The sequence below is a fragment of the Falco cherrug genome, chromosome 15, assembly GCF_023634085.1.
Source record: "Falco cherrug isolate bFalChe1 chromosome 15, bFalChe1.pri, whole genome shotgun sequence".
Lineage (NCBI taxonomy): Eukaryota > Metazoa > Chordata > Aves > Falconiformes > Falconidae > Falco > Falco cherrug.
This window is the reverse complement of record NC_073711.1, coordinates 12,272,490-12,415,530: the sequence shown is the minus strand read 5'-3', so window position 1 is coordinate 12,415,530 and position 143,041 is coordinate 12,272,490. Positions and strand designations below refer to the sequence as shown.

At 47.7% G+C, this 143,041-nt stretch overlaps 1 protein-coding gene across 2 annotated transcripts; it reads left to right on the top strand.

The window, feature by feature from the left end:
• The first annotated feature begins 30,165 nt into the window (after positions 1–30,165).
• On the top strand, positions 30,166–105,196 carry LOC102058895 (gamma-aminobutyric acid type A receptor subunit theta). 2 transcript variants are annotated; one of them, XM_005439980.3, is made up of 9 exons: positions 30,166–30,627; positions 34,680–34,768; positions 57,365–57,432; positions 80,979–81,199; positions 94,322–94,404; positions 98,759–98,896; positions 100,484–100,636; positions 103,348–103,592; positions 104,095–105,196. In XM_005439980.3, the coding sequence occupies exons 1-9, from the start codon at positions 30,548–30,550 to the stop codon at positions 104,470–104,472; spliced, it is 1,455 nt and encodes a 484-aa protein (XP_005440037.1). In that variant the 5' UTR covers positions 30,166–30,547; the 3' UTR covers positions 104,473–105,196. The 2 variants fall into 2 exon arrangements, with proteins under 2 accessions (XP_005440037.1, XP_005440036.1); XM_005439979.4 differs by having other exon boundaries at positions 103,348–103,604.
• The last annotated feature ends 37,845 nt before the right edge of the window (positions 105,197–143,041 follow it).

Here is a 143,041-nt window from a genome sequence, read left to right as displayed (position 1 = left end):
AATTCTCACGAATTTAAAAAGGATAAAAATAACCTGTCTTCCAGTAGTGGTGGTGTGAATTTAAATTCATTACCATGTGTGAAGCAGTCTGATACAATAGGGATGAGTACTACTGTGCAGCAAAGAAGCAGATCCTACAATAGGCAAAAGAAAAAAACCTGAGAGCCACACTGATGCAAGCACTGGGTATCCTGTGCCCTGAGTGAGGCAGAAGCACTTCAGAGAAGATCCATGGGGTCAGGTAATTGGGCTGTATTGATGCATATGCACAGCATGGGGTGGGGTAAGGTAAAAGAGGCACATTCAGTTTTAGTCTCCTGACTCCTGAACATCAGGCTTCACTGCCTGAACATTCCAGTAACATCAGCATACATAGTACAGAGAAGCTTGGCAAAGAGCAGGTTAAAAATGAAGCTAGAAAAAAAACCCCAAGAGTAACAGTTGGGCCAAAAAGTTAGTCTTTTATCAAAGTAGTGAATATCAGGTTTGCAAAAAGGCTTGGCAACTTGCAAGGAAGCATGACTTCTTGAAAAGGCTGTTATAAGTAAAAGATATATAGAGTGCAGAGGTCAGGGGAAAGGGAAGGTGGGCAGTAAAAAGGTTTGCATCTCTTGGTGTGAAGGTACACATGTGAAAGCAGGGCTATCAGAGTGACTCCAGGCATCCTAAAAGCCATGCAAAGCACACTCGGCGAGCACTGCTAACCCCTCCTATGATTGCAACACCCATGAGGTCTCACCACAGACTCTGGGGCGTAATTTTCAGCTGTCTGATGCCTTTGCTTGGTTTGCACCTCTATTGTGGCTTAACCTTGACTAGCGACTAAGCCCCACACAGCCACTCACTCACTCCCCCCACAGTGGGATGGGAGAGAGGATCAGAAGAGTAAAAGCGAGAAAATTCATGTGGTGAGATAAAGACAGTTTAATAGGTAAAGCAAAAGCCGTGCATGCAAGCAAAGAAAACAAGGAATTAATTCACTACTTCCCATGGGCAGGCAGGTGTTCAGCCATCCCCAGGAAAGCAGGGCTCCATCATGCATAACAGTTACTTGGGAAGACAAATGCCACCATAATGCTGAATGTCACCCCCCTCCTTTTTCTTCTCCCAGTTTATATATACGCAACATGACATCATAATTTATGGAATATCCCTTTGGCTAGTTCAGGTCAACTGTCCTGGCTGTGTCCCCTCCCAGTTTCCTGTGCCCCTCTAGCCCTCTCGCCAGCAGGACCCAAGAAACTGAAAAGTCCTTGACTTTGTATAAACCTTACCCCGCAACAGATATAACCATCAGTGTGCCATCAACACTGTTCTTACACCAAATCCAAAATGCAGCACTGCACCAGCTACTAAGAAGAAAATTAACTCTATGCCAGCTGAAACCAGGACAGCCTCACAGATCAGCAGCTAGCTGCCTTTTTCCTCCAGACTACAGCAAACACATCTGGAATAGTTACGGATGGCAAACTCCTGTTGGCAAAGAAAGGATTAATCATGTGGATTTTACTTGATTGCCTTCCCTGTGATGTTTTTAATCAGAAGTTTAAGACAGCCATACTTGTGGCCACCTATGCAGACATTTGGTTGGCCTCTGCTCTGGACATGGCAATTCTGTGCCTGGGAGACCCAGAACCACTGCAACAGGCTAGGCTGGCTCACTTGTAGCTCTTGGTTTCTTCAGTGAATTTAGGCTTTTCCATATGAGCCTCCTGCAGGCAGAGTCAGACTGTTTTCCCATCCCAATGATTTGTCAGGTGGTTTGGTCTGATGAAAGCCAAAGCTCTTTGACTTCATGTGCCAGCTTCAAAGGATCTTGCCCATGACTCCACTTTCTTTTCCATCATTTTGTATTCTGTATAAAGTTCATCCCATGGAAACCGATAGCAGCCTCGTTCTCATTCACATTTATAACATGGCAGCACAACTTATAGCTGTCTCCCGCAAAAGCTCTTTGCCTTAGTCTCACCTGCTATCCATTAACATGAGGGAACTCAGGATGCTGGTTAACGCATTTAGAAATGGGATTATCTGAGGCCTCTTGCCTTCTTAGCATGGGGGAGGTACAACTAACCTCACATGGAGTTTTCACACCAAAGCTTAGATGAATTTTTTGGGCTAGTTTTCATTTTGTCTTGACTCTACGGAACACGGCACAGAAGCAGGTGGTCAGCTGTCATGTTGCGTTTGGGCACACAGACAAGGCCAGCAGGTGATGGTGCTCTAGATCCCTCTGAAGGAGACAGAGGGGAATTAAGAGAAAGAGACACAGTGCAAAGGTGTGATGGAGCTGAGGGGCCACTGCCAAGAACCAAACAGACCTCAACGCACATCAGCTGCACCAGGTTTCAGCACTGGTTCTTATAGCAGGGCAGAGTTACAAGGATGTGATCATGACAGCTTCTTCATTTTAAAATATTTTCTGCTGGATTTTCTACTTTTTTTTTTTTTAAAAAAAAAACAACCCAACTTTAACTCTAAAAATGTAAAATGAAACTTTGAAAAACTGCATTTTTCTTCAAGGTCTTACAGTTCCATTTTAAGCTCTCTACCAGCCAGAACAGCAGTAAGAAAGATGCATTTTTCAGATTAAACAGTCTCTTTCAGTTCTTTTCTCCTTTTTATCTTTTTATCTTCACCTGAGCAACAAAGTCAGAATATTTGAGCAAGTAGCTACTGCCTCATCCCTTTCTTTACTCCCATTTTACCAACCAGAAAAGTGATGAGGGCTTTCCATCAGTTTGAGGAAAGTGGGAAGGCCTGATAAGTCTTCCTATTAGAAAATTGAAAATTAAACCAGAACAAAAAATCTTTGTCAGGTGAAAATAGAAGAGAAAATTCAAAGAAAGAGAAAGCTGTTTCTCACCAAGAAACCACCCATTTGAACCAGCTTCAGCTCTTGTGCTAAGTCATTTCTCTTTAAAAAAAAAAAAAAAAAAAAAAAAGAGGATTTAGAACTTGCTGCTAAAGGTATTTTTTTTACCCTGGGTTGAAAATATCATCCAGTTTGAAAAACAAAGCCTTGTGATGAGACAGTAAAGAGAAACAATAAAGCTGCCTTTACCCCTTCACAAACAAACCTCAGAGCCTCCAGAACCAAGCAGTATTGTGCCTTGCAGTGCAGCCATCAGTGAACAGACCCAGGTCTGGTCCTGGCCATGAGGACAGGGCCAAGGAACACCACCACAATCCACAAGAGGTGTTTTACAGTGGGATTACACACCTGTGAAAATTGCTCAGATATTAGGAGATTTTAGCCTGCGTGAAAACTGCTGCACATTTTCCTAAAATACTGAGGGAAGGAAAGCCACCTCTGAGGTGACACTGGGCTGTGCAGATCAGGACTTCTGTCCAAAAGGGGCTGTTGTGCTTTGGCAATGACTAGCACCAGAATATCTTGTTTCAGGAGACCTAGAAAGAGGCATCCATAAAAAGGAGGTTACTGAGGGATTCCCTCAGCTATTGAGGCACCAAGATGCTTGGCAAGAGGCTTGCTGTGGAAACTGCAGAGATACAGATGCTGTGCAAGCTCCCTCTGGGGCTTTTAAGAAGTGTCTGACTCAAATGGAAATCAATATGAGGCTGGAGTCAACTACTCTGGGGAGAAAAAACTCCATCCAGAGCCAAGCCCAGGCCAGCCCCTTTGTGCCGCCCTGGGGCCAAGAGTCCCAGGGCCCTGCCTAGCTTGTGGCAAGGGAGCTGCACACCAAGGGGAGCCCAGGGGGTTGCACCACATTTCCAAGAGCTTCTCTTCACCCCAGGACTGAGTTTCCCCTGGCTGCTTAGCATCGTTCTGTACTTCCTCTTTATTTCCTCTGCCCACAGCCCTTGCTGGTCACAGTCCCATTCCTGTTCCTGGGGCAGGGCTGTGCCTCTGTCCCAGGACAGCCTGTGGCCAGCAAGCTACAGTGCTGCCTGCGAGGGTGCGCAGACTTCCTGGGCACCACTGCACAGGCTAACCAACTTCTGGGAAGCTTGTTTTGCCAAAACCAGCTGCTTCCCTCCCAGTTCCCAGACAAGGCTGGAAGGGAGAATTACGTGTAGTGAGGAAAGCTCCCTGAATTGCAGCTGTATCAGGAGCCACAGCAGTAACGGATATGCTTGAAGGGCCGGCCAGACCACAGTGCTGCTGGGGAACGCCACTGCTGTGAGTCTGATTCCTAACATGGGACTGAAATGCATTTGCTCCAGCAGAGATCCCGCTGCTTTCTGAACCTACGTACCAGCAGAAGGCCCGCTGGAAATAGCGCAGACCCCCTCGGCAGGCACAGAGATCAGGGCAAGAGGTATTGCTGGCAGCAACAGCATCTGCCTGCAGGCATGCCCAAGGAAGGCACCTGGAGGGAGCCTGGATGAATCCAGCGTAGGAGCTCACCAAACAGACCTTGCCCATCTCCACGGCTCTGGTGAGTCCCCACCAGCCTTGCGGACAAACCCGGCTCCGCACTCGCGCCGGGCCGAGCCCGGGGGGCGCCGCTCCTCGCTGGCCCGTCCGGGGCTCGGCGCCGGTTCCGCGGGTTCTGCTGCCCTCTGCCCGCCGCGGGAGGGAAGCGCCGCTCGGCAGGGCCGGGAGGGGGGCGCTGCCGGGGGTCCACACAGGCAGGTGGAAACATCCCGCGTTAAACAAGAACGGACTCGCAAAGCGGCGACCGGCAGGGAGAGCTCCGACCTCCCCAGCCGTCCTGCAAGGGCTGAGCTTACAGAGCCACAGCTCGGCCCGGCCACAGCGCGCTCCTCCCGCTTCCAGCCCGGGGCTCCCGTTAGACAGAGCCGTCTGCGCCGCGGCTGGTCGTAGCTGATGGCCAGATGAGCACTGCAGAGCAGAAGCAGCAGTGATTTCGGTGTACAAAGGTACAGCTTGTTTTATTTATGCATATTTACTCCTGCAGAGACATGATCAAACAGCAGGCAGGAGCTCCCTGGGAATTCCTGTGCAGCACTGGTACCTGGTTCCTAAGGAAGGAGACTGATTCAAGAGCCACTCTCTGGACTCCAGTAAAACCCAAGCTCTCTAGTTAGATGGGCACGGTCCTGTCTTCTCAGAGAGGCTCCCCCCATCTCTTTTTACACAGCATTTCTAGCAGCCCCTAACACATGCTTCCCAGAGTGTCTTTGCTAGGATCACTTGCTCACATACTAAGAAAAGCTGTAAAGCAATAACAGCGTCACCTGCAGACATGTGCCACAGCCATTCAGGTCAACCAGTGCATTTCTGGGAAGTGGACATGTCCACAGGAGACCTCTGCTTTCCCAGATAAGCTTCCATTTTAAATTAAAGCTTATTCAAGCATTTACATCCCAGTGATGCATGAAAGTGTCTCTCTACAGGTAAAGTGACTGTAAGATGGCATTTTTGCATATCTGATATCAGGACTTTTTTTTTTTTTTTTTTTTTTTTACAGGCTGAGCTATCAGTAGTTCCTTCTTCAAGTTACTGCTTTTCAGCAGCGTTCGGGTTTGAGCTACAAGCCAGTAAACCTACCCAGCAAGGTAAGAAGCAAAGTACTAAAACCCTACCGAGAAAATGCAGATCCGCAGAAATGCCTTGAATGCACAACTGTCCCAGTTGGACATCTGAGAAATCATTGGCTTTGTTTTTGAATGATAGGGAAATTCAGTCTTCCCACACTTGTGTTAACACCCCACAGACGTCTGGCAGCACCTCTAACCCCGGCTCTGCTGGAAGAAAGAGCTTCAGTACAAACAAGCTTCTTCGCTCCGGGTCTCAACCATACCCAGACAGCAACTTATCACTAAATATTTGCCAGCTTATGCAACTGCAGACATACCACGGGGTCACTGCAACAGACTCATTCCTCTCCTTCAAATGTTCCCTGACAAGCAGGCAACAGGACCCACTGGAAGACAGGTCAGTTCACTGACCTTAGGGTAGTCCCCACACCCCCCAACCCACAGCAGTCCTGTGTTTGCACCCTTCATAAGCCATAGAGGCACAAGCCCTCTCTGAAAGCCTGCACCTGTCATGCACAGCTACAGAGGCCCGATAAAACCATGGGTTTTGCTTTTCTTTCCTATTAGAACTCATTGGCTATTCATCACTTGTGGGCAAGCAGGTTGAAAAACCTTGGTTTGATCTCCAAGAAGAAGATCAGCTTGTAAGAAGTGTTCAGAGAAAGTGTGACATAACAGGGTATCTGTTTCTTCAACAGATCTGCTTCCCTGCATTTGTTTGAAGTCTGACCTGATTATTCTTGCAATTGTATTTTTAATGCTCATCAGGCATCCTTAGAGAAATGGATAGTCACTTTTTTTAGATCATGCATATGCAATCACATAAACAAAATATAGCTCACCTGCCCTGTTCTTCCCCTTTACAGCAAAAAGCACATCCATAAGAATTGCTCCAGTGAAAGCAATAGCTATTCAGATGGGACAGAGCACCAGTTTCTTATCTGCCTTGGGCACATGCACCAGAAGTGCCATCTGTCTTCATTGTAGGGACAAATGCTACCTTCATACTGGAATAAACCGAAGAAAGTTGTTTCCCTGTCACCCATGCTGTTGCCCTACTCATATTAGGGGTTCATGCATACAGTGTGTTCCTCTAGTGTTGTTCTCACGTATTTGTACAAGTTTACCTTAAATTGGCAAGTACAGCTCTATGGGTACTTGTATTCCCATTTTCTCTTGTCTGTTAACCATTACCTGGACAAGACAAAGGCAGAAAGGATCACTCTTGGTACTTTGCAGTAGTGACCTGGCCATGAATGAGCTACCAAAAGAAGGGCACTAATTCAGCAGATGGTGCGGCATCAGTTCAGCACCTTCTGGCTGGTGAGATGCCACTCACATGTGCTGGGTCACCCCACCCCCCTCAGCACTGGGGAAAAGAAGAGGAGAGACTGGAAGATCTGCTGAGAGGGCAATCAGAAAAATTCAGCCAGCCCAGTCACAGCGTGAACCTGGGACATCAGCCCCAACCCGTGAGCACACCCCAAGCCCCTCTGGCCTGAGGTCTGGCATGTGTTACAGTTCTAGGGCACACAACAAGACCCACAGGCAGCCCCTACATCAAGAAATGGTCTCTCATCCAGGTGCCTGATCAGCTCAGCCCCCAGTGAGCTGTGGTCAAGGCTTCATCTCTCAGCCTTGCTGTTGAGAAGCTGCTCTGTCACACATCAACATCCCCTCTCAGTTCCTGCTCAGCACTCCCAGCATTTCCATCACTATCGAACCTCCCAGCCAGGCAGGGTTGGGATCAGGATCAGCAAACCTGGGGTGCAGGGGACTGCCACACACCAATCTCAGCAGCAAGAGCCATGGAAACCCCCAACCAGGCCTGAGTTAGAGGCAGAAAGTTTGAGAAGCTGCACAGTGCTGTCATAAGCAGAAACCACGGACACAGGCAGTCCCTGCGCCTCATAAATCATCAGGAGGGGGCAGAGAACTAGCTGCCATTTCATCAGCTAATTACAACTGTTAATCATATTTTCATTAACCTGAAATGAAACTGCCAGCATTCCCCCATTCCCACCCCATGCCCCAAGTCCCATTTCTCAGATAGTGATTCTTTGTCAGCCAGGACACCTGCTGTCCTTTGCAATGTGCATCTGGCCAGTTGCCTATGTACAGTAGTTTCCAGACCCTGCTATCTTGCCTCTTTTCCACATCTGCATACACACTCCTTCCTAGGCCTCAGTAGGCGCATACGCTGCCTTTGCTGTACAGGTGATATATTTAACCCCCTTGTACTTTCCCAACCCTGCTCCAGATTACCTTCCAACCCTGCTTACGATTGTGGAAGCCTTCAAGGCCTATACTATTGACTGTCAGACTTGCTAACATATTGATCATGGAATCATTTAGGTTGGAAAAGACCTTTAAGATCATCAGGTCCAACTGTTAACCCAGCACTGCCAAGTACATCACCAAACCATGTCCCTCAGAGCCACAGCTACATGTTTTTTAAATGCCTCTAGGGATGGTGATCGGGCAGCCTGTTCCAATGCTTGACCACCCTTTCAGTGAAAACAATTTTCTTAATATCCAACCTAAACCTCCCTTGGTGCAACTTGAGGCTGTTTCCTCTTACCCTATCTGGGATAAGATATCTTTATTTTATCATTACCTGGGGGAACAGACCGACCCCCCTGCCTACAGCCCCTGCCAGGGAGCTGCAGAGAGCGGTCAGGGCCCCCCTGAGCCGCCTCCTCTCCAGACCAGCCCCCCCAGTCCCCTCAGCCGTCCCCCGTCAGCCTCGTGCCCCAGCCCCTGCCCCAGCCCCTGCCCGGCTCTGGACACGCTCCAGCCCCTCCACGTCCCCCTGGCAGTGAGGGGCCCAAAGCTGAACACAGGATTCGAGGGGCGGCCTCACCAGGGCCCAGCACAGGGGGACGGGCACTGCCCTGGCCCTGCTGGCCACACTGCTCCTGACACCAGCCAGGCTGCTGCTGGCCCCCGTGGCCACCTGGGCACAGGGCTGGCTCCTGCCCAGCCGGCCCAGCCAGCCCCCCCAGCCCCTTTCCCGCCGGGCACCTTCCCAGCCCCCTGCCCCAGCCTGCGGCGCTGCCTGGGGCTGCTGTGCCCCACGGGCAGGGCCCGGCACGGAGCCGGGTTGAACCTCACACAGCCGGCCTGGGCCCCTCGCCCGGCCTGCCCAGACCCCCGGCAGGGCCTCCTGCCCCCCCGCAGGGCAGCACTGCCCCAGCCTGGTGTCCTCCGCAGACCGGCTGGGGGTGCGCTCGGTGCCCTCATCCAGGTCATTGATAAAGATATCAAACAGGGCCGGCCCCAGCGCTGAGCCCTGGGGACACCCCGTGTGCCCCCGCCAGCGGGATGTCACCCCATCCCCCACCACGCTCTGCCCGGCCGCCCAGCCAGCTCTTAGCCCAGCGCAGAGCACACCCGCCCCGGCCACGGGCAGCCGGTGTCTCCAGGAGACGCTGCGGGAGACGGTGCCAAAGGCTTCGCTAAGGTCCAGAGAGACACCAGCCACAGCCTTTCCCTCAGCCACTAGGCGGGTCACCTTGTCACAGGAGATCAGGTTCATCATGCAGGACCTGCCTTCCATAACCCCACGCTGGCTGGGCCTGATCCCCTGGCTGTCCTGCACATGCTGTGTAGTTCTGCACAGGATGATCTGCTCCAGAACCTTCCCTGACACCAAGGTCAGGCTGACAGGCCTGTAGATCCCCAGGTCCTCCATGTTACTATGATACCACGTTTAAGTTTTCCCTACTTTTTTAAAATGGACTGGTGCTATAAGCCTGCTCTTGAAAAGCAGTTTTAGCTTTCCAGATATACCTGTGAACAGCGCTGTTTCTGCCATGGGACAGACAGGAGGAATAGCGAGGCCATCACCCTCCCCAGGGCAGGACATAGCTGCAATGTTCTGTGCTCTGCTGGGGCTGGAAAGCAGAGTTAATAGCTCAGCAGTGATCTTGGCAACAGTCAGGCCTTCCTCCCCAGGAACAGAGGAGTGGGCTGCAAAGCCCCTGCCCACCCTGCTCATGCCCCTTGTGCAGCCGCTCTGTGCACTCCGGCTCAGCTTCTGCTCCCGTCATCTCACACTCCTGGCTCTCCGTGAGGAGAAGGGGTGTTGATTAACATTAATTGAAGACTTTGGGTGCTACACCTTCCCCCAGGGTACAGACAAATAATGAGCAACATGACATTTGAGGTACCCTTTGCTTATGCTGTTACAGCAGTGTGCCTCAGCCCAGCCTGAGGGGACAAGTCACCTTTGGGGTGAGAAGGGGATTTGGTGTCCCCATGCCTTAACTGCTCTCCCTTCTTTGGTCCAGCACACAGCCCCAGGCCTGGAAAACACGCTTTTCCAGGCTGAGGCATCACATTCTTCATGTCTTTCTGCTCTTGGGAAAGCAGTCCCTGAGCAGGCCCTTCACACTCCATAGAGGAGCAGTGCTGTCCCCAACCTGGCCACACACAGGGCACCACACCAATGGAGCAGCACCTACCAGATGGTGGAGGAGAGGGAGGACATGACAGCAACCACAGAGCTCACCTGCTTAGCTTGCTTTGCTTCAGTTTTGGTCTATCGAGCTTAATCCCAGTCTGAACTAGGTGGCTTGAGAGAAAATGGTGACCACCCTGATCAAAGCCAGGCCCTACAAAGGGCAGGAGAGCACTTCGTCACACTCCAGAGCCACCCCAGACTTCTTAGATGGGAATGTTGCACCTCTTCCTCCATTTGCTTGGTTTCTTCACTTGCTCCTAACATTCAAGAATGAACCCAACTCTTCGCTTGCTCCACCACCTGTGGGGCTGAAGGTTGGTCAGAAAGCCAGCCAGGGAAGGGAGGAGAGCTTGGTTACAATCCAGGACCAGAAGCTCCAAGCTCTACAGTTGCTTTTGCCTCCCTCTCCTCTCACCCATCCTCCAGGAGCATCAGATGTGCTAAGCAGCCTGTAAAGGTGTTAATGGGGAACGCATCACCTCTGTCATATTTGCAATGTAACATGGCACCCAGCACAGAAATGAGATTTAAAGAGTGTATTTACTCTCCCAGTGTGAGAACTGCTGGGTTAAATATAACAGAGGCTTGCTGGCTCCAGGAAGCATAGCTGATCTCTTCATTTGATGGCAGAGTGCTTACTTTGCCAAACAGCCCTCAATCCCCATGGAGCAGGCAATTTCTCCTGTGTTAAATGTGTATATTCATTACCAGGTATGATAGAGGTGCATAAATTGCTTTCATTATATAAATTTCCATGCAAAGCATCACAACACAATGTCTCACCAGCCAAGCCTGACTTTTTTTGTTGTTGTTGTTTTCAATAAAGTTTTTAATTGGGTCCAAGTAGCACCGGTTCCTGCAGAACTTAATGAAGGACCTGTGCTGCAAAAAGGCACGAAAAAACCTTTGACACCTCCCTGGCAGCCTCAAGCTGAGACACAGCAAACGACACAGGATTGCTAATGGTCAGGACCTGCTTCTGTGGCCTTGAGAGTTAGCATCTGCCTTCCAGTTAGAGCTTTAACCACAGATTTCTCCCCTTTGTGCTTACCTGACCCATTAGGCCTCAAAGTCTTAGAGTGAGGATAAGCTGCATTTGTAATATACCATCACACTGACAGCACAGACTACTTGGCATTCACCCTAGGTCTTCCACAGGATCATTTGTAATTCCTTGGACTTGAGTCCAACACAGGACATCCTTATTAGCCACCAGTGAGGAGAGCTTAAATGCCAAATAAACATTCCCTGAGTTGTAGACCTGCTTTCCCATCTAAGCAACTCCCACACCTTGCACCCATGTTCGGAGACTGCAGGTGCTCACCGTCATTAAAAATGAAGCTTTGAATGCAAAGGCCTCTAAATTCAGCAGTAAGCAGGGTTAGTTTAGTCATGGGAGAGGAGGGGTGAGGAAGGTGAGAAACAAGATTTGCTTCTACCAAAAGTGACCTTAAGAGTCTGAAATTACCCAAGAAAAAAGTCACAAACCAAACATTTCTAATGGCAATCCTAATTAAATATTACATTCCCTCCAACTACATTCTTGGTCTATCTGGTTGCATAGGAGCTTCTGTTTACAAGAGGTCTACAAACCAAAACACATCTCTTGTAACAAACTGGCCTTGACAATCACATACTCTTCCTTCATCCAGCTAAAGTTACTGGACTCATCAAATGTGGAGTGTTAACCAGCTGAAACTTCAGGGCACTCTAGATAGAACAATTTATCAAATTACCCTTTCAAGCCTCAAACTCAGAGAGCTCAAATCATCTTGAATCCTTATGAAAAGTTAAGGCACTATTAAGCCATTTCTTATACTAGACTAGCTAACTGCCAACAACATAGGAACACACCACTCACCTTAAAGAAGTCAGCATTAATATTTACTAACTGAATGCAAACTGCAGAACAGCTCTTATCTGTGCCAGGTTTAAGAACAGCCCAATAAAGGCATGTCAGCAAGGCTTCTTTTTTAAAAAAGGGTGCCAAGGGATCTTGTTGTAAGTAAGATCTTTGAGAAAAGTGTGGAGATTTGTTGCATTAAGTGCACGGTATAAAATTAGGTTAGGCAAGACTGCTCTCCCTAGAGAGCTGGCTTTACCAGTCACCTGGGGGGGGAGTATCTGTTAGAGAAAAAGCAAACAATCTTCAGTGTTACCCAATGCATTTAAGATCATGGCCTTTTACCAAGCCAGTTTTCCTCCTCAGCTGGGAGCACCAGCTGGGCAAATGGCACCCTCAGCCCCCTCTGGGCAATAACCTAGCTAGGTGAGGGCATACCACAACAAAAAGCATAAGGCTACCACTCTCCTAATGCCCCTGCCACAGCCTACATCTTCATAGTAGCTACAGCTTTAGCATTACCTTCCTTTGCAGTATATTAAGGTAATCCAGGTCATTGTTCACAGAAACTCTGAAGAGTAGCTGCTAATACATCCCAACCCATTTTCAAGGAAAGACCACATGCAGGGCTTGCCAGCTTTCTTATATCCGTGATAGTTTTATATCACTTCATTTTATTACCTAGCACTGTGACACATAGCAGTGCAGGCTGTAGCTGGAACACCCTGCCCAAATTTGCAGCATCATCTAAGAGACTGTAGACTTACCACCAGGACAACTAAAAAGCAACAAGGTTTTATTAGCCTTGTTTCTTCAGGCTGAAAGAAGTGCTTTGAAGACACAGGCAAAGTGGGAAGTTTTGACTCACCTGAAGCATTTTGCTACAAATAGCTACTCTACCCTCATCACAAGCTTCTGTTAGACTGCTATAGCATTTTAAAAGAAAGGTTATACATGCAGCTTCCTTCTGTTTACCTCGCTAAATTTCTGGTCAGCAGCTACAGCACATACACACACATTACAGCATGCACAGCACCCTGGCAACCACTCTGCCTTTAGGGCTTGTCAAGTATTTGGTCCAGCTCAATAGGCAAAACCTGACACGTCTGCTATGGGGCAGTAATTGCTCAGGTCCCCTCAACACTTCACAGAAAAATCACAAGACTCCGAAACTCACTGTAGAAAGAAGACTAAAATAAAAGGCAGACCTGAGAAACAGTGCCTAATTAGAGCAGGGACTTAAAAAAAACAGGCTCAGCCAAGCCTTAGGCCCCAGCCTCTGAGGGCACTTTGTTGCACTGCTAATGTTTGGTCCCTCACCAAGGTCCACAGCATTCTGCCCCTCGACTGCATTGCAAGGATGAACCCAGTCCAGCCTGTGAGACCTCCTACAAAAACACAGCACCTACCAATCAGTAAATATGCTGATTGTGTCTGCCGGTGATTAGTTGCAGATGATTTTACTGCAGTCTGTGGGGTGGATACAGGGGCTTATAGTATCACAGGTGGGCATGGTTTGCTGCTGGAGGCTGGCACCTCCCTGTGGCTGGAGAGGAGATGGATGCTGGCAGCCAGTGCAGTGCTGGCTGCTGCTAGTAGGCTCAGATTTTGCTCCTGCTCAGGCTGGGAGTGCCCTGAGTGAGCACAGCACTTCGCTAAGATAATCAGTGCTTAGAATAATTCCTCAGCAAACACCCCACCTGGAGAGCAAAGCCTTCCTCTCTAATGCCCTGGTTTTGCAACAAGATGTTTTTGCAGGAGGGCTTTGAAGTCATCTAGTCCGCTACAGAACACCAGTGAGAAATGATGTTTGGGCTAATGCTCAACTACATCTCTTAGGGCAAAGGCCAGGGAGAAATACTGCAGGAGAGCAGAGAGGGAGGGAAAGGAATTCCCTGAGCAGAAATTATTTTGAGCAGAGAAAGCTGCAGAGCAGTGTGGAGTGAGGCAGAAGAAATGCAGGAAAGGGAGGTGGCTGTACTGAGGGAGACAAAAGAACAGAGGAAAGTGGAAACTCAGAAGGCTCTCTGGGGAGGTAGGATGCTGCTCACTGGGGCTCTGTTGAGGATCCCTGTCAGGAGCTGTCTGGGCTCAGCAGTGCTTTCCCCTGCAAAGGGATTCCCTCTGCCACCCGCTATTGGTCCTCACACAGTGACTAGCTGCTGGAGTGGATTTCTGTTCCCTGCGTATGTGATAGATGTGTAGGAAAACAGCAGCCCCATCACCCTCCCCTCCCAAGAAGCGGAATTCCTTCCTCTGCCGTTGCTGGTTGCTCTGTACCAGGGCTGAGCACTCACACAAACCCATACAACCTGTCTTCACAGGGAAATCCGCTGGGGTTTGTACTCAAACTGTCTGCAAGATACATAGGGAAAGGTTGCTGTGCCAGCAGAGCACTGGGGAAGGGATGCAAAACCACAGTCCCTGTGAAAGGCAACACCTCTCTGCTGCTGGCATCAAGACATCCCTCAACCCCACAGCCATGCTGTGGTCCTGAAGCAGATACCTAGCCACCAACTAGTCTTGCAATTGCAAAGCTGTTGTGCTTTTGCACATGCAGAAGGTGTAAGCAAGGCAGCCCAGTAGACATGGGACCTTGATCACATGCTTTCCACTGACCAGATCCACTTCTGAAAAAGGGACACAATTGCCTACCCACCCATTCAGCATCACGCCCAACCATGTCCAAGTGCAGAAATTACAGCTTGAAAGCCTACCTTAAGTTCAAGTTGTATGTTAGTGACAAAACTCTGATCTCTGACAAAGACCCTCTGGTGACCTTAGGACACTCCTCTTTTCTTGTCCCTCTTCCCAAAGCTAAGATCTTATTACTTTGATGGATGCTTAGCAGCAGGAATGGCTCCTGCTCTGCCCAATCCCATGGAAGGCTCTGCCCAGCTGGAAAGTATTGCAAGAGAAATTGCAGTGTAGGGGCCTCAACTGGTACTTTCTTTCCAGGAGTACATCTGCTATCTGCCTTCCTCTGGATATGAGCTATGGAAGGGTCCTCAGAAAGCTACTCCCACTGAGCACTGGGGAAGCAGCAAGAACAGGGCCACTCCATATGTGGGAAGCAAACCAGGAGCAAAGGTGAACACAGCAAGGGCAGTGCCCTTACCACCCAGGGCGCAGTCTCCCACACAAGGCAAACAGATCAGATCTAGGAAGTCCAGCCAGGGTCAAAGCTGCAAAATACATGAGAATGCTCTAAGAGACAGAGACAGCATTACCCAGAGCATGGGGTGAGACTATGGGCCTGAGCTTAAATAGAGTCATGGCCCAGTGGGTGAGTGGGTATCAGTGGACATGCCAGGTGGGGCTGGTTGGGGCAGTTGAGTCCTGGTGGTGCACTCAAGGTCTTGACACACCTGCAACATAAGGCAAAACTCTCCAGGGATAGGTATCCTGATGGTTGGGCATTTTTAGGTGTCTCAGGTGACTTTTCTTCTCATCATATCTAGATTTATGCTGTTGTTTCTGGTTTTGGAAGGAGCAGCACACAACGCACTGGTGTAAAGTAAAAGTCTCACAGAACTTTTGCAGAGCTGGATGCTGCTCGGAGGGAGACCTCAGTGAACCCTTACAAGCCACCTGAAGTGCAACCTGGAGCAATCTGTAGTCTTGGCCAGGGATAAACCAGGACCAGATTGAAACATCCCCTTGACATACTCGGACAAAAAGCAGCAGAATATTTAGCCTGGTGTTAACTAAAACGATGTGAAATTGTGTGGTGTGTCACACTGTCCCAAATTATTTGTATAAGGGCAACATGCGCCTGCCTGCTATGGGTGCATGGATGAACCCCTCTGGGTTGGGAGGTCCCCTTCCCACCGCTCCAGGGTGGGAACAGGGGCTGGTGCAGTTGCCATTTGTGCAGGGAGTCCTGGTGCCTTCTTCAGCATCTCAGAGATCCTGGGTGGAAGCAGTGAAGGTTTTGGCCATGCAGACAGATCTGCTTTTTTTTAACCTCTCTACCTCTTCACTTCTCTTTGTTCTTTAGGGAACACTCTGCATGATTTCTAATAGTGAACAAGAATTACCTAATACTTGAAAAGCCCAGGATCTCGAACTGTTGTAAAAAAGAAAGTAAACCAGAGTGACTCTCTCCACCCTGTAATGAGGAGGGTAAAGCAGTCCACAATGGTGATGAAATTCATGGGGTGTCACGGCACAAACAGAGCCTGGGTCTCCTGCTTGCACCCCCAGGTCCCTGTCCACCACCTGGCTTTGCCTCCCCAGGGAGAGGTGGTTGGAAGAAAATGGGGGGGATATCAAGAAGAAAAGTGGTTAAACCCTCTCTCCCCTCCCCCTGACTGCTGGAGTACAGATTATGCTGTTTATCTCCCACCACAATAACATCGTTATTCAACTTGGCAGCACAAGGTGGAGTGAGTGAGAGAGAGTGCGTGCGGTTGGTATTTTTTAAATCTATCAAACATTTCCCCGTTCTGCCGATTGCAAACTCCTGCCCGGCCATCCCTGCCGCAGCATCCTGCGTTGCCATGTCAACAGAGGCTGTCATCCCCTGTGTCGTGAGGGAACGATTTGCTTTCCTGGGGGCCGCGGGCTGGTGACAGAGGGATGTGCATGTGCCCAGCTGATGCTGACCCCAAACCAGGGCATTTTTTGATAGTTTTTCCCCAGAGCTTCCAATGCCAGGAGATGATTTACCCCTCATCAGCCCCTTTAAGATGTCATCATCACTGCCTGAATGAATCAGGACATCTTGGCGTGAAAAACAGCCTTCTCCTGACCCCTGTGCTTCCACTGTGAATTAGATACAATAGAGCAAACAGCTCTTCCACTTCCCGCAATGCCTCGCCACCCTCCTGCCCTCGCTGCTGCTGCTGGAGGTGAGCATGCAGCTCGTGGGGAGGGAGCTTGTGGATCAGACTGGGCTGTGGGGCCTGTGCCTGCTTATTTCTGCACTCTTCTCTCCACATCCATAGGAATGGGGAGTGGAGACTCCACAGAGCCTAGCTGCCCAGCCCTGTGCCAGCCTGGTTTCCTTTAGAGTGTGTTTAAAGCACTATGTCCTGCTGGGCTGGTCAGGAAACAAAGAAGAGAAAGTTTGATGAGCTTTGCTTCTTTCTGCCAGGGTGAAAACGCTTGCTGAAGAGTTGTGGATGTAAATGTGAGTGCCGCCACCAGGAGATAGCCTCCCCTAGGGTATTGGTTGACGCCAAGGACAGGGAAACAGTGGATCTGCTGCTTGGTCCCAAGGTTACACCAGGCTGTCCTTCCTTCTGTTTCTGGGGGCACGGCAGAGGGAATATCAGCATGGGGGAAAGGGCTACAGGGCTTGTGCTGGAAGAGAAAACAATGGAGTGCCAACCAGTTCTTACCTGAGACTGGGAAAACAAAAATCCCCTTGGATCAGGAGTGTCCCTTGCTCCGCCTGCAAAGCAGGTGTGGATGGCTTGCAGTGTGAGGGGAGGTTGGACTAGATCATCTCCAGAGCCCCCTTGCAACCAGTGTGTTTCTATGATTAAATCTCTGAGCACCACCAATTTGTTGGTTGTTTTCTCTGCAAAACTGGGCAGTCATTGCTGGAAGAAGTGTTATGTTGGTGGTCTGGAAAACAACTTCACAGCCAGAAGCCGGGACAATGGGCTGGGAAGCTGCTGGGAGGTTGCTGTCTGAGGCAGCCTCAGTGCAAGTTCCCTGAGGACACAGACACGCAGCTCTGTCTTTGCTGCTGGGCTTGCCTCTGGAGGCTGTACCTTATGGTTATGTCTACAAAGTGCTTTGTCCTCTTCAGCTTGGAAGAAAAGTGGCCCCTGCTCTGGGTAACAGCGACTGGAGAAAGGGGATAGCAGAATACAGGTCACCTCACTTCAGTGTGGGTAGTATTGTGCCGTGTCCTCTTTTGAAGAGGACCCAAGAAGATGTATGTGAAGGTCTGGATTTAGCTTGAGCTGTGGGTTCTGTAGGCTTTGCAGTATACTTCTACTGGGGTCCCCAGGGAAGGCAGCAGTGGGATTTGCTTTTATTAAATTAAAGAAACAAAACAAAATGCATCACTGATATCTGCAAGCCCAATATGGCTAGCTGCTCTCTTTGGAAAATCATGTCCAGCCAAATATGTGACCACACCATGTCTGTTTTTTAGCCTAGGTTCAGGTGACCTCCTATAGCCTTTTGGTTTTCAAATGAGAGCCAGAAACTGCAAAGAAAGCAGAGGAAAATTAAATTTCCAGGAACTGGGAAGTCAAATGGAAGCCTGTTGGAGCATATAGCAGTGGTCACAAACCCACCACTGACCCAATGTACTAGTCTCAGGACAGCACAGCCCTGCTCATCTGGGCTGCTGCTCCTTCCTGCAAGCCCTTGCCTGCACATCCCACAAGAAGGCTGAGCACTGTGGCCATTCCTATTTCCCATTCATAAAGGAAACTACCTTCCCCTCTCAGAGGAGGTTCGTACTGAGCAGCATTGCAGGAATGCTTTATACTTTCCCTTCCAGTTGCTTTGTTCTGTTGCCTCCCTGCAGTTTCCTTGGAAAAGTTAATTTTCCCTATGGACGTTTTTAGATGGAAACATTTCCCCTCAATGGATTTGGTGAGCACAGAAAGCATCAGTTTGGAACCTGACTGGAAGTAACTTGAAGCACCTTGGTGAAGAAATAACGGGCATGCACTGAGAAAGCTTGCACCCCTATATCCATGCCTTGGTTCACAGTACATGTGAGATATAGACTAAATTTATGTCAATAGCTTTCCAAAAGCTCTTGTGCTAGCTTCAACTCACTTTCTACTACCTTCTGCAGCAGCTGGCACCAGCATAAAGAAAATGTAACATGCTACTAAAGTGTTATGTCTTTGCACTCACTTTAGGCTGGTGCTAGCTGCAGCAGGAGGTGTTGGCTGGTGGAAAATCAGATGTTTCAGCTATTGCTTCAATTATAGATAGCTCTTCCTGAGAAAAGACTTTTCTGCCTGAGAAAAGGCAGTGGAGTGAGAGGGACAGCAGCCCAGCACAAGGATGACTGAGAGGATTCATAGCTCCCCTCCACCCTGCGCAGGGAACATGCTGTAACCCTCCTCTCTGTCAAGTTTTCTGGGCATCACTCTATGAAAAAGTTCTTTTCCTTACAAAGCTCAGGCTATAGCAAGGACAGACATAGCTGGCAACACAGCTGACACAGGCAAACTTGGTGTGACGGGTGCATGTCCTGGTCTTGCAGCTGCTTCACCCTGTGAACACCAGCCCCAAGGAACACGGCCTCCCCTAATGCTCTCAGGTGCTGTGCTGAACCTTAACTCTTAAAAAGAAAGCAACAGATTAATTTTCTCAGAAAACATAGTACAAAATGGAAATTTTCTGCAGAGAGGGATTGTTTTTTTCCCCTCAGTATTCATGCTACACTGTAATAGACTTTGCTCTGATAAGTGGTGCAGTCCTTACCAGTTTAAATTTAGTATTGCCTCATATTAGAAATGACAAGAAAGGTACAGCTAAAAAAAAATGTTATCCCAACATCTCAGAAGAAGCTTTACTTAGAAAAAATATTTTTGCTCATCTCTCCAAATTGGGATAAATTAACTGCTGGATTTGGGATTTCCTGCAAGGTCAAAGTCCTGTTACAGGACTGGTTTTGGCTGGACCGGGTGGGAAAAGAGCAGATGGAAAGAACTGAGCTAAAAGGTTTATCTTAATTATTAAGGCTCTACAGTTGAGCATGGGGGAAACCACAGTCTCTTGCAACCCTACTACTCCCTCACTATGTGAGTGTGAACAAGATACCTTGTTTTATGTGTCCCAGAGGCAACATGGATGAATGCCTCCTCCTGAGGACACTGTGAGATAGTGTGGTTACTCTAAAAAAAAGCAAAAGGGAAAGCCAGAGGGTGGCCAAAGAGATGGCTGACATCCTGCTTGCAATGTGTTTTGTGCAGGGGCAGTCTTGTGAGGTGTCGGGGGACTGATGTGGAGGGCTGAGCTCTCAGCCTCCTGCCTGAATCAGTGCTGAAAACGGGCTGAAATGCAAGCAGAGGGAGGTGAGAAAACATCATGTGTGAGACAAAACAGCAGTCCAAAAATTTTCTTTGAGATGTCTGGGGCAGAGGTCTGCAGCCAGGACTCATGGTGCCATGTTCTAGGTAAGGGAGATTTACAGACATCCTCTGGGGAGGGATCAGCAGTGGTGAACAAGTGACTGGTCACAGGCCTGGAATTTCCCAGTGGGAAAGGATTCGGTGGCCTTCCCCAGGGATCTCCCCTGAGGGCTGGCTGTACCCATTGCCTGCCATCCCTCCCTGAGCCATTGCTTAGTATAGCTGACCCCTTAGTCTGAGCGTGGTCCCTTTGGGACAGTTGAACTGGGAGTGGGATCCTTTCAGGGATTTGTCTGAAAGGTGGTGTTATTCCCAGTGTAAACTTGTGTGGATGCTCATTGCTCAGAAAAATTCCCTTAGCCGAAATCAGTGCAATCAGCATCTGAACTTGTCTGAGGTCTCCAAGGATGGTGAGGGCAGCAGGACATTGTGAATCCCTTACAGGTGAAGAAATGCTACCAGTGCTCAGAGGAAAACTGCCTTTTCCTGCAGTTCTTTGGGTCAAAACTAGGACACACCTGAAGAGAGACAGCAGCTGTCCCTGGGAGGTGACAGCCATGAGCCCTTGCAGCTCAATGAGTCTGCAGATGTCTTACCTGGGCTCCCCTTTCCTCTCTTCCCTTCTGACTTCTCTCTTTTCTCCTATCTTCAGTTAGACTTTCATCTCCCTCTTTGTTCTTCTCATGTTTTTGTGCCTGTGCCTTTGCTCCAAGACATGTCCCCCTCTGCTGCAGCATGCTCCCTTTCCATCTGCACAGTGGCTGGAGATGCTCCTCTCCAACACAGCTCTGGAGAAGACTTGCCCTGTGTTCCACCATTCCCAGCCTGTTGCCAGGCAACACAGCATCACATGGATTTCACTCCCAAGCTCCAAAATGAACTGTATATACAGGGGATTTTCCTCCCGTTCCTCCAATGAGGAACCTCGTGGACATGGGGACTGACAGGTCTGAGAAGGTGAGGGCTCTCCAGCAGCTGCTGTTGCCTGCTGGCTTTGCTGGGGTGCTGCTCTGCCTGGATCAGGAAAGCTGGGAGAGAGTTGGGTGGTGAAGGCAGAGAGGAGGCACCTGTAACTCCTGCTTGAACCGGCCATAGTTTCCTTGTTCCCCTCCAGCTTGCCCATACTTGACATCTACACTGCAGTCACAAGGGACAGGCAGCAAGAGTTCAGCCAACGTGCGGGACCAGTACTGTTTTCTGTTACGCTGGTTCGGATCAAGGCCATTTCTTACCGGTGTCAGAGGGAACACAGAGCCTATCTCGGTTGTTTTCTGTTCCAAGGCAGAGGCATACATAACACACCGCTCCTCCCTTTACCCTCCTGTCTACCAATTTTACACCTGGGAAGTCCCACACTGAGTTTTGTTTGAAGGCAACGGTTCCCTCCGGGCACAGCCCACAGGCAGCTGGAAGCCAGACACTTGGGAGCAGTAGGAAACACTGGCATGATCTTCGTCTTCCACAGGGATTTGTTCAACTGATGCCTCACCTTCAGCCTGCACAGGACTGGCAGTCTGCTGGCTTTAATTTGGTACTCTGCATACTTACACAGGAATTTTGTTTTCACATCTACAGAGTGAATGCTAAAATGACTTCAGAAGTTGAGGCATGACCCAAGCTTACTTGTTGTCAGCAGGCTGATGGACTGTCAGACCTATTTCAGGAGCAAGAAACATGTCTTACTATCTTCCATCCTATAATGCACAAATTCCATTTCATGACAGCCATATAATACCCCTGAAAGTAAATTTTGGCACAATTATCACTCTTTCCAGGTCGTAAAAGTCACTCAGCTCTCAGCCACCTGTTTTAGAGCTGTCAGCCAAAGCCCCTTACAACCACTGCAGTGGTTAAACACCATGGAAAAGTACACATAAATACTACCTCACATAAAATGTTGAGTCAATAAGGAGCACACATCGTGTTCCAAGTGAGAATGTATTACAAATACCCTGTCCCAGGCAGGACGAGTCCTAGAGGAAGCATGTCTTTCCCAAAGCAGCATATGACTTCAGAAAGCACATTTCAGATGTGTCCTGCATTTCCACACCAAAAACTGAACTCAGTATACCGTCTCCATCGCAGAAACAAGCCTGTGAGTTGGCTTAGGTGTCCAGTCAAAACTAAGAGAGACTAAATTTGGACAGTCAGAGACCTCCCAAGTGAGAATGGGGCACTTGCACTACTAGTGGGAACCTCTTGATCCAGCACATAATTAAGGGGGTCCTGGTCTGCTCCAGGGAAGCAGCTAAGCAGAGCAGCTTCCCAGCATGGTGTAACACTAGAAAGCTGCAGGCTGACAGGGCTGCAGTGCAGGACTTTCTGCTGTCACAGTGTCCATGGCCCTGCCTACAGGGCTGTACTGTGCTAAATGCTCTACAGACACTGGGACACACGAACATAAGTGCCTTGCCTCAAGGGGGTCAGCTGTGGTGTAAATCTTTGGAGGGAACAGTCACTGGGATTGGTGCCACTTGACACTGAGGGAGTTTTCCCACCCAGTTTTGCACTCCCCATATAAATAACCACCCCTGCCTAGTCTCTGTAGCTCAGAACAAAATCAGAGCTTTACCCAGGACACAGACATGGCACCTGCCTCTCCTCCCTTACTGAAGTATTTTGTATATCCGATCACCAGAAGTCTCAACTTTCCATTCTGAACCAGAAGTACGTAATAAAAGCCTCTCAGAAATCATCAGTGAGCCGAAATATCCTAGTGACTGAAAGATCCAAAGAACTGACATTTGCCTTTTCAACTGCAGGAATCCATCATGTGTGGGGTGAGATGCTTGTTCAGTGTGGCATTGCACTGGCTGCGCTTTCCCGGATTCTTGGTTGCTCGCAGAGCTGCCTCTGGACAGACAACCTCCTGGCTCTTGATTTAAACCATCAATTCAGGGAAAACTTCTCTTTCATACTCTTTTTTTTCCTGTTAATCTCTAATGTCACCTTACAAAGGTCCAGGATTTTTAAATCACCTCAAAGAGAATACTCTAATACTTAAATAGGAGGCAGGAGTTTTAAAGGACTGACATTGTACATTGTAGGCAGGTAATTAAGCTAGTATCTGCCTCAATTTCCCACCTGAAAAATAAAACCAGAAATTTATGATGAACAAAGGAGTAGGGTTGTTCCTTCTGCGTTCAGTCTTGGAAACTCTGAATGCAGTTCTATGTTCTCTCTTTCAGCTCTGCTCAGAGTAGAAAGCCTAGATGGGTACCCTGATGTGTGTGACACCAGTGTCCTTCACTGGTGTCACAGCCCAGGGACTTCATGCATTTGCCCCTCACTGCAGTTCACGTATCTTTAGGATGCTGCCTTCAGCATGTGTTCCCCCCGTGACATCATCACTTGACATTGCCCTCCACCCATGACATCACTGGCCATCTTTTCCTGCCATTGTCCAGAGTGTGATTCTGCCTTGGTGACCTTTGCAAGCCCCTATGCATAGCCTCTCCTGTGGAAGGGTGCTCTGTTTGCAAGCAAGCCCTGAGCTGGTGACCCAACCAGCCCCTGCTGAGCAGGAGCATCATGGGAGAGACCCCCATCTGTCTCCAACCACCAGGACATTGCCTGTGGAAGACACAACCATAAGCTTTGCCATGCGATAAAGTACAGATGAGGACTCTCTCTCTCTCCTACATGCCTGGGATGCAGGAGACAAGGGCTTGGCCTCCCTGAGGCTGATGGGGAAATCAAATGCAGGTGCCCCATGATGTGCAGGAACACTCTTTTCTATCACATTTGCTGTGGCCCCTCAGCGCAGGTGGTGGATGCTGCAAGGTTTTGGGAGAAGACAGCTCCAGGTGGCACCTGCTCTGGGAACACATTGTCCCCTTGGCCAGCAGGGACCAGCAACTGAGTTTCTCAGCTCCTGCTGCCTCCTGGGTGGTGGTATTGAGCCCTGGCCCTTCTCAGGACAGGAGATCTGCAGGGGCAGAGGAGAAAGAGGAGCTGACACCATCCACACCTCCATGTGGTGGTCAGGAGCGGAATTTTTTACCTAGATCCTTGCCATCTGTTTTCCAGCTGCTGCTTCCAGCACTTTTTGTTGGATCTCCATGACTCAGACCAGGGGCTTTGACTCAGAAGGGGACTTCCCTGCTGGTGTAAATGGGAAAGAGCATCCCTAGGAGTGAGAGGTGCTACATCCTTTGAAATGGAGATGCTTCATGGAGACACGGGCCCAACAGACACGCTCTGTGTCAGAGCAGATCTCCATCATTAACAATAATGAGCAGGGAGGCATTTTTTGGCACTTATTAACTTTCTGCAGGGGTTGAAGGGCCTTTTCCTTGCCTTGGGCCCTTCACACTGCCAGTCATAATATGATTAGAAATGCTGGTCCCAAAGGGCATCGCTGCTGCTCTTAACCACCATCATGGAAATGCAAAGAAAAAATAAACTCATGGCCTTTTATATGTTAAGCTCAAACCTGAGCAGGCCTTTGCCACAGATCAGGAGTTTGTGTTTACAGCCCCAAGGTGAGATGTGCAAGCGGGATAAGTCGATGACAGGCACCTGCAGTAAGCAGGACCAGGCTGGCTGACACCTTAGAGGACCTGGCCTCAACCTCCGCAGCAGTCAGTAGCCAAGAGACGAAGCCATCCATGCATTCATGAGATGACTAAGGCTCTACATCCCTCCACATGCACACAGGAATGAATTCACATCTCCCAGGGTACCACAGCTCTGCTGCAGCTGCATGTCAGCTCTAAGGCTGCCCTGTAGACCCGACTCACCTGCCTTCCCCATCACCAGCCTTCAGGTATGGCTGGAGCAGATTGTCCCTGTACCATGGGCACATCATGGTGTCACCGTCACCCTGCAGGTTGTCTGTGCATGGCAGGAGAAGGCTGTGGTATGGGGAGACCAGCATGCATAAGGCTGTTCTTTCACTGTAGACATGGGAGCTGAACCTTCGCAACAACCATAGCTATCACAGCAATTCTGCACTCTCATAATCAAAAGTCCTTCATTGGGCCACACCATTTTTCAAGTGAAGGAAAGCCCAGACTGTGTCTGCAGCCACATAACGTAGAAGACAGGCTGGAATGGGAGCTGGTGCGTGAATCCATTTCCATGGGCAATCCTTTCTCCCTTCCCTCCAGACTTTCCATCCTGTAGTTAAACTGTTTTGAGCACAGCAGAGACACATGACTGCACGCAAATCTCTACTCACCAGTTCACCCATTCACAGTTCCTAAGAATGGTCAACATTTCCACTTACTCTGGAGTCTGCACTGTCTTGCAAAGTGAGGAAGGATCTTTAATGAACCTTGTATATACACTATGCCTTTGGGATATTTCTCAGGAATATATAACATCTAGCATATGGTGTGTCCAAGCAGAGGGGCTCCGGTGCTAAAACATTAGGAGTGATTTGTGAGTTAGAGAACACAGAGTTGCTGAAATGACAGTCCCAGCTGTCCAAGCAGTTGCTGGTAGCCGTCAGCCCCATCAGTACATGGGGGTGGAGACTTCTGGTCTTCTCTTGTCAAAGCCTGAGGGTGATTAGGTAGTCCTGTAATTGCTGATGGAACATTTGTCCTGCAGGATAGCTTGAGGGAAAACCCTTCTTTCTGGAATTTCGAAGGCTGTCTGGCTTGGTGAGTTCAGTCCTGGACTGCAGCAGGAGACAGAGGCTGTGTGCTACATCAGGTGGGTAAGTTTCCCTTGTCTCTGCCCTTCTCTGTTCCTGCCTCATGAAGTACACTTCACTTACTTTCAGAGTGTTTTCCACCTTCCATGCAGGAATGCTGGCTCTAAGGCTGAGTATTTTCTCCCTTCCTGCAGGGCTTTTATTAAACTTCTGGTTTAGTGCCTGGTTTGTTTTGCTTTCTCTTCTCCTGTCCTTTTTCTGCTTTAGAAGAACAACAAGATCTTCTGCTGGGAGTTGTTGGCTTAACAGAAAAGCCAGCCATCCTACCAGCAGGGAGAGAGGACCAGGAAGATTTTCCACCTTGATGGCAAGCCCATGGGAAAAGCAGCACTTCTGTGATAACCGCGATGGCAAGGGAAAGAGCTCGTTGTTCCCTCCTGCTGTGAGAGGGACACATGACACCTCCTCAGGGCAGGAGGTGACACAGCTAAGTGGTACTGGTGGACGTGTATTTTGGATGCTCCCTAGCACTAGTTCTAATTATAGTAGTTCCTTATGGTGGATACTTTCTACTGAATTATCTACCCTAGAATCCATTTGCTGAGTGCATCTGCATGCTTGGAGAGGAGGACTAAAGCATGTCTTGGTCTTGGCAAAGCTCAGCCTCCCTCTTTCCCTGTTTTTGCTAAGAGGTAGAGACAATCTGATTCACTGCCTCACTACTTTACTTGTGCAACCCCCTCAGGACAGCACTGATCCTTCTGTCCTATACCATGAACCCAAAGATATAGGTAGCACACACATGAACACCCAGGAAGTGCTCAAATGTTAGACATGGGGCGGGGGAGGGGGGAGAAAAAGGGGGGAAAAGGAAAAAAAAAACCCGAAATTGTGGTGTCTCTGGTGGCTGTAGACCATAAGCCATGATCTGTAGAGGCTTTTGGCACAACACTGTCACACTGACTGCAACTTGGAGTCAGCAGTGGCCGCCAGGATAAGAAGGGAAGTCCGTGTGTGGAGCTTGCAGCGGAGCAACAAGTAAGAGAGGAGTGCAGAAGAATGATTTAGTAGTGGAGGACAGCAAATGGTCACAAACACAATCCTCCATGGCCTCTTCAGGGTGATCACAGCCACAGCATGTCATCTCCAGCAGCCTCTCACAGCTTTTTTCAGACTTGGAATATGAGCTCCAGAAAAACCCATTGCTGGGCTCTCACTGGAGAGCAGACAACCCCCCAGCAGGGGAGGGAGACCCAGTGTTTGGGATGCTGCAAGTGGCTGAAGAATGCCCATCTTCTGGAGGGCAAGAAACAAATACCTCAGTATCATCACATATCAGTGTACATCAGTCTTAATGAGACTCAGCAGAGACGGGTGACTAATTCCAAAGCAGTCCTTTATTCATGAACATGGCTTCAGGTAGATTATTCAAGAACACACAACAGTTTCTTTGCTTAGCAGTGAATACATTCAATCGGCTTTCCAAAGTTTCCCGTTGTGGCTGAGTGGTCAGATAATTCATGTGACATGGTTTCTGCTCCCGACTGGGTGAACTTGCAAGCACAAATGTCACCACTTGTGAGCATAATTTTTCCTCTTCATGTATGCCTCTGACATTTGCTTTCCACTTACCTTTTTGTCAGTAACATGCAATCATAGCTGGTGGGAGAGAGCAGTGCTAAGGGGTCAGAAAAGGGGGGGACTGGAAGGGCCCAGGGGGGGCTAAATGGGGCCTCTGGTGCCCAGAGCCTTGGCAGAGGCAAATGCTTCTTGTCTCCCCAAGAGCTCCGCCCTGGTACCCAGCAACTTAATTCAGAGTAAGTGCTTCAGAAACACACCGCTGCCAGGAGACCTGTGTGTTGGCAGCAGCAAATGAGGTAAATACCGCACCTGAGCAGTGGCAGGCACCCGAGAGGCACTGGGGCAGCTCATCCCAGACTCGGGGCTCCTGGTGGTACACACACACATTGGGAGATCTTGGAGGACCCTAGCATATCCATGCCATGGCTGGCTGTGCCCTGCACTGCAGAGCCACCAGGCGTGCCATGTGAGGCACAAGTGACCACGAGGAGACAAACTGCTCTGTGGGAATGGTGGGACCAGGTGCTTTTCACATTGGGGCTGAGCCTGACCAAGCGCAGCCCAGGTCTGTTGGGCTGGTTCCTCTTCTTCAACAGGTACATGGGGAAACCCTATTGCTTTGACCTGTCTGCCCCCAGCCCTTTAGCAAAGGTGAACTCCTCAGCCACAGGAATCGGGGAGCTGCAAGCTTCGGGGGGAGTTGACAAAGCATGTATTGCTCATGATACCAGGGCATGTCAAAGCTAGGGCATGTCCTGAGGGCGCACACCCTTGGCACAGCGGGCAGCCCACCGCCGAGAGCCTAGACAGACAGGCAGTGGTTGCTTCGGGCTACAATGCAGCTAAATAGCACCAGCCATAGCTGGATGTCATGGCTGAGTCCCTGCATCTAACTGCAGCCTGGGAGGCCACAGCAAGCGGTCTGCAGTGAAAGCTCATGACTAGCGTGATACATCCCAACTCCTGACTCTGCACATGCAGGCATATTTGCTGGCATATGACAAGTGCCACTTACCTGCTTTGGCCTCAGAGAAAACACAGCAAGAGATCACTGCTTTCAACTTAACTCATAGAGGTCTGGAGGAACAGGTGTGGTCCAGGGTCTAACCCAAGCTGAGATTGTTTTCTACCAGCCTCAGCAGCAGGTGAGAAGAGTTTTTTCCCTCCTGTTCTAGCACGGCCTCATTGCCTATGCAAAACCTTCTTGGAGTCCTCTTCTTCCCCACAAGCCTTGCATGCTGACTGCCCCCAGGACCTCCCTGCTGTGACAGAAGCCACAGGGAAGAAGGTCTAAGCTGTGACATCAGGATAGTGCATCACACAACCCAGCTTTTCCTTGTTTTAATGTCTCTGCATCACAACAGCTCAGTCTGGCCTGCAATGGGGAAGCTCTTCAAAATGGTCACTCTCTACCCTCCTTTCTGGGAGAAGGAGTTGCAGAGCATGTGGTCTGTAGCATGCCTCTGATAAGGAAGCCATGAAGAGCCATGCCAAGCACAAGGGAAGGGAGCGTTACAAACCCCAGAGCCAAGGATTTGCCCAGCGAGGGCAGATGTCCCTGCAGGGAAGGGCAGGACAGGGGTGCTGCCCGGCAGCCACTGTGCCTGTGGTGGTGCCTCTCCAGAGGCATTTTGGACATCACCCTGCTGAGCTGCAGTGACACATCTGCTCTGCACTCTTGGCCCAGAGGGCTTTGGAAACCATCCACACACAGGTGTCAGCCAGTGACAGGGGAGGGGAGACTTACCTCTTCAGAGGGTCTACTCTGAGCTGCCAGGCAGGTTCAGAGGAGACAGCATCTGGGATGATCTTGGCATGAGAGCTTGGACATTTCCTCCTTGAGCCATGTCTTCTGCTCTGTGTTCAAAGTACTGCTGGATCTCTTTTATTTCCTAGGAAAAAAATCCTCCATGGAAATACATTACTGCGTGCCTGATGTAGAGATGTAGACCTCCTTAATTATATTACTTTTTCAAGATAAAGATCAGAAACTGATGCACAGGAGATTGTGACTGTGAAGATTTCTATGGCTGCAAAGCCACAGCACCAGGAGCTGATCCTCAGCAGTATTTCTAAAAGTTCAGGCTCCCTTTTCCCACAAACTATGGTACCCATAAGACAGCACCCTCCAGGGAAAGCTGAACATCTCTGCTGAGCTGGGCTTCCCTGGCCTGGGGAAGCCTTCAGCCCCACTAGAGGCTTCAGATCTTCCCCAGTGCCCCAGGAGGAGGCCACTAGGTCACTCTGCCCCATGGCATAGAGGGAGTCTCAGTACATCACCTTCTTTTTTATCTCTGTGGCTGAAGGAAGAAGCTCAGCTTTTGCTGATCACACTGTTTTAGGCAACCCCAGCACCCATCAGTGCTTGTAGCTGAGCCACTCTAGTCCAGGCGCATCCCCCCGCTTGCCAAAATGCTATCACCTTTCCTATCCTCTCCCCTGCTCCCAAATCCCTGGGAAAAAAATAAAAAAAAAGAAAAAAAATTCCCCTCTGCAAGCCAGCAGGGGTTAATGTTGTCAGCCATGACGTCAGGATCCCAATTTGTCCGGAGAGTCCCCCTCCCCATCCACAAACTCCCTCTCTCCTCCCCTCCTCTTGTGACTTTGCAATGAGCAGCAAAACTCCACAGGAGCTGCGGCAACAGCACTAGGGAGACATCAAGTCCTCCCTCGGAGAGCAGCTCTTTCCGCAGACAGGGATTTATTTATTTTCTACACATGCATATATGTATTTATTTATTTACTGGGTTGTATTTGTTTTTCCTTTTTTTTTTTAACCCTTTCAGAAAAGCCCCAAACCTTCCAATTGATGAGCCTGAGATTTCCCTAAAAAATAACTGCACAGTGGGATTGGGTTGCTTCCCCTTCCCCCTCGGAAAATAAAGAAGGAAGGGGGAGCAAGTAGGTAAAATCCAGAATAAAATCATATTGCTAGATAACTCACACCTCCCCCCTCACACACACACACACACACACACACACACATACACTCTCTCTCTCTCTCTCTCTCTCCTCCTCCTCCTCTTCTCTGAAGGTGGGTAGCAGGAGCCATGCAACATCTGCAGAACCGGATGGCAAAAGAGCAGGAGGAAAAATAATCCAAGTGGAGTGCTCAGGGGACACTGAGTTCTTTTTTTCTTTTTCTTTTTTTTTTTTTTTTTCTTTTTTCTTCTCCTTCTTCTGCATACCTGTGAGATTCGATTTCACATTTTGCTGAGCCCATTTTGGGGCATTTTATTTTTCTTTCTCTTGGGATTTTCTCCATTGCCAGAGGATGTCTCTTGTTGAGAGGATGCTGAAAGGAAGAAGAAACGAATTCTTTGACTGGCACTGAAGGAGGGGGGGGGGGATATTTTTCCCCCACATTTTTAATTTTTTTTCATTATTCTTTTTCTCTAGGAAATCATTAACTGGGGGGGGTTGGTTTCTTTTTTCCCTCCCCCCCTTTTTTTGGAGGGGGATTTCACAAGATCAGTCCTTTCCCCTCCCCTCCAAAGATTTTTTTTTCATCCTTCGTCTTTGTGGAAATGTGGACATTTCAGGCAGACAGATTGAGTGGAATTGTCTCTGCTTTAGCAGCTCTTTGTCTCGCCTGCTGTGCGCAAAGGTAAGGATTGCGATCCCAGGCTGCAGGGACAGGGGGGCTGACACAGGATTTGTTTGTTTTGTTTGGGGTTTTCTCCATCGATCTGTATGTGGGGAAGGGGAGGGGGTTCTTTCCCCAAATTGCTTCCCCTGCTGCCTGCTGCTGTTATTTCCCAGTCCGTGTCATTTTAGGGGGAGGAGGGATGCTCATACATGAGACGTGGAGCAGGCTCTCTGCAGACGGAGCCCACCTACCAGCCCGCTTGCAGCGTGTGCCCCCCCCACCCCCCCACCCGTACGCGACCGGGGGGAAAATGGCAAAATGAAGTGTTTTGCTGAGGAACATGGTGTCCGTAGGAGCCGAGGGAGTGCATGGCACCAAGCTGTGGGCATACGCACCCCGGCGCAGGGCTGCCTTGGCCATGCCGGGGTCTGCACACACACAGGCAGCCACACTCACATCCAAGCGTGCTGTGCCTGTACCAAAGCTCTGGCTCTGCGGTGTACGGGAGGCAATGCCTACGTCTGTGCCTCCACACAGATTTATGGCATGCAACAGAATCATCTGTGGGCGCAGTCCCTTCAGATACATCCCTGCATGTGCACATTCATGCATGCCCGTTTGGGTGCACACACATGTGTATCACAACACACCTACAGAGCACAGCACGCTTTACCTGCTCTGCGCATAGCCGTGTAAATGTTTGCACTAAACCCCTGCATATTCGAGCTGCAGCTATTCCTGGTATATGCCTTGAGCACCGAGTGCTCCAAGCAACCAGAGGTGCAGGCACTCATCCAGCCTGGACAAGGTGTACAGAGCACACCTGTTTGCTCCGACACAGACATTTATTCCCTGCCTTTCACACACGGGAGTAGCGCTGCCTACTCCTCCTCACCCTCCCTCCTCACACATGCGGGCAGGTGGGTTTCTACCTCTGTGCCAATGGCGTGCATGAAGTCTGGTGGGGGGGGGGGGGGGGGAAGCTGTGGCATCTCCTTGCTCAGCCATGCACACCGAGCGGTGTGTTCCTGAAGCACACATGCAGATCCCTGCACAGGCTTCAGATCTGTATATACAGAGATTTATGTTCCCACAGTTATAAACATGCACATGCGCAGATTCATGCCCACCTTACCCACACCATTCATGCATGGTTCCACTGTGTATGGGCGCATACACAGGCATGTATAGAGGCAGTGTCCAAGCAAAGGCATAAAGAGCAATGCACATATCAAAAGGCTTTGCTCAGATGTGTCCTTGAATGTGTGCTTATATCTGCTTATGTCCAGGACTAGCATTCATGTATAGTCTGCGTGTATATCTGTGCACACCTTGGAGACCAGCCACTCTCCCATGTGCACATGCCTTCAGCTACTCCCACACATCACAGCTAGCAGCATGGTGTGCATATATGTGGATGTTTGGCTGCAAGTGTATGTGTGTATGCAAAGCACATGCACATCCACACATTATCAGGGACACAGTACTCAAAAATTCAGTTCACAGCCTGGATGTACGTGCTCCCTAAGCGGATGCAGACCCATATTTGCCAGGAATAGCACTTACATGCAGCTGCTCGCCCACAGCTGGGCAAATGTACAACTTGCATGTTTGGTGGGAGGGACTTGGCTTTTTGGATCAAAAGGAGCCCTGAGAGGCAAGAGACCTTGCCCTTAATTATGATGCCAGTTTATGCCCTCACTGGGCCAACTTGTAGCTGATGAGGAGGAAAGAGCCCATATATCCCTCTTCCTGCTCTTCCCCTTTCTGTATGGCCCCTGGCACATTGGTCACTGTCTGCCTCAATTTCCTTGCTATATTAAGGAGTAACACTGCTTCCTGAGTTTATGTCCTGTGTGAAGCTAAAGAGAGGTGTCTAAATCCCTTGAGAAATACGTACTGGCTATATTATAAATATGGAAATCTATGTACCTAGGAATGACTGTCTAGAAATGAACAAATGCTGGTGCACATTACTAATCCATGATGAGCACGTATACACAAACATGTTGCAAAACCTCACACACCTGCGTAGAAATCCACAGGTGCAAGCAGACCTTGCAAGCCGAGACACAGTGTTGTGAAAATGTCCACCTGTGTGCACCTCTCTGGCCTTTTTACAGTTATTAAAGCAATGCAATGAAGAGCTGTACCCCTCTAAGGTGCATGCTCTGGAGTACAGCTCAGATACTTCCCTCCCCAGCACAAGTGCTGAACAGTTTGCCCGTGCACCAAAGCTGGGCCTGGGAAGTGTGCTGTCTCACATTTGCACATGCCTGCGTGGTGGAGAAATCCCTGCACACACACAGATTGTGCACCCAGAGCTTTAATGCATGACCAGACTCCCCAGTGGTCCCAAATGCCTCCACCCACATTTGTACTGAGAGTCTGAACACCTGGGAACCCAGTCTCAGGCACCCACAAATGCCTGTTTCTGTGCTCCTGCATAAATTCTGTGTCCACAGTTCAGTGTCCCATCATAACCCAATGGATCTGCACCCACAGTCACCTCCACACAGACTTGGATGGGGTCACACACGTGCACACATGTTTGTGCATGTTGTACAGATGTACCCTTGAGCTCCAGTGTGTTCATGTGTCTGCATGTTGCGTGTCTGTGCACAGACAGGGAGTCCATATATTCTCCATACAGTCAGGAGGGCATGTATGTCTGTGCGTGTGTGTGTGTGTGTGTGTGTGTGTGCAGACACACAGATGTGTCCGTGCAAACCCCGGTGTCCAGTGAGGCACGGGGCTGGCTGGCAGAGGTAGTGCTATGGTGCAGCTTTGCAGCTTTACTTGGATGGATGTGTGAGGCGGTGTTGACAAGGAGACATGCTGTTGTGGTGGGTGACTGCAAAGAGCAGCAGTTGTCACCGGCAGGGTCTCTATTCTCATGCAAAGCAGGGGATGAGGGTGGCACAGAGCCTGGGTATTCAGGTAGAAAACCTATATACCCTGCAGCACTGAATAGGTTCAATATTTTTAGCATCCTCTGCTTTCTGGTTTTCCACCTTCAGTTTTGCTTTGGCTCTTGGGCTGTTTTTAGAGGGAGCTCCCTCCTTGCTGAAATGGCTAGAGGAGCTGGAGCAGCTTTAGGGAGGACGCCTGCCCACCTCCACCCCCCCTCCGTGTGCAAGTCAGGGGTTTGGGAGGGGAAGGATCACTGCTCTGGCATACAGAGGGAAAGATGGACTCTCCTTCCGTGTCTCTGTCTCTTGATTTGCGTTGCTAAGAAGTCATGGTGATGCTGAGTGACAAAATGAATCTACACGCCAAAGATCAGCTGTATGTTGAGGCCATAGGACAAAAGGAGGGTTGCTTTTTCAATAATATGAAGGAATACCTGGGTGCATTGAGAAGCAGAGGTTGCACTGGTGTGTGTGACAGTGCAGGGTGCCTGCGAGGGGGGACTTGTCTAGTAGGGACCTCAGTGCGTTGACAAGTCTGTGCTGTGTGTTGTGAGACCAGGAGCAAGTGCCCAGCGTGGCAGGGGAAGGGGAGCGAGCCCTGCGAGAGAGAAGCTGCAGCTGCCCCCTGCATGCCTTGGTGGAACAGAAAGGACAATTTCTTGCCTGCATGTGTGTGTGTGCACCCACCTACGGGCAGGGCACAGTGATGTGCCCTGAGTGTCTGGGTTGGTGGCCAGGGGGAAAGTGTGAGTGGTGAGCGGTGCCTGCACTGAGGGGTGCAAGAGCCCAGTGGGACTGCTGGGATGCAGGCACACACCAGGTGGGAGCATGGGGGGATGGAGTCTGGGGTACCTACAAGTCATGGTGAGCCACAGAAGAGGAGCCTGCTAGGACTCCTGTGCCACACCCCAGGATGGTTTAGGAGCCCTGGCAGCCCTGCGGCGCTCATGTGCAGGTTGGGGGCTGAGAGCTGTGCCTGGGACAAAATATGAGTGAGAAAAGGAAACAGGGAGGCTCTGCCCATGGCTGGGGTGTCTGTAGCACACATGTGGTGCCATGGGGCACGAGGGATGCTGTGGTGGTACTGCCTGGCCAGGACCCCTTCCCACAGGCTGGTGGAACACAGGATGACGAGGACTTTCTTCTTTTGTCTTTCAGCCCATCCACTGGGAATATTTCTGTGGTGAAAGAGATTGTGGACAAACTGCTGAAGGGCTATGACGTCCGACTCAGGCCTGACTTTGGAGGTATGGTGACAACCAGTTGTGGGGAGCAGAGCATGTGGGCCATCACATGTCTGTGCTGCCAGTTTGGGCACTCACAGCACACACTGACCTCATGAAACACTCCCATCTGATGTCTCCTACCCTCCCCTGTTTGCTAGTCCTCATCTCTTTATTGCCTTCTCCCTCACATTTCTTTCTTGCCTTCTGGTTTCCATCCTCCTCTCACTGGCTCTTCTCCTCTTGCTGTCACACATTTTTGCAGACAGTTGGGTTGTCCATGGTATGATGTTTCTGGGGATATGTTTCTGGGGCAGAGACACTCTGCTTTTCATGTACTCCAGAATTTTGTCCATCACAGACAACAGGTCATCCCTTCTCCACTTCTGTTCCCCATGCCAGATATTTTAGCTCTTTTCCCTGCAGAGGGTTGGGGTCATCATTGGCAGGGCTGTTGGGTGGTCTGCCAGGCTGCCCTCTCAGCAACAATATAGGATAAAATATTCCCTGGGGAGCCGGTGTCCTGGCTGGTATTCAGGAGGAGATGTGAGGAGGTGCAAGAATCTGCAATTCCTCTCTTGTGTCCTGTGAACAAAAAGGAGAATGGGAAGGGCCTTCTCTTTGTTGTCCTCGTGGAGATGAAATACGAAATAATCCTTGGGTACCGTCATACTCCAGGGCACAGTTGAGGTCCATTTGTTGGGGAGAAGCAGGTAGTGGAGAACTACAGCTGACTGCACAGAAAGGGGGTTTTGGAGGGCTTCTGGCTTCAGCCTGCCGAGCTTGGCTGTTTTCAGTCTTCTCTGAGCAATGCGATTTCCTCCTCATAAGGAGATGTGTGGGATTGCGGGATCTTCAGCCTGCAGGAGAACAGGAACCACATTGAGATGTCCTCCAGATGACTGCTGGGAAGCAGATTCATGCTTGTGCTCTGGATGGGGAGAGATGCCAGGGCCAATTCCGTGGTGATACAAGGGAGGAGTTTTCTCACAAAGGGCGTGATCCAGAGCTCCTTGAAATTGGGGGTAGAGGAATAATCCCACTAATTTCATCAAATTTTGAAGTCACCCCAGTGTATTCCAGTTTCCCATGACCCCATGAATGAACCTGTTCCTGAAACATTTGATTTTCATGCACCCCATCCAAACCTGCCCCCAACCACTCGCTGCCCCTTCCCCTTCAGCAGAGACTGCATTCCCTCCTCACACACACTGCCCACACTGCCCTCGCCACCATGCTCTGCCCTGGAACGGAGCAGAGAGCTCAGGTGGCTGCACCAAGTGCTGTGAGGCCTTGGCCTCAGGAAGGACTGTGGGGTGGGGGAGATACTCACCCCTCCATAGTGCGCAGAAGCATCTGGGTGATCACTTCAGTGCAGTGGGTGAGCCCCTTTGGAGGAGCTTGCAGCAGCCCACAAGGAAACAGGGGTTGCCCCCTCCCCCTTCTTTCCTTTGGACATGGGATAGGGCTGGATTTGATTTAATGACTCTGTCTGGGAAACATGAAATGTCCCTATTATCTGACCAGCCCAAATCACAGGAATTGGTGCAGTCACATTTTATGAGGGGGAGAACTGCAGAGATGACATAAAAACTGCAAGAAAACCATCTTGTAAGCCACTGAGATGATTATGATACAGTAAACCAGTAGGTGATCTGGCTCCACGGAGGCACAGAACAGAGGGGTGCAGAGGGGAGCCACGGGGCTGGAGGTCCAGCAGCCCACGTCCACTTCACAGCCTGTGTGCGCTGATGCCAGGTCCCCAGGGCATCCAGCCACCCCCGCAGGACACGGGCCACCCCTTCCTTCAGCCTGGGCAAGGCAGCACGGGGCTCTGTGCGGGCGGTACTGCTGACCCTGCCAGCCTGTGCAGTGCACGGGCTGGGCTCAGCGGGCACTGCGTCCTTCCTGACTGCAAAATGGATGGTTTTGGGCAACCGTTGCATTTTGTTTGATGTTACTCTGAATTCCCAAAGTAGAAAACTGCTTTTTCCCCTCACTCAAGCAGAGAATTAGAAAGATGACAGTAACCCTCATTCCTGCACTCATCTCACTGTTGCCTTGCACCCCTTTTTGTCCTTCCCTTTGCTCATAAATGTGAAGTCCTGGCTGGCAGCACCAGTGACCGTGCTCTCAGCATGTCTGCCCCCCTCCCCTGAGGATAAGCTTATCTGGAAAAAATTGCCCCTGCATCATTTACAGTAGAGGAGAGGGTGAGCTAAGAGGTGAGTCTGAAAGCTGGAGATCATTAGCATTACAACCCCGGGGAAAAGGGGTGGAAGTTTCCTCGCTCCACTGCTGTCCCCAGAGCTCACCAGTTCTCTGAGATTTTGGTCCAAATGCATTGTTAGGAGAAATCCAGTAGGATCATTCCAGGACGTGTCTAACCCTTTGTGGCTTCAAGCTCATCCACAGCTGGGTTGTGGAGAAGGTGAAGTTCCCCCCAGTAAATTGTGGGCAGCTGGAAAAGGCACGCTTTGGGCGAAGCCCTGGAACCTGTGTGTATGCAGACCTGCTGTCTCTCAGGGGTGTGTGGGGCTGGACCGAACCCCAGTTCCACCCACTGGAGGACTGGGCTGTTCTCGAGAACACTGCCCTACAGCCTGCCTTGTGCTCCTCCTGGACTGTCCTGCCTCCCCTTGACTGCCTTCCAATCTAGGCAAGATGGGTATAAGCCATCTCTGCTGGGGGAGGCGATCACTCTTCACCCACTTGTGCTCTAGCCCCAGGAGGACCAGTCATGGTGAGCTGTGAATGGGCAAGACAGCATCTCAGAATGGTGGCAGGTCCTCCTTGGAGCTGCATGACCTGGAGGAATGGCATGGGGCTGTCTCAGGGCTGTCCCAGCAGTGACCAAGGCAGCTAGCTGCCTGCAGGAGTGGACTGGAGCAAAGCAGCTACCACTCAGTTGCCTGTGAACCAGGCTCAGCTGCCTCAGAGTGCACCTCTACAAGCCAGAGTCCTTGGCCCTCTGCAGCTCACAGATGAGGGCACTGGGGGCAGGGGAGGTCAGAGCAGCTGGTGCTGGGCACCCCAGAGGTGTGGGCAGAGAAGGGTCCTTCCCAGACTGATTCCTATATGATAAATGCTGCCCACAAAGCAATAAACCAGGCTGCTCGCCATGCCCTCCCTTCCTCCCCTCTCTGCTCTTTCCCCGCTTGCTTTCCCCATGTGTTCCTCCTACAGGAGTGTTTCCTTCTTGCCATCCTCCTCCCACATCAGTGCCTGGTGGCAATCACCTCTGCACTGTCCTCACCTCTGCACCCTGGGGTGCCTCCTCTGTGCACCCATGGCTGCTGCCCACAGAGCAGGAGGGGGCTGGGCTGGGGACTTTGGCTGTTCCCATGTACCATTTATGATCCTTGCCATGGTGAAGCAGATCTTGCACCTCACAACCTTTCTAAGAGAGACAGTGCTTCCACGGCACAGCAGCTCTGGGCTGCCCTCCTCATTCCAGCGCCTACACTGTCCCTGGGATGTGGTGCTTCAACAGCTCCAAATGCAACTCACAGCTCCCCAGTCCTCTTTTTTTTTTTGAGAGAGAGAGAAAGAGAACTCCGACTAATGCCAAAAGGAGGACAGGCCTGCTGGGGATTGCAGTTCACTTTTTAATTTTGAGATGCCTCGTTAGCTCTGGGCTGAGCTGAGTGGCTGAGAAGCATCAGCCACTCGCTCTCCTCCCCTCTTCCCCACCCTCTTGGAAACCCATTAGGCCGATGAGCAGGTCGGCTCTCAGGGGTGGTTCTGTGGCAATGAGTATGACGTGCTCATCTGGGGAGCTGGACTGAATGGGGGGGGGGACACGGGAGAAAGGGGGAAAGTTGCAGCCATGTGGTGGTGATGGAAAAACCTGGGAGCAACTCCTCCAGAAAGCTGTTCTGGCTCAGTGGGGGCAGCCCAGGGGGGTCAAGCACCAGGAGAGGTGGAGGGGCTAGCATTGAAGGGTCTGCAGGTCCATTGGTCCTTGGGGCACAGGTGATAAACCCTTCCAGCCTGGGGGGCCCTGGACAGTCCCCTCAGCCAGTCCCCCAAGCCCTGGTGTAGCACACCACGTTGGAAAGATGTGGGACAGCGGCAGAGTGGGACTGTAGGGACCACAACACCCAGTTTTCATGGGCTGAGCAAGGAGATGATCTGGGACCAAAAGGGCAGAGGGTCATCGTAAAGCAGGTCTAAGCCATTTGGCCAGTGGTGAAGATCTGGAACAGCTTTGGAGGAAGGATTTGCAGGGTAGGAAGAAGATCTAGCCAGGGCTCTTGGATACTGAAGAGGGAGATGTCTGTCCTGGTACTGCAAGATCAGCAACTATGCCGAGCGAGGTCTTTTGGCAGGGTGTGCTGGGGAGCCTGCTCCTCTCTGGGGGAGCACGCAGTGTATCTCACAGGGAGATCAAATCATGGGCGGGTGTCATCCAGTTGGCCCTGGCCAGGGGGAAGGACATTATGGGGAGCAATGTTTGGTGGGTATATTGCAAGCGCAATAATCACACCACAGTAAGACAAGCAGGATGCTCACGATTTAGGACTGTATGAGCAGGGGATGCTGCAGATCAGGTCTGGGAAGCATTGCAGGGCCATGGGTGGGGGAGAGAAGGAGCTTTCAAAGCAGCACCCTGGTTCTTGTAGGTACTCTTAGACACTCACTTTCAGAAACATTAGTTCCATAGGAGGAAAAAAAAAAAGAAAGAAGGAGGGGGGGGGAAAGAAAGCAAACAAAGACCTTGTTGCCCCAGGGTAAGAATTCAGTGAGGGAATGGCAGGAGGATCCCACTTGAAGCTCAGTGACTCAGCTGCTCTCTGTTGGTGCAACATTTCCAGCCCAAAACTTAACAACAGTTTCCAGCAGCTGGCTCCGCTTCTCATGAGTGGATGGAAAGGGGACCCTTTATGGTTTTCCAGCATCATTTACAGATCTCGTTAGCCAAAAGCAAGGTGAGGGCATTCTTTGCTCCTTGCATCCAGCCCACCTAGAGTGCTGGGTTCCTAGTGTTTCTCCTGGGTGTTGTGCACAGTGTCTGAGAATGACTGGTAAAAAAAAAAAGAATGACTGGGAAGCCCTCAGGATTACACAGTAAATCCCGTGTTTTCATGCCTGTGGAGCCAGCAGCTTTCCCTGCCCCATTTTTAATTCAAACTTCCCTAAGGAGAATTAGTGCTTCGGGGGTCTTGAACTGAAACGAGCCTGTGTCCTGCTCCTCATTTGCTCTGTGGCATGGATCTGGCTCCCCAGCCCTTGTCACCCTTGCCCAGTCTCACCCCTCCTCCTTTGACACCCAACCCCCTCCTTAGCTGTAATATCTTGGCCTCCCTCCTCTCTCTCCCCTGCCCCTCCTGCCCTTAGCCCCTCTCTGCTCCACCACACCTGAACCCTCTTGGGGACCTGCCTGCCCCCACCTCCTGCTTGTTCCCCAGCATTTCTCCTTCAAAGTCCTCTCCAAATTCCATGAACCTGGGGATGAAACCCTCAGCCCTTCCCTGCATAACAGCACCACTTGAAACCCAGAACTGTAAAAATAAATGATTGCTGATGCATAAAGTGTTGCAGTGAAGCATCGTCAGTAGTTCAGGGCTCTGAAACTGGCGGAGCTGGCAGGCTGAGCGGCTGCGCTGGCTGGCACGAATGCAGCAGGAGGTGGAGGGGGGCCCAAGCCCTGGCCCACCAGCCCTGTGTGGCTGGAAACAGCTAGTCTTAGTGGTCCTGTACTGGAAGGAATGGGAATTTGGTTTCTTACGTAGTCAAGGCTGGTGGTATTGCACATTGTTATGGCTTCCTGAAAATGTCCCTGTTTTCCATTGCATGTAAGGTTCAGCCACAGTGGTTGTGTTTTTTTCCGTGCAGCTGGCTTGCTAAGACTTTTTGAAGGGGAGGGGGGAAATTCTAGACAAAATGATGTAGAAATTTCTGACAGCAAGCCGAGGCAACTACATGCTGCGTTTTTTTCCTCTCATAAAATGTTGGGGGATGAAACTGGCAGCACCTCCAGCAGGGCTGGCTCTGGTGCATGTGTAGCAGGCAGGTGCCCAGGACCGCCAATGACCTGGATGGCACAAGCACCGTGGCCCCTCTGCCTCCAGTGCTGGTGCAGCATCCCAGGGTGATGGTGCTGCTGCCGGAGGGCCAGGGTGTGGGGCTGGGAAGGGGCAGCCTGGCAGCAGGGCAGGTATTGGTCCTGAGCTGCTTGTCCCGGGGCAGTAGGAGCTGCAAACTTGCCTTTCTAAGGCTTAGTCCTCAGATCTCCAGCTCTCTTCCCCTCCACTTCTACGGCAAAAATGTTTAAATCTCAGAGCAGCCAGATTCAATTTTCCCTATGCTTCTGAGATGCCTTGAGCCAACTCTTTTGCATGCTTCGGGGCAGGGAATTGAGACTTAGCAGGAAGGGACTCCTGCTGCCACAGCCATCTCCTTCGCTGTCTGCAGGAGAAATTGCCCAAAGCTGGACACAGGGTTAACCTGAAATGCTGCACTTCACAGAGCCTTACTATGGTGGAAAATATCACCCTTCCTTCCCAATACCCTGGCAGGGCAGAGGAGCAGCTCTGGATTTGAAAGCAGAGGGGGGAATATTGAGGAAGCAGAGGGAGGAGCAGTCTGGAGAAGTCTGCAAACCCCGTGTCACCTGGGGCTAAAGAAAAGGTGAATGTGCCACCAGGGCTGCTGGTAGTCCCACCTTCCTTCCTGAGAAAAGGGTGTTAAGAAAAGGATGCTCTTGGTCAGTAAAGCTGGCTGCTGTGCAGCCCTTGCTTCCTCCCCCATTTATGTGACTTCTGGCTCCAGACCGTGGGTCACATCCTCTCTAGGGCTAATCCAGAAGGAAGATGACAACCTCCTGCTGTTGTGTCTTACTTTATTAACTGAAGTGGCAGGAAATGAAAGGATCCAGTCCTTCTTGGGACATATGTGGATGTTAACACATTGCCACATGATAGAATTTCTATTTTTTTCACTTTGCTCTTTTTATAGGAAATACATGCTGTGAAAAGGACTTTGAGGCTGTAGTCAGACACTCAGGACTTCAGAAAAGCCAAAACTGGGATTTCTCCCTGGATCTATATTTGGTCCCCTTGTAAGGGTGCGTCAGGAGGCAAGGTCCAACAGTCGCTTCTTCCTGAACACCTCTGCAGAGCACACAAGAGATGCTGTTTACGCATGGACCTGATCTTTCTTGTTCCCTTCATTCAAGAGGGGGATGGGCTGGGAACATGACAGTGGGGACCAGCTGAGGTGGTCACAGCAGGTGATGAGGACAGGTTGAGCCAGACTGGAGAGAGACGCATGTCTGATGCAAATCCTGGGATTGAGTAGGCAAAGACCATATTGGATTCATGCTTTCTTGACTTCTCTCTATTCAGACCCGCTCACAACACAGAATTTGTTGTTTTTATAATTGTCAGGCACACCAGTACAGCATGAGCGTGTTCACACCTTCCCTCCAAGGAGTCAAAGGTATCCCCTGCTGTGGGGAGCCCAGCCAAAACACCCGATTTTCCAGAATACTTAGCAGCATTGTAGCCAGCACACTGCATGTACGAAGCACAGCTCCTATTGATTTCAGCCACAGCTGTGAGTGCTCAGCCCCAGTGCCCCAAGAGAGAGACATACAGAGTTCATGTAGACTTGTGAGGCTTAGGTGGCTTGCATAGGAAGGAGCGCTGTGACACATCCAGTCCCATCAGTGCTATCCTCCCGTATATAATCCTGCGTCATCCCCAGAGCAAATCCATCCTCTATCAAAGAAAGAAGAGGAATGAACAAGGATCCTGTGGACTGTTTAATTAAGAACTGGCTCCATAAGTTCCATTCAGCAGTGGGCAACCTTCCACCTAACTTTCATCCATTTTATTTTCTCATGCTTTTTTTTTTTTCTTTTACTGCAATAGTGTTTTAGGATATTAGACCAGTCCCTTCCTCCAGTGTGATAGAGCTTGTGAACTTCTTGCTGAATGTTGAACATCTTTGTGTATGCATCTGTGGCCCCACAAGATCCTTGTTGTCCTCCTTCAGAGACAAAAAGCTCTGACACAGGGCAGTAGAGAGAATTTTGGGTAGCATGACAAAGACAGCAATGAAGATGAGTTCCCCTGAGTCTCAGCCCAGAGATAACTGGACGTGGGTTTCTGAGCAATCTGTGTGCCTGCCCTGGAGCTGTGCTTGGTAGTACCAAGCAGTTTCCTGGATTTGGTATCTAGTGGAGGACATGAAGTCTTGCTGTAATCCTTAGGCCAGTATACTTTCACAGGAACTGGAGAAGATGTTGATTCTCATGTTTGTGCCAAAGCCCATGTCAGATAATTTTGCGTGGTTTCCCTCATTCTTTCTTTTCACCCTTGGCTGGTGCAGTCTTTCCCTGGTAGTGCACCATGGCTAGCAAGGGGCTCTGAGATATCTCTCTAAAGAAAGGTATCATAATAATTTTAATAAAGCATTTATTCCATGAATTTTGCCTCTTCTCTTAGTCATAGTTTTTTTATAACTGAATACAATGCACTGAATGATTAGTAGAATAATTCCAATACTTCTTAATTAATTCACTGATTAAAAGCAGATTGTTGTTTATAGCCAGTCTGGAGGTTGTTTGCCCTCTCATCCTGGACCCATCTTCCTCCTTGACCAACGTCTACATAACATTCACCATTTCTGAGATTATTCCTGCTGGTAAACTTGCCTTTGAGGGACTGCCACTGAAAACAAAATTTAAAGAGTGTAAAACCCATTAGTACAAGTTCTTTTGATTACTCAAAACATATTCCCACAGCCCTAGAGCTGTTCATCAGAGCAGCTTTACATATCTGCATTGTTCATTTCCTAAGACTCCCAATATCCCAGTTAGGCAGAAAAATATTTTTAACTCACATAGCATGAACTATAAAAGCCAAGGAATATGCCATAGTTTTACTGCTACATGAAAGAGACTGTGTGTGCATGTCACTTTTCTCACCTATGTCTTGTTCAAAGCAAAACAAGTTGGAGGCTACTAAAGTGTCAGGCTGAACTGATGTAAGATGGCTTTTCAGTGGTAGTGACAGCATTTGGTGCAGGAGTCTGTAAGATCCATTATTGTGGAGAGCTCTTGGTAGGATTTGTTAGGTGTCTATATCCTATAACATATGAAATACCATGCACTTGTTAAAACATGACTAGAAATGTGGACAAGACAAATGATATGCTTAATGATGGGATAAAGCTCATTAAAGGAATTCACAACATGTATGCAAGAAAGAGAGATGTTGGGTGGTGGAGCCCCTATAACATGAACGGATCAGTCAAATAAACAGGTATTCTGGAGATCCAATGATTGATCCTGTTCCCATTAAATGGAAAGAAACTGAGCTCTTCTCAGTCAGCCCTCCCTCCCAGGCTGTGGGAGTGCTGCAGTTTGCTTTGAGCAGGGTATGAATTTCAGGCTGGTTTTGGGAACACTGATCACGCAGTTCCTATAGGCTATTCTTCTTGTTTTGGCACTTACCCTTAGTTCTGTGTCAGAGCTAAAACCTCTTTTTCTTCTCTGATCTTTCCCCTTCCTCTTTCTCCTGCTCTTTGCAGTCCCGCAGGCACAGCGCTGGTAAGTCATTGTGCACTTACTGCGCTTGTGGCAGGGGTGAGCCTCAGCCAGACCTACCACTGCCTGAATTTCCCTCCCAGACCTCAGGACCTCTTAGTTCAAGTCTGGGATGGCTCCGAGTACAGTTAGAGTTGCAGAAGAGCTTTTGTAAAAATTACATCTTTTTGTTCCATATTTATTCTCCCTCAGTGGTTTCCATGTCAAACTTGCTCAGTTTACCAGTCAAAACAAGATATTTCTACCTGCCAGCTCTGCCAGCTCAGCCTGGGCTCTGGAAATCAAACTGTGCTCTCTCTGCTCTGGACATCATCACCAGCCAAAAAGGATTCTCGAATAAGGGCTGAGCTGGATGTGATTTTGATTATGCATGAATATAATTTGTTCTCAGGTAGTATTACAAGCTCTGTGTGACAGATAGCAGCAAGGCTCCTGTGCTGTACAAACATTGACTAACAAATCTTGCCCACCACCTGTGGGGTGATGGGCCACTGCTAGGTCCATTTTACATCTAGGGGACACCAAGAGGGGGCAGGTTGTTGGAGATGACACAGAAAACCTGTGGCAGTGCAAGGAACAGCACTGTGAAATCCTGCTTCCTGGTACTGCTCTTTGCTCATGAGAACAAACCTGGTCACCCTCAGTGCTCTGGTCCACTGCTTGGTCACCAAACCATGACTTTTCCTTCAGCTGTGGTAGCCTGTAAAATCCCCAAACGCAACAGGCAGGTGGGCCCACTTCTTGCTACAGAGAAATGGAAGGGGTATAGCCATAGGGCAGGCTCTTATATGCAATGAGCATTAATTTTTTTCACAAATAGTTCCCCTTCTGGTGGGCAGAGCAGGAGAGCATTCCTTACCATACTTTTCAGAAAAAATGAAATTTTGAAAAGCTGGTCATTGGCTGAATTTTTCAAAAAATTATATGTGGCAGGCAATATATTCACTGCATTGAATCATGTCATATAGTAGAAAAAATGAGAAGGGGTGACGTGGCTATTGCACTAGTTCCAGCCTTCACTCTTCTTCTTCTGTAATGAATCTTCCCATGGACTGTCAGCAGGAAGGGACACCAGAGCCTTGCCTGTCCCAGTGCGAGACTCTGCTCTCTGAGCCTGCAGGGTCATTGCAGCCACTAAAAGCTGTAGTAGGCTTTTACTATGCCCCTACCAAGAGAAAGTAGTGTGCCTTGGTTCCTATGAGAGTTTATCATCCTGTGCTTGCGTTTGGGACTGAGGCTCATCAGTGAGATGTAAGAACATCAGACTGCCCTGTCCTTTTCCACAGGTCATAAAGTCAGCTGTGCTGCAGAACCAGGATGGGTTTTCTGATCAAGAGATTTTTCTAAACACATCTCCCCCGCTACCAGCCACTTCCTGGTGTTCTTGCTCCTCTTTTACAAGTTGACCACAGCAAGACAACCCACCTGCAGGCTTCTTTCTTTAAGGAGCTTTGCATTAGTGAGACCACAGCAGATGATTCCTCTAGGTTGGGGGAAACTTATGCCATGGGAAAGGCCAGGTTCAGGGGCTGCTCCGGGCACTTTAACAGGGAATGTATAAAGAATGGGGCTGCCTACTGCAGGTGGCAAAGCTCTGGGTGTAACATCAGAGGCTGCCAAACCAGGAGAGGAGGTCACCCAGGTTATGGGTGGGAGCTTACTGGTGGGACATTGTCACCTGAAGAAGGAAAACTCCTCCAGCTGTGGAGAAGGTCTGCAGGAAAGTCCAGTCTACTGGCCTCCAGGGAAGGGTCTCAGCTTGGTAGGAAATTTCTGGAAGTGAGTGAGAGGGTAGGCTATGAGCTGAATTTTTCTTCTTATTCTCCTTTCACAGCAAAAATAGAACATTCATCACAAGTTCCCCTACATGTTTTTCTTCCCTATTGCACACTAGCTCCTTGCTAGTATTTGAAGCTAGAGAAAAAAATTTGATGAGTACTCAAGTTAATAATGTGTGATTATTATGTTGATGAATTGCTGGAGATGAATATATATGTAAAAGCTCTGCAAGATTTGATCATCCATGCATCCTGAGTGAAAGCAATTATTTTGGTGAACAAATGGCAGTTAATTCTAGCTTTTAATAAGAGGTGCTGGGGTAAAAGGTAACATTTGTCCTGCTGAATTTCCAAGACACTATTGGAAATCAATCATTACTGAAATGGTGGAAACACCAGTACAGAGGTCAGTCTTTCAAAAATGACCAACTTACAAACTCACATTCTTCTTCCTACAAGACTCTTGCAATCCTCAGTTATCACTGAATTTTGTAAGCTTTTCTGTTTTGAGAAAAAGCAGAACAACCTGAACAAGGCATATCCAAGAGACTCAGAAACTGGGAGATAAAAACATATAATCCCATGTATAACATTTGGAAAGACAAGAGGCTTGTTTGTATGTGTGCTTTGTTTCTCATGATTTCTAACTCAGAGTCATGATTTTAATGTGAATGTCATGGTATTTTCAGGCCTGACTCACTCTTTTTTTTCAATACTTGCTCTGAAAATTGTCCTGACTGTCACTGAGCATAAACTTTGGGCACCGTGCAGCCCCAAAGCTCTGCCTCTGAGCTGAGCCAAAGGCCCTTCTTAGAGTAAGGAAAGGATGAGCGTGCAGGATGGAGAGGTGGTGGTAGGAGGCATCTGAAGTCAACATTAACAAAAGCCCTAGGAGCAGGCTCTGTCAGAAAGGATAAGGTGGGCTCCGGGAAAGGCCTACATCTCTGTAAAGGGCTTGGCAAAAGTAACAAGAAATGAGTGACTTTACCTTGGAGACCCCAGCCATTGACTTTGCACTGTGTTGGGGGGTGAAGGACCATGTCTGGCACCACCAAAAAGTAATCTCGTGGAGGTATGGCAATGGGGCCACAGCAGGGCTATCCCCTGCTGCTCCTGGATGTCCCAGCCCTGATTTCAATATATGTGCCAGTTTGGCATGTCCTGACCTAGCCATCTTCTTTCTCTTCTTCAACTCGGGGGTTAGATGTGGTATCCTGTAAAGGCAAGAGTTCTTAAACAGTCATGAGGCGGTGTGACTGACTCATTAAAAATTGAAAACGGGGAAAAAAAGTGAAATACCTTCTTGTTGTCACTTTGATAAAAATGACAAGTCCAGATATTTTGTTGTTGTTACAAATACTTCCAAGACAGAGTAATGGATTTGATATGAACAGAGAAGCTTGTGTTAACCCATTTAAATTAATTTGGTTCAGCTCATTTTCAGCTAAGGGGATTAGATGGCTCAGGATTTGGCAATGTGTGAGAGTGTTTTCCCAGACAGGTCACATACTCAAGTACAGGCCAGGTCGGCAGTTGTTTGGGGGGTGATGTATCCAGTACACATAAGAGAGAGGCTCCTCCATATAGCAGATGCTTATGGGTATGTGCCAGAAGAGCTCAGCACTGAAAAGGTGGGTCAGGACCTTTGTGCCCTGAGAGGGCTGGTAGGAAGTGAGACAGACTAATGGACAACATAGGAGAAATTTCCATAGCTGTCAGCTGGTATGGAGAAAAAATGGCAAAATGGCCTCACCTGTGTGCCACCCTGGCAGCCTCACCTGAGTGGGGCGGAGGGTCCTGTGGAGGGAGGGAGCTGAGTGGTTGGATCCTGTATCTGTCCCCAGGAAGTGCTGGGATGGGATGAGATGTCCCACATATAGCACCACCCTTGGTGTTAGGAGCTATTTGGCTGTGGGTAGGAGGATGTTCCTGTGGTTTCCCTAGGTAATCTGCTCCACTTCTATGTCCTGGGCTGCTGTAAGAGATGTCGTGGTGCTGTGGGGGTTCCAGCTCTAGGGATTCAGCCCTAACCTTGCTTAAAAGTCTGTGTGGATTTGTGGACCTTGTAGCACCAATGTTTGTGCAGGAATCCAGCGTTTTGGGTTGTAAAGAGTATTTTCCAGGCTGTGAAGGAGCCCTGGGAGGGGGTCTGCTCTGACACTAACTTTGCGAGCTGGAGATAAGGCAGGAGGGGGCAGCTGCCTGCCCTGAGGCTTGTGATGAGTGTGCTGTGGTGGAAAGCTGTAGGCACATGATTAAATACCTTGCTCCCTTTTGCTCATTTACCTATGGGCTTCAACATACTTAGTGTCTGTTTGCAATCCTTTCTGAAGTTCTGCCCTCTTAACAGGTGGGGGGCTAGGGAATGGGGAGCAGCAGGGTGCCAAAGGCTTCTGAGCCTGCCTGAGCTGGGGCGGCGTGCGGGTCTGGGAGCGTAGACAAGTGTCCAGGCTGGCTGTGAGGAGATGGAGCAAATGCAAGCCCTGAGGGCCTGAGTAAAAGCAGACTGCTCCCGAGTCCTCCCTCAGCTTCCCAGGCAGAGGGGGCAGAACTGTGCCCCACGGCTGCATTGGCAGGGCCTACAGGGGAGATGCACTTGCCTGCCAGGATCCTGACAGGTGTAGGAGGGAAGTCTTCTCAGGTGGAGAAATGTGGAGGTGGCTGATCAGTGTGGGTCTGATGCTTCATATTGCTATGGAGGAAAAACTGCTTGGCTTGTGTTGATCTGCTGTTAGTCTACAATACACCCTTGCTTTGGGAAGCCCTGTTGCCCTCCTGCAACTCCTGGTGCGGAGTAAGAGCTGAAGGGATATGGGATGATCAGTGCCTCTGCTTTTCCCAGGGTTAGCTCAGCGTAACCACAGGGAAATGCGATGTTTCATAGTGAAACCATATCTGCAGAGATATAAAAGCAAAATGCAAAGTGTGTGCCCTTCAGACTGCAAAGCCACTGAGCTGGTGTGTGTGTGTGTGTGTGCCCTGGAGGACATGGGGAGGAATGTCCCTGGAAGGGGAGGGCAGGTAGCCAGTCCTTGCTCTGGTAGCACAGTGCACCAGGTCAGGGCATTGCCTTTATCTCCTGACAGTCAGGTCTGGATCTGCCTTCTGCAACCACCCTGCTCCGACACAGAAAGTGAGAGCTGTGGCTGCCATGCAAAGTAAACTGGCTGTGGTCTGACCTGGGTGTGGCCTGCTTCAAGGGATGGGTGGTAGTTGGGAATTAGAGCTCTCGGTAAAGTTACTCTTAAAGAAGTGATTGCTTGGGACCCGCTGGTGGTGCCAGGTTGTTAATGATCAGGTCTGGTACGGTGATGCACTGAACATGTCTGTAAATGACACCAAATAAGGAATTTGACAAAACTGGGAATTTTTCCGCTCACTTTGCTGTAACTTTAGTGGGTGTGCATAACACAGGCCAGAGATACACACACGGAAGGCTTTGGAAGACTACCTTCCTCACTGAGGATGAAACAGCTTTCAAAATCTGTCTCCTGAACACTGACCTAGGTCTCTCCCAAGAGCAGATGGTGTTCCGGGTAGCCAGTGATTTTTCTTAGTGCTGAAAGCCCTGTGTGTGTGTGTACAGGTGCTTTTCTGAACTGAGTCCATCAGTAGTACAGATGCTGTAAGGGTTGATGTTTACTCTCTTGTTCCATTTTTAAGCCTGTACATTTGAGATGTTGTTTTTATTCAGCTTGGGTAGCTGTCTACCAACATCTTTTAAAATCAACCTTGATTTAGCTTCCTTTGTAATTCTTCAGTACCTCTGGGACAACCTTTACACTGTTTTTACAGCCAGTTGATTGTTCTCTCTCACTTCCAAATTTCCATGGGATATTTGCAATATCCCACTCTAATACCTACTAATCCATTAAAAATGCCCATGAGATAGATTAGGTAATCCACTGTGCCTCACAGATTGTGCTCCTTAGCTCTCTGCTTTCCCTAGAATAGTCACAGAACAAGTGCTGCATCTGCATCGGGAAAGGATTGTTCTTCCAAAAGGATCCCTCAGCACTGGCTCACACAGGCACAGCTTGCTTGAGAAACTGCTCTGTATCTATTCAGATCTACAGGGACAGCTTCATTTGACAACATGCTGGAAATGCGGCTGCCATTATCAAGGTTAACCTATGTGTTTGCAAAGAGCATCACAGTGGTCAGTTCTGCCTGCTCTGCAAGTGCTATGTCTCTTTGCTCCTTGCTGAAGATTTGGCCTCATTGCTTGCTTGGAGGAAAGCCTGCCTCTTACTGAAGCCCTTGATTTGCTCACTGTTTGGATTTTCTGAGTGTCTGCTCAAGAGCCATGCTATGGATGTACCCTCCCTTAGATGTTCCATCAAATGTGTGTGCTGTCCTTGTTATCACCATCTTGGTGAGAGCGTGCTTTAACATTTCATTTCTCTTGGGAAATCCCTGGTATTCCCCCTTCTTAAATGAATAGTGCAAACTCAGTCATCTGACTGGATGAAGCGAAAAGCCGGGCTGCCAGGAGAGTGGAATGGTACAGGCTGGAAAATCTCGTTAGCCTTCTTGCAGAGTGATGCTCTGTCTGGTCTGATGTGGATGGATGGAGAACCTAGCAAGGTTAGGCACAATCTTGGTCTCATGCGGGCTCAGTGGCTTCAAAAGTAACAAGCGCTCCCTAAATAATCACGGCAACATGCAGGAAAACCTGTCAGGCAGAAGAAACCATCTTCTGCCAGACCTACTTGGAGACAAGTTACGATCTTTGTGAGAATTAGTGGTGGTGGATACCCCTCCTGCCCCAGCAGAACAATGAATCCATGGGGATGTAGCAGACATTGACAGCCCCAGATATTCTGGAGACCAAGGCCCTGTCTTTCAGCTCCAAAATGCAACGCTTGCTTCCTGTGGAGGAGATTCCTCAGCAGCAGCAAGTTCCTCATAGTCCCACAGAGAAGAAGATAATGTAATATTTGCTGACTTGCCATGAGACCATCTCTTTTTCTGATAATGTTTAACAATGGCTGAAAACATAATGGCATGGTATGCTTCGCTTTTTTAAATCCAACATATGTGATGGAGTGACCTGCTAAGATTTGGGAGAGAGCTTTGATATCAGCCTCTGAATGTGTTTGATGTTCCTGGCTGTTCTGCTGAGGCTGGCAAGCTTAGTGTGCAGCATTGGCTGTGGGTGGGGGAGAGGTCATGGAAATAAGAGTTAAAAAAAACAAGTAGAGAAAGGGTTGGAGTGTTTAATGGATGTTTAAACCTAGATTTCATTGGAAAAATTTAAATAGGTTCTTAAGAGACCCTGCTGAACTCAGTGCTTCTAGATGTCACTGCAAATCAGAGCTGCTGGATGAAAGTGATTCCCAAAACATTTCTGCTTTCATGATATGTGGCCAACTCTTCTCACTTCTCAAGTAACATGAACACTTACCAAGTTTGTGCTTGATGCTGAACGTAAGCTTGAAAAAAATAGGAAAGGAACCGGAAAATTAGTGTTGGGAAACTTCTTTATGATTTAGCTTCTGTAGCTTGCTGGGATGGCATCTTTTAGATGTTTTCCTATTAACTGCTGTAGCAGAGCCTCAGTCTTGAGATCTGTGAGCACAGCTGTTATGCAGATAGCAATCTGTGAATTCCTCTTACAGTCCTTCTATATGGTGAAAACCCAGGAACATTTCCACCCTTCCTGTCCCCGGGTGTAGGTATCCTCCTCCATGGTGAATTTGAGTGTCCTGACAATAGACTGGCCTCTGAGTTATCTTTTGGGTGTGTTTAAAAAAATATGGCCCAGGAATTATTAGTCCATCAGATGAAAGTTGTTTTGGGAGGGACAGAGTGGGATTTCTGAGGAGAACATATGGCTGCATCCAGGCTCCTCAGCTAGTGACAAGCCTTGTGCTGAATGTGCAGCCTTCTGCACCTCTTACCTGGGAGCTCTTGCCTCCTAACTAACCGTGTCTGTCAGCCCTTGTATAACCAACCCCTCACTGCACGTAGCAGTGACGTGGGTCATGGTTCTAAGCTGTAAACATACAGCTAGGGTGCCCTGAGGTTCAGTGCTGTGAACAAAGCAGAGGCGGTGGCTTGAGCAAACCATTTTCTGCAGAAAGAGAAAGGAGCTATGGAACAGTTCTCCCTTCTGCAGGAGATCAGGGAAAAAGACTGAAGGAAAAAGTCCTGGGAGTGAAATTACAGTCCACGTCATGCCTTTGGCAAGCCTGAGAATATCCTAACTGCTGATCCTGGGGGGTCACTGGAAATGCAAATGACACATTGCAGTCCTGTAGCTACATGTATCAGCAAACCTCACCCTCTTCATGCCTGACTATAGTCTTGCATTTGCAGAAACAGTTCTGCCAACCCGTGCAGGGCAACCTTGTCTGGGACTTGCTGTTCCTGGGCTCTACTGCCACTGTTGTCCTCCAGCTTCTGGACAGCTGGGGATGAGGAGCAGAGTTCTGTATGGGATGGAGTATTTTGCCTGTGGGTATTTACCGTTGCAGGGTAAGGCACAGACTTGCTCTGTATGTAGGTTCAGTGGCTGAAGCCTCTAATTTTCTCTGGTTGGCTTTGTTTACTCAGAAGACCACCTTAAAGCAGCTTTCCTGCTGCTGCAGGGATCTCAGACTGGTGATGCCACAGGCAGAGTGCGGACGGGGAACGCTGGGGCTCATGCACAAAGCTGTCTTGAATAATCTTGCCTCTTGTCCAAAAGACACAGTGCTGTATTCCCTCTTCCTGCATGCGTGATGTGCTCTAATGGCAAGAGCTAGGCTGTCCCTTTAACATCTCTAACCTCCTACAGAAGTGAGCAGCTCCCAGGATGGGTGCAGTAGGCTCGGAGAGGCTTTTGTGGTTTGATGAGAATGCTGTGCATATGAAGTTTGTTGGTTTTTTTTTTTTTCTCTGTACTGGTGACATCTTTGCTTCAGTGGCTGGTTTCTGGATACCGTGCTTTAAAATAGAGATGTAAAGAAGTTGGCAAGAAGCCAGAGGAGAGCAGCACTAATTGTCAGAGCTTTAGAAAACATGACCTCTGAGGAGAGGGTGAAGAAATCGGGTGCATTTAATCTAGGCAAGACAGTATTTGTGGGAGAGGAAGATGGATATCGTGGTTTCTCAACGGATAAAAGCTGTTGTCAAGGAAGGATGATTGATTTGTTATTTCACTATCACTGGGGGGAAATGATGAGACAAAACTACATTTACACTGCAGAGAAGCTTTAGTTTGGATATTTAGGAAAAGCCATTGGTGCAGTGGAATGTAGGAAGAGATTGTCCAGGGGAGCTGTGGAATTTCTGACACTGGTGGTTTAAAGAAGATCTGGTCTGCTTCCATGAAAGATATGGGAAGTGCAACCTCCCAAGATCCCTGTTAATGCCTTTATTCCTGCAGTTAAGGCTAGAGGATTGGTTTTTGGCTGATGCCTGTCCCTTAGCAACCACAAGCCTTGGCTCTGCCAGCATTGCCAAGTTCGCATGGTCAGAAATGCATGAACCAGACTCCTCAAAGCAGTGGCTGTAGTTCATAAAAATGGTGTGGCTTCAGTGGAAGATAAAGTAAGCTCTATTTATCTGCTCACTGATTTTGAGTCCTTTGCCTGTGTCTGTACCACTGTTGGAGATCTGGTGGCAGACAAAACCCAAGCTTGCTCTAGTCTGACTTTCTTGGGTAGAAGTGAAGAGAGGGCAGCTTGGACCTTAGTACAGGGCAGTTGTCCAAGTAAGCATCCACTGTCTGGAGACCTGTTACAGTGAACTTTGTGCTACTGTCCTTGCTGCTCTCTGCAGCTGAGGTACCAGGCTGACATCTGGAAGAGATGTCCTGATCCAGGCTGCCATCACCTCTGGCTGTAGTGTAGGCAGACGCAGGCTTGAAAACACGACCTGTCCTCTGCAGTCATGCCATGGGAATTACTTCTCTAGCAACACGACTCTAAGTTCTGGGGCTTTTAAACATTATAAAATAAAATGTGAAAGTAATAACTGGTTGCTGGGAAAATATTGCGGATTAGCACAACTTGTTCTCTACCTTGACTGTTTTTACATTTGACAAGGATCACTTGCAGAAAAAGGACAGGTTTTATTATAACTCTTTTGTCTGCTTCCCTTTCAACTTCCCAAGTACATTTTTCATGGCATCAGACCACTTTCAGGACAAAGTGTTGGTGATTTCTCCAGTGGTGGTGAGAAATGGGGACATGTGAGGGTGTCGTTCACTGGTGAAAGTGGCAGAATTTCTCACACTCCCTCACTGGTGATCTGGCCTACAAATCTCTCCTAAGCATAAGCTTTTTCTTTAAGGGGAGAAGGTCTAGTTTTTTGCACTTGTTGGCAAGGCACAAATAAAAGCACGGAGGTTTAATATCAGGTTTTCTTCTTTTGCCTTGTCTCAGGTCGACAAATGCAGAATTCTGCCTTTTTGGACAAATTTACAGATGACGTTATCCCATATTTTAAATACCCTACTTTTGTATTCCTCTTGCCTGAAGCTATTAACATTGGCAGAATTTATGTCCTTTGTTTATTTTGTGTACTACTTACAGCCTGAGTGTTGGACACCAGCCGGTCTAGATTTTTGCTGGGCTGCAGTAAGAGGTAGGGCATGTGTTTTCTGTTGGCTGTGTACATGCTCTTGCATCCTTGTCCTGAGGAGACTGCAAGCCAGTCTTCACAACAGGGATGGAGAAAGTGAAATGGCTTCCCTGTGATCAAGCTAGGAGCAGGTCCGGTAAAGGTAGGACTTTACACACCTTTGTAGCTGAAGTGTTTGTGCTTCTGCCTGTGGGCTGGTGGGTACACAGCCCAGGGGTTGCAAGCAGGGAGTGGAGCCTCCCACTTGCTATGATAGATGGGGTGTAGAGGCCTTGGCAGTGCCCAGAGTGGCCAAGAGGAACATTGCTGACTGTGCACGGGACCGGAGTGCAGCTGAGCCCAGGCTGACGGGGAGCAGTGTGGCTGATCTCCACTCCAGCGCGTGTCTTAGAGCTGGGAGTAGGGAGCTTTGGATCTTATCCATGGCTCTGACACTGAGTCACTGCATGACCTCAGGCACTCAGATACCATGGTGATGAACACAGCACAAATGTCTAGACAGATAGATTAGATTGGATAGACTCTGTATTTGACAAATATTTGTATATCACCACTGTCAGTGCTCTCTTGCTATAACTGCCCAGCCTGCTGGTTTCAGTGGGTTTCCTACACAGCAGGGAGGGGAAGAACCACTTTTTGCACTGAGGAAGGAGGGGACATGTAACCACAGTGACACCAGTACCAGTGGTGACAGAGTGGAAGCAAAGCGGGCAGTAGGGTGACTCTTGGAAGGTACAGCACTGCAGAAAGGCTCAGGAGTTGGGAGCTGGCTTCTCCCCAGCTCTGCTGCAGCCCTGTGCATGGCCCCGTCTTTCCTCCTGTAACCAATTAGTCTTTTAAGATTCTCAAGGCAGCGGTGCCTTCCTCCTTCTGCTATGGCTTCCATCACAAGGCCCTGATTTCAGAAAGAAAAGAGCAAACTACCAAAGTGAGACTTCCCTAAAAGCTTCCCTGTGCCACTGCTTGCCTCTGGTGCATGGGAGGATGCAGGAGACCCCGGAGTGACTCTTGGTTATTTTCCCACCTGGTTCCCTTGTGAAAGATAAATGTAGCAGTACAGCAAAGATGTGGCCAGGAGTGTGCCTGTGTAGGCATTTCCAGAGGCTCTGCAAGGTCTCCTGAGCACCCCTGCCTCCGGCACCCCCGACAGCGAGCCAGGAGGGCTGGAGAAGAGCACTGCCTCTTTAAGGAGATTTGCATAGCGGGGTCTAATTACAGTTGTTGATTCTGATGTTTTCCGTGTTGTTCATATTCCATTAAAGGATAATGCTGCTTAATTTGCAGCAGAGGGTCTCGGTTAACAGTACACCCAATCACAAGGCAGCCCTAATGACACTACTTCCCTACTTCTGGTAACACATAATTAAAAAATCACTTCATTTCCAGTTGTGTAGTTCTCCCCTCTCCCCCAATCTCCTAATTACTTTCTAAGCCATTTCATGATTATCTGTAAATATTTCAGCACTTAGATCTACTAATGAGTCCATGAAAGAGTTAATACCTTGAGTGGCATAACTGTTTGCCATTCCCTTTCTAGTGCTGCATTGCAAGGAAAAAATTTCCACCTTACACATGCGAGAAAAGGGGCTTCACTTGCGGTGGGATTGGGTTTGTGCTCTGGCTTTGGGGCTGTGAGGGTGACAATGAGGGGCAGCTCTCAGAAACCCCATCTCAAGCTACAGGAAGTTTTCTGCTGGTTTTGGTAGTGGATGTGTTTCTCCCTGCAAATTTTTTTACGCAGCTTAAATTCCACTGAAAGGGCTGTCCTGTTGCCTGGCTGTGAGAGCTGCTAGTCAGAGGGGCTTGGGCAGAGCTGGGTGTGAGTCTGGATCTAGTTGGAATGCCCACACAGCTGGAAGAATTAGCTGGTGTCTGCCCCAGTTCTACAAATTTGTGGGAAGTGGTAATGCAGCTCTTGCTGCACTTGTGTAAGAGGGGGCAACAGGTCTGGCTGCGCCTGCCCTTGCGTTGTGTTTCTTCACAAGCTCATCTTGCATGCTGCAGCCAGTGGCACTTACTGTGACGTGAGGGTAGCTTGGTCACTGGATAAGGGAATTTCTGAATTTCCCAGCAAACCTGTGCACAGATGTCTACCGCAGCTCCGTGGCTGCAGGTGAAAGGAGCCCTGATACCCAATGGTAAAATGAGGACTCGGTTCTCTAATCCAAGCAGTGCTCTGCTCTGAAAAGCTGCTCTACATTTCTCACTTCATAGGTCTGTTTCCTGTACTTGTCTGGTATCTTGGGTATTAAAATTTACTTGGAGTTTTCAGACTGAGCACTCGGAGCTGACAGTGATGGAGAAGTGAGCTGGAGTATCTTTCCTGCCCATGTGTTGCATGGGCTTGATTGCTATGTTCTTTGTATGGTCAATCAGTAACACTTTACACAAACCTGCTGGGAGCATACTGGTAGTTTCTGAAGGCATTATTTGGAATAACTGGAGATAATTGTATAACCAGGGGGTAATTAACTTCCAGGAATTAAAGAATCAACTTTAGGCTGCACTACTCCTAGGGGTGAGTCTGTAAGGCTGGGAGTTACAGGAATCTACTCCTCTTTAATCATTTGAGCACACATGACTTGGAAACCCTTGGTACTTGAGGAATGTGAGGCTGCTTCAAATCATATCTCTGCATTTCTAGACAATTCTCTGATAACAGATAGAGGAAGGAGGGCTTGAATATGGTCCTAATCCAGTCCATTTGTGTTTCAGGTAATCCTGTCACAGTGGGAATGAGCATCCATATCTCCAGCATTGACCAGATCTCTGAAGTCAACATGGTAAGTCTGAAAAGAAAAAAACAAAACAAAACAAAACCCAAACCAACCAACCAACCAACCAAACAAAAAAACCCCACACCAAACAAAAAAACAAACAAACAAAAGACCATGAACTCTAATAAACTGTTCTTCCATTTTCTGGTTGAGGTGTACTTCCAAAACAATGGCTTCTTGGAGCCACCTGAGATCTCAGGGTGCGCTTCTGAAAAGCAGGATAGTCACACCCCTACTTCCTTCACCTTCTGCTACAGAATGAGTGGCATTCCTCAGGGGTCGGTATTGGGACCGGCACTGTTCAACATCTTTGGACGTTATAGTGGCCTCCAGTACCTAAAGGGGCAGATAAGAAAGCTGGAGAGGGACTTTTTATGAGGGCATGTAGTGATAGGACAAGTAACAGTTTTAAACTAAAAGAGAGTAGATTTTGGTTAGATATTAAGAATAAATTATTTTCTGAGGATAGTGAGACACTGGAACAAGTTGCCTAGAGAATCTGTGGATGCCCCATCCCTGGCAGTGTTCAAGGCCAGGTCGGATGGTCTTTGAGCGACCTGGTCTAGTGGAAGGTTTCCCTGTCCATGGCAGGGGAGTGGGAACTAAATGATCTTTAAGGTCCCTTCCAAGCCAAACCATTCTATGATTCTATGGTCTTTGCAGCTGGGAAGTTTTTGGAGGAAGAGTGACATTTGTCAGGTAATGAAGAAGGATTTTTTTTTTCTTCTGCTTTGGACACAGAATTTTGAGGGGTGATGGGAAATCTGACTTAAGACAGAACTCTTCCTCACTAAAGCATAAGGAATTCAAGGATGATTTCTCCATGTGTGATGAAAAAGAAAATCAAACACTTAACTGAGCCATAAGAGATGAGGTTTGTTTTTCCAAATTTCTTTCTCAGCATACTGGTTCCAGGCTGAGCCTTGCTCCTTCCACCTGCTGAGTGGCCTGTGTCACTTTGCCTGTCAGTTGTCCCCACAGCCTCAGCCCAGCTCCAGGCTGAAACAATCCTGAATCACCCAAACAACACTTGCAGGACAGGACTGGCATGTGGGACTGTTGTGGTACACACCTACCCCTTCTGGTGGTACTTGTGATAGGGTTGGACATGCTGAAAGACTGTAGTTCACTTCCTAGTCTTTGGTAAGTTCTAGTAGGGTTAGTATCTATACTGGCACGCTGAAGTGTCCCTGGTGTTACCTGTGAATGTGTGGATGGAGATCTCTGCTGGCACCTCTTCAGCTAGTAGCATCTTACCCACAATAGATTCTCATCCCTTATAGTTCTGCGCTGGTTGCACAGCCACCTCTCTGAGCCATCAATGCTCGTGCCTTAAAAGAGTCGATGTGAATTGTAATTTTTGGTGGACGTAAAGGCAGCGGTGGTTTTACAGTCAGGCACAGGCTGTAAAGTTCACAAGTTGAAAAAGTGAGTGGATTTTCATGTTTGCTGTTGTTAATTTGGCATTTCTTTGGAGATCTGTACTGGAAAGGGAGGCATCTAATGGAGATCTGGTTTTAGGTGGCATTAATAGACCGGAGCTTTTCATACCACTGAGGAGAAAAAAGTTATCTGCTCAGATAGCAATGGTTTGGGGTGAAATTCATTAATTGTTTTGGTCATGGCTTGGGTACACACCCAGGTCTGTGCTGTCTGTCTCAGAAGCCCTTAACGCCCAGCAAAATTGAAATCATGGATTGCACTGATCATTGCCTAACCTTGCCTTCCTCCCTCCTGCCCAGAGGCTTCTCCTCCAAACTCCTCTCCTGTCCAAGAGGCTGAGTGGAGTGGAAGGCTAGTGGGGACCTCCTGGCAGCAGCCATCCTGTTCCTCAGTTCCTGACCCATGCAGGAGAACCCCAGGCTAGTTTAGAGCTCTTGCTGTTCAAGTCAATTAAAACCTTTGTCTCCCAATGCTCCTGTCCTATTTATCTGTTTCTGGACTCTCCTGCCCTGTTTCTTTGGCCCACCAGCTATTCTGCTGCTGCATGGTGGGGAGGAGGGGAGGCGAGACAATCTGACTCGTCGTTTTGGTTTCCAAACTGCTTGAAAAACCTGAATGCATGTGCTGATATGACCCAGGGTGAAATGTCTATAATGAACCTTCAGGTTCTTATCTGGAACAGGTTATTTTGAAGACTCGCTGCTATCATCCCACCATTACTGTAATTATCTGCATGGCATCTTACACCCCAGACTAGTAACAGTGATGCTGGACAGTGTGTACAGTAGGAAATTCAGGTACAGACCTATGTCCCCATTGCATTGGGTAGCTGTGCTTGAGGTTAGGCTCAACTTAGAAGAGCCAGATGGCTTAACCTAGTTCCATCCATCTTGCCTGTCAGGGCAGAGCTCAACTTGGAGTCATGTCCTCCCCCAGTCTCAACTTGGACCTGAATTTTCTTACATAGTGAACCAGCTGTCACCTTCCTTGCTAGAGCCAGCATGAACAACCTGGGGTCTGGACCTGTAGCTTAAGTCCCCAGCTTGCACAAATGTAACTGGGAAGGAATGAGGGTTTTGGTTCCCAGCTTACTTGTAACACCTGTCCTGACCTTGCTTTGAAGACCTGAGAAGATAGCTGAGAACTGCAGAAGCTGTTTCAGGATGAACCTCCTGCTGGAGATGTGTGCAGGCACTATAAAGGCTGATTGAGTGTTTTGTCATACACCTGTTGTGATCTACCATGGCCAGGCATGCTTTGTCCTAGGAGAGTAGCCATTCTCCTAACACCACTTTTCAACCCTTGCCATATGAATGTGGTGTCCTCTCCTCTCCAGTGAACATCTGCTTCCCTCTGGGTGGCTGGGGCAAATGTGCGTGCTCAGGGCTGGGGATAAACAATGATATCATCTTTGTAGGGTGCATGGGAGTGCAGGTTTCCTGGCATGGACCTTCATTCACATGCTGCTCTGGATCTTGCAGAATTTGGGCAGCACTGTTGATGGACTTTGAGAGTTTTGATGATTGTGGAATGGCTGTAATCAGGTTGGGCACCAGGCACTGTCTGTCCTGTTGATACTATGAAGGCATGTCACTTCTGGGTATTTGGTTATCCCTTATGGCTTTCTTTTTGACTTGACAAATACAATCTCCTACCCATCCTTCCTACATGTGTCGGGATGGGGTGTGGGGAGAGTGGAGGACAAAGTGGCCGTATGTGAGAACCTACTCAAGATCAGGGTCTATAAGCACTGTGGTGAGGCAGCTTCCAAAAGGGGTTAAAAAAATCAGAATAATCTTAAAACCCAAACATTTAGGGAGCAGAAGAGTTCTCATGTGATATAAGTTTCCAGGCTGAAGGGATTTTATGTGCATCATTCTTCCATGTGACAGATGCCCCAGGGAAAGGTCTATGTCTTACCCCTGCTCTGGGCAATGGATATTGGCAAGAAAAACAAGGCATTTTTTTGGCATCATGTGTGATTGGGAAAGGGACTGTGTAATGGATAAATTAAAGGCACACAAGTGAAGCTGAGTTGTCATGGCAACCAAATAGTTTCTATTGTTCTACAAGGAGTGTTATTACTTACTGCCCCTTGTAGGATAATTAATTAATCCTCAGACATCCTTTTGGGAACAATGGCCCTGGTTCTGGGGCTGGGCAGGTTGAGGAAAGCCCCCAGCTTTCCCATGCTTTTCCCTGGGACTATTGGCATCTGCTGGGTCTGTGATGGTGGGGAACAAGTGCTGTTAGTGACTAGCTGTTGCATGAATCAAAAAGTTGTTTTCCACAGAGTCCAGCTGGATGCAGTGCTGCGGCGGAATACAGCACCACTCATGATCTAAGGAGCAATTCTTGCCTTCACTCCCATGAGAACTGTATTCCCAAAATGATGATGTGGTGACATTTCAATCCTGGAGGATACAGGACTCTGTAAAGGCAACACAGTCATGTTTTTAAGCTGGAAGTTCCCAGACACTCTGATACACAGAATGTTTTTTAGCTGCCTGTACATGCTATGTGTTTCCTGGTGCCTTGCTACACAAAGTCAATGCATCTTCATCTACTTGAGGGCCATGCCCAGATACTGTGCCATGGTACAGCTCAGAAGATGGAGTCATGCCAGGATGCAGGACATTCTTAGGTACAGTGCTGGCTTTGTAATGGTCTCTCAGTGATGAGGGACCAAAAGTACAGTCCTTATTTTAAAAAAAAAAAATGACACCTTCTTGCTCATCACAGCTGCTGCCTGTGTGTGGTCAGCCTTATTTGCAAGCTCACTTGCCAGAGTAATGCTTTATTACTGTGTACTGCTCTTAGCCCTGCTAAGCAACACCAAGCTGCAGCCTCTCCTCCTGTCAGTGATTAGAAGGATTATTTGCTGGGCCAAGATCAGTGACATCAATTGAAATCCCTGGGAAAGGATGCCAGGGCCAGGCCACACAGGTATTGGGGAGGGCACATTTGAGTGGCAGACCCTCTAAGAAGTGTTGATCCATGAAGATGAAAGGCCTAGCTGGAGTCTTTTCATACCCTGTGCGTATTTGCAAGTTGGGGATTTAAAAGCAGGCTGAAAGGAGGAAACGTCTTCATAATGATGTTCAGTAGCTCAGATGATCTGCAAAGAATGGAGGGATGGTATGTCCTAGTTCTCATTAAAGGAAATGGGTTGTATAAGTTATCTGGTAAATGCCATTTTGCTACAGGTAGTTGAATTGCAGTAAGCATGGAATAACATGCAGGTATTTATAGATGCTTGTTGGTGTATAGTGCTACTTGGACAGTGCTATGTTCAGACCCCTTAGTATGGTACCTACATTCCTAAGGAGCCTGGCAGTACTCCTGACCCGAGAGAATGAAGAACACCTTCTGGTACGTGGCCTGAATGCTGCCCAAAGCCCCTTTCGCTTTAATGGTCTGGTTCAACCAGCCTGCTTTGGTGGATCCAGTTCTGATGGTATCCAATACTGACGGCTGCAGAACGAGCTGGAAGTCCTCCCACATTCCTGCATGCTCTTTCAACAGACAGCTAAGGACTAGCCTGTTCAGAGTATATTGTACTTGCTGCATGGTGGGACTAGAGGCTAATACTTCCAACTGTAGCTTTTTCTCTCTCCAGGTAGTCTTTGGGGAAATATTTTTCTAGTACCAGATGGTTCAGACTCCCTTCAAGCATTAATGAACTATTTCAATAAGGAAAACAACAAGAAGTTTTGTATGCATTTGAAATAAGAGGTGGTTACCCTTCATAACGCTTCAATTTTCCTGCCCTATGATCTGTGCAGTCCTAAACCTGCTTCCTCCTGTGTAGCTGCACACTGTAGACAGCTCGGAGCATCCAGCCGTTATAGTTGTGATTTCTTTGTGGCTCCTATAATTTATTCATCCCAAGATGCTCTCCTACATCTGCAATAACATTGTTTCAGTTTGTTATAGCACTAGCTTTAAAGTTTTATAAACCTGGTGACAAGTTGAAAAGTTACAAGAGGATTGTTGTAAAGGGCTAGTGTAAGAAACAAGGCTTTCAAACAGAAATGTTTGCAGGAATATGTGTGTCAAAGGAAGGATGCCTGTGGGATTGGCAATACTTTTTGTTGGGGCACAGTCTGCAGATAGGTTAAAGGTTGGTGCAAGATGCTTGGCAAAGCTGACCTTGATGCTTTGCTTCATTGCCTCCTGCTCCTGTATCACCTGTTGCCGCACTACTGTCTTGTCAGAGTGAGTGCACTCCCATTGGCATGCTCCACTGGAACTCTTGGGGGTTATGGAAGCAAGCATCATGTCTGTTATTTCACAACTTCCCACAGCTTGCTTGAAAAACAAGCAGTCTTATTTGACAAAGAAGTTTTCCCTGTTCAAGAGAGATGTAAAGCATGTCTGAAGACAGTGATGAGCTGCAAAGGCTTTAAATTGGCTTTTAATCCAAAAGAAAGTGGATCAGGTTGTGTGTAAGGGTGTTCTTGACTAGGACGGTTCATCCTACAACCTGCTATGCCATTATCAGGGGGGCATCACTCTTCTCAGTATGTCAAATTTTCTATTAGGCATGCTTGAAATAGCCTTTGTAGTGGAATCTGTCCTGATCAGGCTTTGCAGTTCTGTTTTCCTTGGAATACGAATATGCACTGACTAGCTGAATCTGTTTCAGTGTAACCTGTGCACAGTAATATATGTGCCTGAATCTGATGTGTGCTGGGCATAACTGATGAAAGAAGGCAGCTTGGATGGCTAGGCTTCATATGAGAGGCTTTCTTTGGTACACAACACAGCAGCCTCTTAGGCTGTACATTCTCCTGTCAGAACTCTTGACCTTTGAGCCCTTTCAGGAACGGGGAAGGGAAAGTCAGGAAAATTTATAGCTGTGTGGAATTGCTGATGTGGATGCATGATGTCCAATCCATGCTTAAACTGTTCTGACAGTCAAACTGTGTGTGCAAAACCCTAGTTTTCTTGGGGCTCATGCAGTGTTGGCAGTAGCTTTTGCAGACTCTCAGCAGACCTGTATGCCTGCAATAATGAACAGAAACTACTTTGCTGCAATATGCTCTGAAAAGGATTTTCCACTGGTATCTTGATGCCTTGAGCTTTAAAACTCAAGACTTTTAGGAACAGGTTTCTGCTATTATGCTGTACCTTATACTACTATACATCTCTTCAAATATATCAGCATTTTTCTTATTCTTAACTGAAAGTGTTCTGTTTTGTTGCAGTCTCATTTTAATGGAAAAATAACATGCAGATATTTCCCAGTCAGTCTATTCTATGTCCCTGGGTATCCGAGGGGTTTAAAAAAGCAAAGGTTAAAGCATTTAAATTCTACAGTCAGAGGTTTCTGGAGTTATACGCTATGAGATAAAAGTACGACATGACACTCCAGTACTGTAAATGTTTCTCTGTAGCCTAGGGTATCTTCAGCCCTGTGACACTCTGGTATCTAAACTGTGTCTGTGTGTATACATTACATCTTGGTATTTAAGTCTGCTGAATATTGAAGACTGCCAAAATAAGGTAAAACTAAGAGACAGCTTTGGTGCTGAGCTAATGATGGTGTGCTGTCATGGTACTGCAGGGGCTGCAGTCCTGTTGGATCACTGTAGGCTCCTGGGATGGCAGTGTTGCAGGTAGCAGAGGATGCTGTGGGGCCTTGGTGCTGCAGAGGGGCCAGATCCTACCAGTGTGGCATGGTGAGAATGGTACAGCTCTGACTAGGGTGACATATCCCCAGGCTCTCTGCTGGCAGGGACAGGTGTGGTTATGTGCTTCTCCCCCCCACACACACACTAGGAGCTTCTGTGTGCCGTGATTTGGACTAAAGTATTGCAAACTTGCAGCTGAGATGGAAGGTTTCTTCAGGGCTGGCAAGTGTCTGTGACTTCCTCTGCCAATGATTACTTCAGTACTACTTAGGTTATGCAGCTATTGTCCCTTCAAGTTCTACGTGCAGGGCTGCAATGCATTGGATGACTCTTGGCTTGGGAAATCAAACAGTGGCAGTTCTGTACATGTGAAACAACATTTTCCTGAAGGGAAGAGTCATCAGAGGATGCCAAGGGCAGTCCTGTACATGGTTGTGTGCAGTGTCCTGTGCACGCTGCCATCAGCTACGTATAGTCACTTTGGCGACATTCTCATGTCTCTGCTTCTCCAGCAATAGGAAGTAGCTTGTGTATAAACATGCAATGACTTGGCTAGCTGAAAGGGAAGCAACAGTATCACGATGCTTTTCTCTGCTAGAGGGGTGTTTGGAGAAATGAAAGATGGTTATAGCAGGGTGGAGAGTAACCTATAAGCCACTCTAGAGATGGCAGCTTTGAGCTGGTCTCTTTTGCAGGCAGGAGCTGCAACCTCTTGCTCTGTGGCTCATCTAGATAGATGGTAAGAGTAGAAATTTACTGAGCTCCTAGAAACAACTTTGCAGCAAAGCAAATGATAGGGACTCATCTTAGCTACCATTGCTAGATTTGAGGTTACTTTGTTTATCTTTGCAGTGGTGACATCCTGCGGATGTTGGGACTCAGGGTGATTTTTGCCAGCACTGATACAGTCTAGAAAGTCAAGAATCAGAAGTGGATATCTGCTCACACCACATTAGGCTTTTCTTTAATAGAAGTCCCACTGATTGTGCTGAAAGATCTCTTCGACTAACGTAGTGCATGAGGACCAGTAAAGCATCTGGCCTCAAGGGCACTCTGCAGTGTGGTGGTAGGGGGAAGTGGATGCTCAGGTTTAAACAAGCAGCAATCCCCTTTCTGCCCAAAAGACAGGGATGGTCCTTCCACAGGATGGTAATGTTCTTGCTTAAAATAGTTAAGAATAAAGAAAACTTATGAAGGGCTCTGGAGTGCTTCCCATTCATTGGTTCTGAAATTGGTTGCAAAGAGATTGTCCCGGCTTAAGAACTAGAAAATAGGTCAGTGTGACTCATATGTCAATATTTACAGCATTTATGGCAACTTGTAGAAGAGAAAAATCTTATCTGTCTTCCATAATATTTCACAGATTATCCCATTTCCATGAAAAAATTATTCCTATGCCCTTGGTCCTGGTGTTGCTTGGCTGCGGAGACAGCCCAGTAAATTCACTACATCTTAGAGTCAAGTTGCTAAGTAACAACCCAAAGATCACTGCATGGACTCTTCAAATGCTGTGGCCAGCTGAAAGCTAGGGTCTGCACAAGCTACCAGGAATTCCTTCTGAGGCAGAGGTCGCAAGGACTCCAGTGCCCGTGTAGCAGAGAGCAGCCTGGTAAAGCAGCAGTCCTGCCAGGTCCTTGCTGCTGTACTGTCTGGAGGTCTCATGTGAGAGAGGACAGCTTTGTTTCCCCTGTAAAGAGGTCTCCTGTGCTTGTGCTGAAGGGCTCTGATGCTTTGAACACTAATGATGTCCTTGAATGAAATATTTTTGTTGGCTGAATTGCATGATTTTGCCGCGTACATAGATCAGTAGATGATGAACTGTGGAAACCTTGCTGAAACAAGCTCTCAGCTGAAGAAAGGCTGTGAACTGCCTGACTAGAGAATGACTCTCTGCCCCTGAGGCTTTCTATTCTACCATGCTTATTTCTTGTAGCTTTCACGTGATATCTTAATAAGAGAGTCTGCAGAAAGCTTTTTGTCTGCATAACTGGAAATTCATGGTTATGGGAAAGCTGTTGGGTAGACTGGCTTATTCCTAGCCTAGACCTTGATTTTTGCAGCATGAATAAAATGTGGTGGCAATGCTTGCTGCAAATGATTCCCCCTGTGCATCTTGCCATGATGCTGTTATCCCTAAGGAGCAGCTCTGCAAGTCCTCCAGCATTCCAAGTTCAAGCCTCAGGAGGGCTGAGTCAACCCTGCTCCAATACTGAGAAACAGAGTTCATGTGTTTTGCTCACTAGGCGATTTCCCAAATGAGAACATTTCTGTGCTCTCACTGAAGAGGCTAGGTTCACTCTGCCTTTCGTAGGTGACTCCACCCCATGGCAGGAGAGAAGTCATGTTGGAGAGGAAGAGAGTCTAGTGTGCTGCATACTTTCAGCTCAGTGATGCTATGTATTGCAGTGCTCCATCTGTTCCTGTATCAGCCAAGTTATCTTTAGATCTGAACATGTCAGTGTTGTATGGCGCTGGTATGAACCACTTCAGCTTGCACACCAGCATTCCTGTAGTAGTTAGAATTGCTACTGCAGAAAACTTTGCCCAGGATAAAAATGTCCTTTTTTTTTTTTTTTCCCCTGCTTAAGTTTTTATTCAGATTTTTACACAGGCAGAACTCCCACAGCCTTCATATATATATATATATATATGTATGTATGTATGTATAAAAAAGCTGTCTGTATTTGAGAGCAATGTTCCAAACTGCCACCTGTTTCAATAGCAATGCTGCAGCATTGGAGAGGATTACTTCAGAATGCTAAAGTATCTTCCCACAAGGGAAAGCTTCATCTGGTTTGATTGAAAACCAAATCAGATCTTGAGACTCTGACCTTCTGACATCCTGTCATATATACATTTGAAGCATCTAGCAATAAAGAGTGTATGTGCGCAAGAGTGTCAGTACCTCAATATAGAACCTAAATCCAAATACAAGTACGTGCATGTTGCTATTTGAATATGTAAATAAATGGGGCTATATATAGCTCTATATGTTATGTACATGTTAAGTGAAGGTGGCAGATAAGACAGCTGAATAGCTTTGCTGTTTCCGAATGCTGGTAGAGGCTCCCTGCATGCTCCCTACATATCCTGTGCTTGCTCCTACCCCTCTCAGCCTTTCTGCTATCGCATTTTCAGGCCTCTGGAGAAGATAGTGTGTGGGGACAGGAGTTGTTAATATTCTGAGTCTGTGCTGAGTTGCTAGGCTACAGAGAAAAATGAACATTCAAGGAAAGGGGATGGTAAAAGGAAGAGGATCTGCTGAGCTGCTTGTAGATCCAGAAAGGTCCTCTAGTCAGACAAAAGGGATCTTTTTGGGGAAGGAGGGTGTGCATGCACGTGGAATGAAATGTGTGTAGTCCCTGTTGCCTTGACACAAGGAGAGTTTCAGACCAGCTTCAGCCAGCAAAATGGCAGAGGAGGGAGTAAAAGGCACGATCCACTGGCCCTTTCCACATCGTTGCTTGCAAGGTGTGCACAACTGGCCTCCTACTGTCTGTGCCAGGGTGCAGAGGGTTGCCAGACTGGAGTATGCCCTCTTACACATTCTTTTGCCCCCCTTGGCAAGTTGCACTGAGCTCCCAACTGAGGCTCCAGTGAAGAGGGAAGCAAACCCAAAATATACTCACTGCTTACAAGCTGGACCTCATCTCCCTTTGCCACTTTTGCAGCAACCTGCTACCACAGTATCTCCCTTAACTTCAGCGTGACCCCAGGGGAAGGCAGCCTGTTGCTTGTATCTCCCTGCCCATCCCCTTTGATGCATTCCCAGGTCACAGATGCACAAAATACTGACCTCTTTATCCATCAAGGGTTTCCAGCTAAGGTTCAAGGGGACTTGAGAATTTACAATACGTAAGCTCCTGTGTGAGCCTAGTTTTTCTGAGTCCCAGTCTAGTTCCTGAACACAAACCCTCTTCCTTTTCAAGCAGTTCCCCCCATAAATGAGTGTCAGGTATTTAGCCGTACAAGCTGTGAGCCATCAGATCTGCCAGGTGCCTTGTGTTCCACTCTTCTGGAAGGATGGTTTTGCCCTGTGCTTCTGTTCCTGTCTGTAAGATTTCTGTTCCCTCTCAATATTACTGGCTGTATCAGAGCCTTACAAAAATTAAACAGTGCTTTTGGGTATTTTTATTATCTGGATACTTTATTTACCGAGCTTGCATGGGCTTACTGCCAATAACTTTCAGCCAGCTCTGCAAATAGGAGCTCCTTGGCTCCAGGACTGTTGGTCCTGGTACTGCAGAGAGCACTCACTCAGCATGGACAGGGACTGCAGCTTGTTCTCTGCCATCCAGTTGGCCGTGAAGTCAAAGTCTGCTTGCTTGTGGACCTCCACAGCCTGCTGAAATCTCATTTTTCTTCATGCTTCTTATAATAAGCTTGACTTGTCCAGCAGAATCAGGAGTGTTTCATACAGCTGCATTTTGAATGCCTTTGTCAGTTAACTACACTGCACCTGTCCACCAGGTTTATGATCCTGCAGACAAGACTTGAACCGTTAAAAGTGGAAGAAGGTTAGTATGGACCATGTGTGTGCTGCTGCCAGCCTGGACTGGTTCTCTTGGGTTTACCCTGGCATAACCAAGGGCAGACTAACCCATGGATAGAAGCAGAGGTAGACTAAATCTGTGATGATACAGTGTCTGGTCGGTACCCTTGACAGTAGAAATTGTTTCCTGGAACAAATCAGTTGATACTCCTGTGATTTTTGGTTGTTCCTGCATGACTATACTGTGCTCTGTTCACACCACAGTTGAGAAAGTTGATTTGCTAGCCCTTTTCTCCAATGATAACTCAATCTTACGGAGTTTCTCAACTTAGGAACCACAGATATAGCATTGCAGAATATTTATATGTAGAAACAATCTCCCCAGATATAGAACTGGGTCTCTGTGTGCAGGAGTCTTAGGGTCTTCAAGTGCAATATGCAGTTTTTCAAACTGCAGGGCTGCTACTCTTTACCCTTAGGAGACCACCCTTGTCCTACCTGAACCCTATTGCCAAAAATATATTCTGCTCTTCTGCATTTCACTATCTTATCTGCTTACTCCCAGTTATCCTTCCTACATGACCAAACTTTGCTTTCTACAGCAAATAAGTGCCATTCTGACCTTTTGGTCAAGCCAATCTGTGCCAGCCTAGTTGAGGTGATTGTTCTGCCCAGGACATGTTAGTCACCTTACATCATTGAAAGGATTTGTTTGCCTCTGGCTACCTCCTGGGAAATGACATCTTTATGGCAATTTTCAGAATCTGGAATATCAAACCTTCCTTCTCTAAGTCAAGTAGTGTCTTTAAATCACTGTGTGCCTTGATATTGTTGCAGAGAGTCTGTGGTTTCAGTGCTCAGAGGTGTACATAGCATTTTATTTTGCCATGTAAAGTAGTAATACTGCTTCATTCATAACATGATTCCCTACCTATGCAGTCGCAAACTGCATTGCTGGTCTTCGCTGCCACGGAGAATTAAAAGCCCTATTTATTTATTTATTTATTTATTTATTTATTTATTTATTTATTTATTTATTTATTTATTTATTTATTTATTTATTCCCCCCAGGGAGAAAAATCTTTTCTGTTCATTACACGTTAAACACCTGCCTAGAGACATGGGGGCTGCAAACTGCAACATGGAGGCAAGTTAGCATCAATGTCTTATTTTTACAGATAAGAGAAAATAAAGCATAGGTGAAAGTACCCAAAGTCCACAGAGTTATCACTGGGTGAGCTGGAATTGATACCCAGAGGTGTTTTCTAGAGTGGCTAATTCCAATGGGCTACTAAGCCCCTTAAACTTTTTCCTCCAGCCTTTCTTCCCCCGATCTCCTGTGTGGAGGGCTGCAGAACCTCTGCTGCTTGGGGCAGAGTCTGTCTGGATGGGTGTCCAGTAAAACTCTTGGCAAGGTGAAGAGCAAGTTTCATTTAAATATAAAAAAGGTACAGAGGAGTGAAGAGTTCTGGGAACGTTTTGGAGATTACATTTTTTTGTTACCAGGTTGCTCCTGCTAGAAAGACTATTGAGTTTTAACGACTTGAAGTGAGAACCTGTCAGCAACCAAGGGTAAGAAAGTCACTATAGGGTGAAAAATCTTCGAGGATATGTGCAGAGGCTGTGAAGCCTCTTTGATAAGGTTTAGGGAGCATCGCTGGTCTTCCAGCATCACTTTCCCCTTGACATAATCTAATTTTCTCTCCCCATCCTTCTGAGGGCTTCAGAAACTGATATCTTCACTAGTCACTGCTCAGATGTCTCACTCAAATTTAATTTACTCTAATAGGCTAGTTGTTGCATGTTTAATTAAATACAAAGTGATTATTTAAAATGCTTTTGAGCTGTAATGGCTGTATAGTAGATAAGTCCATATGTGTATGCAGGAGGACACTTGCGACGGGCTGTAAGACAGTAAGGGTGGTGCTAGGAACGTACAAAAATAGTTGGGAGAAGCTAGGTGGGGAGATGGGAGGTGAAGAGGTTGGGATGCAGGCACCAACACTGACCCATGGCAGCGGTGTGCAGAAGGGAGTTGTATAGCATACTGGATTAGAAGAGACAAATGGTAGAAGGTAAAGACAACCTTTCTGAAAGCACCATGTTTTCCTGTCATGGGTCAGCAGAAGCCTATGGCACCATAATCTGTTTTAAATTACCAAGTGCTTTAAACCAGAAAGCTTGTTGTAATATAAGCATGCCCTCAGACTCCCTTTCCCAGCTATGCGGTGCATGATCATGATGCTTCTCTGAGACTCCACTGAGATAGTGCATTAATGGTTGTGTAGCTCACACTGTGGTAATGGGTGACCTTGTGCATACCTAGAGGGAGGTTAAGAGAATCAATAGAAGGGGCTAAGTTAATATTTTGCCTTGAGTAAATACAGTAAGAGAGAGCTTGATGAAGCCGTTTGGAGACATCTGATGTACTAGCAGAACACAAATGTAAGCAATAAACCTTTCAGGATCTCCAGGAAGGGGAAGAACCCATGTCATTCCTGGGACAGACTTCACTTGGGAAAACACACATTGTGCTTCTCGGGGGGGAGATGTTGGCTTGCTGCCCTCCCTGCACTATTGCAAGCCAGTCACCCTTCTTAACTTGCTATTTTCCTGGAAGAAATTACTCAGATGAGGACCTGAGCTCCCTCCTTGTTTCAGTGAGCGTGTTCCCTGTTCTTAGCTATCCTGGTACTACAATCAGTCCTTACCAGTTCCCAGACCATCCAGGATGAGAAGATAGTGTAAGCACCCTCCCTTTGACTTTCTGCCTGAAAACTGGTAAAATTCATGCATCGTCTTTTTCTAAACTTAATGTATGGCCTTGCTTCTCTGGCCCTAGTTGGCTGTCTGCACAAAGCATGCCCTCCTGTGCTGGTCTGGCATGGGAAGGTAGAGGAAACAAAAACTAGTTTGACCCTTTCTTATTAAGTGGTTCCTCTCTGGGAGACAATTTCTCAAGTTATGATGAGGTTTGGAGTGAAAGCTATGCAGAAATGGGAAGGTCAGGCAATCCTGCTTTTGAGGGTAGAATGGGCTCTGGGTTTTGTCCAGCTACTCGTTCATGGGGAACAGAGGGAGGAGGCTAAACCAGCAGAAATGGTACGCAGTAAGTAGCTCACAGATTTTCATGGCTTAAGAATAGAAACTGCCTGGCATTGTTTTCTAAGATCTTGCCTGAGGAAGATGTCATGCTGCAGGTGGTGATTTTGGGATTGCTGCCTGTAACACTGAACAATGTTGCTGTTTTGCATGTGCTCATAGAGCAGGTGATAGCATCCCTGTGCCTATCAGTTCTGGCTTTCTCCTCTTGACCTCTGCTTCCAGCATGACTGAGGCTGTTAAGCAGATGACTGTAGTGCTGCCTCCTGCTCAGACAGGGCATTGATATACGCGTTTGAAAGTCTGAAAGCTTTGTCATGAACACATCAATGCCCCTTTGGCTTATGACCCACCTGAAGGACCAGCACCAATCCAGGTGCTGCAGGGATAGGGCACAGCAGGAGAGAAATAGGGCGACGAAGTGACACTTTACTTGCACACCCCTAGCTGTTGAGGATACAGCTGATGCCTGTCCCAGTTTCTGGACATACATTCAGCAATTAAACACATGCAAAATACTACAAAAGTAGATCAGCGAGGGGAGCATCTCCATGCAAAGTACTTCTCAGGTCCTAAAGAAAATGAGTTCAAGAGCACAAAGACCTGCACCACAGTAGGGCATAGAGCTTACCCCAGAAGCCAACCATTCCTGTCCCCTGCATTACTGACAGAGAGATTGCAGGTGAAAGGTGCTTTTCCTGATCCCCGAGTTAGTGCTGGCATCTGGTTATTCAAAATAAGGGAAGTGGAAAAAAGATTGTTGCTTTCTCACCTGCTAAGCTGAAAGGTAGGGAGAAGGGCAGTACCTAAAATTGTTGTCACTTTATGTATAACAGTTGTCATGCAGAGCTTCAGATTCGTAAAACTGGGCACAGCCTTGCACCAAAAGAGAAAATTAAAAGCAGTATTTTGGCAGAATACCCTCCCCATGAAAAGTACAGTAAGTACAAGAGCAGCTGCCTCCTGCCCTAAGCAAAAGTGAGAGTCTGAACAGACTTTGTGCTGTCTCAGAGCTGGAGAGACTGCTATCAAGTATTAACTTATGTCAGATTAACTGGTGCTCGTTAAGGTCTGGAACCCATTGATTTACCTGTGTGGTAATGGAAAACCCCTTATTGAGGGCAAAGTGGTTTTATTAAACAAGCTTGCTAAGGAAGAACCGTGGCTGTCTTGCTCTGTCCTTCCTGTGTTCTGCTGTACATTTTACACTGCTCCAGTTCTTTGCAACTGATTGCAGGCACATCCTTTCTCCTCCCCTTAAAAATAATTCCTCTTATTTCCCCTACCCCCTCCTTAAAATGAAACATACTTGAGGACTACTTTGTCCTTTACTTTCTCTCCCAAGAATGACAGGAACAGGAGATGGTGTTTAATCATCAAAGAAGTTGAAGCCAGCAAACTGTTCATTAGTCTCTGGCAGTGGCAGCTTGGCTTTTACTAAGTCAGATGTTCCATTTTTTTCCTTCTCTTTCTGAAGCATCTTGGCTTTCCTAATGTTCTTTTGTGATCTTGGATAAGGAGACCATATGTCATTTGCTTTTATGGGGAAGGACTTTTATTTGGTCACTTCTCCAAACAGAGGTGCTTTATCAAAGTCAGGGTGGAGGGGATATGGGGGGGAAAAAACCCCAGTCAAGTGGCACAGCTAGTGCTAGAGGCAAGCTGCAAAACCTTGATCCATCATGCCCAAAGTCATACAGCAGCAGAAGAGCAGTGTGTACTTTCTCCTGCAGAGAAGTTACTGCTTCCAGCACATTACAAGTGCTTGGTGATACACAACCTCCACTAGCAGCCTGGAATAGTCACCTTCACTTTCAAAGCCCCTCCAAAAGGTATCAAAGTCATTTGTCATCCACGTAAATGGACTAGACACAGGAGACATCCATGTTACCAGAAATACTGTATTCTGAGCAAAGATTTGACCCTTTCACATACATTATTCTTTCCATTTCTAATCCTGGCTTCTGAGTCTAGTGTAGCTCCCGATGAGCATGCACACTTGTGCCTCTGGACAAGTTTAGTACTGGGGACTCTATAGGTCACAGCACAAAGGAAGAAGATCTGACCCAACCTGCCAATGCTCTGCACCTCCCAGGAGCGGTGCTGAGGGTTTATGAAACAGCCTGCCCAGGAGGGATGCTTCTGGTGACTTTCTACTGGAAGATGGAGCTTCTGCCTTGCAGCAGGAAAGTCTGTGTCCTTGGGCTATTCTTTCCTATTAGTTCCTTCCTTTTATGTCTTGGACTGTATTTTCCGCATTAATGCCTAGACCTTCCAAAATACTGTTAAGCTCCTGACTTCATGCTTTTGTAACAGCAAATTCCACAGGCTCTGTGGAAAGTTATTTCTGTTACTTTGTCTTCAGTCTGTTCTTGTGCAACAACCCATTGCAGAATGTCAGATACTGTCATCATATGTCTCTGTTCTGTTTAACCTATGCAACTTTTCTCCCCCCTCTGCCCCCCCTCCTTGCTGCTTTCTGCCTTTGTCAGAGCCTTTCTACTGCTTTTGAGAGTTCATGTAGTTATTTATTATTTCATGTAGTTTTTTCTGCTCAGTAACCCTTAAGTATCTAAAAGGGGGTGGAACCCTGTAAGCTTGAGTAGCATAGGGTTATTATTATTTACTGACTTAATGCAAGCACTACAGGGAATCAGAAAAGACTGAGACTGATTGGTACTTGTTTTAAAGTGATGTAAATACAGTGAAGAGCTAAACTGTGGAACTCACTACCACAAGACTGCAGATGCCAAAGGCTGAATATTCTAAGGCAAATTTTCAGAAGAGAAACTGAGTATCTTCAATTAAGAAGGTACCAGCTCTGGCTCAGGAGATCCTTAAGCTTCAAATAGCTGGAGAATTAAGTACCACAACAGAGATCCTGTTTTTCTTATATTCCTCTCTGCTATTCTCTTTACTGTTATTGAAGAGAGGATACTAATGTCGGAAGACTTTTGGTCTGACACAAGACAACTGTGTCTCCAAAATCAGCATAAGCATACTTGTAAGAAAACCACTTGGGACATATACCATGTTTGTGTTCTGCGTGCTGGCACAAAACTGTGTGGAAGAGCAGCTTTTTCTGAGAAGAGGGGGTGCTAAATTTTGGACCCCTTCTCTCACTGCAGGGAGCAGAAAGGGACACATGATGCTAGCCTCCAAAGGGGCATCCTTGCGCCCAGGGACTCTAACAGTGTGTGCAAAGGACTGCCTTAGGTGGCTTTCTGGTTAAAGACTGCAGGTGCTCTCTGCAGAGTGCTGCCCTTGTTACCGAGGTGCCTTAACTGGCCTGCTCTACCCATTGCTGTTCTTAGATCTGTAGACATGGAAGTAAAGGTTCCCACCCTGAACCGACTCCCTGTACTGTTGTGTCCCTTGGCGGTCTGGGCACATCCCTGCACACTGCTCAATGTGCGTGGCTGGCCCACAAGCAACTGGCCACATGCCCATGTCCTCACCTGGGTTGTGGTGGCTTCAGATAGTATCTGCTACCCCTAAGTGCTCCAGCATCCTCCTACCCTCCAGTCTGTCAGTGTTTCGGTGGCAACCAACTTGTGCTTACAGTGCCAGGAGTGACCCACTGTCCTGTATTAGTTCCATTTCCTGGACCCGTGTGTCCTTTCACTGACTTGGCCGCCCTAAACTTTGCCTTCTTCTACACAAGTGGGTTTGTTCTCATTAGGCTCAGATCTGGCATCCACCTCCTGGGACTTTTCTGCTCCAAGAGATGGCTTTGGTCTCCTCTGACAGTAGGCTCATTTCTGCTCCCAGGCTGCGCAGAGCCAGCACAAGTGGGGAGGGGTCCAGGATGAGTACAAGTTTTCTTTCTAAGGATCGGTGAGCATTGCACTCCCAAAGAGGCTCTGTGAGGTGGAGGGGCTCATATGGTAGATGCTAATAAAGGTGTTTGGAATATAAGCCCGTGGAAATCCATTCCTGAATTCATACTAATGGTGCCAGCTTATTTCCCTTGTGCTGTGCCTCAGCTGTGCTCCCTTAGACCTTACCTACCCTGTCCTCTGAGAAACTGGGGAATCCCTGTGCATGCCTGACTGAATTTGCTGCCTCTGGGGCTCTGCAGGAAATACCCTCCTTCATCCATGCCCCTCTCATGTCAATATTTCAGCCTTTCGCTGTTCAGTCCTCTCACAACATCTTTGGTCTGGGGTCTCTGCTGAGTTTCGGGAAAGGCTGTAATTATCAGTCTCTTCCTCTCGTCTGGAGATGGATGCTAGCAGCCCTGTTCTCGGTAGCTGGTAGGGTGCACTGCCATTTCAGCATGTGAGTTCCTCAGGTAAGCTCCCCTTCCCCAGGGATTTTGTGGATCTCCAAGCGAGCTGTCCTCCCTCCTCACAGGGAGGCACCTCTGCAACATAGGCGTCTGCCAGTTCCACATCTTGCTCTCACCTCTGTTGTATATGCGTCACACAGCAAGAAGGGGGAGAGAGAGAAAGAGAGCAATGCTTTTGCAAAACCTGGGAGCGGGGGAGGCAGGGGGTCTGGGACTGACAGCTTGAAAGGAGCTGCTCAGCAGAGCAGAGCGAATGGAGGCATGTGCAGGGGGGGTCCCACAGGGATGGTCATGCAGAACAGCTCTCCAGCAGGCTCAGGTGCCGCCTCAGCTTCGTGAGGGGCTGAAGAGGAGCTGTAGAGCTGAGCGCAGTCCTGCACGCAGCTGGGCCATGAGGTCTGCCTTGCAAGGCAGGGAGGGCAGCACAGCGGTGCTACGGTGAGTAAAAAGGCTGGAAGCAGCATTAGAGCTGTGCAGCTTGTGAGCTACTGGGTACCGGACTTCTGGGACAGAGCAAGGGATCTGGCCGCTGCTGGACTAGTGAGATGGGGAGGGAGAAACAGATTGTTTTGGAAAACACAAGCTCTTTTAGTCTAAGCGACACATGATTTGTAGGTCAATGAGACTCAGCAGGGCTCATCTGGGTCTGAAACAGGCTTTCCCCTTGCCAGTGCTGTTCATTTCAGCTTCCCGCAGTGGGATACTGGTCAGGGTAGGTACAGGTTGACATGGCCAGTGAAGCTACCGTAGCAAAGCCTACCCAGAGAAAGTTTGCAGGTATCCTTGGGAAGCTTGTTTTTCCTGGGAGTGGAAGACAGGACTGAGTGGAGACACATAACTTCTGGTCACATCCACCCTTCAGAAGCCCCTTTCCCTTGTCCTAGCCTTTGGGTTGTTTTTTTTAAAAAACTGAAATCTAAGTTCATACTGAATAATTTCCAAAGGTCTTTGCAGTGCAACCTGCACAGAGTTTCTGATGAGAAGTGGTACCTCCCTTCCTCCATGCTTGCCTCCCCTTCCATGGTAGCCACCAGATGAAGCAGGAGGTTGCACAGACTGGCCTGCAACATGCATGCTCCCTCCAGCGTGGTCCTGCCTTTTCTCTCCAGTGCAGCAGGTGTATCTGGCAGGGTGAGCTGGGAACTCTGCAGAGCTCTCCCATCCTAGCTGCAGCAGTGACCGGCCTTGGCTAGACTGGCCACACCTGAGCATTTTATGGTCCTCCAGAAAGACCCAGTGGAATCTGTAACAGGAAATTTGGAAGCATTTTTATTGCTACTGGAGCTACACTGGTGCAGTATGGAAGAGGGTCTAGGCTTCTAGTTTAAAGGCAAGTGGAAAATCATATTTGCATGCACTGTCTGCTTGCTCCTCGAGCAGCAGCAGTGGAGAAAGCTGCTTACTGGGTATGTGTGCATGGAGAAAGCCCCCTTGCTTATTCCTAGGACAGGCAGTGGGGAAATTCTGCTGTGTTGTCCTGCTAAGGTGGTTCAGTGGTGAGCTGGAGGGGTGTATGGGCTCTAGGTGTGTTTGGTTTTGAAGCTTAACATTGAGCCTGGTAAATGGGACAACTTTCTATCTGCTGATGATGCTGGGAAACCCAGCTTGTGGTGTTACCTGTGGCATCAGCAGGCTTGTGAATGTCACTGGTTACTGGGAGGTTTGGGAAAGCCTCATATTAGCTGAATGACAGATAAAACCCTACAACAAAGGGATTGTCGTTCAAGACTTGGAGGAAAATCAGCTTCATTACTTCTGATTCCTGAACTTATGAACCACTGCATGCATTGACTCCATCTGGCCATTCTGCTTCTGCAGAACGATGTCACCCTTGGTCATTATTTTATATGCCTCTGAAAGGAAGGCTATGATTAAGATCTCATCAGCTCTGGCCTGGAGCCTGGCCAGGTGATGATGTCAGGGTGTCACACAGGTACTTCATAATTGCCTGACCAGGCTATGGGGCTTATAGGGGAAGGAAAGCTCACTGCTTTCTCTCCTGAGTATTGGTCCCTCTCATTTGCTTTAGTGGGCCATATCAGTGCTTCATCCAGACCCCTGGTCTGTGCCCTGTCCTCTCCCAGGGGCTGGAGGCAGAGCACCCCTCTTCCCCATAGCTCAGTGCTGTGTCCATCAGTATGTCAGTGGTACTTGTTCTCCCACAGAGGGCTGAACTCTGTGGGGTGGACATTTGTCCTGCTCTTTTCCTTCTGCCCAGAAATCCTGCCCACTGTTCAACAGCGTGATGGGACAGGGAGAGCAGGAGAATGAGAAGTGGAGCACAGGAATCAGCAGAGAGAGGGGCTGAGGGAAGCCTCAGGCACTAGATGAACCATGACTATCAAGTACTCTGGATTTCCATGAGGATGCCCAAAGAAATCTATTGTGCCAAGAAGCCTGGGAAGATTGGGAAATGGAGCTCAGCCCAGGGCTTGACTGGCTGTTCTTCCCCAGAAAGGTCTCTGCACCTAGAAGGTGAATTTCTTAGGTGCTAATGACTGTTCACTTTGTAAACAGCTTGCCTTTTTTGTTTTCTGAGATCAGTGCCACCTCTTGTCTGCTGGTGCTTGAAGGCTAGCAGAAGCCTGCAATGACAGCAGGGTGGCCTGGTTAGGGGTGAGCTGTTGCAGGGCTCTGTCAAGGATTAGGAAAATGCAGGTCAGTGAAGCAGCTTGCCAAGATGTCCGGGTGGAGTTCTCAAAGGGGGAGAATGGAAATGATGCCTCTGTAGCCAAGTTTCCTACAGGCAGGGGAAGAATCTGTCACCAGGGAGGATAAGAGGCTCCAAGAATCCAGGAGCTCTGCTCCTTTATGCTCTCACTGCAGTGCAGGTCCAAACACCCAAGGAGGGGTACCCCAGAGAACATTTTCCTTTGCAAGGTCTTAACCAAAATGAAAAATGTTTGTGCCCCTGAGAGATGGACTGTGAGGCTTCTGAGGCAGGAGTTTAGCAGTCCTTTAAAAAGCAAAGCAAAACAGTTTCTTGGCCAGAAAGCTGTCACTGTGTTTTTGTTCTTTTCAATATAACACACAAAGTGACAGATATAGCTTTTGTATCTAGTCTACACCACAGATTTACTCTGTGACCTTTCGGATATGCATGTGGGTCTAGATTTCTGAATCATACTTAGATACCCGAAAGCTGGCATACCGATAATGTGGGATTATTTGAGCTTGTTTTCAGAGGTGTTAATCAAACCTGGCTTCGAATGAAGTCCGTGGGAGAAGACAGGCAGGCAGGATGCCTCTGTGCTCAGCCCAGATGCTAGTGCATGAGCAAGGTCATCACCAGCCCCTTGCGCAGAGCTGGAATTTGCAGAGCAGAAATGTCCATCATGCAAATCAAAAAAGTCAAGAGGATTACTGTGGCACTGTAGGTATCTGCTTGGGTAGAGAACGAGTCTCTGGCCCCATCTGTTCTAGATCATTTGCATGCATTTGCAAAAATGCTTTTTATTTAAGGGATTGTGAAAAATCACTGACTTCTGTAAGGCCACTGTCAGCAAGGCTTGTGCCCATTTCCTAATCAACATCCTGTTATTTTAACGCTAGCTATTTTACCCTCAAAATCTTGGATCCTAGCCTATTTGAGACCTGCTCTGAGAAGGTTTCCTGTCATTGGTGTGTAGAAGACCCCTTCCTGTACCACTCATTTACCTGAGAAGAAATGATCGTTCTCCCAGTACAGTGCCACAGTAGTGTGCCTCTGAACAAGCTGATGGGGGGGCTCTGGATCTCCCCTGGATGGTGCTGTTACTAGCCAACAAGTAGGGTGGTTTCTACAGAGCTACAGCTGTGGGCCACCAAACAGCCCTCCCCGTCCTCTAAAACATGCTTGTCTTGGCAAGTTTAAGTGTCAACTTTTTACTATTGAAAAGGAGAGGAGAGGGAGATATGTATGGCATTGTGCTGGCTGGGGATGGTGAGGGAGCTGCCCCTTTACCAGTGGATCACGCTCCACTGATGACAGATTTCCTCCACATATGTCCCTTCCTGAGAATGTGAATGAACTCCCGACTTAGCTCATATAACAAGGCAAGTGCTAATAGCTTGTCACGGCTGGCCTGGGTTGGCTTTGAAACCCTGGCCTCGAGGTCAGATTCTCCATGTGCCCTTTGGAATCTCCTGAATTTCTGCTCAAAATAAAATTGGCTTTTACCAACTGCATGGTAACAAGCAGTGGCTGGGCATTGTGTCCAGACACCTTGACATGATTTAATTGGGAGATCAGTCCTTGAAGTCTTTGGCGTGGTGTAGCCCACTTGCTTGACATCCCTTAGTGCTATCATAGTCCTGACTACTACTGGTTTTGCAGCCAAACTCTAAGCAGGCCGGGACAATGTGAGTGGGATGCAGTTTTGCTTTGCTGGAGTCATGTAATGCCATTTTGTCACCTGCAAGGCTCAGGATTGTTTCCATTTTCCCAGAAAAAGCACAGTGCCCCCCAAACTGGTGGAGGTGTGGACCCAAAGATTTTGATGCCAAGGAATTTGGACACCCACCAAAGTCTTCGCAGTGGCAGTAGTGAAGGGATGGAGTAACATCCCTACCCTAGATCTGGGCTGACATTTGCACTTTTCTTTCCCAGGACTACACCATCACCATGTACTTCCAGCAGAGCTGGCGGGACAAACGCCTGGCGTATAACGACCTTCCTCTCAACCTGACCCTGGACAACCGGGTGGCTGACCAGCTGTGGCTGCCGGACACCTACTTCCTGAATGACAAGAAGTCCTTTCTGCACGGGGTGACAGTGAAGAATCGCATGATTCGGCTCCATCCTGATGGGACTGTCCTGTACGGCCTGAGGTAAGTCTAAGGGTAATCTTTGTTGGTTGTAGTTGAGAATGACACATCATCTAAACCTCCTCCATTTCCAAAGGTATTCTGGTAAGGCAAGGAATCGAAAGCCCCAAAGATACTCAAGTGTTGCAGTTTTAAGTATCTGTTCTTTCTCCAAGGTGGAAATGGTTTTCTTCAGGCCTCCAAAGTTTCCTTTGCTGCTATAGTCAAATATTGGAGATGGGAACAGTGTGCTCTGAGTATTTCAGGTCACTGTCATTCATGTTGCATAACACTTCCATTTGAACGACTCATTTTCGATTGCTTATAATTTTCTGCAAGTTTGGCCTATCGAGATGAGACTTTGTTACTCTCGTATCTAAGGCTGAACTTCTGTAGCATTTGAATCAATCATTTTAGTCATTTTTGAGTATGAGATAGGAGGCATGTTTTTGTACAGTTAAAAAAAAAGTCTCTTTCCCAGAACAATTCTGACGATTGAGGCTTGAAAGTTGATGTTTGGTAGGGGAATGGTTCTCAGTGAGGAGGCTTTTTGTGGTGTCTGGAATAAATTAATGTAGGGACACGAGCCTTTGAAAGTGCTGTGCTTGTGTGCAGTGGCAAAGGTTGGCTTTACTGTATGATCTGGATACGTGGAGATGCCAGGGTAGGTAAGAAAGTCAAATGGAGGTGGGGCAAAGGCCTGAAAGGGAGTCTGTGGCTGTAGGTAAGAGTGCAGGTTTTGGATGCTGTAGCTGAAATCTAGGCACTGATTTTCCCAACCCTCTATTTGTCTGCTTTGAGCTTTTCTTTTCTTTTCTTTTTTTTTCTTTTTTTTTTTCCTTTTCAACTACCAAAATTCACAGCTGGCTTTTTAGACCTGCCTCCACATTCACAAATGATTGCGATAGCAGCTCTGGGCTTACATCCCAGTGCACCAAAGGAGGAGGAAAGACCTTTCTCCTTCAAAGAAGGTACACCCACCCTTCCCATTTACAGTATCAGCTCCTCTGCTGTTTCGTGTTTTGTGGCAAAGTCTGACTTGTTATGATTTTTTTCCCTCCTATTTAAGTAGCAGAGCTGTTTTGGGGAGGGTAAGGCTGGGTTTCGGCATAGCAAAGTAGGAAGCTGCCCAGGGCATCATCCTGCCAGGGCAGCCAGGTGGCTGTGCCCTGGGCTTTCCCCGTGCAGAGCTCTGGGAAGCCGAGGGAGCAGCAGTTGCTGCTGGTGTTGAGGGACAGGCTGCAGTATGTGGGGGAATGTACGTGCTACTTTTTCCTTTGAACTAGTGGATGCCTCTTGCTCCAGGCCAGGAGACAGCAAAACATGCAACAAGCCCAACCTTGTGACTCTGTCCCAGTTCTTCCCCCTTCCTTCCCGGGCCAGGTACATCCATCTCTATACCGTGGGCTGGTGCTGCTTGGTTGATACTGCCAAGGAGCCCTGAGCCAGCTCTACTGAGCCACCAGAAAGAGAGCAGCCTTCCCACAGCTGACTACCCCGAATTTCCTCATTGTGTTAAAACAAGAGTGAAGGTTAGGCAAGAAGGTGCTTTCACTTGGGGTAGGTAGGAGTATAAATTCTGCCTGTTGGGAAGGAGTGAGCAAAGAGTGCTGTTAAGCTCAGGCTGCTCTTTGCTGCTGAGCCAGCCCACCTGAGCGTAGAGCTGCCTCCCCCAGGCTGGTGGGAAATCTTTGCACACACCTGCATGGCAAAAGAAGAAATGCTAGTATATTTTTATCAGCTGCCATTTAGTCAGCTCAAAAGAGCAGTGTGAACCCTGCAGCACAGGTGACAGGCAGTAGAAGTCCTTGAAGGGTTTGCACTCGACCTGGCTCAGGCTGGGACACTGTGCAAGCACCTCCTGGATGTCCCTTGCCGTCCCCTTCCACAGGGCCCAGCAGAGCAGGGAAGGGAGCTTCCTTGCATGATGACCTGTGTAAACGGGTGAGATGAGGAAAATTGCATCTAGGCCAAAAGAAAGAAAATGACAGCTGTTTGCCCCTGTTATTTCCAGGGTGATAGTAAGAGCTGCCTGTGTTGTTTTAAATCTTGGCTGGTTTTCCTCCCCTGGAGAAAATGGCAATTGCAAAAATGAAGCACTGAGCAACTGAAGCTCCTGTTCATGAGCAGTGCCTCAGGTCAGGGCGGCTGGCTTTTACTATCCTGAAAGCACTGGGATTTTGAGGGACAAGCCAGGTGCCCTGAATGCTTAAAGTCCCTCTAGCTTTAGTCATAGTGGTATAGACAATGATTTCTTTAGGGCTGCTTTATGTACTGAGTCCTGCACCTGCGATTTTGCTGACAACAGAAGTACTCGGTCCAGTTTTGCAGGTGCAAATAACTGTGATCCTATTCAAAAATATGTAGCCATGTCCACAGTAGGTGTAAGCAAGTAAGAAAATAGTCACTCAGTATTCATCTGTGCTCCCTTTATCTTTGTAAAAATGCACCCACGTTTGTCCTGCAAAGAAAAGTGTGGGTCCTCTGTCTTTTGAAGCCTGTTCTTGTCTTTTCCTGCGTTTTTCAGAAGGATTCATAAAATGGAGTTTCCCTGATGGAAGAAAGCCAAAGGAGGAGAATTCTGTTTCTTTTCCTTTGTTTGTCTGTTTGTTTTTCCCCAAGCAAGAAACCACAGCTCTGCTCTTTCTCCTGCTACCTTCTCCCCAGCCAGTTCCCCCTCCTTTGAGCTTATCCTGTAGCAAAGTGACTCAATCATGCTATTTGGGGCACAACAGTCATTTTTCTTTCCAGCAGTCTCTGATGTCAGAGAGCGGGAGGGATGACACCCTGGCAGGGCCCTGTCTTCAGCAGGTGTTCAAGCGACCGGCAGGATCAGCTCAAGCGCTGGATCAGACCCCAAGGTCCAAGTGAGCTCACACGGAAGTCAATGGGTATTTTGTTTCTGACTTCAGTGAGAACAAGATCAGGCTTCAGATAACTTGTTTGCGCGAGTGAATGAAGCCCTTTATTCCTCCGCTCCACTCCATTGTGCAAGTTGTGTGTCAGAAAAGCATATGCTTGGTTTTGGTAGAATTAGCAAATTAATGGATGAAGGGAGTGCGGCAGATGTAATATAGCTACATCTTAGGAAAGCGTTCGATACAAAAGCTTACTCCAAAATTAATTCCCACTGGGCTCAGATTAAAAGCTGGTTGCCAGGTCTCCAACAAAAGGAATGCATAAACAGCAGCAGGCTGCGCCAGGGTGGCAGTGCTGGGCTGCTGCAGGGCTGGAGTCAGGACTGGTGTTCCCTACCCCCTTCCCAACGACTTAGCAGATGGCATAAATCCCAGAAGGCCAAAGAGGGGCCTGGAGCCCAGATCCAGCCCAGAGGGCACTCTCATCTCTGCAAACACAGAGCAGGATGGGAGGATGCAAACCTGCAGAGCTGACAGGGTGTTTAAGAGGTGCAACTGGCACAATGGTGCCTGAACTCGCCTGGCCCCCAAATGCCTTGCGGGGATTAAAAGTGCTTGGGAAGCACGGGAGGGCTGGTCACCCTGGGCACGTGGCAGGGAAGCACTGAAATGATGTGGAAAAGCTGCAATATGAAGGGAGGCTGAAAGTAGCTACCCACAGAGACAAAGTGATCGGCTACTGGGTAGTAGAGGGAGGTGGATGAAATAGTGAGGAAGAGCTGGATAGTACTGGCTGAATTGAATGTATTTATCCTCCTAATGGCTTTTTGTCAAAAACTGCCTTGGTTTCATCAAATTTTAAACAAAAAATTAGGGCAAAATTTTTCATTTAAGAGAAAGCATTTCAGAGAATGTTGATCTTTCACTCCCAATATTATGCAGAGAATTTTTCACTTAAGTCAATATTTCCCTCACCATTTCAAGCTGCTTTACTACCACTGCTGATGTATGAGTAACAGAGAGAATCATCAAAGGCTTTCTCTGGACCTCCAGAGACTGTCTAGTCCACCCCTGCCACAATATTCAGTAAGCTTTACATTATCCCACATACAAGCTATACGTTATGGCCTGAGATTTTTACTTCCTTTTCTAGACCATGTAGCATCCATTTGGTAGTGAAACAAGTTGACACTTTTCAAATGCTGATGTCATCAGTGTTTTGCTATCCGTTTTCAGAGACCTAAAAATAGACACAACTGTAACAATGCTGAAATTCTCGTATGGTAATTTGATATCATATTTGAAACCAACTTTAAAACATCCTTCTGGGAAATCTTGAAGCTATTTAATTTCATTCTAATTAGGGACAAAACCGGATTCCAGCAACACAGGTGCTTTGAGAAGCCCAGACTGCATCCCTGAGCTCTCTGAGAGGGAGCGGGTGGGCTGGGATGCTGGGAAGCAGGCGTGAAGCCGGGTGGACAGCAAGTGAGATGCAGTGCCTGGCTGGCAAGGAGCCCAAGCAATGTAAACTGAGCAACTAAAAAACTGCAGAGGAATTTGATGACGGAGACTAAATCCTGTGCAGAGAGAATGAGGAATCTCCTCCTGTGAAGGTGGTAGTTGTGGTGGGGAGCGTGTGCATATGTCTTGTGGGTTTTTTATTCCTGTCCACGATAGTCAACTGCAATGAGATGTGTTTTAGAGGTGAAGCAGTTTGGATGCATGCAGAGGCGCCAAGGCATAGCGGGGCTCTGGGCCCAGGGAATGCTCTCCTGGGGAAGCAGACCCCTGCTGTTCTCATCAGTGCAAATACCTGTTCAGTGCTTAGAGCAAGGAGGAGAGAATTGTCATACTTCAAACAACTCACAATTTTTAGTTTTAAACTGAGAAAAGCTTTGCTTTGAGAAAAGTATCTGCTTTGGAGCACTTAATTTCTGCTTTTCCCGGGGTGAGTTTTGCCATCAGTCAGCTCCTCTCTGCAAGGTAGCGGCTCCTGGGGGACATCAGCCCTCGCATTGCAGCAAGCTGCTGCTGACCCGCTTGTGGACCTGACCTTGTTCCTGGGCAAGGCAGCAGCTAGAGCACCACTTCTAGCTCACCTTACACAGGGAAACAATGCAAGCTAACAGATGTACGTCAGGCATCTCACCCACTCTCTCATTCAACAGCAGGTACACTGCCAGAACCCCCCTGCCACCCTGGTGTGCAATGCCTCCAGGGCTGCCCTGCCTGCTCCCAGGGGCTGGGACTCCACTGGAGTTCATCACAGCTCCCATCTCCAACCTGCCTCTTGATCAGCACCCAGCCCTGTCTGCATTACATTCCCCAGGTCCCAGTCTGGGGTTATTGGGTTCTCCAGCTTTAAAACATCCTTCTGGGAAATCTTGAAGCTATTTAATTTCATTCTAATTAGGGACAAAACTGGATTCCAGCAACACAGGTGCTTTGAGAAGCCCAGACTGCATCCCTGAGCTCTCTGAGAGGGAGCGGGTGGGTTTCTCCTACTCCTGTCTCACTCGAAGCCTGCTGTTTGCAGACATATCCTTGTTCTTGCGATGGGTGTTATTTGATTTTCTGCAGAGAAGGTGTCCTGATGGGTTAAGACAGGAGTTTTTTCTGTACTGAGACCACTGAGCAATTTTCCTCTCCCATCTTACAGGCCAGAAGGGAAGGAATCCATGATTTTTGCTTCCCCTCCCTGAGAGAGGTTTCTCTAGAAATGTGAGAGATTATTCAGGCTCTACCCTAGTAACTGTGCCTGCTCCCTCTGCAAGTTAGGCAAAGGCAACAAAAAAATCTCTCCTTTGGCAGCTCGGGTGCAAACAGTTGGGCTTATGTCCATCCAGCTGGTCCTGCAGCCTTGTGCAGCTCCTACCATGGAGCTCTGCTTTGGGCCAGTTCCTTAGCACAAAGATGTGGGGGCAGAGAAGAGTTCGTTAGGTGGGTGAGGGAAAATGAGAATTTAATTAGGAGCTCAGCTTCCCAGTTGAGGTTAAGGACAGATTGCCTTCTGCATTTTTGCCTTCTAGGGCTGGGATGAGGGAATTTAGCTGGAAACATTGGAAGGAAGCTTAATATGGAATTTCAGAATAGTCTTAGAAGCTGTGGAAGAAATCGGAGCTCAATAAAACAGGATAAAACAGTGTGCCAGAGCTGCTTCTCCATCCTTAAATTTGCAAGAACAGAGGCAAGCATCACCAGGGCCTACATCTATACATTTGACTGGGTCAAGGAGTATCCACAAACAGCTGACTCCCACTGCCTCCTTGAAGATCACCGAAGCAGCTTGCATGCCCTGAACCCCTGGCTCACCCTGGCAGCACCTCTTAGTCTTCCTGCTTATTCTGTCCCAGCCACCAGTCTGAGCCCATCCCTGAACCCTGTCTATTCTTTGCCAAATCCCGCAGGTTTAAGTTGTAGGTTACTGTTTTATTAATTCAGCTTCATCCCAGCCCGATGCTGTTGAAGGAAGAGACCTTCTGCTCCATTAAGTGCAGATCACTGTTGTCTGGAGCAACAATAACAAACTAATCTCTTTTTAAACATGTTCCACTTGGGTCTCTCTTGTCCCCCAATCCAGCTGACAACTTGCAGACACACACTGCATTTCAAATAGAATAGAGGCAGGAAAGCAAAACCTTGCAGTGAGGGCAACTCTGCCTTGTACTCTCTCAGGGTGGAAAAATGGTTGATTTAGATGACTGGTAGCCTGAGCACTAGTTTAGAGGAGCACGCTTTTTTTTTCCCCTCCCCTATCTGAGTGCAGTGCACACTCTTATTTATCAAATGATGCCTATGCAAGCACAGATGCTTTTGGAAACAGAGTGGCCTTAGCAGGATTGTGCCAAGGCTTATGGAGTCAGTTTTAGGCAAAGAGACACAAGGGGAAAATATTCCATATCCCTGCCTTTCTCTGGGCTCTAACATGACCTCCAGGAGTCTGCAAAGATCAGACCATGTTAAAAGAATGGCAGAATTCACCATGGGTTTATAAATCCCTTCAGGCCCTTGGAAGTTTGTGCTTACTGCTAGGCAGAAGGTGACATTTACCAGCATGTTTTTATGACTGACTTTGAGAACGTACAGAGTAAAAATTCAGTTTTGGTTTTTCCCCATGTTCAGCAAAACAGCAGTTTTGCCTCTTTCTACTCTTAGTCACCAGAATTCCCTTATGAGTCTAACTTGCCCCATGGGGTGAGCCTGCACAAGTCCTGCGAAACACCAGGCTGCTTCCATCCATTCTCCTTATTGCTGCAAACTGTTGTGAGCTCCGAGAGTCTGTATCCCAGGGGGACAGGAGCATCTTCAGCATCTTGGGAGATCTGAAATCCAAAAAGTTGCAACTGGCAACTTAAAAAAATGTTTATATTTTGCTATGAGATTGTTTGTGTTAGCCCCTGCGTAATGACGCTCAATCCGTAACTGCAAAATTGGGTAAGTGCCTGAACTGCTAGCTCTGTTTTCCCTTGAATTAAGAAAGTAGTGGTGGGGGTATTTGTGCTATACATCTTTTCTCACCCATACTGAATTTTAGGTAGCATCCTTGAAGCCAAAGATATCTGGGAACATTCTTGGACACTGGATGTCAGTGGCCTGCAAAATCAGTTTTTTTCCTGGGTTTGGTCTGTGTCCACGAACGTTGTCCCTTAGGCATTTCCCAGTTAGAGCACGGCAGAGGATGGTGACCATTCTCAACAGGCATTTTGCGCATGGCCAGACCCTTTTTCTGGAGGGTAAGAACTTAAGTGTAGACAAAGGCTGTTCCGTTACCAGTTGACATCAGCCCTAGAAACCAGTGCCAGGCACGTTCAGCTTTCTGGTATAGACAGTTATGACGCAGACAGTGCAGTAGTTTATTTTGTAAGGATAAGCTTAAGGGGAAAGGGACCCCACTTGTTTTAGGAACCTCTCAGAGGTAGTACACTGTTAGTTTTCCCCTCTCTCCCACCCAGTCCTCCTTAGAGAGTCTGGACCTGCTCTTTTCGAAATCAGATGATATTTTGGGAAAGTAATTTTTTGCACCTTACACTTAGATCTGGTGAATTTGGTTGTCCCAACACACTGGAGGTGATCTAGAGGATGAATTGGTGGCCAAGGACCTTCAGAGCTGCAGTTTGGTAGAGGGAGATCTGACTGGGGCAGGAGCTGAAAGGACAGCTACCTTGGAGGCAGCCGGCAATGGGATAGGGAGGAGATGGAAAGAAGACCTTCAACTGTGGCAGGTTTTAATGGCAGGTTGGAGCTCTATGCTGCTCCTGTCTCTGGACATACATAATCATTCTAAATAACATAGAAGAAACCATTAATAAGTAAACAGTGATGAGGAAGATCAGAGAGGGAATGAAATGGCTGGTGGTGTTCATGTCAGAGAACTGAAATATTTGTGAAGAACTGATGGTTCGCATAAACTTCAGCATTCCCTTTTGAGCTGCAGCTGTGGTGGGACAGTCCTCTGCTGCCGCCAGGTTCAGCTTGCAGAGCAGGCAGCGGTGGAGGGACGGTGGGCTGAAGCTGCGCTACCCTTTCTGCGCCAGCATCTGCTTTGTCAATACAAGCTTCAAGTGAGCAGAGCTTTCCTCTTTGTAACAAATAAAGACCTAGCACTCACCCAGCGTGACTTAGAGCTTTGTGGCTGCTTTTCTAGAGACGGTCTCTACCTCACCTGCGCTTGAAGGGTGCTTTTCAGAGTGACGTATCCACACTACTTTGGCTTCTGCTTGAATCCACTGGGTGCTGGTAGAGAATAGGGATCTCTGTCAGTCAACAGCCTGCCAGAGCTGCTTGACACCTTATAAGTGCATGTCCCTTTTTTCCTTTTTTTTTTTTTTTTTTTTTTTCTCTTGAGGTGTATTCAGCCCCAGATGAACTATGTCTGCCTGCCAGCTGTGCAGAAGAGTACCAGGGCAGTGAGGACTTGGCTGCTTGGTAGCACAACTGCCTACAGAGCTCAGGAGAAATGATTAGGGCAAGGGCACAAATGTCTTTTTTGTGGGGAAAGAGTTGTAAAGGTGGTGACATGTGAGGGGGCTGACCTGGAGGCCCACGGGATGGGCAGGGATTGAGGGGGAAAGGGGAGCCAGAGACGGAGGCTGGTGGTGGTGGCCGGACTTGGCAGCTGGAGGGAGTGGGACCGCTTCACTGAGTGCATCGTACAAAGCGCAGGCGAGCCTCTCCCCTCCGATGGGCAGTGTCTCTGTGAATTGCGGTCAAAGCAGATGAAATTTCACACCACACAAATTTTTGAATTTAAAAGGGGAGGGAGGTGGGTAGAGAAGTGGGAGAGGAGGAGGGGGAGGGAGAAGACGCAGCCTGGCTGGGTGCCAGTGTGCCTCTTGCTGATGCCACGGGGAAGGTGGCATCCTTCCCCAGCGTTCCCTCTGGCCCCCGCACTCCCTGCTCCCTTTCACTTCGGTTGCATCTCCTGGAGGCAGCATACTCTGTCTAGAGCTGTTTACAAGGCGATGGTTTGTTCTCTGTCTCCTCATCTCCTTTTTTACAGAGTGTGTATCCACTCCTCTGCTTTCTGTCTTTTATCTTCTCGTTCTTCTCCAGCTCTCCCTCACCAGCTGCTTTTACCCCTTGCTTCCCCCGATCCCTCTCCTCTGTTTCCTTACCTCAGTGGCCTCCTGTCTCTCATCCCCACTCCTGCCTCCCCCATCAGTGTTCATGTTACCATCACTCTTTGATCCTCTCTTTATTTTTCCACCTCTTACTTTCCTTCCATCTTTATTGCCTGTTAACCCTGTTGAGGCACTCAGGAGCTCCGTAGTGTCAATCCTCCACATGTCTCTCCATCCAGTCCTCCCCACGTTGTTTCTATGTGCCAAGCAAACACCTCTTCACACAACAGCTCAGAGTGTATCAAGGTAATACGTTTATACTCATCAAGGAATCAGATAGAGGTTGGTCCTGTGGCCTTCTGGACTAAAGATGGCACATGCTGTGACCCCACAAGGTCACTTGTGTGCCTGAGTTTTGCTCCCATTCCCCTTTAGCTGCAAAAGGTGGGTGCAGCCTCTCACCCCTTTATGAGTCCCACCTGCCCATGGCACACAGCTAGCAAAGGAGCTAGAGAAATCTCTTGTTGGTCCCTCTAGGAACAAGTGAATGTTGAGTCGGTCAGAGGCCACAGGTGAACATTTCACCAACAATGGCAGCTGTTGTGTTGCTGTGGTCACCCACAATCACTGTCAGGCAGGGTACGGCAAAGGGAAGTTGGTGTCCAGAGTGCTTTTTGAGACTTGAAGTCTAAAGAATTAAACATCTCTCCTTCCTTTCTGGGATACCACTTGCTTTATCCTAATTAGGGCTGATTTATCATGGTTTCGAAAACCTAAAGGGAGGATCTGAACTGAATCTGATGCCTCAGGCCCGCTGCCCCTTGCATCTGGTCACGCTGCAGGAGCCCCACATCCAGGTGGCCCTGGGGTGCTGGTGTCCCTGGGCTTGCCAGGCACACCTTACCGTGGGTATGGCACCGCAGCTGAAGTACTCCAGACAAGCAGGTGACTACAGCCTAGGACAGCTGTGCGTGGCTGTGCTACCTCCACAATGAAAACATAACAAAAACTTCTCCCTGTGTGGTCCCAATTCTCACCTCCCTGACAGTATTACATAGGCAAATCACCAGGATTTTGGGACCTGCAGCCAACTAGGGTATCTCCAGAGGATTCTGAACTCTACGGTGTGGATAGACTCACCCTTTAGTCAGAAGGAAAGAGAAATTATCTGGCTTTTGAGGACAGATGCCCTCGTAATCTTGGGGTTTTTTCTCCTTTCCGTCCTACCTGTCATAAGGTTCTCTTTTTTGAATCAATGGGACTAAATTCTGCCCTGATGTAAATCTTTGCTGATACAAAATTGGTGTGATCTTGCAAAAATCATTGGAGTGGCTCTGGATTTATGCTGGCTGTTAGTGTGAGCAGGATTTGGCGCATGGAGTGTGGTAGCCATAGCTCACTGTGTCGTGCTCTGCGTTTCCAACCAGCACTGCAGGCGATAAGCAAATCCTGTTGCGAGGTGAGATGGTCCCTCTCGAGCCAGAAAAGGTTTCCCCTGGATGTCCTTTGTGTCGTCAAGTTAGCCAGCCAGGCTGCAATTTTAGGATGGACATTGTGAAAAGGTTTTAGCCCACAGGGGCCCACAAATGGGGTGGAAAATTTTCATTTAATACATTTTTGCATCTCACACTTTAGGGAAAACAGGAAAACGCATTTGTAACTGCGATCTCCCACGAGTGCAGTATAATATATACAGTATATGCCGTGTGCGGCATAGGGGGATGAGTCATACCTGTGCATGACTCTTTGGTCTCGGTGCCTGGCCAGGATGGACTCTGCACCTGCCACTTTGGGCTTTCCTGGCAAAGTGCAGCTCCCCCCAGGTGTGCTTTGGATCTGCTCCTCCGCTGTGGTCTCCTGTGCCCAGCTACCCCGGTCCGGGAGGATTAGGGTGGGAGAGGCACTGCGTTTCCAGCAGCCCTCTGAGAGATGCCAAACTGGGAGGGTGCAAAAGCAATACATGCTTTTACAAAGCTGTGGTTATAGTTCGTAAGTGGCTCCTGTCCTATTATCCTTCTCCCCCTCGGAGCTTTCTCCTCCACCCCAACCACATTACAGATAAAAGGGTTAAGAGCTCACTTGGGCCCCCTGCTCAGAGAGAGGGCAGTTGCAATGTTGTATCTAGACCCAGTGAGGATATATATAAATTCCCTCCGTCTCTTTGGATCTATTTATAGCACGGCAGGCAGTGGCAAAGGCTCTCCTCAAGGCTTCATCTCCTACAAACAGACTTCACAGACAGCAGAGAGATAAATTTAGCACACGAGATTTCTTAAAGAGCCAGTAGCTCTGCGGGGCTGCTCGCCTGCCATGCTACAGCCCCCACCCTGATACCCCCACGGGGGCAGACCTCTCCTGTGGGTGCTTGCCTCCCCAACCCCCCCCCCCCCCCCTTCTACCCCACCTTTCCAATTTTCTGTCCAGCTTCATCCATCCTTTTCCCTTTCCTGGTCTCTTTTCCTATAAGTTTTTTCTTTTTTTTCCCTTCTTTTTTGCTGGTTTGCCATCTCATCCTCTCTGCTTTCCTGCTTTTTTTTTTTTCCCCTCCCTTTTCTCTCTCCCAAGCCACAGGGCTCAGAAGATAAAGCTTTCTCGTTAACAGTTCACTGGTTATGCCCACATAGTAAAAAATGTGTAGCTTGATTAATGTCTTCCAGATGGTTAATTGAAAAAAAGGAGGGGGGGGGGGGGGGGGGGAAGCACCAATCTCTACCCCCCCCCCACCTTCAGCACTCTGCACACATACATTGCACAGGACGAAAACTGCGTTGAAGGGTGAGGGGAGCGATATATTTGAGATGCAGGGGCAGCCTGTTAACTCCCGGGCAGCATTGCCAGGCTGGTGAGTTAGCTGTTGATTTGCTCTGTCCCTGCTTCATGCCCTCTTCCCTCATCTAATCCCATCACAGAGAGCGATGCTCCTCCATGTGCGACACGTAGCACACACAAACCCTGCTCACACCCTCACGTGAGCCCCACCATCAGCACTGTGCTGCTGTGCCCCCACGCCACGCGCTGACACCCCAAAGCAGCACAGACCTTCGTTCTCTCCCCGTATTTATTTCTCGTGGGGATGCGCGCCCCACAACATGTCTTCCGTGGATCTTGATCATGCAATGGGTTGTGCAGGAATGGCTCTTTACCAGAGCTGTGAATCTACAGGAGTGGAAGGGCGCCGTGTTAAAGTGGGTGTGATGGAGGGGGTGTGGGCGGGGGGCGGCAAGTTCAAGGTCACTGAGGCAGCTCGGGAAGAATAGGAAGTGATAATGTAGTCAGCTATTCTCCCTAGGTCATTGTTGGGCATTGTAATCAATACATCTTCTGTTTTACAGACACGTGTCAGCTGTCTCCCTCTTACAAACTAACATGCCTCTCCTCTCCGCCCCCCCCCCCATGCCCATAGCTCTGCCTACTGCCGGTTTCTTTGTCTCTCACAGGAGAGACAGAGGAGGAACACAAATCCCTCCCCACCCAGTTAATAGAGATACTGCCTTGCTGACATGAGTCACGAAGGGTTTATGCCATGCAGTTGAGGGTGAGCTGCATCCAGGCCCCCACTCTGCACACCTCCCACCACGGATCTCCCTGGTTTCCAGGGAAACAGCGGCCCCAAATGCTGCCTGACTTTCACGTCTGCCTTTCATTTCTCCTTTTTTTTTTTTTTTTTTTTTTTTTTAGGTAAGAAAAAATGCACAACTGACTTTTTTTCTCCCTTCACCTTTCAGGATCACCACTACGGCTGCTTGCATGATGGACCTGCGGAGGTACCCCCTGGACCAGCAGAACTGCACGCTGGAGATCGAGAGCTGTGCGTATGCCTCGTGCCTACCCTCCACCATGCAGTGCCACCTGATGCCACCTGCCCCAGCCACTTCCCACTCATGGGATGCCTCCCAGGGGTGTTACAGGCCATCCCCTCCTGGAGGATGTCCCCTGGGGCAGGACCTGGCTTCCTCATCCAAACTTTACCCTGAGGGGAACTCGTGGCTAATATGCCCAGGAAAATGGAGCTCTAGCAGCAGGCTGGGCATTAAAATCACTTTCACCCTCGGAAGGGTGGTGGAAGCCTCCCTTAGCCCTAGGAAAGCCCTGGGAGCCTGCCCCGACTCGTGGCCGCCCCGCTCTGTGCAGGAGGTAGGACTCAAACCCTCCCACAGTCCCTTCCCATCTGGATCTTCCCTTGACTCCTATGGAAAGCCTCTTCTGACCATGCTAGCGGAGGAGGTCTGGCTCGCCCTCATAAAAATGCACTGCAGTATCCCTGCAGGAGCAGTCCAGAGCAGCAGATCAGTGGTGTTTATCACAGAATTGCTGTTTTCCAAAAAGAGGTCCCACAGCATCCACAGTGAGAAGGTGCCGTGCCGCCTTACCAGCCCTGCCTGCGCCTGGGAGCCTTCTTCCCATCCACCGCTTGCTCGGGATGCGTGGCCGTTGGGTAATGGGATGTAAATCAGGTCCTGCTGCAGGCACTCATGACATGTCGGTTCTGGTACTCCTGAGCATTTTGAGAATAGTTTCTGGTGTAACCAAGAAAACAGAAGACAGAGAATTACCCACACAGTTCCTCGTGTAGTGATTTTGTTCTTAATGGGACATGTCGAGCCAATTTGTTAGTTAAAGCTATGTTTCCTTACAGTATTTCTAAGATCCACGCAGAGATGAAGAGTGTCAATTGTTTTCTTCTTCGGAGCTTTTATCTTTTACACACTTCCACTTTTGAAATCTGCAGGGCTCCATTTTGTTTGCTTCCAAGTCCACACAACTCTGGAATAACAGTCCTGTTATGGCTGGTTTAAAAAACAAACTATATTTTAAAAAAAATAAAAACAAACAAAAAAAAAAACCCAAAACAAACAACAAAGCAAACCACCAAAATCTGTGGTGCAGGGGTGCTGGGTTTGTAAAGCAGCAGCTTGGGGCACCTACCTGCAGGAGGAAAGCCAGTGCTGGCACTGCCTGTTGATCCCATCGCTCCATCCCTAAAGCATCTCTCACCATGTATGCCCCTGCCCAGCCGCGTGTCAGGATTCCACAAAAACCTGCTGAGGCAGGCTGCAAACAGGCTGTTAATCTGACATTTTAAGACATCGTATCAATACTTTATGATATTTCAGGTTGAAATGACTTGTCTTTGTGAACATTCTTTTACTTTTTAAAAGTAAAATGGAAATTTGATTTCCTTTTTAAAGCTAGAAATCAAAGCGAAGCATTTATTTTTAGACCGAACAACCTTTCCCTTTAGATTCACTTTTTAAAAATGGCTTCCTGAAAAACGGTTGATTTCATATTGCATAATGCCATAATAAAAAAAAATGCAAAAATTGGTACCCAATGCCAGCAGGTCATAGCGTAAATGGAATAGAGCTAGTTAACTGCAAAATCTCCTAAAATTAGTTACTGTAATTTGACATTTTCATTGCTGATCAGGAAGTAAATTTGAAGTCACTGCTGTTAAATTTGCGGATGATGAAGATAGCAGCCTGCGTGGCTTGCTCGCTGCACATTTGAATTCCTCCCAATCTGAATACATCCAGAATACGTTTGAACAGAGCTAAATGCGGAGGTCTGTGCCGGTGTGCGGGAGCGCGGGCCAGGCTGCCAGGCTCGTACCCGTGCAGGTATTGACCAGGGGAAGCGACGAAGGGACAGCAGCCCTGAGCACCACGGCTGGAGGTTTTGTAGCAGGGCTCTGACAAAAAGGGCTGGAGTGAGCCTGGGTTATATAAACCAGGGGAGCTGTGAGTCAGAGCAGGGAATCGATTGGCCTCTGAATACGTTGCTGATGAGATGGGGAAAGGGACTCTGTCTATATTTGCTTTCCAAAATTTAGAGAGGAAGTTGAGAAATCAGAAGAGGTTGAGAAAAGAAGCTAAAAAGTGGTTCAAGGGCTAGAGCAGATGTTTTGCAGCGAGGAACCTCAATAGCTCAATCTGGTTTGTTTACTGCAAAGGAGGTGGAGAGGTGACTTGTTTACAGGCTGGGTGCACCTCTGCAGAGGGGGAGCACTGGGTAGAAAGGGCTCGGTATCCTCCTAGAAAAATTCAGAACAACCACCGGAGTCTGAAAGTCTGAGCCAAATGAATTCAGATGTAAAATTACACACAATGTTTTTTAACTGCAAGAGTGTTTGAGCTGCTGGAATCGTCCACTGGGAGGAGTGGGGGACTTGGCTGTTTCTTGCTGCTTTCCACACTTGGTCTCGGTGCTTTGGGAGAGATGCTACAGCCAGATGTGCTGCAGCCAGATGCAAATACCAGTTCTTGTGCACAAAGCTGGGGTACTCGAGGCAGTGTAATATCCTGTGACTCCCCAATGTCTGCAGCAGATGAGATGATAACCTGAAGGCCCTGATTCTTGATGGGCTTGTGGGTGTGGGTGCCTTACTGCCATGGGAGCAGGATCATGACATGGGGGGATAAGAAGCAGATCTAGCATGGCATTTGGAAGATTGTTATTATTTTTTAGCACCCATGAATAAGTGCAGAAATGACTGAGAGTGCAGGATGTGGGCTTGGAGACTACACTATCATCATTCCTGTTTGGGAAGAGACCTCAGGGTATCTCTAGTCCAGCCTGCAGCTCAAAGCAGGGTCAGCTATGAGATCAGATCAAGTTGCTCAGCTCTTTATCCACTCAGGACCTGCAGGTTGACACCATCCTCAACAGTTCAGCTCACGTCTGGGTTAACCCTTGGTCTCTAAGGCTAGGTAGAAGAATTTCTCTTCCATGGTGCATTCAATAGCTCTTCATTCCCCTGATCCCACTAATACAGTAAGGCTGGTTTTGGTGGCATCTCTCCCTGGTGGATGTTAGCCTTGCTGGGTATTGCTAGCCAACTGCCTTTCTGCTGTGAGGGCTTGTGGATAGGGCAGGCTGTTGTGCTGCAGTGCAGAAGGTGAATAAAAGGAGTCTGTGGGAACAGGTGAAGTTCATGCTTTAAAGGAAGCCTTGCACCACGCCACACCAAAGCCTGTACGTATCTTACTGCTTCTTTGGCCAGGCTGGGTGTGGCCTTGAGCCACCTGGTCTAGTGGCAGACGTCTTTCCCCATGGCAGGGGGGTTGGAACTAGATGATCTTCAAGGTTCCTTCCAAACAAACCCTTCTATGATCCTGTGATTTCTTGCACACAGAGGTGCTCCCATGCAGCTCTGCACTTTGCTTGGAATAAGAGGCCACCCCTTGTGCAGCAACAGCCACATTGTTTCAAAACCCAGCTTGTCACAAGCAGCATTAATTTTCAAGAGGAGGTGAATCTTTGCCCACAAAGGCAACAGGCATGGTTGTGAACGTCACACCAATGGAAGGGGAGCCGCATGATTTTGTCCCCTGGGCTTCATTCCCCATAAGTCCAGAGCATCTGGGGACTCTTTCTCCTGGGATTGTGGCATTAGGCTCCTCAGCACTTCCAGCCTGTGCAGCCCTCTCTGGCATGTATACTTTGGGGTTAAAGTAGGAGGCTGTATCGTTGGCTGAGTTAAAAAAACCCTTACCCTGAAACAAGGGATGAGTATTTGTTAGCAGCCTGACTCCCCTTTCTTTCTTCTCCCACTACCGCTCTTTTCAGCCAGCACTCGGTAAAAGCAGCCCCCAATCTCAGAGACTCCGTCTGCTTCCCGACTCCAAATTTTGACCAAGAGTACTTAGAAGAGGGAGGTGCTCTGATGTTTAAATTTCTTTTCAGCTGCTGTTGTAGGTCTTTTTCTCTCTGGGAATTTTTAAATACTTCGGTGCTCTGTTTACCTAGTCCCCACCAGGATGTATTGTGTGGTCTCCCCCTTCTGGTACAAGGAGGCAGTTTTTACAAAGCAAGATGCTGTGTTTGGTTCGTTTGACAGAGGCTTCTGATGGTCAAGTCCCTGTCATGTCAGCCATGGAGATTATGTGGTGAAGTCAAGGCTTGATGGGCCACTTCTCACCTTTTCCTCCTGAATTCTAGCCAGAAGTGGGAGTTCTGACCAATTTTTTCCTCTTCTCCTGGGGTCTGTACTGTCAAGCTCAGCTGAAGAAGAAAAGTATGTCTGCAGAGAAGGGCTATGCTTGCTGTCTAATGGTGTGGGCTTTCCTCTGGATCCTCTTCCAAATCACATTAGTGAAAATGGGGGTGTCGTCTGCTCCTGCTTGTCAGCTTAATTCTCTCTCTGTGCTTCTTCATCTCTGCAGATGGTTACACAGTTGATGACATTGTCTTCTTCTGGCAAGGAAATGATTCTGCCGTCACGGGGATGGAGGTGCTAGAACTGCCCCAGTTCACCATTATCGAGCAGAGGCTGGTCAGCAGGGAAGTGGTCTTCACCACCGGTGAGTGTCTGCTGAAGGGAGGCCATGGAATGTGCAAACCCTCTGCTGACCAGTGTCAGTGTGGTTCTTCCTTTGATTGAGATGCTGGAGGCACTAACTTAGAATCTAGGCTTCAACTTGTTTTCATTTCTTTGTCAAAACACCAACTGAGCTCAAAGTAGAAGCTCTTTAGGAGGTTTTCAGCCCTTAACTTATTTTGATGTTGTTTGCAACTGGGTTTTGAAGCTAATGTAGGTGCAATAATAAACAGAAGAATATATCGGTTGAAATGCAAGTGGTCTATGAAATGATGCAAACCCATCTGTCCACAGCACTAAAAAGGTCTGGAGAGAATACCTTGGACAATTCAGATACTGCTAGCTGGAAAGTTGGAGGGGCTTGGATTTTGATTGCTGTCTTCACTTTGATCTGGCATGGAGTTCACTGCCAAAGCAGCATGCCACACACCTGTTAAATAGGACAATTTTTGAAACGCCGCGAAATCACAGCCTGAGTCTTTCAGCTGTGGTGGCAGATGGTGATGTTGTTCCAATAGTGCCTCGGGGGCATGCTGGGAGCAGGGTCCCATTGCGATGGTAATCTAGAGACCCACAACAAGAGGCAACATTCCTCCAAAAGAAGTTTGCAGTCTAAATAGGTAAGATCTTAAAAAAAAAAAACCAAAAAAAAAAAACAACAAACAAACCAAAAAAACAAAACTGGTGAAATACGCGTTCAAGCTACGTAAATGGCACATAATGGTGAGAGAACATAACCTCCTTTTCCCCAGTCTACCTCCTTGATCATTAAAGACTATTGTTCTTTTGCTACTTTAGCTGCCAACCCATGATTACACCCATGTTTCAGGCTGCTGTGTTGCCTAAGGGACGGAGGTGGGAAGGAGGAATGACTTGGACTTTATTTCACAGCAATGTGAGAGGCTTTGTCCCTGTCAAAATGACCCTGCTCCCATGGAAGGACTGTAAAAAGTACTTATTGTCTATCACTATCCCCAATAGGTTTGCTAAAAGATTAGGAGGAAGTTGCAACAACTTGGGAAAAAAACCCCAACCCTACAGATTAACTAAGAGTATTCTATTTGCATATGAATTTGCCCAGTCTGACCATAATCTATTTTTAGAACAGCATGGGAAAAATACGATTCAGACCTTCATTGCTGTTTGGAGGAAAAGCTAGTACATGAAACATTGGAAAATCATCTCACTGCATCCAGATATAGGGTTAAAGTCTCCTGTGTAAGCCTGTATCAAATCAGCACTTACCATAATAGCAATTTCAGTACTGAACAGACATTCCCCCATGATGCTGGATATAATAATGTAACTTATGTAGAGTTTCCTTTCGTCTTAATATTCTGAGCCAACTGAGCAGACTCTGAAGAGCCCCCTTCCAAAAACCTGATGAATCTGCGAAAACCAAATGAAGGAAAAAAAAAAAAAAGACAGATTTCTCATTATCCTTGCCTCTTGAGTTGCCTCTTGAGAACATTTTCCAAAATAAAATTTCAATTCCTAACCTAAGCTCTTACCATAAATACACCCTTAGCCTCCTCTTAAACAGCATCTCCCTTTCATATCTCATTGACAGGTTCGTACCTGCGCTTATCTTTGAGTTTCCGGATTAAGAGGAACATTGGTTACTTCATCCTGCAGACTTACATGCCATCTATTCTCATCACCATCTTGTCCTGGGTCTCCTTCTGGATCAATTATGATGCTTCTGCTGCACGAGTGGCACTAGGTAGGTACCTTTTCATCATATGTTGAAGAAGGCTTTTTTTTGAGAGAGATAAGCTAGGACCAGCTCTAAGAAAGAAAATACCTTTTTCTTTATGCTGTAGCAGTTAAGCAAGCCACGTAGGTCTGTCAAATTTGTCATCCCAAATGAAGGACATTTTTGCTGAGAACAAACTTCAAATTTTCAGCCAGAAGAACTACTTTCTTTTTATGTTTTTGTTCAGAAGTATCAGTATTTCCCAAGCTTGACTCTGTATTATTTGAATCAGTTAAAGTTCTGCCATAAATTTCTGTGGGTGCGTGTTTAAACTCTACAACAAAGGCATAAATGGTCACAGCTTCTCAGAGACGCCATGAGCCTGCCAGGTCCTTTGCTCTGGTTTGTATGTCTTTTCTGCAGAGGATAAATCTGGGCACCTCTTGGTCAACACATGTACCAAGACCTATTAGTTGGATAATAAATGCTGAGGGTGGCTGGCCAAAGAGTAGTAAGAATGATGAGTGGTGAATGGTTAAAAGATGAAAAAAGTAAAGGAATTGGCTTTACACATTCTCATATTTTAAGCCCCATACAGACACTTTTTGTAGCTGAAGGCCTTCATGACCAAGGCAAATATGGGACAGTAGTTGAAGTCAAAGTTCTTCTTAAGAACATGCTCCCCTAAATAGGAATGTTCTCCTACAAGAGAAAAAAATGAGGTCTTTTAAGCAACAGAAGGGAAGTGGGGGTGGATTGCAGATGAGGGTTTTGAAGAAGGAACAGGAGAAAGGGGTCATGGCTGGCATTTGAGAATGGGGCTGTGCAACATGATAGAAACTTCAGAGGAAACAGGAGAGCCAAGGGAAGAGAAGGATTTCATCTGCCAGGGGGAAAAGGCCCAGAGAGGCAATGGAGCGCAGGTGGAGGCTGGGTCTTACAGAAAAGGTTGGGGGCTTAAACTAGCTCTAGGAGAAGACAAAGTTTGAGAAGACTCAGAGGAGGGATGGTGTGTACAAAGATATAATATAGATCATCTGGCTGTGCTCGTGTGGAGAGGCTGGAGCAGGGAGACAGGGAGGGAACAAGAAGAATGTGGTAAATTGAAAAGGTAAGTTGCATTGACAAGGGTATAATAAGTGAGAGAAGGAAAAGAGACCATGGTAGACATTGCTGGCACAGTGAAAGTACAAGAAGAAGGCTGGACATGAGACACACAGCTGTTGAATTTCTGCTGACATCTGGATTCAAAGGAGAAGACAGAAGAAAAACATTGTAGATCAGAACTGGAACAGCTCTCTCTAAACTCTTCCTGACAGTTCTCTATATAACTTGTCCTTAAAAAGCTCCAGAGAAGGAGATTCCACAGCCTCCTCTGGGTACTCTAGGTACTCTAGATTTACCTGCTCGCACAGTTAAAAACCTCTTTGCCTCTCTCCTAAGTCTCCATTGTGATTTGTCTAGTTCTTAATGGAGATGTGGAGAACATTCTAGTCTCCCTTTATTTGCCCCAGATTTCTGGATATTTAGACTACTGTCTAAATATAGACAATATAATATATTGCATGTATATAAATATATCTCCTTTCTGTTTACTCTTCTGTGACCTGAAGACAATTAGTTCTTTAAATCCTTTATCAGGAATGACACTACAGACACAATGAGGGTGGAGGGCAAACAGGATGAGCAGGGGACCAGGATGCACAGAGAGGTTTGAAAGCCATCACTGTAGAGGCAGGGATGAAACCAGAAGAGCAAATTAAGGTCATGGAGACTAAGACAGCTGCCAGCAGAGAGAGAGGAGGGGAAAGGACACTAGAAAAGATCAGCAAGGTAGTAAGAAAAGCAGGACAGCTGAGCTAGGGAAGTGGGAAAAGAAGCCTAGGTTGAAGAGGGAATGTTACTGCCTCCAAAAGAAGCATGAAGGCTGCCAGAGACAGATCTGAGGCCACTCTTGACAGTCTAGAGAAGGGAAGAGGCTGAGAAGAAAGAGGACTGAAGCTGTGAGAGTAAACATGGTGCACCAGGCTCTTGGAGATTGAGTAGATGGGGGAAAAAAGTGTTCAATAAGACCAAGAAATGTTTGCTTAAGATGCAGGAAATATGAGTAGGCCTAAAAAGGAGAGCATGAGAACCACGGGAGGAGTGTGTACAGGTGATAATTGAAGTAGTGAGTGGTAAAGCTGATGAGAGGAAGGTGGGAATTGATGGGGATGTAGACAGAAGCCTATGAGGCAGGCAAAAAAAAAAAGAGACCACTATGAAAAGATAATCTCTTCACTCTTTCTCCTATTCATGGCATTGGAAAAACACAGCAGATTATAAATTCATGTCAAGGATACTGAGGCATTCAGTAGTGTGCAGGGTGTTCCTGAAGTGGAAAAAAGGGAGGAGAAGAGGTTGAGAGACTGAGAGCAAAACTGAATGTTTCCTACCCCACTGAGGGAAAGAAGGAGGAGCAGGGAGGACTTAAAGAACCAAGGTCTGGAGTATGTTGATCCCCATCATCCTAATGATACTCAGCTTTGACAACTTCTCCCACTGTTGGTGGCTGGTTTATTTCCTGCAGCAATTTGTACTGGGCAGCTGGGATTAGAACAATGGTAGTTTTCTTCCCAGTTGCACTGCTGTCATCCCTCCTGAGGCTGTCCAACTGGGAGGAGGGATGGGGAAGCTGAGAGTGGCATTTCAGGAAGCCATCCCGCCATGGTAACAGAGCACCTACCCTCTCCTTACAGGGGTCACCACGGTACTTACGATGACTACCATCAACACCCATCTGCGGGAGACTCTCCCCAAGATCCCTTACGTCAAGGCTATTGATGTTTATCTCATGGGCTGCTTCGTCTTCGTGTTCCTGGCGCTCCTGGAGTATGCTTTTGTCAACTACATATTCTTCGGGCGAGGCCCCCGGCAGCAAAAGAAACAGAGTGAACGGATCAGCAAGGCCAACAATGAGCGCCACCGTTATGAGGAGAAGAGGGTGAGAGAGCAGGTTTGTCCCCTTCTTTCATTGTGGCAGGAGAATTCAGACTCTCCACTGTTCATTCAGTCCTGGGTGAGCTGTGGAGCAGCCTTTCTCCTCATCACAAGAGATGAACTCCAGTTCCCCTGTCTGGGGATTACTGGGAATTTTTTCTCCTTGATCATTTTGTCATCATCCTCAAGCCAGTCTCATCAGGACCATCCTCTTTCACAGGGCAGGTGTACCCAAAAGTACCCCTGTGGCTTTTGGTCCTGCTGTGTTGACAGAACCACACTACTCCGCTCAAAATTTGCTGCAAGCACATGCGGCTTGTCCTTCAACTCCAGCATCAGTGGACAACATTTTCAACCGCAGAAGTTCAGGTTCAGAGCGCACAAATGACCTAATCAGTGGTATTGTTACCCAGAAAACAGTTCAAAATCATCCCTGATGGTGTGGCCCTGTGCGCATTGTGCACAGGACATCCCTGCTACCTTTCTCTCTGTCTTCCCTGTTCTAGGTTGACCCTTATGGTAACATCCTCCTCAGCACTCTGGAGATGAACAACGAGCTGCTGGCCACAGACATGATGAGCAGCGTTGGCGACTCTCGAAACTCTGTCATGTCCTTTGAAGGCTCAGGAATCCAGTTCCGCAAGCAGCTGGCCTCTCGGGATGGATTTGGTCACCACCCGACCCTGGACCGCCATGTCCCACTGACCCACCATGCTGCGGCTCGCAACCGTGCCAACTGCCGTCTCCGCCGGCGGTCATCTAAGCTGAAGCTCAAAATCCCAGACCTGACAGACGTCAGCACCATTGACAAGTGGTCACGAATCATTTTTCCAATCACCTTTGGATTCTTCAACCTTGTTTACTGGTTGTACTATGTAAATTGATGCCTGCGGCCTCCAAGAGAGATAGGGACAGACACTCAGACAATGACAACACAGGAGTGTTGTGGTCTTTTGGGTTTGGGTTTTACTCTTTACTATCATTATCATTTATTCCTTTGGTTCATTAGATTTATTCTAAGCTTACTCTTCTCTTTTCAGCACATGTAGAACCACGGAGTGGGGGGGTGGGTAAGGGAGAGAAGGGTGTATGGGAAGGGGTTTGGTTTCAGGGAGGGATGTGTTTGTCTTGATTTTGGTTTCCTGCTGAAGGACTTAAACCATTGTAAAAAAAACAAAAACAAAAACCACCAAAAACCAAAAAAAGAAAGAAAAAAATTACAGAAAAAAAGAAAAAAACTACTAAAAAAAACCCAAAAAAGAAAAAAAAATCAAAAAAAGCGGGGGAAGGAGATTTAAAGAAATTGAGTCAAAAACTGGTGGGGGCGATAGGTTATCTTTGGCTGTGCTCACTAATGCGCTATCTTCACTTCCATTTCACTACTGAATTTCATCTTTCTCCTCTCAGTATTATTACATTTTTTTAATCTTTCTTCTGTCACTGCCCTTAACCCCTTCATGTTGATTCTTTCATGGATTCATGAGGTGGTGGGGGTTCATTCTCATGCTACAAGATTTCTCTTTTCTTTTTCTCTCTCCCTCTCTCTTGCTTACAAGCCTAAAAGAATCTTTTAAACCAACAAATAAAACGAATATTTATTTTGGAAGAGCTGGGAAGGGGGGAGGACAAGGCAATTATTTGGGAGGGAAGGGGCAATGTGGGGTTATGGGAGGGGGGGAGGAGGGAGCATATCAAAAACAAAGGCACATTTGCAAGTTGCCTTTTTCCACCTTCAGGAGTTTGCAAGCTGTTTTTCCTGTATGAATGTGTGTGTGTGTGCGCGCACGGCGCATCTGTGTGCATGTGAGCACATGTATGTAGGTACAGGTGTGTGTGTGCAAGCATGTTTTGTGGGGAGGGGAGCTGGGGAGGGGGGTTTTCTAATGTCTTTTGTAGAAGGAGAACACAGATGACATTTAACCGGCAGTGTTTTGAGGGGGAATAGCAGGGTTTTGTTTGCTCATTGCAACTGTGCGAGGCTGGAGGTCGGAGTCCTAGCTTGTATTAGAAAGGTGGAGCTGGAGAGGCAGATTGTGCAAATATCTACTTGCTGAGGAAATAGAGGGCTCTGGGGATCAGCAATGGGGCGGTGCTGCTGGCATCTGATCTCTAGTAGACAGCTGATTCAGTCCTGAAAGGATGGGTTGTTCGTAATCATCCCCACCCTGCATCTTTCTTACTGAGTTTGGGGAGAAAAGCATTTGCAGGACTCTGAAAGCTGAACCCTTCCCCCCCTCTACCTGTTCCTTGTGCCAGACAAGGGACTTCACTCTCCAGCCCACCGAGAGACCATAACGTATGGCAAGGTGCCGGAAAAGGTGGATGTCATTTAACTTTGTTGTGCTTCAGGACAAAAAAGATCCAGAAATTATAACTATCCACTTTCCTAAGAAGTTCAGAAGCAAATGGTGGGCTGACACCCTCTGATCTGTACTGCTTCTATCAGGCCTTGCTTTGTGTCTGTTATTACATGCAGAGTGTAGAGAAGAGCACCCTGTGTCCCTTCTTGCAAAAGATGTAACTAAGGATGCAGTAGAATTCCATGGATCGTCATCCCACTGGAAGACGATGGTCTTCAAAGACCGGGCAGGGTGAAGGTTGCAATGAAAGTGCTGAGCTTGCCAGTGCTTGTGGAAGCAGCTTCCATCCACAGGCACTTGTTAAAAAGGTACAAAAGGGTAACTTGGCCTTGGACATCAAGGTCAACTTTTTCCAAAGGAGCCAGTGACTTTCAGGAAAATCACTGAATTATTGGCCACTTTGGCAATCATTGATGATTGATAATCTCCCTGATAAGGTTAATAAAAGCCATGAAAATAACAAATTCACAAGTGCAAAACTTTAACCCTAGGGTCATTCTGCCATTCCTGGAATAATGATGAGAACCTTGTTCTTACCTGATGGAAGTTTTTACTTACTGACGCATGACACACACACACACTGCCTTGAATCCAGCCATCTCTTTATTTTCCTGCTAGTGTACTTTTCCATTTTCCTTGATTCTCACTGCTGGGTAGAGCAGAGTGATCCTCAGGCCAGGGAAACTCCTGTTTTTCAGGCAAAAGATGCATCTAATGCACATCTTTACATTCACTAATTTATGTCTGTGCAGTGCTATGAAAATGTGAATCACTGTACGCCTGACCTTGTAACACTGAAACCATGGAAAGTTTTGCCTCGACTTGGATGAAACAGGATCAGTGCTCATCAGAGTAATAAGTATTGTTATTTTTATATCAGTAATGTGTCTTATGCATTTTCTACTAACAGAATCTTAAGCATAAAAGCAGAGCATCTATCCTTCTCAACTGCCCACAATCTCTGTCTCCCTCTCTCAGTCATGTTCATGCATGCACACATTTGGTCCAGGTCTCCCTGGACTCACCAAGGTTTTAGCACAATTGTTAAATCAGACTTAGATTCCCAGCTGCCCTGGAGAATGGTCTCTTGCTGGTTTCCACGTTCAAGAGTGATGCTGTTAAACATGGGGTTTCCTAATATTATTGCAGCTTATGGTCTATATGGATCTGTATAGGAATAGGAATCTGAGGAGTGAACAGTGCTGGATGACAGGGCTAGGGCTGGAACAGGTAGTTCTGTCTACCCAGTATGCGGGAAGTTAAAGCTTGGCCAGTGGAGAAAGTTACGCTTTCTAGTGGGATTCTATTTGGAAATGGCTTTTACATAGTTTAATAGAAGTCATAAAAGTCATGTTTTATGACATCAACAGTATAATGTTGGTGGATATATGCATGTCAGATGACTGCAGTTTCCAGAGGGAGGCTGCCTATCAGCAGGTTCAGTTTTTAAGGGGAGTCTAACCAGCTGATTGATGATTAAATAAAATATCTTACCCTTTATATATGTGATTGTGATGTAAAGGGTGGTCAGAACGATAGAAGGGAAAAAAAGAGGCAGTTTTAAGAAGCCTATGAAGACTGAAGGGAGAAAAATGGCCACGTGGTAAGAAATCATGAAACTGAGGGAGGTGACTCGGGAACTCCAGGAATTCAATAGTTGTAGTAAAAGCCTGACAAGTGTGTGGTAGGAGTTAGGCACCTGAGAACTCTCTCAGTTGGTCCCAAAGACCAGCAGAAGCGGCAGCACACAGATGATGCAAAACCCACCTATGCTTTTTGCTGCTCAGGCACTGAGCCCCACACGGAGTGAGGTCCTGGCCAACGCCACCCAGCACCCTGCAGAGACAGCCCAGGGCCTCCAGCAGCTGGGGATCAGGTACATGGAGGCTGTGTTTAATATTTGAGGCTTCAATCAGAAACTGAGCCTAGAATTTCATAGTGACAATCCAAAAGCTTTCCAGGCAAAAAGCACTGCTCAGCTGATTTCTTCACCTGCTGGGACTAGGAGCCAGACTCCTTTGTTATTGCCTTGGTTCTTTGTTGGCTGGGTTCTCTTTCTTATCAGGAGTCATCCTAGTTTCTCTCTTTGAATGTTTCTGACCTCATATTACCAGGTCAGTTTTACTTCATAGACTTAGTCTTAGTATATCCAGACATCTGGACTATTAGGTCCTACACAATAATCTTTGCCAAAGAGTGTGCAGTCAGGACTTTCCACAGTTCAGGAACTGCCTTATAATTTCTGGTGATGGGGCAGAACGCTGGAGAACAACTGAGTGTCCTGTGATTCAGATGAGTAATAGAAAATATGTTCCCATACAGGGATGGGGGAACAATGCCCATGGCCTTTGGAAATGCCCTCCTTCAGAAATGCCCTCCTTCAGAACCAAGGTGGCATCTCCATTTTCCCCCTCTGTAGCTGTCTGCATCCACCCCCAAGAAAGGCAACAAACCCATTTCTCATTTTGAGGTCCAGTGATCCAGAAAGGCGATAGTGGAGGAAAAAAAAGGTATTTTGATAATGCTCAAGGCTCAGAGGTTTCAAGCCATCACAAGCCATGAGGAAAGGCAAGGCATGAACCTCTCATGCCGTGGGTGCAAAGCTGGTGTTACTGGAATGGTGGAGGGGATTTCCACACTGCAGCTTGTGTGCCTGCTGCTGTCCCACCTTTTCTTTGTGAAGGGAGAGCCATGGGGAAAGGGGAGGAAAGGGTGTGAGTGCTGTTCCAAAGCAGAGCTGCTTCTGACTTTCACTGCAGTGGTGCAGGAGGCAATTCTGAGTGGGGCTTGGTTGGTTTGTAGCTTGGGGCAGGATTGCTGCTTGCTGGGCCATGGTTTTTAGTGGAGACTATAACACAAGCATGAGGGATGCTCCAGGCTGCTTGAGGTAACTGGGCTGGGGGAGAACATTTTGCACCTTTCCCATGCGTAACAGCCTAAGGCAGGCATGTGGAGGAGGAGAAGGAAGTGAAGAATTAGAAATTAAATCTCTCTCAGGATATACGTGGCCAATGCAACTCTATTGCTTCATTTTCTGACACTGTATAGTGCTGTCACTCAGGGACCTTTAGGAACTAGGACCTTGGGACTGTAATCCTACCTGTCCCCCCGCTTATCCCCCCTTCACCTTGAGTATTAAGAAGTGAATAGAGAATGAGAAAAAGAGCCAATGAGGAAAATTAGAGCCCTGCTAGCAAATCCCTGCTATTCCATGGGTGAAGGTAAAGCTTTGGTTACTAAAGTCAAAGGAAAATGCATACCTTTATATTCATGCCTGCAAGCATAAACCAGCCCGTAGTGTATATAGGATAAGTTCACAGTGCATGAAACAAACAGGACTGTAGGTCTTAACTGGCATCCAGCTTTCTTGCATGCACATCTGACACCATGCCAGCAGCTTATGTCTTGCAAATAAGTAGGGAACCTGCCAAGTCTTGGCACTTCCTCTGTCCAATGGACAGCACATCCACTTCCCAGAAACAGAGCCATGTGGGGAACTGATCCGGCCAGTCTGTTTGACCAGATCTGCTCCAGAGGCTCTGGCAGAAGGAGATAAGGGGTGGGGGAGGGAGTTGGTTTTGTTTTCTTTTTTTCAGGGAGAGGAAGGGGTTTTAAGTCTCTGAGCTGTTATCAGGCAGAAGAGAAACCTCTGGAGCTGCAGATCAAAGGACAGTGGCTTTAGGGAAGGTGGTTACAGAAATCCTAATGGAGAGGATGGGATGAGGAAGAGGTTGTTAGTGAGAGAGAGCTGTAACTACAGATACAGAGCAAATAGTAGAGAGGTAGTGAAAATATAAACCACGACAATGTGCAATACAATAGGTTTGAAGGGACTGGAGCACTGAACACCAGAGATCTCCACTGAGCAGACAGGCGGGGTGCAGCTGCAGGCAGCACTCAAGGAAACCCAGCCATGGCAGCAGTCCCCAGCGGGCAGAGACCGTGGTCTCTGGGAGATGGTGAGGTCAGGAAGAGGGAAAATAGAGGGAGAACCACGGCGCGCTGCCACCAGTATGAGCTCAGTCCCTTTAGGCAGGGACAATCATTTGCATCCGGACAATGTTGCAGGAGCTGGGCTGGGATGTGCAGGGGAGCTACTGCCGTGCAAAGCTGGGGCGGTGGCTGAGTTCTGCCCTGGTGTCAGAGGTCGGAGCCAGCCGGGCAAGGAACACCATGCGGGTTACCAAATGCTTCCTTAAGATGAGACTGGGCTTACCAAGCAGGGTGGGATGTCTCTACAGTAGACATGGAAATTGGGTCAGGGACACGGGTTGGGTTGAAGATGTGAAACCTACATGTTGGAAGCAGGACCTAATGCAGATGCTGGGAGGGTGGGAGGGTGGGAGGGGAGTGGAAACTGGGGAGGAGAAGATGTACATAGTGTTGGGGCTTGGGTTTTATTTTCATTTGGTTTTTGTTTGGTTTTGTTCTCTTTTTTTAAAAAAAAAATGTTTGATTTCTAATGTCTTGATGTAAACCAAATAAAAATGGTTCTGTACATTCAGAAGTAAAGAACAGCTGAAAGGTGACAAGTGTAATAAAGAAGCACTGTCCTCCAGGCTGATGCTATAACGCATTTCCCCAGACTTTTCCCACAGGGGCTGGAGGGCAAACCTGTGCCTGTGCCTGTATGGAGGCGCAGCCTGCCAGGATGGTGACCTTAGGGCTGGCTCCCTGATCCACCTCCAAGCGCAGTAAAGAAGAGGTGGGCAGTAGAGGTGGAAGTGATGGTATGTAACTAACTTCTCAGTGTTTGATCAAAACACCCCTGAGGCCAATGGGAGGAGGCTGTGTATTAGACTCTAACCTCTTGCACATATGGTCTCTTCCTGTAAAGCCAACCTGCACTATGCCTTACTGTATCCTGGGATGTAGTGAAGGGGGTGAAGATGATATCAGGCATCACTTGCATAAACGAAGTGATGCAGGTGGAGTAAAGGCAGTATGAGCCTGAACTTTCTTTGAGAAGCTTTTGTTGCTGCTGCTGCTGCTTTCTGCCCTGTGACTTACTTTAGAGTGACACGGGCTAGGAAATGCCCAGCTTCTCAGAAGAGGTGCAAAGAAAGACTTCCATGTAAAAAGACTTTTCTTAAGAGACTGCAATTCGATAGAACCTTGCTTGTGGCGTCCTGGCTATTTGTGAAGAATGAGTTTGGAAGAGAGTGCAAAGCAGGGATCTTGCATTAAGCTTAGTTATCTGTTTCAGTGGCCGTTGGCCCTGCAGAGGCAAATTCTTCAGCAGAAGTACAGAAGGGTCAGAAGTACGAATGAGTGGGCTCAGGTGTAGGACACTGACTGAATTTGGACTGAGGGACACCTGGTTTCTGTGCAGCTTTCAAGTAGCAGAACTGAGTGACGGGGAATGCCAAGGATGATGATGGTCTGAGGCGTATGGGTAACCCTCTGTGTTACAATCCATCTTTGTCCGCACTGGGGGGAGTGTCAAGGGTGAAAATATGAGAAATTGTCCGTCTGTCTTGTCTTATGTTTAGTGCTTTGGAAAAGCAGAGGACAGTCTTGCCTCTACGGGGCTGAAGTGTGGCGTCTTTCTACAGCTGGGCCAGTGAATGTTGTATTTTTTGTGTTACTGCATTAAGGCTAAAAGAAAAAAAAAAAACTTTACGTGGAAGGCAGACCACAGGGGAGTCTCAATCCTCTTAGGGAAGGCCATTCTTCAGCATTAAGACTTCTCTCCACTGCAGTTGCCGTTCCAGCTAGAGTGCATCAGTATGGTGCAGCCACACAGCCCTGACTCAGCCATTGCTGATGAGCAGGCCAAGTAGGACTGGTACATAAGCAAGGACAGGTGTTTTGCAGAGACAAAACAAGGATGAGTTGTGTGTGCATGACTTCCTGCACCCCATTGTGCTCTAGACTAGAAAAACCTGGAACAAAATGTGGCCCCTTGCTCCAAGAAGCTTATACTGTCATCATCCCCCACTAGAGACAATGGACCAAACCCATCCCAAACCTCCTGTTCTCAGCTCCATGCTGTGGGCTGCCTGCTCCCATCTAAGATAGTCAGAACTTGCCAGTGTCACAGGCAGAAAGTACTTACAGAGTAGTATTGCATATGCGTATGACAAAGTGGGGAGAGGAGAGGTGGTAGACCCGTTTATGATACAGGGATGCACATTTTATCATTTGCACAGGCTGAGCTTGGCATTTATGCTGGCAGACTTTTCCTCCAAAAAGGATGAGATAGCACAGCGGTGAGTAACATTTTTTTGAAGAAGGTGATAGTTTCTCCTCCAGTATGTGTTTTAAACAGTACATCAGTATAGGTTTGCCTTCTCTGAAGGCTAATGCCTCCCATCCCTCAGTGCTATGCTTGCTGAATGACATGGGGCGGCTCCGGGTTAATTGCAATATTCAGTTAGATGCTGGGTCCAGGTCTTATTTGGGGACCTTGCTGGGCATCCAGTGGACAGTGTCCAGGCAGGAGGGTGAAAGATCTTTTCCCTGACTTTTCCACCCCTCTGGACAAGTCTTTGACTGCAGCGTGCTTTACTGGATATGCTGTCACGTGGCTTATGCTGCCCAGCTGCACGGATAGCCTTGCTGTGCTGAGCCAGGTGAGGAGGGCTTGGGAACCAACAGGCTGGGAGAAGCCAGGCCAGCAAGGAAGGAAATGTGTCTGCATTTGCTGTGATGCTTCTTGGGGACTCAGACAAGGGACAATGACCTGGGTTTTAGCATCAGGAACACCCTATCTCAGGTTAGCAGGGGCATTCCTCTCTGTGGCTGATCTCAACTCCTTTCTGCAGAGAAAGGAACTGGCACTGCCTCTTTGCTGACAGATGCTCTGCCCCACACTGGGACAGACTCACTCAACACCACTCAGTCCTTGAGCAGGTCCTCTTTATCTTTACCTGTAGGGTGTGGTGCATTTGGTTGGTCTCTTCTTTCTCATCACCATCCCCTGGCTGTGGCCAGGGCCATGGAGCTTGTGCTGCTGTAGCACCAAGCCTTGCCAAGGCAATGGCTGTTCCCAATGAGACCAGAGGGTCTCACTGGTGAGTGCAGGAGGCAAGCAGGTGGGTGTTATGCAATATCATGACATGTCAGGTGGGAGGCCAAAGGGGAGGTGCACTTGTGAGAAAGCTGGCATTGGCATAGCCAGTGATGCTTAACCTTGCTTCTTCAGAGACAGTGGCCCACAGGACCTGAAGTTCTGGGGATCGCTGTGCTACCTGCCTCAGGTACCTCTGAGGACCCATCAGGGATGTTTCTAACAGGAATAGATCTTTTGCTAGTGCAGCTTACAGACTGTTGTTAGAGATCTCGCCAGCCTCATACCCCATGAATTTGGAAGCACAGAGAAGGGAGGCATGTCCCAGAGCCTCTCACAAGCAGAAACTCAGCAGAAATCCCTGAGTTTCAGCCCCTGCCAAGTCTAGGTGATGAGGAAGGAAGAGGTTAGTAAGGGAGGTGAGGTTGCCCCAGACTTCTCCTCTCCCATTTCAATTGCACTGAAGCAAGAGGGCAATAGCAGAGAAATATGGTGGGATTAAACCCACACCGTGCCCCAGTCCAGCAAAGCCCCATTTTTTGTCAGGTCCGAGCATAGGAGCAGACCTGACAACAGTGCATCTGCTTAAAATCATGCCTGGATCTGACAGCTTCACTGGGTTGGGGCCAATCTGTTTGGCGGGCCAAAAGGGAAGATTCTTAGTGGACAACCCCCTAGAAAGGCTCAGCAGTTATCACAGAGAAGAGTTTCTAACATCTGGAAAGATGAATAGCTAGGTGCTGGAGACGAAAATGGAAAAAATTAGAATAAAGGAAAGCCTCAAGAGTTACCTGGAAACATCCCATCTGTTGGCAAGTACACATGACCCTGGTGGCAGGACCGTTGTCCTGTCTGCAGTGTTTTTTCTTTCCATTGCCTGGCATGTCATAATATTGTGTCTTTGTGTGAAATCACATCCCCTTTCTGAAGATAAACCAGTTTCTGAAGGACAAATGCCCTCCCACGATGTGCTCGCTACAGGCATGCTATGCCAAGAGATATGAAAGCAAACAAGATTAGACCTCTAAGGCTGGGGCATTCTTCCCAGGAAAATCCAGACCATTTATGCCAATGTATCATCCTGTCAAACTGCACCCATCCATCTTCCTCTCAAAGATGAAGAAGAGCCAACGTCTTCTCTAACTGGGGACATCTTATGTGGCCTGAAATTCAGTCAAACAACTAACTGAACACCAATGACAACAGGACAGGGAGATCAATGTCAATGTGTACTATCTAAGGGACTGCTGTGAACCATCTTAACACACTGAGTGGCTGCGTTGCATCCTGTACAGCGCTAAATAACAAAGAAACAAAAAAAAAACCAACAAAAAAAACTCCCAGAACCAACCACCCATTTTTATGATCTTTAATTTGCATTTTCTGCATGAAATAAGACCTTGATCCTTGTCTTTTTTTCACAAAAGCAGATTCTGCTTTAAGTAATGTAAAAAAAAAAAAAAAGGAAAGAAAAATGTTTCTAGCAAAGTGATTTAGATGTAGAAATTTTTGTAAAAAAAAAAAAAGGGAAAAAGAAAAAAAAGAGAAAAACAACAAAGAAATAAAATAAAATTACCTAAAGAGCCATCTTTGTCTGCTCTAGAAGTGGGAAGGTGTGGGGTGTGGCTGGTGGGTGGCACTTTCTGCTCTCCGAAGCGTCCTGTGTCAGTCGGAGAGGCGAGGGAGCCCACCCATGCTGCAGCAGGGCGCTGGGAAGGGTGTGCTCACCAACTACTGCCAGGTGCTTTCAAAAACTGTCTCCTTCATCTTCTTTTATAGGGAGTGGGCAGGAGGGCAGGGGGAAGGGTGGGAAAGGGTGAGGACAGTTGCCTTGATTTTATTTTGGGTTTTTCTCTGGGCCATTTTTGTTCCTGCATTGACAGTTTTTGAAAGGTGATGATGAACAAAAGCAAAAGCAAACAAACTTGAAAATAGTTTACAATTTTGTACAAACCATTATAAATACTAACAACAAATGTTTTTAAAAATGGTCCATACCAGTGCCAAATAATGTAATGTGTACATTAATTTATTCTCTTTTTTTTAAAAAAAAAAAGGTGTTAAAACACAAAACCATTTCTTTTTTAACAAATGCTGTATGTGGACATAAATGTACTTGAACGCTGTTAACTATTAATCAGTTAGGAGTCCTTCTTGGGCTTTTGGGTTTGCTTTTTTTTTTTTTTTCCTACCCAGAACAAAAGTAACACTTATAAAATACAGCCTGTAAAGAAGAAATAGTCAACTTTTTCTCTGATGGTTTCAATGTTCTTACATGTTTTCGTTTTCAAGGCACTGTCTTTAGGCCAAATCTGTGTTACTGGCCTCTGAAAAGCAGATCAGCCTTACCATCCAGAGCACTCAAACTTGTCCTTAACTTTGATCGTAACTGTAGCGATGCCGTTTGACATGTGTGTCCCAAGGTCTTTGCTAGGACTTAAGCAAAGTGTTCTGCATGTCCAAGCGTTCTGCCGTGATGAGCCAATAACTGGGATACACACAAGCTCTATGACACCACCTAGAAAAGAGGGGAAAATTAGATTAGAGTAAATCTTATTTTATTCTTCCACCATAAGGTGCGTAACTTACCCTAAGTTTGAGGAAAAAAGAGCAGAGGTTACATTTTCAGTGGTTCTTCAGCCCTATTTCCACAAGCAAATAAAGTGCTCAAGCACTTCCAGACTTCGCCATGCCGACCAAAAGTGGATTAGACAGGACCATGCTCAGAAACGACTGATGCACTTAGAGCAAAGCGTATTTCATGTTAATAGGCTGAGTCTTAAGCTCCCAAATTTCTTTTTAGAAGTTTAAAAGTCTTGGCCTTTTGAAGTCATCTAGAAGTTTTTTGGATGTGCAAATAAGGCTGGCTGGACAGCCGTTGCAGAGTGGGTGAGTGTGCTGAGCAGCCAAGGTGCCGCAGCCTGTCAGCATTGCTCAGCGAGGGACTGTGGGGACACGAGGGTGCTGGTAGGGAGGTGGGACACATGGTCAGCTGTAGCTGCAGGTAGAAGGAGGGAGCTGACTTTGAATCCCCACTTCTTTGTGGTGTAATTTGATGTTACCACCCCAAAGTCCCTCACTACAACTGCACTGGGTGTCCATCTTCCATCCAGGCTGCATTCTTCACAGTTTGGTCTGCTCCACACCTCCACGGCTTTACACTGTAAGCATACATCCAAGGATTAAAAATACAGGGAAACTGAGTGGTGCAGGGATGCTGGTGGGCTGCTGGAAGTCTGCTTGCAACTGATGGGATCATCCTTGCATCCCTGAAGCAGAGAGATGCTCTCTTTCCCACACTCAGGCAGGAAAATAGGAAAATTTACACTGCCTGATATGGTCCAGGTAGGCATTCAGGTATCTGGATCTCTTCTCGGCTGGGACCTACTGCCAGCTGGATCACTGTGGGTGCTAGGATGAAAAGTCAGGGAAAAAATGATGCTAGGAGCTACATTCAGCACTCAACACATGAAATCCAGTCCTTGTTCCCCTCTCCAACACCAACCGAAGCCACCACCCGTCCAGCAGACTGATTGTATGATACCTGGCAGGTGATGGAGAGGAGAGATTCTTTTTTTCTTTGGATTTTTTTTTTTTCACTGAAGCCTATATATAATATAAAAACATTACCTTGCTTTCATCAAATATGAGAATTCATCTTTTAGCTCTCCCCACCAGCCATTGGGACAGTTCTTGTCTTTAAAAGCTCCACAGCCCTGCTGAGCTGAGAGGATGCCCTTTCCTGGCAAAGCCGCAGTGGTGGGGAGGCCCTGGGAGCGCTGCTGCCCGCTCCCCTTGGGCTTCCTTCCCACTGACCCCATATTTGCTTAAAGCTGAAATTTTTCATAACCTAACACACGAGCTAGATTTCCAGTTCTCAGTCCTGGATGCCCAAACTCTTGAGAGTCTCAGCCTCGCTAAAATCATAGATGAAAGCTAAAGAGGATTTTCCCCCCAATAGAAATAGCAAAAGTCAATTATTTGGTAGCTTTAAAAGAGAAATAGCAAGTGGATAGTGTCTGCTGTGTTTATGCTTAAATAATGGGAGAACAGAGCGGAGGAGAGCAGCACAATGGAAATCTTTTCAAGCTGTGATGGTGAGTTACAGTTTCTGCTAACCTGCCACACCAGAGAGCTTCTGTGATGCTCTTTTTCCTCCTGCCTTCATTTTATTAAAGAGATAACTGTGTTTATGTTTAGCTGCTGGAAAAACTCCTCATCTTGCCATCTCATTTAATTTAAAGTGAGATTTTAGCCCTGTCAATCTCACTTTACCTTCCTGTTCTTGTCTGTTTAATCTGTTGTCCCCTGGGTTTCCATGGCGAGATCTCATACTGCAACAGGGCAAAAGCTTTAATGATTTCTTTTAGTCGTAGTTTGGGACAAGGTGCTAATAACCACTTCACACCCATAGACAATCTTCAGGGTTGACACCTGCCCAAGATAACTACCCTCTGTCCTTTTATGAAGAATATTTTGTCTAGATTAGAATTTCAGCAATTCTGCTGTATTAATCCATATCTTCAGTAAGCAGCACCAGTACATAACCAAACACCCTGGAAGCCCAGATAGGGCAGGATTACACTGTGTGCAGCAACAAACACCCTATTAAATCAATACCTGCCCACCTCTGTTACGGGGTACTGAAAGGAAATTTTTGTTAGTAACAGCAGGGATATTGTTATAATTAATGGTGCTAGTAAACTTATGGAATATTCAAATAATGATAGAGCTCCACATTTTCAAAAGTCCTTAAGTGATTAAAGCATCCAAGTTCCTCTGACTTCAATGGCTTGGGCATTTAAGTTGTGTAACAGTAATATCCAAAGTGATATGCAAAGTTTGTATAAACATTAATAGCATGTTTAGATTGGTTTATTTTGGGAATTCTCTTGCTGTTGGAAAAAAAAAAATCCTCAAGATCAGTTTGTATAACAGCATGCAAGAATATCAATACAATCCCTCCTAACTCTATTTGCAGGAAATACCACTGCAGATCAGCCTCCAAAAGTTTGGAAGGTAGCAACAAGGCAGAGTTTAGTGCATTGCTCTGCCAACTATCATGCATTAAAGCGAATATATAACCCCCCCTAAATTTAAGAAAGAACAGAGATTCTAAAAAAAAAAAAGATTTCTTTTGGAAATTTCAAACTAATGTCTTTAATGCATGTGAAATATTCAGTGTGAAAAAAGTTTCATTTTTTGTTGATGTATCTTTGGAGCATTTTGTGTCCAAGAATAAATTATGTTTTGACCTGTATCAACACAATTTTCATTGACTAATTTCAGGCAGGCAGAGACAGGAGGGAAATACAGAAAAAGAAAAATTGAGAGCAAAATGGATACTAAAGCTTAAATGAAATAAAGTATTTTATTTCAAGGCAGCTGAAAAGCTTTTCACTCAAATCACCATGATTTCACTTTTTTTTTTTTACTGTTTTTGGAAAAATACAGATTTCTGAAGGGAAAAGAAGGGGAAAAAAAAGAAAAGAACAACACACATTTTCCAGCCAGTTGTCTTGTGAAGTTTCATCTAATAGACCCTGTGCTGAAAAACCCTTGCAAGTCACTCTCTGCCTGGCAAGTAGAAGAAGCTGAGCCAACTCAGCTGCCACCCAAACACGTGGTTTGAGGGAGCCTAGACATTTTGTGCTTGCTGTTTAGATCATGCGGCTTTCCCCCAGACAATACACTTCTCCAAATGAGGGTGACGCAGAAGCAGCTGTCTAAATCGGGCACTGTGTCAACAGTTTAAATATTAACTGGTCCATGTGGTCTCACCAGCCCGTGGGAAATGGAGTATCAGCCAGAGGATTCAACCTTGAATCCTGCTCGTGGACTTTTTCCCCCAAACAGAACTATTCAGTCACAAACAGTCTGGAGACAGCACACATGCCTTTCCTAAAGCCCCCTCTGTCACTCCGTTTCTTACACAAAAGGGCTACGCAGGCAGACAGGACTTTTCCATGACTGCAGGGTCTGTTTGGGCAGGCTGCTGCTAACACAAGGCCATAGTAACTCGGCATCCCAGGACTTGTCTGCTGAAGGGATGAAGGCTCCTTCTCCATGAAACTGAGGGCCTATTACCTCCAAAACAGGTAGGTTTGAGGTCTTTGGCTACTTAGCCAAAAAACCCAAACCATAAAACCTGCTTCCTCGAAACCACCAGAAGCTAATGGGCTTGAGGCCAAACAACCCAGCAACAGATATTGCTGATAAGCATCATGTCAGGGTCTGCACCATCTTTGGCTTATGGGGTCACCTAAGTTTTGACATCATACTAAGCACAGTGCAGGAGTCTGGCCTTGCAGTAGTGAAGGCCTATGAAACCAAGGTCTGTAGCTGGAAAAATAGTCTCCAGAGGAGTTCCTCATTAAAAATGTGATTTATACAAGTTGTTATGGACAGTGGTTTTGCATGATCATCTCAGTTTTAGGACTGAAAATTCACCTCTGTAGCCTGTATGTTAAATATCGCTCTCATTTGTGTTGTGTATTTACAGGTCAGGTCGTAAATCAGGATTTAGAGCTCCCTAAAGCTTTTTATACTGTGTCAAGGAAGGTTCTGGCTTCAGCCTGTATCCAACTACATGGAAAAAAGATTTCATCCCTTTCCCCGTACTTGCCCTCATGGGACAGCAGAAGAGTTCAGTGTCAGCACTCACACTACTCTTCTAGGAGGTGTTGTCAGGTAAACATGCAAGACCAATTAGAAACTGTAAGTCATTGAAGTAAGAAGCAGTATCAGCAGATATGGCAGATACGAGGCTGTATTCCTTATGCTCTGTGTCTAACATCTCTGCTGTGCAAGCCCTCAGGAAAGAACTCTCCCCATGCAGAAGAAGCCAGCATTTTGGTGGCGTGATACTGAGCTCACAGCAGTACTGCTTTGAGATGGCCCATCTACCATGTACCTGATCCCACTGGATAGATCCATCCTCACCCACCCACATCCTCACACTGTATATTCTTTCACTCTGTGGGTTTACTGGTGAATGATGAGTACATTTTCAACTGGATGCATCTCTCAGTTGCTATGTGGAGATGCACCCTCCTCAGGGAGCTGTGAAGATCACAACAGGAGTTGCTGCCCAGTTTGTTAAAACACTGGGTTTAAAGATGGGTGCTGCAGGTACAGATGGAGCCTTTTGTTAGGAGAGGGGCAGAAAGTCAGCACTCTGCTGAGCGCTGCCAGTCACACTCCTTCTGGAGCAGGAACCACTCTGGTGTCTCAGTTCTGCACCTGGATGCCATCACCATCTGACAAAGACATCCCTCCACTGCCCTGCACCTGCAGGAAGAGATGCTGGCAAGCTGGTTCTTCTATTTAACATGGGATGACCACAGAGGATGCACAAATACTATTTCATATTTCTATTTCTAGTCTCCGTTCCTTTTCCTAAAGGCAAGCTCTTTTGTTTTTTTCCTAAAGTTTAAGCAAAATCCATTCTGCCATTTTGAAGTCAGATGAGTGAAAATGAGCCAACTTTAAATCAGAGTTGCCAACTGGTTTAATTTAATTTGGTGAATTAATCATGAGCCTAGTTCTAAGTCCTTCTTCAAAAAAACAACAACATGTTCTTCGATTCATGGGAATACATCCAGGACTGTGTTTGCATTTAAAAACAAAAAGTAACTTTCTGTCATGGAAACAAGCTCTCATAGATGTGGCTGCTGGAGCCTGTTATCAGAAGATAAATTAAAGGAATCTGCCATTGAATGTTTATTAATCAGGTAATAGGTTTCAAGTCAAAATCAAGATTTTGGAGAACTGAAAAGGCAAATAACTAATGATTATTGAATATTTGTGTCTGACGGTATTTCTGTACCCAGTCCAAAATCTCCTGAGCTCCCTTCCCCTGCAACATAAAAATGTGTGTATACCACCCCCAACCCCACAGAAGAATTTAACTTTCTTATATGGGACTTTTGCACCACTGCTTCTTATCAGCTTTACTGGACAAAGGAAAAAACATAATTTATGCAGTGCAAGCAAAGGTGGAATAGAAGTATGTGACTGCTCATTTTACGTTTTGTTGGATAAAGTTTCCACCTGGCTTCATGTTATGAAACAGCAATGATGATTCACACTACAGGAGCAAGTGAATGCCCCAGGAGGTACGTAAGCAAAGCAAGAGGGAGCACCCAAGAACAGTATAAACAATAAAACCAGAAATGCAGAGTTCGGTTCTCCAGATCCCCTGGTGCAGCACCCCATCCACTGGAGCAGAGACCATTTAGCATCTTGATGGGAAATTTACGAGAGTTCCTGCTGCAGAGGAGAACTTGGTGCCCCTCCAGTGATGGTTCAGAAAGATGAGACAGGACTGTCATCCCAATCAGCTGATGTTATTTTTTGGTAGAGCTGTCCAGCTGGAGTGGGGGGAAGCATTGCACTGTCCTTGGAGGCAGGATAAGATACCTGCTGTGTGACTTAGAGAGAAATTCCTACAATCTCTTATGACAATGTGAGTGCTGTATTGGCAGAAGCTGTTGTGCACCCTGGGTCGCCGTAATCATATGAAAATGTTGTCCACACAAGGGTGTCAAGAAGGATAAAAGAGAAGCGGATGTTTCACCCATCTTCTCAGTGCCCTACAAATCTGCACACATATCGACCTATTTGCCACAATGCAAAGTTCCTAGACAAAGTCAAGCTGAGGTACTGGGACAGTGAAAAGCATCTTCTTCACAGACCTTAGAGGTGAGTGGACAGTGTTTTACAGAAGAGGATCCTTTCCCTGAAAGCGTCCTCAGATCACCACTTTGACATCATTCCTTTTGGCAGAGAGTGGGGTGATGTGTAGACAGACAAAAGGAAGATGAAACTGCTCACCACTGAGGGATTCTTTTGCAGTCTCCCCTCAAACGTGTGCCTAGAACCTCTTCTTAAAGGTCATTCACAGGAAAATCCCCTTCCATATGCAGCTCTCCAGAGCTTGCTAGATGTTCCTATATGGCTCATAAATCATAGAGGCAGCTGTTACCATCAGCATTTTCCTTCTTGCTTGAAATAGTAGCAGCCGCGGCAGCTGCTGAGTCTGAAGTTAATTTCCTAAATTAACCTGAGAGTATCCCACAGTCCCAGGACAGCAACCCTACCTGCTCCATGCATCTTCCTGGGACAGACAAAGGCTGCAGCCTCAGCAGTTCTGCAAGCTTTCCAGGAGGAGAGGAAAATGTTAGGAGGAAACCTCAGCTGGGTAAGTGTTTCAGCCAGAAGGCAAACGAAGACAGGATGCATTATACAAAGGCAAAACACAGAGCAGAAATAAAAATGAGAGGAGAGAGGCTCCTAAGAGTATGCATGAAACAAAGAAGGGCAGGCACAGTTATCAGTTATACTTAGAAAAGAAAGAAATAAGGAGTAAGACTGGGGCTGAAGGGACTGGGTACCAGTGACAGCTAACGGGGTCACAGGGGCCAGAGTCCCTTGGCAGGTTGAATAGCTTTGTTTTGTTTAACGTGCTGTGAATTTTTCAATACCATGGTGGATTCTCACACACACAGAGCAAATTTACCCACGAAGATTTGTCTTTGCTCTCTTTTGTGCCTCTGGGGTGCGGCAGCTTCCAATGAACCCAGCCCTGCACCTCCTCATTGCAGCTGTAGGGACTGAGCCGTGCTTATTGTCATGTTCTGCCTTTGCTCTGCTCCTTTTACCAACACGCCTTCATTTCCACCTCGTCTTGACACAAGAGACATTAAAGCCAAAGAGAGAAAGGAAGAAAAGTGGCTTTCCTCTCTTTTTTGGCAAGTGTTTGAAGCTGCTGTGCTAGCCTGGTGAGCCGCAGAAGGTGCCGGGCCTTGCCCCTGCAGCAGGCTGCGTGCTGGGGGGGCAGCAGGCAAACCCCCCCAAAGCAAACCAGACACCTGCAGGGGATGCACACCTGAGTCAGGCTGTTTGCTGTCCTGTGTCAGGGCCCTGCCTGCACTAACAGGCTTTAATTAGCCTGAACAGCCTCACATGGGACTTAGTCCTGGTCTGAACTGTGCTGCCGGTGGGGCTGTGCTTGGCTCTGTCCTGGCTTGTTGGTGGGATTGGCGTTGAATTTGTCTCTTTGCCTTATGTTTGTCCCACAGCTCCTGGGCTGTCAGTCGATCTTGTTACTGGTCCTGCTCTGCTTGGGTGCTGTGATTGCCTTTGTCACAACTTATGGAGCATCTTTGCTTTTGCTGCTTCCCATCATTGCAGAAGATCTAGTGGTATTTGGTAGCAGGACTGCTGGGACAACTCACTTTAAAAAGGTAAAATCTGAGACAGCCAAAACACATGTGTTGAAAGCCCTGCCCTCTGAGGCTGGGATGCAAGGGGCCCTGAGCTCTAGGAGAAGGGATGGGGTGGCAGAAGCTCTCTAAGGAAACCTTGAAGCGTGCAAGGGACTTCCTGAGATGTGTTGTGTCCTCCATGGTGCCCAGTACTTCAGAGTTCAGGTTTGCACAGTGTGTTTCTTTATATCAAAACCATTGAGATCTGTGGTCTTCTTGTTCATGAAGTTGTGGAAAACATGAAGGCAGTGGACATTGTTAAATGCCGTGCGTAACGCCTGCAGGTACTGCACCTGGGTGGTCAGGGCCTGGAATGGCAGGCAAATGCATTTGCTAACGTAGAGGAATGAATGGTGATCTCCAGTAACTGATCTGGGTTTCTGTCCCTAGAAGCACAACTGTTAAAACCCACGTTAAAAAAATAGACTTAAAACTCATTACCTACCTGGGGTTTGTATTTCTCTTTTAAGGCTGATGTAATTAAATGATTTATTTCTGTAAGTACGTAGCAAGAGGGAAGGAAGGTGGCTGAGAGAGACCAGAGCAAATAGAGCAGGCTCCCTTTGATCACCAAATTATGCCTGATTTCCTTGCCCCAGCTGTGCTCGCTGGGCAGTCCTGTCCTCCTGCCTAATCAGGAGGTGAGGGATCAATACTGCCAAATGTCTGGGCTGCTCCTTGGCTCTTCATAGACAAACAGCTCTTTTCAGAGACCTTGGCAGAAAGGCTTAAAGAGCTGGTCTCCTGGATGTGGTTACTTCGTAGTGTGCACAGTGAAAATCTGTGTGATTTGCTGGTCTGTGGAGTGAGAAGCCTGGGCAGTAGGAGTGGCCTCTCCCTGAGCATCTCAGGATTTACCCTGCCAGGTCCTTCACTCTGCTTAGTGGGGAGATGTGCAGATGCTTTTATTTTCTCCTTTCTCAGCAAGCTTCTTTGGTCAGAACTTTTTCTATATGGTGCATGGGGTGATCTTGCGATATTCCCACGGGTGAGGAGTTTCCCTGAACACAAAGCCAAAAAGGCCTTAAAAGCAGGCAATAGAAGAGCAGAGGGGTATTGAGTTTGCTGCCTTCTTACTACCATTTCCCAGTCCTTTCCTAGGCACAAGGTCAAACCCACTGCCTACCTGTTGCTGGAGAACATGCTCTGGGAATGCAGTCTATGACCTCTACCTCATGCGATAGCGAACATTTTGTTACCCATGTAAACTGGAAAGCCATCAAAATGGGAGGGGTGGAACAACCTGATATGTCCTCCCCACCCTAGAGATGTTGGATCTCCTGCTTCAGACCCCTTTGGGTAGCAGACGGAGCTGAGTGGGCCCACATCCTGGCTGCAGCTGCTGAACATATGTTGGGATCGGGATTTTTCCTCCTGCCCCATTCCTGTAAGATTACTCCGTTTCTTTATTTGTTTTCTTCCTATGGGACTAAAAAACCAATTAAGCCTTCTGTATGAAATGTCTGATTCAGTGTAAAGCCATACACTCTTCATCTCCCACCCTCCTGTGAGAAGTGCTTTTTCACTTTGACTAACAAAAAGTACTGTGTTTGTGTGAGCACAGCCCTACTTACAGGAGGAAATGAAAATTCAGCATTGCTCACAGTTTCAGGCTCTGATATTCTTTAACTCGATGTACTAAACACAGAGTCTCTGAGCCATCCTTTCTACAGAAAGGGGATATGTTTGAAGTGCATGTTTGACCACACCAGACCCAGTCCTGCGTGCAGCTGAGCACCCGCAGAACTAGAAGTGGCAGAGCCAAGGTGACATTGTGCATCCCTTGTCCTATGGAGTGGTGATGACCAGGGCCAGCTTCTCCCCTGGTTGCTGGTGTCAGCTGTGCTGCACCAGCCCCTTTGCACCCAGCTGCAGGACTTGAGAGGGATGTGTGCTAGAGAAGAGCTGAGTTCTCACTACTTACACTTTTGCTTCCAAGAATTGCTCTTAAGTAAAGAACACTTTGATTAAAAGAACTAATTTACAAAGCAATGAAAACCAAAGAAAACCCTTCTGTAAGTTCTGTACAACAGTCACAGCACCTCATTGCTTCTAAGCTCAAAAGACCAATTTGACATTTCATGCTGCCTCCTGTGCTGAAGCAACAGGAATAATGGGCACCAGAAAGGTCGTGCAAACCTTCAGTCACCTGGGTCCTTCAACAACCAGCTCCTCCTGAGTAGGGCCATGGTTACCACAGAACAACATCTTGCCATGAAGCAGTGGGGTCCCAGTCATTCTGCTCTTCAGATTCCACTTTAGAGGGAGTTTTACATGTAATGTCACATTAGACTTACAGCTCCTATCTGCCTCGCTACTGTCGTCTTTAATACTTGTGTTACAGGGCTCCGTACTAGTCTCTCAGTTTTCCTACTTCTTTTTCTTCTTGATGTCTGTCCCAGCTTTCTCAGGACCTTCAAAAAGAATTGCCATTCTCAAAGCTGAAGGTCTGCACCTTCATCCTGCTTTGATAAGTGATGTTGCTTGGCATCTTTAGGACCTGATGCAGAGACAATAACGTAAAGGGTCTGAAGCAGTGTGTACAGCTGTAGTTCTCTTCACACATCCCCTTCTGCACTGTTCTGGTATAAGTGTGATCCAACACCGTGTGTCCTTCCACACACAGTGTTGCTTTAGTGATGTTGATTCAACTGGTAACAAATGTCTCCAGTTTTGGTCTCTGTTGTGATTTTACCTTGGGTGTTTGTGGCTGGAAGGAGAGCATAACAGGTTCAGAGAGTCCCTGTGATTAGAGGTGTAACTGGTAGCAATATGTGGTGTAGGGGGTGGAAAAAGTGGACTGATCATTTCAGAAGATCAACACTGTATCTGTGCTAAATACTGGAAAGAGGAGCCCCTTCTGGGGAAGACTGCGGAGAGGCTTATCTATTTGTGTACACAGCTCTGCACATCTTGATCCAGAGCTAAAGCCCCAGCAAGCCTGAATCCGCGGCTTGGTCTGAGTCTGCTGTGCTCAGCGCTGAGACTGGGCTGTGCACCCTGTGTGGTTTTTTTTCACAGAGGATCAAGAACTCTTCTTGGGTCTGTGTACTCCCTGATTTAATTTGATTCTAATTTATTTTTACAGTAATAGAATGAGAGGCAGAATTGCAACAGAGGAAATCCTATCAGATAAAAGGGAGAAATTTCCATAGGGAAGGCAGTCATCAAAACACAGGCCCAGTAGGCCGTGGGATCTTTGTACTTGGAGATACTCGTTATTTGACTGGACAGACCTGAGGACCTACGCTAACTTCAAAGGTGGTCCTGCTTTGGCCAGGGTTTAGACCAGCGACCTGCACAGCTCACTTCCCACCTGAGTTATTCTGGGATGTTGTGAACCCTGTGTTGGCTTTTGCCTTGTTTTCACCTGCTCCTCAGCCCACACCACCAGCCTTCAGTGCTGGGCATGTCCCTGGCACCACAAGATCTAAGGGCACGGCCCTGACCAGGGGAGAGAGCTCCAGTGTGCAGATATTACTTTGGAATAGGATTCAGTGAAGCAAACTGATTTGGGTGGAGGAGAGTAAAAATAAAGCACTGCCTTTATCAGTGGGCTGTGCCCAGAGGCCAAGAAATTAAACCAGAAACATACACAAGTGTTGGGATGGAGAGTGACTTAATCAGCCAGAATTAGCTGTGGGGTTTGTCACTTCAGCTTTTTGTGTTTGGACTGATTACAATTGAAATGCAAAGATCTAACTGCTTAACTGCTCCGTGCTAATTGGGCTATCTGTGTGATTTCTTTTCCCTTTCTCCTCAAATTTATTTTAAGGCTTTGTTTCCAGTGCAGAAGGTACGGCAAACACAAGGATGCGAAATGAGGGAGAGAGGTGGGAAATACCAAATCAAAACTGTGCGGGCAATTCTTCCAGAGCTGGGGAAGGAGGGAAGCATGGGGCCTTCCCTGCACAGGGAGCAAATCTTTGCAAAGGGATGCAGTCCTCCTGCTTTCCTCTCCTCTGCTTACTTTTCAAGCTCTGGTCCAACAGTTCTGGGATTTAATTGAACAAGATGAGTTAGTCAGGAATTTGTATGTTTTTGCAGCTACTGTGTGGGCTGGGACAAAGCACCGTTCCTCAGAGCAACCAGGGACCTTTTCTTTACTGATGGGTGCTTCTCAATGGTGAGGTCCCTGATTTTTGGAGAGGGCAGCTGAAGAGCCTATCACACCAGTCTTTTTCTTGTACTCTCATAGAAGCAACTAACAGCCCATGGCTTGCATTCCTGAGGTAGATGTGGGTAGCAATTAGCACACCCGCATAGCTGTCCAAATCAGCATGACGCTGCTTGTGCCTGGAAGGGGGAATCCTGCTCAGGTTACCTCAGTGAACAGTGAAAGGTCTCAGACGTGCAAGAGATCAGTGGAGACTTCTTCCTGGTGTCTGGGGAAGAGTCTTGAACATTGTGTCACTGCAGTTAGTGATGGGGCCAGTCCACAAGTCCAGCGGGTATACTTCTGCTCCTGATGCCAGCTCTGCTTTGAACCACACTTAAGCACCCAGCAGGGACCAGCTCTGTGGTGGGGTCAGGATTCAGGGGCACTATTGTGTCAAGTGCCATTATGGGCAAATGCAGCTATCCTGCCCAAAATCACCATTGCCAACTCTGCTTCACTGAAAGCTGTGTGGTCAGCAATGAAGGGAAGCTGTGCAAAATCACTGTCATCTGCTGAATTCATCTTTTAGGCATCTGAATGCTGCTTGGTAGCCTTTTGCTTCTGCCCATCTCAGCCCCTTGATATGGTGATATATTACCGTTTCCTTTTTGATGGAGAGCTGAGGCCTAGAGCACACCCGGAATCCAACAAGGTGGCTGCAGTACGGCAGGGAGCAGAGCTAGCGAGAGCCTTGGTAACCCCTGTGTCAGAGGCAGGGGGTTTGCAAAGTGAGAGCCAGGGGTGCAGCAAGTCACAGGCTGCTCCACCAGCCGCTCGGGAGGGCAAATGGTCCTGGAGAGCCCCTCGGAGGAGGAGGGTTATAGACATCTACTACAAACTTCATGACAGGCTCTAGAGGAGGGGGAGGCATTTCACATGCTCAGTATCTTCTTACTGGGAAGTAGCTGCAGCACTTAACAAATTAAAACCCCATCTGAAATTCCGCTTCCCTGGACAGGCTGCCCGTGTGCTGTGGGGCTGGGGTGGATGACCAGGAAGTGTCTGTCTCCAGCTGGAGTCCAGGGGTGGCTCTGAGAGGGTAGGGAGGAGATGAATCCCTCCCCAGGGACATGCAGAGGAGAGCGAGCGAGGGTTGTGTCGGGGCTGTGCTGCCTGTGCCATGGCCAGGGCCTGTGGGAGCCCTCTGTCCCTAACGAGCCCTTCTCATGCCCAGCCAAGCACGTCAGCAGAGCAGTCCCATCCCCAAGGAAAGGGAGGATGGGTCCAGGGGCTCTGCCGCAGAGTACCCAGTGATGCAGCTCCTGCTTTCGCTCCATTGGTCTCCAGGGATGGGCAGCTGTGTGTGAAACATGTTCATCTTTTTTTCATCAATTCGGCCAGAATTACCACCGGGAAGGGAGGAAAGGGAAAGGAAAATATCTTCTGATCCAGAGGCTGAGTGAGGTGGGGAGGCAAGCAGAGTTTGGGGGGGGGGGGGGGGGGGGGGAGGGCAACTGAGGCAGCCTGTAGCTGTTAGAGCAGAGGTACTGCGAACCCACTGGCTGTTGAGTGTGACGGTTTTTCCTCCTCCATTGCCCATGCTTCTCCCTGTTCTCCCGCAGGCTGAGCTTGCCTCACACGTGGGATACAGGAGCTCACCACCCCAAATCCTGAGCTGCCTGTCAGCTGCCGCAGGGATGGCTGCATGCGTGAAGCTCCCCAGGGTGGGCTGTGGTGGTGTGTGTGGCCTGGCCGAGCCACACAAGGACCCTGTTCAGAACCAGGTCCACCTGTGTCTCTACCCATTAACTCCTCCTTGGCTGGGTTTCTGCCTGTCAGCACATCCCTGTCCTGCCCACGTGCCGTGAGCTGGAGGCACTCACCGCTGAGCACAGCGTGTTAATGTGTCTCGTACTGAAAGGAGGAGCAGTTGCCTGAGTCACATCATCACATTCCTATCATTTTCCTTGCTTGGGGATGGTGGTGGACTAGTACATTCATGTTCAGGAATCAAGATGGTGGGCGCTGGCATCAGCTTTTCAGTATTTTTTTGTTGTTTAGCAGCTGGCACCCTGGGGTCTGAGGTACCCAAGGAAGGGGCTATGCTACTCCAGCACAGAGGGCAGGACCAGCATTGAGTCTTTTCCTGTTGATGGGGAGGATGGCCAAAACCCAGGTGCAGATGTTGGCTCTAGCACATGCATGCTGAGGACTGGTAATTCGTTTCAGATATGGAAGCATTTTCTATCCCTCATGGTACCTGAGCACTCAGGGAGCAGTGCAACCATGAATTGGGTCGTAGTTTTTTCCTTGCTGCTGCTACTCGGCAGATCCTACCCTACTTCAGACTTGGAAACAGGCTGTGTGAGGCCAGGGAATGGTTTTCTTCTCTTCCTACCTAAGCTTCCCAAACAGCTGGGAATTTGGCTTGAAATAAAAGCATGTCAGCAGCATTACCAAGTCACCTGGTTGAGAGCAGCCTTGCGTGGTGAAGGTACTTCAACACAGGAAGACTAGGCAACCAACCCAGTGCTAGCATCACACTGGGCTCTGTAGAGATGTCTTCCCTTCGGAAGGAGCAAGAAAAATTAAACCACTTCTGCAGAGGCTTGTTGTATTGAGGCACCCTGTATGGATGCTAGCCCTGTTTTTTTGAGTGGTGAGGGAAGGGAAGGAAATACTGTTCAGTGCTTAGTGTTCAGTAATATAATGTGGGAAGGCAGGAGGGCAGAGCTGGGGTGAGGAGGAGACACTGGGGCCACTCTTATGGGCTAGACCAATGTACAGCTGGGATGTTCTACTGGATGTCCCCAAGCTCTGGAGCACCAAGTACCTAAGTGTGTTTATAAGGGAAACCTAATGTGCCAGCTCCTAAAGACCAGTCTGGGAACATCCCAGCCTGCACAAATGCAGAGAGAACTGCATTCAGAGATAACACTTTTTGCATAGTGGAAAGTGCTGTTAATGGCTGTATTCATAAGTGCTGTGGAGCAGAAGAGAGAGGGAGCCGCTTTCCCCAAAATGAAGGTGAAACTGGAATTCCAGTTAATGGCTCTAGAGAGTGTCTTCTGACCACAGCAGGTCTATGAGACTTCTCCTTGCGTGGGCTCATTCCTTCCCTTGAAAGCCATTGGGGCAGTTGGATGGGGTTGACCCCTTATATCCTACTGCTCTCCAGTGGGATAAGCAACATGAGCCACCAAGCGCTTGGTTGTGTTTGGAAAGAATTTGGGAGCATCCCCAGAAGCCAAACAGTGTCTCTGTCATGAGGCCTTGAAGTCTGCTGTTCCTGGCACTGAGATGCTTCTGGAGCCAGGAGGGAGAAAAACTGCTCAAAGAAAAAGTCAGTTTTCTTGTTCTCCTGACAAATGAATTTAAATTGAAACAGAATTTCGAGTGAAGCTGATGATAGTGGTGCTATTTTAATCCATCTGTGTCTCCCTTGCCTCAGCATCAGTGCCGACGTCAAAGGCTCCTCAGCCAGGAAAGACCCTGGTCGGATCTCCTGGAAGCTGGCACTCGGCAGCGGCGCGGGAGGATTGCCGTGCGCAGACGGCTGCAGCCCTGTCTCTGCTAATTGGCTCCGTTCCTCTGGATGGAGCACTGAGTCCTCCGCAACTGAGCATAAAACATGCTGAGGAAGTTTCCTCCTGCAACAACAAATCTCAAACCCATATAGCCTTAATAAATAAATAAGGTCCATGTTCTGCTCCCACATGCCACTGTGGAAATCCAGAATGGATGTATTCCAATGATACCAGTGTCAGGGAGAGCTGCATTTAGCCTGAATGGCTGAGGAGGGAAATGGGATGCTTCTGCTCACTGCATTGAAGCATAATTTCCCTTGTGAAGTTTCATAGTGATTCTCTGAAATACAACAAAGGGAAGCTGTGGCTCCTCAGCATCACTTCTTGCTTTAGCTGCCCTTCACTGATTGTACCAGAAGCAATATGTTACCCGCTTGTCTGAGGTGTGGTGCCATAAAGGAGTATGCCCTTGGGATTGTTAAAGCCAAGCATGTCCCAGGTGGGCTCCCTGACATCAGTGATACCTGTCATGACACAGGGAATAGCAAGATGAGGGGCCTACCATGACCGTGGCTGCAGTCCCTTCTGCCTAAATTTGAACCCTGTCTCCTCTGATTCTTGAGAAAAATCTCTTTTTTGCCAGGAATTAGGGCAAAGCCCTCCTTGATCTTTGTGTGAGGCAGAGCAGCTGAACGCATGAAAATTGTAAGGAAGGCAGAGATATTGTTGTTTTGCTGCTTCAGCCTTTTCTTTATCTTGTAACTTGCCTCATTTCAGTTCCACGTCGGTTTTTTTGAGCTGAATTGTCTTTTTCCTTGTCCACCCCAAAATGTAGCAGAAGGTTGTTTAAAAAAAAAATAATAAATTAAGTGAAAGCCTTCAAACAACACAAAACAAAAGAAAATAAAGTAAAAGAGTTTCTTTGTAACCAACTTGATGTCAGCATCTGTGGAGATGAAATATTTAGCCCTGGATTCAGTGCTTATCCTTCTGGTGTCAGCTCTAATCTGAGCTGCCACTTAAGAAAATGAACAAACAAACAAAAAATAGTCTAACCTTTTCCCTTATGATGGTAGTCTTGAAGATGTAAATTCAGGACTTAGAATTCGTCATAATGAATTTCTCTGCATATAACAGATTGTTCGGGGGAACTTGTGATGTCCTACCATGGCTTCTGTGGCTCATCTGCACTGTTGCGTCTCTTCCCTCCCCATCCCCAGCTCCCTCTCTCCATGTGCTTATCTCCTTCCCAAATGCCACTGCTGACATGTGCCCTGGGGGAGCAGGAGCTTCAGGCCCTGTGTGGCACTAAGATTTTTACTTCATTATTTTTTTATTTGCTATCACTGCTGCTCTAGCACAGGAATGGATGGTGCTTGGCTCTAGCAGGCGCCAGGGCAAGCGAGTGTGCCTGCAGAGAAGAACAGGACTTTCACTTCTCCAGACCCATGCCAAGCTCCAGGCCAGGTTGCCCTAACACAAACTTAATAATCCATCTTGTAAGGACTCTTTAAATTGACCTTTAAACAATGCCTAATGAAATTCTTTTTAGGGATTTGGATTTGATTTATTTTTGGCAGCAGTAACAGCCAAAACCCAAATAATATTTTTAGCTTGGCCACCCCAGGAGACCTAACAAATTCAAAAATATTCCTGAAAAGCAAGACAGCAGTGGTCTGCTTTCCCATAAATGCCACAAAAATATTAACCCCAGGAGAAAATTCTCTTTAATGCTAAAAGTGAATACATTTTCAGCCAGAATAGAAGGTGATGTAATAGATTTGACCCCTCTTGCTTGATCTTGCATGATGCCAGTGCTTTTTTACTAATACACTGCCAGTCTGGGGCCTTACCACACCACAATTCAACCTTGCTGTGTCTCAGAAATAATATATCCTCTGCCACAAGGCTGCGAGCCAAGCTGGGGGTGCAGAAGAGCCCACCAGCTCCAGGTTTTGCCCAGCCTGAGAGAACTTTCCATTCCTCTGCTGTTAGCAATGCTGAGGAAGCCTGGCCAGTCTTGCTGGGGTCTGGGGAGGAACCCCCTTCAGATGGCCATCGGTTTTCCATGCCTTAGGCATTGGTGGTAGGGACCATCCAGGCCAACATAGGGCTGCTACCATCACTAGGCCAGATCAGTGTGGCTTTGTCTTGTGAAAAACTGATGAAGCAGCAGTGGTGATGGGAAGCCAAGGCAATAACATGCTTTTTTTCCAGCTGAGGATCTTGCGCCGATTATTGACATCTTGGGGATAGATGGTTTGGTCTTTCCTCTGTTCTCCAGGGGATAGATGGGCTCCTTATCTGGAGGCTGGTTTGGAAAATGTCTTCACCTTCGTCCATATAGGCCAGTTGTCCCCACCTCAGAAAAGTCACAGGCTCCCTGGAGGGCTGCCAGCTCTCACTTTGCCCCTCTGCAGTGGTGCTGATGCTGGGCGTCAGCGTGCTCTGTTTGCTTTTAATGACTGCAGCAATGTTCTCGTTGCAGATGAGCCCGTGTGTGTTTAAAGCAGCAAAATGAAATTCCCCCTGACCTCCCTCCCCAGCCAAAAATGAAAGTACAGCAAGGTTGGAGGGGAAACGGCACAGCCAGGTGTCCTGCTTGCTCACCCTGACCAGTGGCATGAGCCCTTCGTCTCTAGTGGAGTTTCTCTGAATTGTTCCTCTGCAGTCAGCCAAGCCCCATCCCGCGGGGCTGGGGAGGGAAGAGGCAGGCTGACAGCAGGACAGTGGCAAGGACACAGAGGAGGGAGTACCAGGAGGGGGCTGAGAGGCTGCATGAGGGTGAGATAGCAAGGAAAGGCACCAGAGCAATGGCCATATAACATCTCCATAAACACACAGCAAAAAGCTCTCAGGCCACCAGCTTGCTGGAGGCACCTAGTGCTAAGGTTGGGCACTTCTCTGCACAGCAGAAAAGGCTTTTTCTCCCCAAACACCAATGTGGCACAGCTCATGGTGCTTGCCCTGCTTGACAACTGCCACCATGTTGGGGTTGGAGCAGTGGGATGTGGTGTCCCCAGGAGGGCAGCCCAGCACAGCAGTGGCCACTGCAGAGCGGGTGATGTGCAGGTACAAGCCTTTCAGAGCAAAGCAGTCTCTATCCTTCACCTTTGTGCAACACCGAGCATGTTTTAGATCTGTTTCTTGGTGCTGCCCTAATGCTTCTTGTGAAGCTTCATGTGGGCAATAAGGCAAAAGTAGACCAGTTCCCTGCAGCAAAGGTGCTGTCTAGTCTTCCACCAACTTTCTTCTCTGCCATTATAAACCAAATCCAGGCTGGTATTTGAGATTTGGATCCTGGATTTGGGAGCTTTGCTTTTAACCCACTCACGGCTTTCTCTTTACCTTTGATTCCCGCCACTGGGTAAAACCCGCAGAGCGAATGATGTCTGCCCTCCTTCACTTTTTATTACAAAGCTGAAATTTAGCCTTAGTCACCCAGCACTTTTGAACTAATGGAGGATGAGCCTCAGGCCACAGGCCTCCAACTTTTCCATTTCCTCTGGAAGTCTAGATATAGGATCCCTTGGGCATATGAATGTAGTCATGGCTTTGCCTTACATAGTCCTCGCAGGAAGATAGAGAGAGGTTGTGAGCATCTTGGTGAATTCTTTTCTTTTTATAGTAATCACAGAACAATTCTGTAAAGCCAAAAGTAGATGTGAGACGGGGAAGGTCTCAATAAAATATACATTTTCCCCAAAAAATTGAAAAAAACCCATGCTCTAAACAAAAAGGTCAATCTTTTTTCCATAAATTTATATCCACTTGTAGCTCAAAATACAGGGCATTTAAAAGATCAACAGGGAAATTAAACACAAAAATTGCCAATACAATGTTTCAGCAGCTCAAATGTGCTTATTTGGTCTGTTTTAGAACTTATTTTTCCATTTGAAAATTTCTTCCTCATTTAGGCTGAAAAGATGCATATGAAACATCAAAACCACACCTGAACTGGAAGAATTATTTCCCACTGCTTTGAATGGCTCCTTTCCCAGGCTGTCAGCCACCCACCCAGCTCTTTGCAAAGTCCCTTTGGGCATAAGCAGCCTGCCAGCAACTCATTTCTGCAGTCCCAGGCCTGCAAAATGCTGCTGCTGTGCCTGCAAAAGCAGATCTCTCTCACTGGGATGCCCCAAGAAGCATCTTGCTCATAAGCCACCACTGGCTGCTCCACACGCTCCCTGTGCCCCTGGTCTGCCTGCACCTGCCTGCGGTGCTGAGCTCCTGCCAGCCAAAGGCGTGTGGTGCCAGCGGCTGGCTTTGTGCTGTGGTACCCACATCCCTCTCTGGCTATTGACATAGTGTAGTGGCTGTGGCAGTGACGGGAGCTTGAACAGCCCCTTGCAAGGCCAGCAGTGCTGCTTTTAGCCACCCAGCAGAGGACACTGGTGGGATGCTCCTGGTACCCTTCTCCTGAGGCTGAAAGGAAATGTGGCCAGTCAGTACCTGAGTCCTGCTGACCAAGGGAGGCAGGAGTGCAAAGGAGAGATGCAGAGTAGCCATTCCCTTTCTTGGGGCTGCCTATGAAGCCCTGAGACTAGCAATGCTGTCACTGAGGAGCAGGAGGAGGTGCCTTTGGCACCGAAAGCTTGCACAAGGGGTGCCAAAAGAGGGTTTGTGCAGGTGTCTGTCTTGGCTTCAACTGCATGTTACATAAAACTGATGCAACTTTTTCGTGCAGATGAAGCCTCTCCCGGGTAGAAAGGGTATACGAGAGAGGCAGGTTTGGGAGAACAGGAGGAACAGAAAGGGGAGGCTGGGGATCTCTGACTCAGCCCCCATCACTCTGGGAATTTCAGCAGCTGCAAAAAAGCTCCTGCATCTTGGGGAAAAAGTGACTTGTAACTCCCCACAGGACCTAACTACGACAAACCCCAGCTGTAGTTGCAGCAGACAAATGTGCCGTACTGAGCCTTGGACCTCTCTTTCCCTTGAGATGTGTTGCTCTTAATGCAAACCTCAGCTGCTCCTTCCCAGCCTCCTTGAGGAAAGCAAACCATTTTCTCACCCCCAGCTTGGCTTATAGAGCAGAAGGGGAAGTCCATATTAGATCGAGCACTGTTTAAACCAGACACCAGGAAAACAGTCCAGGCTAAGCCCTATCCCTGCATTTCTGCTTGCTGTAAACACCTGACATCCTGGGCTGGTGGAAGAACATGGGCCAGATGACAGCTGAATGGGTCATTGCCCTTTGCGTGGAGAGCAAACCAAGTCCACACAGCTCAGGTTTTGTCTGCGCTGGTTGTCTGAACTGGTAGCTGATTCAAGTGAACAATGCCAATCTGGGTGCTCTCAGTTTGGGTTAAAAAATGTTTATTTTGGAGGCAGGGGAGTTAATTGTAATGTTTTCCTCATGGGCTTAGACTAACTTGCAATAGGAAATTAGGACATCCTCCCAGCATTTGCATAGGTCTAATGAAATGCACTTAAAAGCATTAGGTTTAAAGCTCACCCAGGCAGTTGCTGATTTTCTTTTTGGAGCAGTTTTAGTTATATTGGTTTAGAAAGCAAGGTCTTCAGCATGCTGGATGCTCCTATGAGAAAGTTACTCTTTGTCTAGTTATTTCACTAGAATTATGCTGGTACAATCACTTCACTGAGAATATAGAAGAAAGTACTGGAAAGGACCAAGAGAAGAAATCTAGACCCAACCAAACAGTTGTGTACTCAAACCCCTGCAGAAGGTTTACATGAATGTCCTGCTGGGCTCAGCCTGTTGAAGTCAGCCCGAAACAGCACAGAGACCAGATGTCTCCAAGCTGCATTGGGTAGATGACTGCAGGGTGTTACTCATCTGAGCTTGTCAAAGGCTCCCCTGTGCAGGTGCAAGATACAGGAAACACCATAGGCAGGTCCTACCGGTCCTTGCCTCTGGTTTCAGCACTGACCAAAGCTCGGAAGCAGACATCCATGAACATATTAAGTAATTGGCATGTGAAGAGAGCAAGTTAATTCAATTGTATTATAGCTGAGGTAGATTAGATCTCTACGAAGTCTGGCACTGGTTCCTATTTTTTACCTAAAGTGTTCTCTTCAATCTTGAAAATGGCTTTGATATGTGCTGAGTACCGGAGAGGCTGTGATCAATTTGTTAGAATGAGTTTATTAAAAAAGAAAATCCCCAGAAGAAGAAATTGGGAATGTGGCACTTGTAATTATCTCCATCAATTGAGATGGATTCTGAAAACCTGAGCTTCCCCTCTTGGGCTTTGCTGCAGCTCTGGTGTTTTGTACACAAATGGCATCTCTGAGCCATGCTGGCTGATCTGCTTTTCTGGCCTAAGCGCTGGGTGATTCCTTCCTCTCCTCTCCCCACCATGCCATGAATAATCAAACCAAATGTGCCAAATTGCTTAAAAATTTCCTTTTTGAGGTAGATCCAACCTGTGTGCAAATTTGGGTCAAATTACACAAAAAGTTTCAGCCAAAAGCATGTGGGACATGTTGAAACATTTTTGTTTTGACATCAGACTGAAATGTTTTGAAACAGCCTTTTTTAAAATTCCAAAACTGATGCAAATTTTGTTTAGCCTAACGTTTAAAACCACACTGGACAATAAAGGCAATTTTCTCTTCCTGTTGAAGGAACTACGTAGGCTTGACTTTAATGATCTTTAGGGTCTAATTTTATTTTGCCAGAATGGTTGACCCAAATTTCCTCTGATTGTTTTAGGTTCAGCCATTCGCATGAAAAATAGTCTGTTCAACCAGCTGTAATTCACACGTCTCTTCCAGTTTCTTGCCTTCTGCCCTGGCTTTCCTCCTGCACGGTCTGTTTGCCTCCTTCCCCCACCCAGTTTGATGCTCGTCCTCACTAAACCCCTCTCCGTTTGTGATACACTCCCTCCTCTCAAGGCTGTTTCTCGGTGGAGGGTCATTTAATTGTTTGGCATAATTCCCTTATTATTCAGCACCACACATGTATGTACACATAATAGGAATGAATAATGGATGCTAATAATGCATAATTAATTCATGATAAGTGTCTGTTACAAAGTCAGCACCAGAAGTGGGATCACTGCAGGGAAATTCCCCATCCCCCTCTCGAGCTCCTGATGAGGGGGTTGAAAAGATGCAAGCTCGGTGTGCACCATGGTGCCTCTTTCAGTTGTGGTGCAGGGGTCTGCGGGGAGAAGGAGACAGCATCCCCATGCACTCACAGCAGAGGGAACGGCTGAAAACTGCAGTGCCAGGAGCTGAGTTACTCCCACATAGTGCTGTGTGAAACTGGGCTGGGGACCAGTTCTTCCCCTACCTGCTCCTCATCCTTCCCAACCCAGGACCAGACATCAGATCAACACCAGCTGCTCTCCAAACTCCCACTGCTGTCAGGGAAGACCTGAGCAGAGCCTTATCCCTCCTGCTTAATTGTATTTGTTCCCCTGTGTCACCATCAGTCAAGTTGGCACTCACGCATGACAGCTTTGATCTTCCCAACTGTGCTGCGGGAAGCCTGGCAGGGCCAAGGTTGCCTGCTGAGGGCCATTAAAGCCTACTTGTTAATGTACCTGATGTCTGAGGCTCTTTGCACTGAGTCCAAGAGCCAGGGTTAGCCTTGGAAAGAGTATGAGTGAGTTCCTATAGCCCTCAACGCCTGCACTGCTATCCACACGTGGGAGCACCCACACCTCCTTCACCTCTTCTGATTTCCACCAAGCGTTATAGCAGGGCCGCTGATGTTCTCTGGCTGGGACCAGCCGGGAGGATGTGTATGAGGTGTGGAAGAAGTCTCCAGCACAAAGCTATTCCATCTTCCTGAGTGTCACTGCCTGACCCCAGTTAGCGGTTCCTGCCTGCGTGAAGATGGGCAACATCTCTCTGTAGTTCACAGGGTCTGTTTGTGTGCTATGTATGGACTCCACGGGCATTCAGAAGAATCCTCATTTGTTCCCTGACAAGAAGGCAGAGCACTGTTTTCTTCAAGTGGACTGTAGGCATGGCTGAGACCATAATTTCACGCCCCATCAGCCTATACATCCTTGTCACATCTGTGAGGACGAGAGATGCAGTGCAACATAGATAGTTATGGCCTGTAAAGGAGCTCAGTCAGGCTCTGACCTCAGTCACAGGCATGGGGGACCCCAGCACCACCCACCACCAGCTTCTGAAGGCAGCAGTCAGAGGCTCGGCCTTGAAGAATCCCTGCTCCCACCCCTTTTCCATTGCTGCAGCTAGGCTTGCGAGGTTCAGAGACCAGTAACAGCCTGAAGTGCCCTCACAACAGCACCGGCAGTGCTAGTGCTGAGCAACCATACAAAGTCTTGACTGGGATGTTCAGCAGCTTCTCTGCTGTTCACCCTCCCCTGACCCTGCTTCCCATATGTCCCCATTTCCAGTTTAGCTGATGCCAAAACTAACAAGGCACTGCAATGCTGCTGCTCTCCGTTACTGTGCCTTTTGCTTCTCCTTCATGTTCGGCTCCACACTCCTCTCTGCTTGTCATCACTGACAGTGGAGCAGCTGCTGTCAGCCAAAGCCTTACTTAAAGGAAAAAATTTTAAATTGCTCCAAGAGGGACTCTTCTGAAGGTTGGCTGAAAGAAAATGAGCTCCTTTAACCAAATACAGCAGTTATCAGGGGGGCCTGCATGCTGCAGAGGGAGAGGCAGAAAGCACAAGAAATCCCCTACAAGAGGGATCTGAGCCTGAGTTACACTGAGGACCTGCTCTGCGCCCGGCCACCCTCGCCAGCAGGGACAGGGAGGGCTAGGGACACAGCTGGGCTGCGAAAAGCCCTAACTAATGGACCCAGGGTACCAGTATGTCACCTATGGAACTGTAAATACATCTCCTCATGCAATATGCAGCCGACTTCACAGGAGCAGTTGTATCTTGCACAGCATGGCTGCTCCCCCTTCCTTCACCCACGGGACAATTAGCATGATCTGACACTTCCTTCCCCATATCTTCTGGGACGCTTACCCTCTCTTCAGACCACAAGGCCATACCACCTGGCAGAGCAAGACACATTTATCCCTTACGGTGTGCAGGAGGCCATCTGGTCTGTCCCCACCACCCAGGAGTTGTGTCCTCCCTGCTGCCTTTTGCAGGGGCCCTGTATCATCTGCCAAGGGACTGGAACACTTTTTCTGTGCCGTCCTGCAAACCCAGTGCAAGGGAGCCCTGCTGATCCCAGGTACATGCTCCCATCCTCCCAAAGCCAGTTCAGCTTGCCTCCCACTTTCCCAAGTCAAGACTCATCTCATACATATAATAGTCCCACCATGGCAAACTGCTCTTTTCCTAACCTTGGCACATGCTGCCTCCAAACTCCCTGCCTCAACGTGATGTGGTACAGCACCAGCACGCAAAAGGTCAGCTTTCCATTATAAGCAATTCAAGGCATTTAAGCTATATCAAATGCAGAAAAAGCTCGTGATTCTGCACCACATAAAAACATGGTAAAATTGCAAAAATGTGTTTGACAAATCCATCAAGTTACATCAACAGAGCGCCTGGTGTTTCTGGATTTCTCCATGCATTGAAAGCAGTAGGAGTTTGCCAGAGGCTTTCACCAGAGCTGAGCTGCACCCTGGAAATGCAGCTTTCAACGAGCTAATCATATGCTCACAGTCAAGCACATGAGCTGTGTGGTCATCCCCTGCATCTTTTTGAGGTCGGTAAAGGGTTGTGCACAGGACAGTAGAAAGTGTGGTTCACTGTATTCCCCACCTACCAAGTGACTTTGGTCTTTAATTTCTAGATTTGCCTGTCACAAACAACCATCACATCCTGGCTCAGCCTTTGCTGTTTATCCAGTGACAGTCTGAGCACAGGGGCAGGTTTTTCTTCTTCCGTCCTCCCTTTTGATCTTGTCTACCCATGAAATCTAGCAGGAAAGGAAAACCAAGCCAGGGGCAGACTGACCACAGTGCCAGCAGTACCCTAACCAGCAGGGTGCAACCTCAGTACATTGAACGGGGCAGCCTGGTGACAGTAAGAGGTTCTGGTGAGCCTGTGGTCACCATCAGGCAAGGGAAGATATTGCCCACACAGCCGTTCAGTCAGAAGTATTTGAAAATAAAGCCAGAAACTGTGCCAGAGCTTAATATAGCTGTTAGACCCATGGGCGATGGGTGCGAGTCCCCGATGAGGCTGGTCCAGGCAACTAAAGCCTATTAGTGCACACAAAGGCCTGAAAAAAATCTCTTGTTTCCCTTTCTGGTGTAACATGTGTGATTTTTCCTTTATCAGACAATCATCTTGATTGAAAACCTTGATCATCATGTCCACTAGTCGTTTACCCGATAGAGATAAGTGCTACAAAAAAACCACAGTACCAAAGGAAGAGCATGGACACTGAGAGTGCCCTGGGTGGGGAAAGTGAAGCAAGTCCCACCCTGCCTCACAAAACACTCCAAGAACCACTCAGTAAGGGGAAGGCTTGGTGAATTGTCTGGGAAGGAGATAAACTGAGGTGTCAGTGCCAGCCCTCAGCCAGAACATGGCCCTCATGCCAGAAGGAAACAGACCAAAGTTGCCAGCGGTCACCTGGCTGCCACCATGCCATCATTCCTCTTTTCACAGAGGTTACACCACCTCCAGCTCCAGCAACTGTGGCTGCTGCAGTTTCCACAGTGGCTCTTCTTGTTTTGAGAGTGAAATGAAACTGAGTACAAAGGGTGAAAGGCTGGTGTTCAAGAACAAGGCGCATGAGCTGGATGTTAGATGTCACGGTGTAACAGCTCTTCAAAAGCCTGCCCAGGGATAGAGATGCTGCCTTCAGACAGAGCTGGGCTGGTGTAACAGAGGCAGCTTTGCTAGATATAGGAACAATCAGAGTTTCTCTTTCCAGCTCCCAGGATAAACTCAGGAACTGTTTTCAAAAAATATTTAGGAAAAGGGTAGCCTGTCATATGGAGCTGAGTGAGAAGGAGATGTGAAGGTCTGGCTAAATATAAAATTAAGCCTCAATGTTTGCTGCTTCTCCTCTCTGTCTGTTGTTCAAACCTCTCCTTAGCCAAAAGTGGTTGTGCTGTCAGTCCTGCACTGTCCTCACTGGAAATGCTGCACTAGAGTCTCCCCTCTAGTCATCATAACCAGAGTGTGCAAGAACAAAATCTGTCCTATGATGCTCACTTAGAAAAAAACTGAGGGGTTTGTGGCCATCTGGCTATGGATGATGACAGAGCATATTTCGATGGAAGTATATGTGGGGACAAGGTTTGTATCAGAACATCTTGATGCTCTTGACAAGAAATTACAATATTTTTCTTTAAGCAGTGCGTTGCATGTGATTCCCTTGCTTGAATCACCTGAATATCATGTTGGATCAATGTTTTTAATTCTGGGAGCAAGCAGCAGCAGGAGCTTTGTTTTATAGTATGTGCAGATGCTTTGTAGAAGAGCATCAAGCCCTGTAGTGCTGCTACAGGAACAATGCTTTCTAAACAGGAGGTGTACTTCTCCCTGGCTTCCTGAAATCTTCTATTTGGAGAGGAAAAAGAAGCGATATTTGATTGCCCACCCTCCATGCTTATGGAGTGCCTCATCTCAGAAGAACTGTGCTCACACACGACATCACCCTGTTGTTCCCCAGCCCAGTTCAGCCAGCCCTGCCTGCCACAGCTGTACTGAGTTAGAGCTAAACGGGGCAAAGCCCAGCAGGTGAGGGCTGCTTTAGGAGGAAGGTTGGGCTAGTGGTGGAGTTTGGAGAGTAGTCTTTTTGGTAAGTGTTGGGGTGTGTTGAGTTGCTTTATTGGCTAGGGGTTGGGTGAAGCAGGAAGATTCAGTGTGAAGATGAGAGTCTGAAGATGTGGAGCTGCTGCTAAAGATTTGCCTGAAAGACTGGGGAAGTGGTGAGGAAGAAGAGGAGCAAGAAAAATCAGAGAAATAAGGCAAAGTAAGGAGTGGCTTGGGGAACAGAAAAGTTGCCTTTGGCTGTATGTTAGGTCTGGAGTTTAGAGCTGGGGGTGGTTTTAATTTTTCTTGTCAGTGGTCTGGGATGTGTTACTGAGACGATGCAGGGTGGTATCAGCAGGTGATCTGTGAGCAGAGCAGTGGCAGACAGCTTGCTGTGTGCATGGGTACAGGATTTGACCAGGCAGGGTTTGAGCTCTGGAGGGGAAGGTCAGGTTCAGAGCTGTCTTGTGTGTGCCTGTACCCTCCCAGAGGTGCAAGGACATGCTGCAGCCTCATGGGCCCATAAGCCCTCTTTTCATAGAGGAAAGCTGGATTTCCAT

Excerpts from the sequence above, each read along its gene's own strand:
- LOC102058895 (XM_005439979.4), top strand. The coding sequence starts at position 30,548 with ATGTGGACATTTCAGGCAGACAGATTGAGTGGAATTGTCTCTGCTTTA. Across the intron at positions 57,433-80,978 it reads AGATCTCTGAAGTCAACATG|GACTACACCATCACCATGTA; the intron begins GTAAGTCTGAAA and ends TTTCTTTCCCAG. Across the intron at positions 100,637-103,347 it reads TGCTGCACGAGTGGCACTAG|GGGTCACCACGGTACTTACG; the intron begins GTAGGTACCTTT and ends CTCTCCTTACAG.